The sequence below is a fragment of a genome, unplaced genomic scaffold (assembly GCF_019419815.1).
Source record: "Pyrus x bretschneideri cultivar Hongxiangsu unplaced genomic scaffold, Pyrus_bretschneideri_v1 Contig63, whole genome shotgun sequence".
Classification (NCBI taxonomy): Eukaryota; Viridiplantae; Streptophyta; class Magnoliopsida; order Rosales; family Rosaceae; genus Pyrus; species Pyrus x bretschneideri.
In genome coordinates this window covers 1536802-1663948 of record NW_025999802.1, presented here as the reverse complement: position 1 = coordinate 1663948, position 127147 = coordinate 1536802, and the positions used below count along the sequence as shown (strand labels likewise).

Genomic DNA, 127147 nt, shown 5'->3' with positions numbered 1-127147 from the left:
ATCATCAAAAAAAAAAAAAAAAAAAAAAAAAAAAAAGGAAATAACACATCTTGGTGATGTATATGTTTTATCTGTATTTAGCACAATACACTAAATAAGTAAAGCATGTTCATTGATCTCCGAGAAATTACAAGTACGTACAAAAAAAAAAAAAAAAAAAAAAAAAAAAAAAAGAGATGGAGCTTTCATAAAGGTTGTTCACGTGAAGCCCCACTACTTGGGAAAACTACAGAAGCGGGAGGCATCAAAGAAGAGGCCTCAATACTTGGTGGAACGCTAGATGAGCCAGGAAAAAGGTGCCTCTGGAAGAAAGCAGCAAGCCTTTGACGGTCACTTTGACGGTCACTTTGAATTCGACCACTGGATTCTTGCAGCTCATCAAGCTTCCTCTTCATGCCCGTCGAATAGTTATTTGCAAGCACATGCAAACTTCTATTCTCGTGCTTAAGCTGTTTGATCTCTTGCTTAAGAGTTTCCACCTCCGCCATCAATGATTCCACTTGGCGGGATCGAGCAAGTAGGCGTTGGCCCATGTTGGACACAGAGCCTGCGCACTGAACACTGAGAGTTAGGGACTCTTGAACGGCCAACTCATCGGACCGTTCTGAAAGCAGCCTACTATCTTTTGGAGTGAGGAAGTTCCTAGCTACTATCGTAGCTGTTGTTGCGTCCTTCATCACAGAATCTTCACATGTCAAAGGGCCATTAGAAGATAAGAAAGAAGGGCACCATACATTTACCTGACGCGGCGCACTCGGATCACTGCTGAGACTCAAATCTAAGCAAATGTTAGACGGGTTAGCCATTGTCAAAAGGTTAAAAGAGAAAGGTGGATGGAGTAAAATCAGAAAGGGCCGAAGACGATTTTCACAAACGGGCGATCTTCAAAGTGTGCATGTTGGAGGTAATCGATACCTCTATAAAAAGCCAAGGCGACACGACCACCGATTCAAAAAAATCGGATTTTCCTGCGTGAAGTTCGGCGACGCTTTCGCGGCTTTTCAGATAACGCGTTCAACTTTGTCAAAAGATCTCTGACAAAGTTGAAAACACGTGAAGGTTATCATCCCAACTACGCGCCTTTGCCAACAAGCGTGGTGGCAGAGCCGCACCCGTGACTACTTTTTCGAAGAGGCGCTCGCTCAGAAATCGAAGAGACGCTTGTTAAAAAATCGAAGAGACGTTTGTCGACAAGGGTAAAAGAACATAACCACCACTTGCTATTGGGAAATCCCTATATATGTCGACCTTCATCTTTTATGGCAAGGCAGACCTGAAAAAAAAAATGCCCAACTCTTCCTCACCTCTGAGGGCGCACTCCCAGCAAAGCCTTTCGAAATACTCAATTTTTTCTTCTTCCCCAAAGAAGATACCAGATGCCTGGAGTACAGATGACCCAGGAGGAAACGGTAGATTGAAGTATGTGGAGACAAGCACAACAAATACATGTGCTGATCCATTTGCCGCTTCTTCAAAAGCAAAGGTATCTCATATCATCAAGGTCGAAAGCAAAGGTATCTCATATCATGCTTTTTCCTTGTCTTTTCCTTTGTCCTTGTTCTTACTCGCATGGCAAAGTGAAAGAAGCAATCAGCCGGCACTTGGAGTCAGTCTTCCGATCTGGAACCGACTGCCTGGAATCTATTCCCTGGTTGCTTACCTAGCGTTGCTCTCGAGTAGTCATCTTCAACGGTTGATACACTTCCAGAGAAGGGACCACTTCTGCAAAGGGGAGCAAGTAAGGCAAGTAAAAATGATACATTAAAGCATGTGGAGACAAGCAACAACTGCATATGCTGAGCTATCCTCTAACCCTCTTCAATACGAATTGGAGAGATTGAACAAAGAAACAGAAAAAAAGAGTAAAGCTCAGACCTTCGGGGGAGACCAAAATTTCCTGCTGCCCAGTACAAGAGTAGCACAAAGGAAAATCAACGATTGGAGGAAACCAGAAAATCTTCCAGTCGAACTCAAGATCAAGCCTCGATGGCCCTTGAAGAAATTTCCTGCTGCCCAGTTCAAGAGTAGCACAAAGGAAAATCAACGATTGGAGGAAACCAGAAAATCTTCCAGTCAAACTCAAGATCAAGCCTCAATGGCCCTTGAAGAAATTTCCAGCCCAATTCAAGATCAAGCCTCGACGGCCCTTGGGTTGACATCTACATTAAGGGACTTCAAAACGCATCTTCTACACATGACAAGCACATGTCTACGACGCGCCTTGAAGTGGGGGCATTTGTAGACATCGAAATTTCAGTAAAACAAATGTTCACCCAACGCATTAAAGTTTTGACGTGTCAAGGCATACATGGCATACGCCACGTGTCGTACAAATTGTACACATGGCATGTGACTCAACAAAATAGGAAGAAATACCCTTGGATGATTAAACAAGGTTTTTCTTCTCAATTTGGGCAATGACAAGGTAAGCACACTTCAATCCATTACGGATCAAAGCAAGTTTTTCTCATTTGGACAATGACAAAGCATACACATTTCAAGTTTAAAATGGTATTAAGTGGGAAATTAGGCCATAAGTTACACCACTTCAATTTCAATATTGCATTAAGTGGGAAATTAGGCCATAAGTTAGACCACTTCAAGTTTAAAATGGTATTAAGTGGGAAATTAGGCCATAAGTTACACCACTTCAATTTCAATATTGCATTAAGTGGGAAAATTAGGCAATGGTGCTTGGAAAGGAAAAAAATATTTTGTGGTGGTGATTCATTCTCAAAGCCTATAAATAGGCTTCTCCATCAAGGTATCAAGCATCAAGGAATTCACAAATACATTTCTCTACTCCCAAATTGGAAGAGAATTCCCCAAATCCTTGAAGCTTTGAAACTCCAAAGCTCTCGAGCATCCAAATTCCCAAGAATTCCGAAGGATCAAGAAAGCACTCTTCGTTCTTCGTCAAATCCTCTTTCAAGATCAAGCCCCGACGGCCCTTGAAGAAAGTGTTCATCGTTCATCCTAAGATCAAGCCCCAACGGCCCTTTGGATCAACAACCTCAACAAATCCACACCTCCAATCGTTCTTCAAGATTAAGCCCAAAAGCCCTTGAAGATCCGCTCATCCATCAACCTTCAAGATCAAGCCCAAAAGCCCTTGAAGAAATCCACACAACCATTCTTCAAGATCAAGCCCCGACGGCCCTTGAAGAAAGTGTTCATCGTTCATCCTAAGATCAAGCCCCAACGGCCCCTTGGATCAACAACACAAACAAATCCACACATCCAATCGTTCTTCAAGACTAAGCCCAAAAGCCCTTGAAGATCTGCTCATCCATCAACCTTCAAGATCAAGCCCAAAAGCCCCTTGAAGAAATCCATACACTCATTCTTCAAGATCAAGCCCAACGCCCCTTGAAGATCTGTTCATCAACTGTTCATCCTTAGATCAAGCCCCGACGGCCCTTTGGATCAACAACTCATCCACAAACCTACACCTTACGAAGATAGAATCAGAGGACCAAATTAGAGAGAGATCGTAACCCCAAAATCATAAACACAAAAATATTATTTTGTACACGTTATTCTGGTTTCTTGTTTCAAGGAATCTTTCGTGTTCACAACAATACTTTTTAAAATTGCCCTACGAGCATAATTCTTTTTTTATACAGTTTTTAACATTAAACCAGTTATCTTTAAATTTAATTCCACCATTATACAGCGATAATCAAGTCCGCTCTTCTCCTCTTCCGCTTTCTTGATTGTTCCTCGATTAATTCCAAGTTCTACCCCCTCTGATTTTTCTAAGATTTTGCGATCTTTCAAAATAAAATCTACATAATATTACATTGAAAAAAGTATTGCCTGTATATGCGCCATACAATTAATATATATATGAAATGTAGATGGTGGTGGGGTCCAATAATTTGGACCATACACATGCAGTGCGATTCCCTTATGCAAAAAGCAACATCCTTCCGCGCATAAGAACACGTCTCACTCACTCCAGTTTGCCCATCTAATTAATCCTCTTTCTTCCTAATCCACCAAACCCCACAAGCCTACGTCCAAAGCAAACTTTATTTACTCTGTATACTTTCTTTCAAGTTTCAACCCCCATGCACCTAATAACGTAACAAACCATCCCTCCTTCCTCTCCCTCAAATTCATTGCAACCAACGTAAGACGTAGAATCGATCGAGATTTCAGACAGACGAGCCTGCAATATGGCGATCAAAATGCAGTATGGCACGAAACATCCCGTGGTTCTAATAATCATGCTCCTTTTGATTGCATACGTAGTAGGCCCAGTCTATGCCGACGAAGCCCCAGGCGCTCCCGCCGAGGAGAAGTGCGACTCGTGCACTCCAAGCCCACCACCGCCGGTTCCATCCCCACCACCACCATCACCGTGTCCTCCTCCACCAGCGCCTCCACCACCATCACCGTGTCCTCCTCCACCAGCACCACCGTCACCCCCGCCTTCTCCCAAGCTGCCACCGTGCGGCCCATGCGGTCAATACGCGCCTCCACCGCCGTCAACGCTGACATACATCACCGGTCCGCCGGGACAGTTGTACCCTATCGAACAGAATTTCAACGGTGCCAGTCGGAGTTCGGTCAACGCGTTACCGGTTTTGCTTGGGCTGCTGGGTCTCCTGGCTTTTTGGTGATCAATTATGACTTGTTAATTCATATGGTAAGTACGCATTACAAAATTAATTCAGATGATTACAAGGGATATAAAATTTAATTTCTGGATGTTATAGTTAAGGATAAGAGTTTCAGAGCAGGACTATCATTTTTGTAATCGAGGGAAATATTAAGGGCACAAAGGGGATGGTCAACACTTTCGTTTGATTCTTGCTCTAGTCTCATCTCTAGTCAATTGTGTAATAATCTTCCTTAACAATCTTTCGATTTCAATTTTATTATCAATAGCATTAGAGTTCGTTCGTAATCACTTTTATTTTCTCAATTTCATATTTCTTTATTTTTCTTTCATTCAATTCAATTCCGGTGTCTAGCTCTTGGATTATTTTTATTTTTTAGTTATATAAGTAATACATTACATTAAATTGATCTAAATTACGAAAGGAAAAAAATATTCAAAGTTGAGCGGAGATTAATATATTTCATCCCGTACATAATCGATGCGATCGATCCTGTGTATCTAGATTGTGCGAGTATGGATTTCCCAACCCAACCCACCAGCTTGCCCTTCCACTGACGTCTTAATTAAAAAACTTCGTTTTATTTGGGGACGCTATAATTATATAAATGTGTGATGTGCTTGTAGCTTAGGTAAGGGGTAACCATGTGTCCACGCGCCATGTTTTTTGTGGACTCAATTGTGAATGTGCTCTAGGGCATAATTCAAGGCAGAACTTGTGCATTTGTCCCACAAAGTTATTTAAGTTGCTTCTGTTAATAAACTTCCTCTCACAGTCTCATTTAGGGTAGAATATTCCGGACTGAGATATATTAAAAAACTACTTATTAGTTCAGTTATTGGAGACGAATTCTATGACTATATGCATGTATTGAATTTTATTTTTAGTATTGGTGAATTCACGATGGTAACTAGAAAAAGATTAATTTAATAATGCATTTGTATGTACATGAGTAGTGGTTGGGTGTATTCATTTGTTCTATACCCATATAGGAGAAAATGGTCATCTCATGCGAACAGTAGACAATACAATTTGCATTCCAAGACCAAAATACACAGTTTTTTTCTATCTGTTTGTCTCAGAGCCGTTGATAATTTAATTTGTGTAATGAACAACGTGCCATTATTGTATGATATGGCTGGATAAATACATAGAGTATATAACAACTTCAGAGTATGCGAACTTAACTCTTTCTGTAAAGGTTTAGAAAAGTCGACGCACAGTATTTCAACAAATCCGATATAGCCGTTTTATCAAACTTAATTAGTTCATGGCAGAAATAAAATATATAAATTGATCAAGTTTTCAGCGTACACCATGTGAAATTTAGTATGAAATTGATCTTGTACATGATTAACCCTAACAGAAATGAATGTCCAAGGGACTTCCCGGATGACCATACCGGGGAAATCTATTGTACTCTATGCAGCTATTGAAATTTGTATGTTTACGTATGAGTTGCTATTCCGCTGTAGATCGGGTTCTGGGCTCTTTACTTTACGGTTTCATTGATGGTTGGAAGTTCTCCAAAAGTATGAAAAGTTGGAGGACTTTGTACCATCCATTCCAGTGTTGTTGAATTGTTCAACAGCCTGAGGACTTGGAGCAAATCTTTTGTTATTTCCACTGCATGCTTAAATTGGTTGTTACGACCACGATGAAACCACGGCGCTAGACCTAACAAGAATTATTTATTTTCCTAATTTTTAAGAAAACTACCAGGCCATTTTTCTAGTCAAATTGCGAGCGATCATTTAGCACTGAAAATTATTTGAAACCCGCAGAGAATGAGTACCTATCCCTTACAGGAATCAAACCATTGTCATAAAAAAAAAAAAACTCGAAAGCAATTAATTGGCACTTTAAACTAGTATTAACTTTAATCAATGATTTAGTGTCATACAATTTAAAACACATGACGAGGCGATATAAACTTAGAAGTTAACTGTTAAGCACAAACGCTAAACCTCTTGACACTCCGATGCGTTCACATCACAGCCAACTAAGAAGGTTCACATGGACTGTCGAGTTTGACTACGTGGGGCAGTCGGTCTGTCACATGCAAAAAATGCCAACTATGTGATCTTTGATGTCAGACTTCATTCCCATTCTGTTAGCCTAGAAAAGTGCTGTGCTTGTAAAAGAAAGATCAACTTCGGTTACCAAACTATGGGTCCCTTGCTCCTAGGGCAGGTTTGGTAATTAAGTTTAATTAAGACTTGGTTAGTTGTCATTATCTATTAATTACCATTCAAGGATGACGCGTTACCATTAAGAATTGCATAAATAAGTTGCGGCCTAAAAAAGAGATAAAAGCCAGTGCTTAATTTAGTAAATAATGCGATTCCTTAATTACATGTGCCACGTCCAAGTCTCTGATTGGCTCGAGGAAATAATCCAAGTTGGTTAGCTCTAAGTGAATAAGGCTACACCAAGTCACCAACCATGCAACCAAACCTAGCTAACAGACTGATGGTACATCATCACATCAATATTCATGAAATGAAAGGGCAACCCCTTTTGATTTGGAGTAAAGAAGAAACGAGCAGCAATGCTACACATGTAGAGTGAGTTGGGGCCATGGTGATGCCTACCTCTGACGTTTTTATACGACAATTTACTCGGATTTGAAAAATGGAAGTGCCCGCCATCTTGACTAACTAACCTAATATGCGTATGCATGTCTATTTTTGACGTTGATCGGATGAAACCAAAACATTTAAGATAAAAATGTGATGCATGATTCTCCTATAGATTTCAATTTCAAAGTTATAATTGTAGTGGTGATTAATTTTCTTTTAGTGGCCCCAAAAGGAATTAACATCAACTTATTTTATTATTATTTTTGTTTTGGTTGGAAAAAATTTAAGAAGAGATTGACTACTCTCAACATCAGCGTTAGGGCATACTTATAACCTTGAGTCTGAAGGACTTACGTGTGACACCCAATTAACAACTGTCATCGAAATGAATTTACGTAATAATTTACAAATTATGCACCAACAGAGACTGACGGCAGCAAGACTCAAATCTTCGTAAGGTAACACACAAGTAGGGGCCTTGCCAACTGAGTCAACCTCATTTGCTTTTTCTGTTTTTCTTTGGCTGTATTGAAAATGAAACATAAAAAAAGTGGTATTTTTGAAAGGTTGTGATCATTTTGACTGACAATAATTGAGCACGACAGGCTGTACTGGTGGTTGGACCAAAGATAAAAGCAAATGCTAATGCTACCTTGAAATGGATTTACAGGTTTCAAAAAAGTTACAAGATATATGCTACTTTTAAGGGAAGGTTCTACTTGTACATGTTCTCCCAATGACTTTTCTAACATCACACCTCACCTCTTTCTATAGATGATGATACACCAAAGCATCATCCCTTCTAATCCCAAAAATTCAAACTTAAGATAGAACAATTTCACCATACTTGCTGAAAACACAATTTTGATATAAGTCAATTAATCGTTGAGCACATACCTTTAATTTTTTCAGATTAATAAAAAACTTCTCTCTTTTTTTCTTGATGAGTTATAATTTTTACTTTGTGATATGAGACACTAGCCTCTTACTATACGCGTACTCCTATGACAATATGGTTTTTTTTTTAATTTGAAAAAATAATTTTTATTTTTTAGGGCGTTGTAGGGAAATTGAAAGTTTCACCATTTTTGTCTTCTCACCTGACTTTATATAGATAACGAGGGAGAGAGAATTCCATTATGAAATTCATAGTTGTAGGAAAAAAAATCGATTAGACGTGAATCAACCTAATTAGTTAAGATAGTGTACATGTCCCCTTCAACTTAAATTCATAACCATATATGAGAGTAACTTAGAAAGGAACAAGTGCAGTGAAGGCGCAATGTTGAATGGGTCACCATGATCCTATTCAGTATTACTTTCGTAGTATCAATGGTAGCTATAACTACCATGTACAAAAGGGTTTGCTTCTTTTAAATTAAGAAATACAAGGTAAACCCTAGAATTCTTTTACAAAACCAAAGAAGTCATCATGTTAAATAGTACGCGGTCGAGTTTATACATGTTGGGTTGTGTTGTCCGTCAAAATTACTCAACTTCTGATCGTTTTTTTCTCCCGGTTGCATGTGCATGCCTTCAAGTTTGCTCATCGCGTACGTCGCAGCAAAGAAAAATTATACGCTTTCGAATTGCATCTTTCGACACCTGTCTCTCTCCATTATTAATTTGATTCTCAAATATTATGCTTGGTTAAAGAACACCGTTAGGTGTAGAAATTAGTGGCTGTTGACAATAATTTGGAGGATCCACATGCATATATGGTCACACACATACGCATAACCAAAGAGACTTTGAAATTTTTGCTTATTATTTTGTTTTTTTAAATTGAAATACATGCATCAATTTCGACGTATATTATTAATCATTACTTGTGATTTGAAGGACTAGTTTAATTATAATATAATCTCATATGCAGGAATATAGTTCGCATTTTATAATGATATAGAAGGCTTATGCCTGAATAATGTTTTCTTTTTTGCTTAACATTAGAGGGTTTCGAATTGTGAACACAGTCTATTTTTAATTTTGTTTTTACCCATCATCTTAACCGCTCTTACCATTAGGCTAACCAGTTGAGCTCTTCGATACTCGGTGTCTTTCGATAGTTTGGCAAGATCCAATTGTAGAGCAGATTAACACGAGTTTCAAGTTTGAAGAAGCTAGGTAGGGAACAGGATACAATTCCATCGAAGTTGGGAGAGAGAAGAATATTAAAGCATTACTAATTTATTTGCAGAGATGACCAACTAAGGTTTTTCACCAAACCTGCAGGTTGGTTTGCATGTTGGTTTAAGTGATCTGTTTTCATCCAAGGCATTGAAACTATTGGTTCAGCAAAAACATATTTCCTTCTAGTTATGAAACATTACTTGGGGCAGGTAGCAAAGAAATTTATTTAAGGGAGTGATATAATTTATTCCAAAGCTAAAACAATTGAGTTTCAGTCATCTAATGCTGCGATCGTATGACATTTCTTTATCTTTGACGAGCACTCTCACTACGCAAGGGCAATAATTGCACATTATTACAATAATAGTTAGCTAGCCAACACATTTTCCTCTACCTTCTTCCAATAGGTACGTCTAAGCTGTCCTCATGTGGGATTGGGGCTCACTATAGTAAACTAGTGTGGGACTTAAGTGAATTAGGTCTTACGAAATGTCCCACCTTTGACAGCGAGAGATGTATAATTATCAGTGATCTAAAATTCGACAAATTCGGATAATGTTTGAGCTCAAAAATGTTACTAAGTAATCTGATTTAGGGTCTTCTCAAATGAATAATTCGTGATTTTAGCCTAATTGAACTGTATACTCTTCTTTTTTTCTTAACTTAAGGATTAGGAAGTTCGAAACGAGTTGACATCCAAGAACTAGAAGCTATGTGAACAATCTTAGAGTTTTTTCGACTACATATTACTTAAGAAGTTTGTATACTTTATACATATTAAATAACTTCAAAATGTGTTCATCTAGTAGGCAACTATCGACTTTAGAATTTAAATAACACTAATAGCCAAATTCAAAACGTAAAAGTGATGGTAAGTAGAATGATAGGTAAGAATATACTAAATAAAGGATTCGAAACCTCCCATATATCAAAAAGAAATTCATAAAGCAAAAGTGTAATGTGACATCTTCTAACTATATACGGTCTAAAACTATTTAGGTGTAGCTGCTCGCTAGCTCGATACAATTTGCTTTCTTCAACAATCCCTTTTGGCCCCTCTATATTTTCTTTCCTTTTCTTAGACTCTTCGAGTCATGACAAGACCCTCAAAGTCTTCTTTCTAATAAGAAAAGTTTTACCTCCACCTTCAACTCCACCTCCACCCACTCCACTTGTTTTCTTTCCACACACACACACACACCCAACCCCTTTTCCTTCCACTCATTTTCCTTCCACTCTCTCACTCATTTTCCTTCCACTCTCTCATTCATTTTCCTGAACTCCCACAAAATATTCAACCAATCCCCCATGGCTGCTGCTGCAAAGATAAACCCACTCATTCTCTCAGCTCTCTTTTTGTTCTCAATAATTCTCAGCTTTCCTGCAACAACAATATCAGACAATCCCTGCGCGTATCCATGTTATCCTCCACCTACAGGCACCGGAGGCACTTTTACTCCAACAACTCCGACCACCACAACGCCATCTCCTCCGTCGTCTCAAACCGTGTCATACCCGCCTCCAGCCGTCGTCAACAACCCAACTGGAAATTACCCGTACAACCGTCCTCCGTCTACTTATAACGGTGGCTATGGTTATGGTGCTAATCCTCCTCCGGACCCCATCTTACCTTATTTTCCGTTCTACTACAAAAATGGTGCTCGTGGAAACCAAGACGCTTCGTCGGCAACCTCTGTAAGCAGAAGATCGTCAACGCTCTTCAACACTATTGCCACCACCAATCTTTACGTTGTATTTGTCTACTTCTTTTTTAACTTTCTGTAAAAGTTAGAAAGTCTTCTTTGTTTTATTGAATTAATGAGCTTAGTCGCAATTATCTCTCGTTGGAATGATCAAACGTCATTTGTTTTGTTTAATGAGATTAATCATGTTAAATGTTTTTATGCTACGCATAATGTATGGTATACACTATTATTACTAGATGACGCCTCTTTTAAAAAAAAATTTCTTTAAAATCTTGAGTGATCTAGAAGTTAAATTACAAACATATGTTAAATGACATAATTTTGTAAACTGTACCGACATAATTTTGTAAACTAAAGGACATGAAGCTGATGATTGAATTATTACTAAAATGTTGATTAACGTGTTTATTTTTATTGTTGATAAATCATTTAGTTTTCAAATTTAATGTCCCTAGCATTACCCATAACCATATAGTTAGTTGTAAAGAGGATGAGGTGAATTGAGCATTGGCGACCACCATGGGATAGCCCAATAGTTGAAGACGAATTTCAGGCCCCTATTCGAATTTAGGTGCTTTTTGAAAAAAACACTAAATATGTGATTCTTGCAGGAAACGCTTAAAGTGTTTTATTTTAGGATCCATTTGAATCTTTACTAAGGATTAGTTTTAAAAATATTTTTCTCAAAAGCAATTTCACTCGTTTTAGAAATACTTCCAAACAAGTCATATGTAGAAATATGTAAGATGATGAAGTGAATTGAGCATTGGCAATGTAAGTGAGAGAAAACAGAGCAAGCGTTAAAGAAAGAAAATGAAGATGATGATACCATATTCGTTTTCTTTTGTCCCAAGGTGCATGATTTGTAAATTGCAACCAACAATTTGTGTATTGCATCATTTGTTTTGGTGATATTTGCAGAAAAGGACAGCAAATATGTTTAATTTAACAGTCGGGCAGGAGCATGGAAACTTCACGATTCTTGGTCAATTATGCTCCTTAGGCTCCTTCCTTTCATTTTTTGTCTTCTTTCCAAATTTTTAGTATAGAGTTAAGGACCAACCCCTCATGACCATCAAGTCAATTGGGAGACTGTATGATGACCAATGAACCTAAGCATCCAAATATGTTTCTTTAGAAACAATATTTATTTAAAACTAATCTAAGCCGTGATAGAAGAGAGTTTTAAACAGTATAATAAAAGGTGGTGTTATTCACACACTTATTTTTATCTCTATACACTTTTTTTAATTTTCAAATGTCAAATCGAAATGAATTGATGAAGATCAATAGACAAAAATTAATAAGAATTTAAGAAAGATAAAAAGAAGTGTATGAATAGCACAACCTTATTAAAAATAGGAAATGAAATTGCTTTGTTAAAGCAAATAAAGAATTTCTTTGCATATGTGTTGTAATGAGGGGTGACTATGTAGGTATCTAGGTCAATCCTTTCACAAGCACTAATAATTTGGCGTGTAATCAACAGAAGGAAAATGTTAGGAAGACTATTTTTTTAGATTATATTTTGTAAATCACATGATGTAGCGATTGATCGTTGGATTTATTTTATAATGATTTAAGTAAGGAATCCATCCATTAACCATCATTGCGTCACGTCATGTGATCTACAAAATATGGTCTAAATAAATAGTATGTCTAACATCACCCTTAACAGAAAGGATATTGTTTTCAAACTCTCGAGGTTTGGCTGGTCTACACCCCAATAATAAGAAATACAACCACTAATCAAACCCAATTAGCATAAATCCAGTAGCAATTAGGCTATTAGGTAGGCTTAATTCATGGTAGGGCCGTTTGTTTGGTACTTAGAGTTAAAAGTAGAGACATAAGGAGTAATGGAGTTTATATCTATCTCCCCTACATGACTAAAGGTGTTCTTCGAGTAAAACGCAGTTTTGCTCTTAGATACGGTGCCACATGCCGTGCATGTGACTCTTAAAAAGAGACGGAACTATAAGTAGCAACCTAACTGAAACGACTAACAAGTACTTGATTGAAATTTGAAACAATTGAAACTATAAGGATGAAATTGAAATCCGAGTCAAAGTGGTTGGTGATTTTTGTGAATTGCTTCATACTCAAGATAAATGCCAAGGAGAAATCTTGATCCACCAATCAGCGAAAGATGGGTCAAGTTTCCAACTTTCCCTACCACAATTTTTTATACAAGTGATGACGAAGAAGATGGAATTGAATTTAGAATCTTGAGTGCAAGAGTGGAATGCTTTTTATCAACTCATTAATTCATTTTAAGGTACTTGATTACACAGTACTAATTTGACACATCCCGAATCAAATATCCACGTGAATACTGAGATCAAAGCATGCTGGCCGACGCTCGAAGGACGACAAAACCATAAAACGAAGGTGATGTGTGAAAAATATGAAGACATTAAAACAAGAATTCACAGTGCACGGAAAACACGCTTATTACATAGTTCGCAGTGTCAAAACATAGAAGATAACTTGGTTTGATTACAAGATAAATAAATTTAATAAAACGTTTAATTTGTAAAGGTGGCAAGAGGGCCTAGTATTCCAATTTTTCTACTCCCTCAAACAGCACAACCATATATTATTCTCTCTTCGCCCACATGTTTTGTTACAAGCTTTGCTTCCATTAAAACTCAGGCTTGCAGGGTTCACCCTGCACGGCTGAGTATATTCCGTCTCTCGGTGTTCATTCATGAGGCAACACCAACTGTTAGATGACCCATTCTTGAACTGCTTCCAAAGCCGACGCTGACTTTCACACCCTTCCTTGCCATCTCTCTGCTGTTTCTTTCGCCTCCCACTTTCTGCTTCCCTTCAGTTTTATGACTTTTTGCCATTTTTCCGCTCTCTAATGATCGATGTTTCTGTGTATTAGCATTCTTCTCTCTTTCTTTCATCCTCGTGGCTTCACCTTTTGTTGTATCTCGGGATAAGTTTTTGCCGCTCAATGTGGTTGAAGAAACTGAACTAGCTTCAGAGGGCTCAGCCATCATGAAGTTAGTTTCTCTTGAGGCCTCGGGCAAATCGGTTGTGTTTACAGAATCACTATCAGTAGGAGCATTAGACTTTCCTGTCTCTGAATGTGATGGCAATCTTGAGGTAGCTCCGCTCCCTGGATTTGTTGACATGCTTTGTACTTTAGAGGACTTGGTAGATACAGCCTGAAAAACATATTGAAAATCCATGATTAACTGGGCCATTAGTTTCCAATTTTCCATTTCGAAATCTTAATCACATTCAGAACTGAACTGTTTGGTGCGAGAAAGAACATCTGGTCTTGCTTTAGGCAAAGTGGTGAAACCATGCAACAAAATGGAACAGCAACAAGTCATCCTCTAATCTCAAATTTATGCTCAATTCACTTGGAAGTTCATGTCTTAAAATGCAATGGATGGCATTTATTTACCTTGCTCCCATCAGGCACTGAATTCACAGCTGAATGATAGAAAGAAGGCATTGGTGCTGCTTTGAAGTTGAGGCTTTTGCGGAATTGTTTAATCTCAGCTTCGTTTTTTTCCTGCAAAAACAGTAACGTAACCCCACTGAAATTCTTAAGCAAAGTTTCGGAAGCATGCAATATGGAAAATTTGAGTGGCTTCATCATTAACCATTTGGATCCTTGCTCCAAGCATCAAATATAGCATTCTACTAGTTTGAAAGACATTATTGTCTTTTTTGACACACCAATGTCCCACAATGAACTTGTCAAATAGATGAATCGTCTCATTTACCTGCTTTCTTGCTTGGATCTTATTCATCTCATCTTCCTTGGCATGCATTTTTTCTTCCATCTTCGTGAAGAACTGGATTGTATGCGCCACAAGGACAAAGGAACAAGTCATTTCAGCATTGTAAGCCATATAAATCTTAACCCAAAATCGAAAGGAACACCAAATTCAGAAAAAGTACATGGGGGCTTGCCTCTTTCCTCCTTTCTGCTCGTTCAGAACTTTTGAAATTGAAAGTTGCAACACTTGATCTTGTATCAGACTTGGTCAAATGGACTCTTTGGTTAAGCCTATACGAGAGAGGAATATGGAAGGGGTGACTTCACGAAAATTCTACAGTTTGAGAGGTAGAAACACTGATAGCATTCAGTAAGAAATTCTATAAACCTGTTTTCCATTTGGCGTCCTCTGGACTCAGGCTTGACGCCAGGAGGTTGAGGTTCACCAAGGTTCTTAACACAGAACTCTTTATCACTACAATAATGCAAGAAGTATGCATATAAGGTTCCATTCCGTAAAACATCTCGGATTTCTACTTGCAATCAACAATATATACCTTCGACTCTCATGAGCAGATTTTCCCTTCAGTTTTGTAGAATCCTGAGTGTAGAATCCAAGGGCACACCAGTTTTTGAGAAACCACTATGCTTACAATGTACTATTAGAGGGTGAAGAACATCATAAAGATGATAAGATGCTTACCTCTGATTTTGGAGTCCTGCGAACAGAATGCGTAGGTGGAATTGCAGTTTTTGATGACAGCTTTTCTTTATCCGCTCTTCGTGTACCCTCTCTTTCTCTTGTATTAGATTTATTTGTAGGAACTTTAGACGACTCAGCAGAAATGCTTTTCTTAACCGGAGAAATGCTGGCCTTAGATTTTACTCTGGACTTGGAAATTTTGGATTCTTTTCCAGCCTTCAACTAGATAGGAAACCGAGGAATTTATAGTTAGTATTGTTACTAACTAAACAAAAATGAGTTAGTACGATGAAAGTGTTCTATAAGAACATACCTTTGAAGAAGAATTATGCAAACTTTCCACAATGGTGATGTTAACTTCCTCATCTGCTGCAGTCTTGGGGTTCATATTAACAGAATTATGTGATTCATCAGCATTCACAGCATCACCATTATGATTCTCATTTACATCGGTCTCTGGTTCATCGATACTTGAAGAAAACATGTCACAACCTATTCCAGTTTGATGTGTTTCCTCGGGATTATCATCTTTAATATCCACCAGAATATGCTCATCGTTCAACTCGGATGCCCTCTGAGGATCAGACAATGAAACTTCAGGATCTTCCTTTTCACATTCTTTCACTTCAAAGTCTCCGTGGTACTCTGAACCCTCCGAGGTCTCATCAAAATGAGCGCAACCATTATCTTCATTTCCGTCTTCAAATTCTTCTCTGTACGCATCACTCTCCAAGACATCATTTTCACTGACTTGATGATTTGAACCGCTATAGCACTCGACTAAATTTGGTTTGGGAAAACCCTTCTTCTTGAAATGAGCTTCGAAGTAAGCTTTCCTCTCAATAACTGAACCCGGTTTCAAGCATTTTTCAACCTCTTCAACATATCTGTTATGCGAGAAAGATGACCTCTTTTCCCAAGATAAAACTTCGTTTTCAAACCGCCCGAATGATATGGAACCAGAGTGTAAAGAGTCTGCCTGTCCATTTCGAAGAAGTAGCTGTTATAAAAGCGGATGACTACAAAACAGAATGAATCACTAAACGTAATTTGTCAATTCATCCACTAGTTTGGACATTCATAGCAGAATGGCACATTGTGGGAGAATTTGGATGCACTAGTACATCAATTTCTAGGCACTTCTACTGAAAATTAATCAAGGGGGTGCAAATCAACGATCGGAAAAGCAGATCAGAGCTCATTGATTGCCTCGAAATGCAAGTTCATCGCGCTTTCCATATGACTTACAAAAAACCATATCGTGCACAAAACATTTCATGTAAGGGAAACATTTGTTCCAACTAATCAACCTCTAGGCCTATATTTATTTCCATTCTTTGAATCTCATATCTAGCGCAAAAATTGAAAATTAAACACTTGAAACAAAATGGTTATCAAACGGGCCCAAAGCTTCCTGATTAAGCAGTTAATCTCATACTGGTGCAGAATTTAAGAAACATTACTTACTAACAAACATAATTAATCAAGAAAATTATTCAATCAAGCATAAAGAAGTTACCTGAAAGCTCAAGCCAACAGGCTCTTCTATCTCCCCAGACATGACTATAATCTGCCCTCGAAATCTCAAAGGAATGCCAATCTTTCAGAGACAGAATCTGAAATTAGTAAGCAAACAAACATAGGCAAGCAAGTCCATTAATTTATCCGAAAACCTTGCAAGAAACGTTAAGAATTTACCTTAATCAAAACCCCATTTCACAGCTACAAGAAAAGCATATCAAACAGTGATCTGGGATTGGATAGAATTCCAGAGGACTAAAAAGTTGGGTTATGAAGAATGAAGGAGCTAAAATGTTAGTCGGGAATCTGAAGCAAGCGTGTTAGGAGCTAAAAAACACTCACATGAGTCTAAGACACAAAACCCACTTGTCTGTCCGTCTTTAGATCTTGGTTTTTTGTTTTTTGGGTTGCAAGATTAGATCTTGTTGTTTGGTTAACAAGCTTCTGAGGTTTCTAGAGAGAGAAAGAGTAGGAGAGAGACATAGACTTTTATGGTGAATAGAAGTGATTAGCGTACTTATAAGTTGTTTTCCACGTACGATATCAAAGTGTAAAGTCGGATTTGCTTGAAAAGGTTGGATTGTGAACTGTAGCAATCAACGACAAATCTCAATCGGTGAGGGTTTGGTTGCCTTTTCGCATCATATTATTATTATTATTATTGCCTTCACATCCCCCGTTCTTTCCATCGTCAATGTCTTCTGCCCGCCGACGACGGTCAGTACCCTCCATCCATGATTCCATTTACCTTCTTTTTCAATAAAATAGACACTGTTTAATTTGATTTTATTTAACTTTTATTTTTTTAATAGAGAACTTTAACGAAAAACTTTAGATATTGTTCACTTTAACAAAAAATCACATTTTTATACTAAAAAATCAATCATGATACTTACCTTACCTTTTATTTATTAATTTTCGTTAAAACTCAAAATTTTCAAGTGTCCCTCTAAATTTCTCTAATTTATGGATAAAAATTTTAACTTGGGTGCAAATGGAGTGGGACATTGCCTGGCTAGGGTTTTTTTTTCTTTTCCGCCAATACAATTAAATTTACATTTTCAGCTCTGAATTTGACGAATGGACATTAGAATAAGTTGAGTGAGCATCGAAAATATTTTGGTTTTTGGCTTCGCATGTGTATAATGGCGAAGCCAGGAATTGTCGAGGTGAAGGGTGAATTTAAAAGAGTGCAAGGTTCAAAAAAATAGCAACAACCTAATCCTTTTATATAGTAGTATCTTCCATAACTTATCAGTACAAACAAATTTCAATTGTTGCCGGCTAGATTTCAGGTCATGAAAACATCTCATAATAGACTTGTTATCAATAAAAGCAAATACATATTTCTCGATGTAAACAATCATGCTACCATTTAACCATTGACCTTCCATTTGTACGCAATGGTGTTTTCACAATATTCATAGCAGAAAAAGCTCTCACCACCGAAGTGGTTGTAGCCAGTAATACCAAAACCAATGTAAGAAACTTATACGCTATCATATAGCTTGCACACCTCCTAATCATCACCAACTCCTTTGCAAGATCACTACTTCCTCCCGGTCTTAGACTCTTAATCCTAGAGTAAAATATAGGGTAAATTACATTTTACCCCCTCAAGTTTGGGGTCGATTTCAATTCCTTACAACATCTTTAAAAGATTTCACTTTCATACCTCAAGTACTATTTTATTTCAATATAATACATCCATTACATTTTCTATCCATTGGTCTATTAAGAGCTGACATGGTTGCCACATTTATGCTACGTGGCTAAACATGTAATAAAATATTAAAGTATTAAAATAATTATTTAAAGAAAAGTTATAAAAAATAAATAAAAAATAAAACCAGATCTCCTTCCTCAGAATCCCCACCCGTGCCCACCCTCCCACCCCGCATCACCCACCCTTTCCCTCATCACCTACAACCATTTCCCTCCCCATTGCGCCTCCAAAAACATTCCCCGTCCAAACCACCATCACCCCCTCCCCTGCACGGCTGCCGTGTGGTTTTCTACCATCTTTCCCCACCCTAAATCCAAATTTCTAAAGCCCAACAAGCAAAACCCTTTTGCCTTGGCTTTGGCAACTGCTGTATCTTCCTTCACTTTTTCTTTTTGCAGGCACAGAGGCATATATGGACTCCTCAAAGCTTTATGTCCATCCTTCCCCGAAAGTAAATGGGAGGGTGGCGGCGGTGTATGATGCCGAGTCCCTACACTCTTCCTCCCGTCAGGCACAAACCCACCATCCTCTGCTGCAAAACCTAGAAGAAGAAGAGAGAATTGATTACACAAAAAAACCCTGAAGACGAAGAGAGAGAAGATTGAAATTTCAAGTGGGTTTTTGGTTTTTGAAATTGTGAGGTTATTTGGATTGAGATAAAATGGGTGGGTGGGTGAAATTTCAAGTGGGTTTTTGGTTTTTGAAATTGTGAGGTTCTTTGGATTGAGATAAAATGGGTGGGTGGGTGGCTACATCTGTTCGAGTGGTGAGGTGGGGGTGGCTCTTGTCTTTTGGGTTGATGAAATGAATAATGGCAGCGGCTTGGGTAAGAGAGAAAGGGAGAGAAAGAGGTGGTGTGGTGAAAAATGGCGGTTTGGGGAGCTTGGGAGTGGATAATTGGGATGAGATTCTCGTAATGGTTGAAGGTCGAGAACTGGGGATTTTGGATCTGGGGATTTTGGGGGGTTTGGGGTTCGAGAGAGAGAGTGGGGAAGACGAACTGGGTTTCGGTTTTTTTATTTTTTTATTTTTTTATTTTTTTAATTAATTATTTGAAATTTTTTATATAGTGTTTAGCCACATGGCATAAATGTGGCAGCCACATCAGCATAAATATGGACCTCTTATTTGCCACGTCATCACTTAACGGTTTATTTAACAGATTTTCTAACGGATGTATGAAATTGAAATAAAATAGTACTTGAGGTATGAAAGTGAAATGTTTTAAAGATGTTGTAAGGAATTGAAATCGACCCCAAACCTGAGGGAGTAAAATGTAATTTACCCTAAAATATACTATATGACTACTAACTAATTAAACCAACAATTCAATTAATCAGTACCAATAATCATATAAATTATTCAATAATCCAAAATTCAATTCCATTAATCAATATCAATAATTAAATAATCAAGAATCAAGAATTCAATTTTTACCCTAAAAAACAATTTCATTCATCAATAATCATACATAGGATTCATAACTATAATCAATAATCAGTAATCAATAACTATATTAGTGTATTACTCTATGATTCTTTATTAATTAAAATTTCATATTAATTAATCAATTAGGGTTAAGATTGGAAAAAAATCAATTAGAGTTAAAGATAATATAAATTTAAAAATTAAGAAAAAATAAAACATGAAAATCTTTGCTTTTTTTATTGGTTTTCAAAAGGGAATGGAAGACTTAATGGTGTGAAGGCAGAGGCAACGAGGGAACCCACTTCAATTAATTTTTTTAATCAACTAAATGAAACGCATCGTTTGGTTAAGGATTTTTCAAAAAAATAAAAAATAAAACACTGATGCACATTAGTAGTAGAAACCTAGAAACTAGAAAGCAAGCCGAGCAGCCATAACTTCCGGTGGGACCAGAGGCGGAACCACCGCTCCTAGGCTTAATTTTCGGCGAGGGGAGGGGTGGACGTCCCTCATTGTCTCTTCGTAGCGTCGCCACTGCGTGTGTATGCTACCACATACAAAATAAAAAGAATATAACTCAATCCAGTACAATACGTAAGCCACATTTAAAAAAATAAAGAATTAGGTTGATTAGTTGATCTCCAACTTGTTCTTTTTTTTTTTTTTAACAAATTTTAAACATGCAATTGATCTCAGCTTTTCATATTGACATAAAAAAAATATGTTTTACACAATTTTTAACACTAAACCATAGTGTTAGTGACAACATTTTTTCTATTTAAATGTCAAAAATATTGGTTGTTGTATTTAGAGGAAACATTAGAGCCGTTACATTATAAAATATTGGGGATATTGATGGGCGGTCCAGTTACAAATTCACAATCTGGACAAAGTCTAAACCTTTGGAGGAGCCGTGTCCATGGATTGTGCATGTCTCAATGTGCCCTACATATTCAAGATACAGGGCCAGCCACACCTTATCTAATAAACTCGGATCCTGTCCGTTTATTGAATTGTGTTCTTGCAATCCTGTCCGTTAATAAAAAAACTAATAATTATTTTTTTATTTTTTATCCTTTATCCTCTATCCTTTGGTTTCGCTTTTTAGAAAATAATATATAAACTAATCATATATTAACCAAACATGATAGATCCATGGAATCCTCATGAACATAAAGGGACTGATTCCAACCAGGCAAACAGATCTGTAATGTTGTTTCCTAATCAATGACACTTACGTATTTGTTTGGGTAAATTATATTTTACACTCTCACATTTAAATGTAATTGCAAACTCATGTTTTATTTTAAAAACATTGTAAGTTCAAGCTTTATTTTACATCTGTTAGTCAATTAGTCAATTAGTCAAATTAATTAGTTGCTAACTGATGTTGTGGCAAGTGCAAGTTCCACATATTTGCTGACGTGTATCTCACATTTGCACCCAAAATTAGACCTTACCCATGTGGCACCATAAGGTCAGAGAGTCAATGATTTCGCCTAGAGACATTTGGTGGGTGGGAGGGATACGTCAGATGGAAAGTCTATGGCTTCACCATATATATAACTTTGAAGAATAAAAACAAAGGATCGATCGAGATGGTTGTGAAAATAACTCGGCAACTTGGATTATATGGGTCCTTTGACGAATGCATATCACTACACAATTTGATTGATTTTACAAGTTTTTACCACAGATGTAACAATTGGTAAAAGTTCAAAGGTAACTAGTCAGGATGTGGTAGTTTCGAATCGAAGGACACGTGAGGTATTTGCTCTATGCAACGTATAACTCATGCATGTGAGGAACTCCATGTGTTTTGGATCTAACCTTCTTTGTTTAACTAAGTGCGATTAATGTTTGACAACTAATTAAATTAATTAGTTCAAAGTTTATGAATGGAGCATCTCAGGAAGGTCATATATATACATATTAAACAAAGGCAGCTATCATTATGTATACGTTTACACATCAATTGCAATCAAATATGATTTTGATAGAGTAACAAATTATGGAAAATTTAAGCCAAATTATGGTTACCAGTTGAAATTATTGAGAAACTGTCTATTGCTTTCGGAACTTAAGTTAGCAATTACATATGTTATTATTTAGGTAAAATAGTATTTTACCGTGTGATAGATAGCTAGAGTTAATATGTGGTTGTTTAGGGCTTGTCAATTAATTGATTAGATATATAGTTAGTTAGATAACTGTTAATCTTGGAGTACCGACCACTATAAAACTTCATTCCTTGAACTACTACCTCAATAAGAAATGTAATAAACGACTGTTCATTTCCTCTTCTTCCTTTTCTCTCTGAAGTTCTTTCTTTTCTTACAAAATTTACCGTGTATAAACTAGTTCATTTTGTATAAATTAACAATAATCATATTATGATAGTGATCATATTTTGAGTAAACGAATATATAATAACTCGTATGCATGGCACAAAAGCTACAAATCATTTAAAAAAAAATATGGAAAAACAATTTAATTTAAAGCTGACTAAGAAATCAACAAAAAGAAGTCGATTTTTATTTTATACTCCCTTCCAAACAGCAAATGGCCTATTTGACCTCCAAAAAAAAAGAACAAAATCAGCATATTCCCTAGGGCCTAGGATAATGTACACAAGCTTAAGCCATTGGTATGCATGTCATGCAGCAGCAGGCTGTAGAAGGGGAAGAGATCAACTACCGATCGATTTCATCAAAGCAGTACGTAATAATTTATTATGAATTAGCTAGGATTATTAAGTTCTATTAAAATTGTTTTTGGAGACGGATTTGATGAAGGAAGCACTCTTGCTTAACTCCCGCAGTACTGGTTTGTCAGTTAACTCTTTCAATGGTTTGTCAGTGAATCGAATGAGATTGTAGACAAATCCACCGAGTATGGTGCCAATGAATGGACCTACAAAATAGATCCATATTCCCTTGTATGTGTGCATCACTATTGCTGGCCCTAGGCTCCGTGCTGGGTTCATCGATGCCCCTGAGATCGGTCTGCATCATGTTATATGTATTCAAGTACGTTAATTTTATGTATCCAAACAACATTATTGTATGCTGTATATGTGCTATATGTATATGTATGTATGTACCCGGCAACAAAGACGTCGATGGTTATTGTCATTCCTACAGCAATTCCTGCCAATTCTCCAATCTGCATGCATGCAGTGCAGATATGCATATATGTATGAGATATTAGGTTTAGGTTTAATTAATTAATTAACGAAGATAGTGTTAATTACTAACAGCTCTGCTGTCTGTGGCGACGCCTGAAATAACAAACATCAAGAGAAAAGAGGCAATGATCTCCATGAGCAAAGATCGAAGGTTCGGTCCAACTGGTATTGTTCCAAAATATGCCGTTTGGGGCACGTCCAAAACAAGGCATAACGTCCCGCTTGCAAGGATGGATCCTAACACATGCGCTGCAATATACAGAGGCACCTGCGAATTATGTAATGCAATGCATGAATACATAGCAAAAAGTTAATCATGATTAATTAATTAATTGATTGGAGATAATTTGTGATTAATTAATGCCTGTTTGAGTGGAAAATGGCGGAAGATGGCGAAGGTGACGGTGACGGCCGGATTAAAGTGGGCACCGGAGATATGGCCAACGGAATAGACCATAACCATGACGATTAATCCCCATGTAAAGCAAATTCCTGGAAATGTTACTGAACCGTAAATTTTATTCACTGCTACCGAGCCACATCCAATAAATATCACAAAATATGTCCCTATCACCTCTGCAATTACCTGTACATTAATTTACATAAACATATATATTTGTACTCTTAATTAATAATTTATTTAATCTAATAAATTGGGTCCTTTTTTTTTTTCTTTCACGTATGTTGTTACCTTTTGGGTAAGTTGAACAATCTCTGGAGAATGCCAAAATCCAGAACGCTCCGAGTAACCACTGCGCCCTTCTTCCAACGTTACCGCTACTTGATCAGACATCTTGTTATCCTTTTAATCAAGAACTATACGCTAGCGACACGACTTTCCTATACGCTAGTTAACCTCTTAACGATTTCTTCGTGTCTATCTCTCTCCTCTCGTTGATCGGTTTAAGCAAATAAGCAGAAAAAGGATCTTGGTGTTACTGGAAGAAATTTAAATAGCAAAGAAAATTATCCTTGTTTTTGGATAAACAAAATGGATGGTTTAGCCGTTTTGGTGAGTATCTAGTGTAGGTAAATGTTCCTAACTATTTATCAAATTTCATCCCCAAAATACGCAACTAACAGCCAACATTCATCTTGAATCAGTAAAACTTGTGGTGTTGCATCTTGGTTATACTTGCCAACCTCATACGAAAATTTGGGTTGAATTGCATGCATTTTGTCAAATCGGTTTTCAACTTTTATTTAAGGGTTGGGGTTTACTTAAAAAGGGCTGCGCCAGTTTACTTCGAGGCTCCGAAGTCCAACTTTTGGTCTTTTGGGTTCTGCTTTAATTTGTTGCTATGAATATTTTGATATTATCTAACCCAGCCCATGATTTCAATTCAGAAACATTTAACAATTGGGCTAATATTTTCCAGCCCACCACGCAGCTCACATTTTGCTTACCTATTTGTTTTGTTTGGCAGGGTGCAGATGACATTTTACTCCATGATATTTTGTAGGTTCATGTAATCTGTTCTTTCTTAGGAATCCTATTCTTTGGAAACATGTGTAAACATATGTAAAGGTGTTTGCCCTGTAAATTAGCTCATTCTTCTACTTGCAAATAACGTATGACCACCGTAGAAATTTCAAAATTAGAACTGTTCATTCTCATAATCTTCATTTAAAAATCCTCCCTACAAATTTTTTTTCAAATCCGATATCGTTTAGTCATCCAAATGTATCAAATAAATCAACGGTGTAGATACTACATAATACATTTAGATGATGAAACAATATCAGATTTTAAAGATTTTTTGTAAAGATAATCTTTAAATGAAGATTAAGAGATCAAATGATTCCAATTATATAATTTATACGATAAATATGTTTTACTTTCAAATGAAGAAGCGTTTTTTACATGTATACTTCGACTTTAATTCGTAAATGTTTGACTAAAATTTTATCCCTGTTTGTGCAGGGGTCGAAATTTTTTATAATATCTTCTTAATTTAGTTACAAAATAAATATTATATGCTTTTGACGTTCTTTCTTTTGAAACAAAAATAAAGCAATGAATTAAGTAGGTTAAAGTGTCTGTACATTAATCACACAACTTAAAGTGAAGTTTGCTTTGACAGAGCTCGACATTTCCTCGTTATACGAGTATTGATTTATGGAATTCTTGGTCTAACTAAATTAATTGAAAGGAGATAGGGGATATATGAATTCATATATACAAAGGGAGAAAAGAAGAAAAAATGGCTAATCAAGAGAGGAACATGGGACCATTCACATGATGCAAGTATATCTCTAGTCACAAGTCAACAGTCTATCGAACAAATTATGCTATTAATGTGGTGCATTGGTTGCAAGAAAACTTCATTTTCCAAATCAGATATAGGAGAAATCAGATTTTCATTCCTTGTTCTTGTATTTCATTTTCCAAAACGTCATTTGGTTTTTATTTACGTCATTATTTCAATATATAATAAATTATTTAAATTAAAAATTATTTAACCATTTTCAAAAAGATCTATTTAGTGTTAGAAACGTTACACTTGACATATTTATATTTATAGTTAAATTTTGTATTGTATATTTCTACTTTTAATTTGTACCCTTTTTTTTAATTTGCAACCATTTTTTAAATATGTACCAATTTTCTTTTTAGTTTTAATTTGTACCTATATATATTCTTTTCTTTTTTTTGTGCCCATATTTTAAACTTTTATGTGTACCCATAATTTTTTTTTTCTTTTATTAGGACCCATAATTTATTTACAATGTAGTAGTATTTCATAAAGAAAATGTACCACTTTGTTATATATATATGTAAAATGTACCATTTTTTATTATTTAGAACGTACAAATATTTAAAACTAAAAATAAAAATTTATTTTGCAAAAATAAAAAAGCGCAGATCATATTTCACAATTCAAATTTGAGGGAAGAAAATTAAAAATTCTTATTTGGTATTAATTTTTGCATGATTTTAGAAAGGATTTAATCATTCTTGTTATTAAATTTTTTAATTAATATTGAAGTTAATTTTATGAATATTATTGTATCTTGTTGGATTGGACGAACAAAGTTTCTATTACATGCAATGTCTCTCTCGATCGCTCTCAACAGTCAAACAAATAATGGTCCCAAAGCCGCAGCTGGTCCATCTCTCTGGCTTTCGTGTTCGTTGTTCACCCTACACTGACCACGACGGCATGACCACCTCCTCTCTTGCTCTCTCCATCTTTTGATGATCCATTTTTGTTCCTATGCATTTATTTTCATCTGCACCACGCCTTTAATGTTTTGGTCCAAAACCTAGCCAATTCTCCAACTTGCGCACCATTTCTTCTGATATCTATCGATTCATGCATATACACACACACACACACACAAACATTATCTTATCATATAATTAATGAAAAAGCTAACGAATGATGGTTGGGTTTGGGTATATTATTTTTATGTTACTGAAAATTCTCCACCTGAATAAATTTTGGTTATGAAATTGGGGGTATATATTGCTAGGAACCGATTAAGTCACGCAGTATTTAATCATAATTCCATATTTCAGAGATTTGTTTTTGTATCATGAGGTGGTGTGCCTGCAGGACTTAGGACCAGAAGGGTAGCATGGCCCCCATGGATGCTCAAGAATGAAGCCACGCGCACGAGGACATACCATATTTCTTGATGGTGTACCCTACTCATCTTCAATCCAACTTAATCACCCATTAATCCTTACATAATCTATGTTCTACTACGTCCAAGTAAAAATATATTACAATTAGTTATGGAGCGTTCATCTATATTAAAGAGCGTGTTAGCAACATGTGATTATTTTTTGAGTCTAAGGAACATTATTTATGAAAATACTCGTTAAAAACCTTATCTAAGTAGAGTTTTCTGTATGGACTGAGATGATCGTGGTGAGCTATATCTTTTAGTTTGTCAACCATGCACCAATCGAATTTTTAGTGTGTGAAGTGCAAGCTGACGGCATTTGTGTACGACCAAAGTACCGAATATAATTAGCTGCAGCAGACTATCAATCATGCATTGCAAATGCAGAGGCTTCTTTTCGTTAGCTGCAAAAAGATATATGCACATATAGATTGAGATAAGTTCAAACTTCAAAAGGCCTGGACTTTTAGGACAAAAGACCTCATAATTCAACTGCTGCCATATCGTGGGGACTCTTAAATATTATATAATTCCCTTCCATGTATTTTTTTCATCCACACAAAGTTGGGTTGGATCCCTTTACAAAGCAAAGAGTCGTAAAATGGTAGGACCTTGACTCTTATAGCTACTTAACTATATGTATATATGAGTGTGGTTCGTGTCACATCGGGGTCCATTCCCTTTTGTATCCAGAGAAAAGTTGCAACAACAAAGTCCAAAAGCCTTAGAGGAACTTGGTTCCCAAACCGTCCCTACCTTGCTTGGATTATATATATCTTTTATCTACTTGGCCACATTGAGCAATTCGATCAATAATTGACAGTAATGGCATGTTTGGCTGCAATCGCTGTTTGAACAGTTTAAGCTAGCTTTCCAGGCTGCAGCTCCACATGAACAAGGTATGGGCATCCACATGAGCATCGACCCCCGCCACTTTGGCCACGTGTTTGCAAACGGGAACTGTACGATGGTCGTCACTTAATCGCCATGCCCATGAGAATTAGTCCACATCAATCAATCATACTAGCGCCATGCATGCATGCCATGTACAGTCTAATGCATTAGAGCGATTTATATATAATGAATTTATCGTTACCGTAACATTCTGTTTTAATAATACATTGTCACACATAACGTTGTATTACTAAACTGAAACTTCTTTATGTAAGTCTTTCTCCAATGCATAATCTCAAGATTAGTGTTTAAGACTTTCTTTATGGAAGTTAATGTTGTTTGCCGCATGTCAACATTTTCACCAACATGAAACCCTAGCATTTCAAGTCCAACAAGTAAAAGATAGGGTTTAGGGTTTACATTGAATATTTTTGGTATAATATTAATTGATTTAATAACATGAAACCCTAGCATTTCCAAATGCAACAAGTTAAAAGGTAGGGTAGGGCCTTATATTAAAAATAATGATCAATAATTAATTGAATTTGGGGATATCATTAACCATTTAGCCATTAACAAGCAATAGCTACTAAAACGGGATAGTGAGTTAGAAAGTGTCAAGATTTTAGGAAGGTTAGTAACAAATATACACCGATAAATTATTTTTCAACTTGCATTTTGCCAATTTATACAACACGACAATCGCAAGAGTTTTCTCACAAAACGTCTCCATGTAATTTGAAATTTGAATACAAATCATGAACTCTTGTATTATTGAAAAGATCGTGAGGTTGAAAACACAGTGCACACGTGGGGGTGAGAGCTACCTGCTTAATTGCATTTGTTGGATTGTGGCTACAATCGCATGTGAGAGCTAACCCATCTGCATGTTAAGGCTGAGTCCGCCGTTCCGTAACTCGCCAATTTGCAACCTCCAACATGCATGCACGACTGCCGTCGCTTTCGTTTCCTTGTTGGCCTACTGATCGAATCGATCGTCGAACATTTTGGTCTTTAATTTCTTCCCTCTTTCGTGTTTTACTGCCTAATTTTGTTCTTTGACTCCTTACATTTTACTTTCTTTACGGGGATACTAATTAAATTAAGGCTAAAAATGTTAACACCTGACACTGAGTAGTGTGTACGTGTGTTCCCTCTCAAAACTACACACCCCCTCCTTACTTCAAATCTTGGGATACGGGGGTTCCCCTTTGCCCTCATGTCTAATCATAAAACTTGCCAACTTGTCGACGGATTAACATTGATTAAGTTAATTGGTAACTTGAAAACTGCCTTAACTTACAAATGATGAATTCTGTTGATAATTAGAGTATTTCCCTTCAATCTACTGTGTTTTGAGTTTAAAATCTTTCATTTTTCTCCAAGTGTAAATTAGTGTAGAATATCGCTTTTACTAAAAAAAAACATAGATAATTACCGCCTTAAGTTAATTGGCTGATTTATATACGCACAAAAGCTAATGCAGGTTCTTTTTTCCATTAGTCCCTTGAATCACTAATCTTCTGTCTTGGTAAATAAAATACGATAATGCTTGCACTTCACTTTTTTAGGAATGAACTCAATCCACACTTGCAATTATTGTGTCTTCATTGTAGAATTTTCATAATTCATTGTTCAATTTCTTAATTTTCATTAAATAACATCCTTACAAACAATTATGTGAATAGGAAATTGTTTAATTATCTAACTATATCAAATAAATCAACAATTCATCAAGAATATGCTACTTGATACCTATACCATTAATTTATTTGATATATTTAAATAACTAAACGATCTTTGATTCAAACGAATTTTTTGTAGGGATAATCTTCAAATGAAAATTAAATAATTCCGATTATGAAAATCTTACAGTGAAGATACGTTATTCGCAACTGGAGAACAAGCTCATCCCTTTAAGAGAAAATACAAACATTATATCCAATAAAATGCCTAACAATCTCGCTAATTACCAACAAGAGGTAATTTAACACACGTTTTTAACGTCATTTTGTACCCTAGTTTAAATATTGACATTTATGTAACAAAATAGATTTGCGTTTTGCAAAGTTTCTTAATTATCCAACTGTGAAGTTTCAACACAAAATCCGTACGGGCAGCAATCGGGTGAAGGATCGATTCAACTACTAAGTAAAGATTCGAATTGACGTCTGATGATCGATCACCACCGACTACTCATGGAGGTGATGATCATGTCCCGTGATCATTCTGAATGAATGACATAAAAATTGATTGGCACCCATCACGTGCTATCATTGCTTAAAAAATAAAAATAAAATTATTGTGCTGACCAGCGCGCCACTGGCTAGTGGGCCTACGGGCCTATATGAAAACTAAAAAGTAGGGTAGGGTTGTGGGCTTGGTGACTTGGTGTGCCTGCATCAAAACCGAAAAGCAAAAAGCTAAAAAGTAACCTAAGCATAAAATTGCTTTTGACTCCTGCTTATCTACCTTTCCGCTTTTTCTTTATCTCGCTTGGTAGGAAGACATGTCCTCTAACCCCAAGTGGTTAAAGTCTTCGCAGAACCACAAGTTGCTTTCATTGCTTTAAATCTAGAAGAGGCGTGTAAGTGAGAAATTGCAATTAATTTAAAAGTGATTTTAAAATGATTAACAACGAAATTTTACGAGTAATTAAATAAATAAAATTTTAAGAAGATAATTGAGAGATCATTGAGTTTTTAGCACTCCTGATTTAATTTCCTGCAATTTATATATTGCAAATAAAAACTGCATTTTTTATTGCGAATCTTCATATTAACAACTAAATAACAAGACGATTAACTAATTAATGTTCTTCAAATGCAAAAGTGCATAGGCTTAACCAATTAATTTCTTTTTAAGTAACACCAAGGAACACGACAAATGCAAAAAAATTTCGATCCACATTCCACGGACAACACCTCAAAACCATATCTGAGAACAAAATTAAGAAAACTACACCAGAAAAAATATTAAAAAATAAATCATTGTTTAGTAATTTTGTCCCCTAACCCTTTGTCGTCCATGTATTCATGAACTAACTTCAACCGCCACTTCTTTTATATAGTAGAAGACGAATTTTGTCTGAAATAATCTTATCACTTTAAACAACAACAAATGCGTAACGCAACGAAGCGAAATTGATTAATTAAGTAATAAATCATCTGCTTTTCTTCCTTCTTTTCCTCTTCTGCGTTTTGCTCCCTCCCAACAAGCTCTCCCGCAAATTTAGACACACTTTGGCCTCTCATGGGAGCATAGTCCTTAAAAACAGGGCTTTTTCTTAATTACATAAAGTCAAAATCTATTAATTTGCTCCCAAAATTTGGATTAAAACACCTTCCAACCTCGGCGGATTTTTCGTTCTCCGTCGTACTTAATCTAGCTAGCTAAACTTTTTCTCTGCCAGAAAATCCTCGTCGGTTTCAAAGTGTGACACATTTTGATCATATATGCACGGCCACCAACATACGATTTGAAGCCTCTTCTTCGTTTTCCTAGCTTTGTGTATCTCCATATGTGCTTCTGTGACAACAACATTTACAATCCCAGAAGAATGTAGTAGACCAAAGTAATTGGCAAAGCTATCAACATTCCGAAAATAACCCTGCAGTAAATTATTTAATTAATTAATTAGTTAAAATATAAACCAATTAAGTTTGAGATAAGAAATCAAAATCACTTGAAGTGCTTTTGGAAATCAAAATTATTTATAAAAAAAAAAACGTTTTCAGTCATTTTAAAAGTATTTTCAAACAAGCGCATAATTTTTTGTCACTTACGCAGTGCTAAGAATGGCTGGATGAACATTGTACTCCTTAGCAAATACAAAGGGAACAATTCCTTGAGGAAGAGCAGCCTACATTTGCCACACATGGATTAACAATGTTAAGTAAGTATATATTAATTATAAATAAACAGCACGATGGGTAATTTAAAAGTACCTGGACAATAGCTAAGTGGAGGAGGGTGCCACGGAGGCCAACAGCAATGGAGGCGGCAGCCATTACGGCGGGGCCAGTGAGGAACCTTACTGCCATTGCAAATCCGGCAACTGAGTTCCCACATGCTATTATTTTGGGCTGAAGTGCCATGAAAAGACCTGCCATTGTTATCACACCAGTAACAATCAAATAATCAGTGATTTATTCTGCAAATTAAATATAAAATACAGAAAAAGTAAGAAAAACTAATCAAGTAGGGATTTTTCAATGTGTTTCAAACACAGTTTGCTACATTAAATATCATAATATTTAGATTACTAGATCGTATTTTCGACAAAAAAAATGTTAAAATCATCCATAAACCAAAATATATAATTTAAAAAGAAAACTAATGAAAATAGTCTGAAAACTTTGAATATTAACGATAATGATAAAATAAAGGGTAAAATGAATAGTACTATGAGTGACATTTTAATGTAAAAATGTGATTTTTCGTTAAAGTGAATATTATCAAGAATTTTCGTTAAAGTTCTATAATTTAAATACATAATTTATTTTAATTTGGATTTCAGCTGGTTATTTCAAACTTTAACTACTTTCACAAATTTGGACCGAATCAGGCATCTGTCACAACCAATGTCCACCGACCCTGGACCGCAAGATCTGACCCACATGTCGGGTGGTCAATATACCCGTTTAAAATCCACTAAAACTACACCCTTCCAAATTCTATTTTCTTCTGAGCAAACAAGCAGCTGTAAGAACCACTGATTGGTTGTGACTCGTCAGAGTACGGAGTATCCACACCCATAAAACTTATTTGTAATTGAAATGACATTGTAACAAATGCGTAATTGAGGTTAGATATTAATGAAAACTAATGAAAATGATTTAAAAACTTTGAGTTTTAACGAAAAAGATAAAATAAATGATAAAATAAATAGTACGAGGGTTGACTTTTTAGTATAAAAATGTGATTTTTTGTTAAAATGAACAGTACTGTGAGCTTTTCGTTAAAGTTTCCTCGATATTATTCTGACAATATCTACCTACTTGCATAATATATTGAACTTCAACTCTAAAGTTTGATTTTCATAATCTAACTAGAAATGTCAATCACGAGTTTTTGTATAAGAAGATGTTACTTGAACTAAATTCAATAGTGCAAATTTGCTGTCCGGGTGGACCATCGACAACGCCTCAGGCGTGCCTCCCAAGTGCCTAGGCTAGTCGATAGCTTACTCACATTGGACAAAGGCGTAATAAAGAGAGGAATGCATAAGAAATATTTTGTAGCGCTAATAACAATTTGTTAAAGATAATAGCTTGATTAATTTGAAGAGTACGGTAATTAAGAAACAAATTGACTTACCTAAGCTGAACATAGCCATTCCAAGCCCAGCATCAGAGAGTATGGAAATGGACTTTTCTACTATTTTTGGCATCGCCACATGCCACCTACAAATCAAATAATTCAAATCATAAATTTTAAAGTGAAACAAAAATGTTTGTAACAAACATATCGAAAACAAAATTAATAAAACTGGATAAAGTTGTCTCACCGGAAAGCGATGAGAGACCAGATGAGACCAATGAGGCTCGAATACGTGTTGGGATTGCGGATAAGCTTCCGCCACACCATGATCAAGATCAGACGGGTCATAACGCTCGCGGGCGGCATTTGCTTTCCAACACTTGACTCATGAAGATCACCAAGTCCACCGCCCTTCGGGTGCAGCTCCGTAGTGGAGTTTGACCCCAGCTTAGTAAGCCCTGTGGGTCCCGCTCTTTCCCTCTCAGCTTCCTCTCCCTCGCCACCCCTCCCGCCGAAGCTAAACGCTTCCCCGCCGTACCCCTCCGCCGTAGGCGCACTCTCAGGAACTGCCGCTGCACAATCATAGTCACGGTAAAAATTAAATTAGATTGAATTGGGAAAAAAACATTGCATTAAAGAAATGATAACGACAGTACTCCTAATCCGTCAATCGTTTTCGTTTAATTTATTTAATTCGACAAATAAAAATAAACAAGAGGTTGTAAGACGGGAAAATTACAAGTTAGTTACCTTTGTTTTCTCCGTTTTGGGGGTGATCAGCAACAATCATTCTTATCTCCTTGGCGCCCTGATCGGACCGTCCAGATTGCTCGGCCGCACTGAAATCGTTCCCGCCAAAAACATGAAGCCCACCGCCATCGGAAACCGGGGACGCGCTGGAGCTCCATACAAACATGTGGAGCTCTTTAGCATCGTGATGACTATTCGTTTTAGCAATAGCACTATTCGAAACCGGTGGCGCCTCCACTTGGGGCTGCGGCGGCTGCTGATTTTTGCTGTTACTTTTAGCTATGGGTGCTGAGAACTCCGGATTAGGGGCCGGGTACGACGCGGGTACCGTCTGCGCGGGATAAAACCCAAACCGCGGAGACGTAACGTTCTGAGCGGCGCAATTCTCCTCGAAATTGGAGGGTCGTGGAGTCGGGCCGCGGGAGGACTGAACCGAATACAAGTCGGCGGGTCCGAAATTGGAGTGCCGGGTGTTGAACCCTTGGACTCCCATCATGGAGTAAAAATCGGAGGGGTTGAAATTGGAGCCTCTCGGCGTCGGGTTTCGGGAGGAGCTCAGGCTGTAAATCTCGGCGCCGGTGAGGTTCGACGGCCGAGGCGTCATTGCGGAGAGCGACCGCCTTGATGCGTTGGACTTCCGGACTTTGACGTGTAGCTTTCCGTCGTCGCCGATTTCGGCGTCGGTCTCGAGAAAATCGCGACCGTCGAGCGAGACGACGTCGGAGTCGACTTTGAAGGAGACGATGGAGGCTGCGGTCTCCGGGAACTGCTCCATGATTAGAAGCTTGGCGCCACGGTACTCGAAGAGGAAGAGGAGGAGAGTGTACCAGATGATGCACTGCAGCACCACCACCTGCACCATGAGGCTGCCGGATTCCGGGATTTTATGGCCGTACATGGCGATTAACAGTGGAATCCCCATGACGAGAGTGTTGGGGAGAGTAGAGAGGGAGAAAATGGTAATCATCCACTCGAGGCTGCCGTTGCGGGTGAAGTTGGTCCAGAGGCCGAGGGCAAAGAGCATGATGATTTTCTGGAGGGTGTCGGCGGCGATGAACCGGAAGTTCATGGTGTAGGGGTCGTTGGTGGAGATGAAGTGGAAGGAGAGCAAGGGGACGGCGAATATCGCGACGAAGCGGTTGATGCCGGAGCACTGGTCGGGGGAGAAGATCTTCCACCACCGGACGGAGCCGTAGGCTAAGATCATGGCCACGTACAGCGGCACCACCGCCGTCAAGACTTTGTAAAGGTCGTGCCACGAAATCATTTTTGATTGGCTGTTGGGAGTGCGCGCGAGTGAAACGGGCGGTGCTTAATTACTACTGGCACTTTCGGTGTTCAGATCTGGTGGAGGTGGGATGGCATTTGGATGTGAATTGAAGAAGAGGGGAGGGCAAAATGGGAAGAGGAAATAAAACCGTTAGTTAACGAAATGGGAGTGGGAAGGATACTCTGCGCAGCTGGTGTTGGCTGCGCTCGATCAGTGTGTTATCTCAGGTTCTGATACTGCTGATGAACCCAGAGAGAGAAAGTAGAGAGAGAGAGGACGGAAGAGAGGCAGTGATTTTTCAAAGGGAGGATTGGGTTGTAGTAACTTTGGAGGGAGTATATATAGGCCGACAGAGAGAACAGAGTAGATAACGATACATACACGGGGGGCGTATATATGCAGATTTCTTTTTAAATTTCTTTTTAATTATAATAATAATTTGATTAAGAAAATTTAAATATTGTTATAATACAGGTGGATAGACGCAACTCGGTACATCAAGTTTTATAACACAAGTGGATTAACACTTGAAAAAAGAATTCTCCCATTTATCATAGGAAACATGATGTATTGGTCTGTATTTCAGGAAAAATCTCTTAGTGTGCCGGGAATACGGTCAAGTACGCAAAGTATCACAACACAATTGGTTGAATTATGTTTTTACTTCAAGTTTCCAACGAATTGTAATATTATACTTGGTGCACCAAGCCGTGTTCTTTGCACACTAAAAACTACCTCGTATTCTAGACACACAAGTATCTCTCCTCTTATTAGGGCCATGTTTAAAGCAGCGTGTCTTATCTCTATAATTTTGTTCGAACATTTTTTTTCTATTATACTTAAATAGATAGATTAAATGATCCCATTCAAATGTAGAGTACAAATTTAACAAACTAACATAAATGAAATACTTTTAATAAGTTATACTTGCATAGAGGATACCAGCCTCGTAACACATAACATTGATCGTGACAGGTAGGGTGCAATTCCTAATTAGCCTCTTATTCAAGTCCGAAAGAGATGGATAATAGTGATTTGCCACCAGTAGTCCTCCTTTTAAAAAAAAAAATATTTTTAATAAGTATATAAATGGATGGTTAAAGAGTAAAAATGGGATACTATACAAAACGATGTTGTATATAAAATGTGAAGAAAAAATGAATCAATATTATATCACTTCAAAATTGCAAGTCTTCTAGAACCAATACTATATTGCTTCTTAAAAAAAAGTGTGACCAACAAATGATTGTTAATCGTGGCAACTTTCTTTGTTAATATATGATTAAGTTTATCTATGGTGTTTAAATTACGAGTTTTGCTCGACCATCTCCCCAAAACTTTACATTTTATAATTGTCTGTTGATTTATTTTCAATGCATAAAAGCATCTTTTAACTTCCGACGTGCAGGTGATTTCAAGGCTTTCGCTATCTTAACCATATTATTTATGTTACGAGATTATTATTATTATTATTTAAATTCTTGCCAGTCGTCTAGTCTAATTTAAAAGAAGAAAAACCCTTTTAAAGTATTCTATATTTTTCAAAAAATACAGACAGGCAAGGGAGGCACACGCGTGTGGAAGCGTATACGGCGGAGGTGAGCGAGGTTGACCGTGAAATATGTGTTGTAGTTGGATCCGAGGGCATTGGGGCCGGCGGGAGACGGGAGGCGGGTGGCGAATGTGAAGGGTGGGTTAGGAATTGACCGCCTGACATGTTTAGGTTAACCCGACATGGGTTCGCACACGCGGCGGCATTCATGTGGTAGAGCTTCTTCAATGACGTGGACAACGTTATATCTTCTTTCCATATCTACTTTCTGGTTTCTTTGGTCCTGGTTCTGGTTGCTCTTTTCTTTCAAAGTAGAAGCGAAAGGTGTGTGAATAGAAAAAGTTCATCTAATTTACGAAAATGACTTGCACGAAATAGAGATGCAAAGTTACGATATTCCAAGTTAATCATGCGGCGATCGGTAAATAATTTAAAACGCAATGCCCTAGCAGCTTTACCCTTGGAACTGAACTTTAACCTAGCTAGGCAATAGTAAGATTCCGCACTTGTGGATTGCGGTTAAAGGCGACAAAATCTGGTCCGTTTCAAACAAAACTCAGAGAATCAATCAAAGCGATATCACAGTACCTTGGCAAGGACTTCGCAATTTTGATAAAAAATTGATTGTTTCCTATCAGATTAATTTTGACCATCACATCCTCAACATTTACCCAACGAAGTCCAATCGAGCTCATCCACTTAGCAAGAGCTTCTCGCACGTAATCATTCTACATCTCCTTCTCTTTCATCACGTGATCAAGTGTGTTTCTTTTGTCGAACACATGATTTGGTGTTGAAGCGTTTGTTATGATAACACTCCAACATCCGTTGGGCTAGCAGGTACTACCTTCCCTATTCAACATTTTTCTCTGTTCAAATTTGTGTTCTTGGGTCGAACCAGACCAAGCCATTCTATGATGAAAGAAAGAGGATCTTCAATATTTTATGTTAATTGTGATCGTGAGGAATTTTAGGGTGGGTAACCAGAGCCAAAAGGTGCCTACTTTTTCTTGACACGATACTGTATTTTCAGTCATGATATTTTAGGTACGTGAATGCGATTGATGCTTATCAATCATGAACTTCCCACCTTCTGTTATATTCCCTTCTCATCGACATATATACGATCATCCAAATCATTAGCTGATCAACCATTCACTTAATCTTACATTTTGGCCATTAATTATTCATCATCGTGTTAAATCGATTGATTAGCTAATGACAAAACTGGACTGACTAATCATTTTTGTAGCAGCATATATTAACAGGTCAATGCGAATATATAAGACCTTATAGATGTAGATGCTTCGCAGGGTCGTACCATACTAACTAAATAAAAAAAATATGGTATGCTTTAATTTAGCAGCCATACGAGGATTTCTTTTGTTGTGAAAAAGATGTGCATGCATGCATGCGTGAAATCTCTGGGTATAAGATCGTATTCCCATTGAACATTTTCCCTTCTTTATGATATTCTTTGGCGGTTGATGGTTGCATTTTTTATTTAAGAGCTCGTTTAAAAATGTTTTTAAAATGATTAAAAACATTTTCATGAAAGTGTTTTTGGAACTGATCCTTAGTAAAAATGCAAATGAATTATGAAAAGAAATAAAAATTAAAAAAAAAAAAAAAAAAAACACTTCCAAAAATAATTTCATCAAAAGTGCTTTCAATTATTCAAAAATACTTCCAAAATATGACATTAAAGAAAAAAATCCAACAATCATCCGCCACGTCATGTAGTATACAAAATATAGTCTAAAAACATGGTCTCCCTAACATTCTTCGTTTTTTTTTTTACTTTTCACTATCATATGGAAGAAAACTCAACTCAAGAATTAAGATAATATGAGCAGGTAGTTAGGTGATACTATTCACATACCTCTTTTTACTTCTCCTACATCCCTATTAATATTTCTCATTTGATTCTCTTCAATTCATTCAATATGTTGACTGAAAATTGAGAGGTGTGTGTGGAAAGTAAAAATGGGTGTGAATAGCACCACCCTTTAGTTAATAATAAAACTATTTTGACACAAAACTGACACTTTCTAATATATATAGCTGAGTCATGCCATTGAATGTGAGTCTCATTTTTATTGAACGACATGTTAATAATGTGTCCTAGCATTTTAATAAGTGCGACATTCACTGGCACACTATAATAAAGGTGAGCACTACCATTATATTTAGTCCTCATATGTATTAGATAATGTGTTAACAAGTGCATCAATTTTTTGTGTCCAAATTAATAGCTTCATTAGTTAGTAAGTAAATGATGAATCAAAGACCAACTATGAACTTTTCATAAAAGATCAAATGCAAAGTCATAAGGCCATCTTCAACCGAAGGGTCCAGAGGGCCGAAAATAGCCCGAAAACCGTTTTTAACCGAGGGCTTGTGGGCCCCATGGAATACGAAATGGCCAAAGGGCCAATCGGCTGGCCCAAGTCAGCCAACCCCGGGCTGGGCCAGAAATTCTAGCATTCCTAATTCTAGGCCAAATTTCAAATGCAACGGCTAGCTGACGTCAGCAAGCCATTGTTTTTTATTTTTACAATTTTTTTTCCTATAACTTCTATTTTACAAAATTTGTTTTATATTTTTTCTAAATTATATTTTTTTCCTATAATTTCTCTTTTACAAAATTTGTTTCATATATTTTTAAATTCTATTTTTTTCCTTTAACTTCCTAAGCCATTATACAACATTAAATTAAATTAAGTAACATGAAACAACATTAAATAACATTAACCAACATATGACTTCTATTTTACAAAATTTGTTTTATATTTAAGTTGTAGTTTTTAAATAATAAATTATGTTTGGCCCTTTGACCCTCGGTTAGAGACAGTTTTTTGTGACAGGGCTAAAACCATCCCTTTGGCCCTTGATTAGAGATGGAGGCAAATATGACTATGTATTGTTCATTAAAATATTAATATCTTGAAAGATCAGAAGATTAAAACGAGCCATCTGGCCAACCTACGGTTGGAGATGACCTAAAGCTATATATAATTTGAAAGCTCGAGAGTTCTATTATTAGGGCTAAAGAGAAGGGATGATTGAGATGTCAAGGGGGCCAAAGAGAAAGGCAATATCAATTTTTGCAGGGGTCTAAAAGACGAATGGATCGAAGTGGCTCTCTCTTTTGTGCAGTTAGGCGAACGTGTGAGTGAAAAAAAGTGAGCCTGTCGGGCCATTGGACCTCCCCCACAACCCATGTTAGCTCACGACTCATGACTCATCGCCATGCTGCTGGAGCCCCCAACCTCATCATCTTCCCTTTCCCGATGCCAACATGCATGCTCTTCTATTCAAGGACTTGTAATTGCTTACACAAATTACATCGTTAGTATAAACATTTTCGTTGCACCAAGGTTTGTTTTTAATAGAGCGACTTCAAGCCAACAAACTTTCCGTTTTGCGAGGGTAATGGGAAAGTCTATCGCATGCAGACTTATTCTTATTCTACAAAAAGACTGTTTCCACGACTTGAGTTTAAGCAAGTCTCTTTCTTAAGTACATATAAAATGGTCATTGTGATTATATATGGTCTTAAACTACCTTTAAGTTGTGGTCTTAAACTCATAATTTAGTGTAAAATGTGATCATATAGCTTGCATCATTTGACCCAAATGGATGGTGCATTGTCAATTTGACAATAATCACACTCCTTTCGCTGATACTTTTTCACTTTCTTGCCCTAAAGGGTGCAGATTTTAAACCCCACTAAAGTGATCTCGTACTTAAAAAGAAGCTTGCATCGCATGCCGCAACTTAATCAAGAATCTAGGACCATGCCTTGTATATATATCATTGTGGAGGTCGTTGTTTAGGCTTATCAAAACAATTAGTTTATATGGTAGGGTTTGTGACAACATATTTGCATTATTAACTTAAGATCGTGCTCAAAAGTACCTTAACGACGAAAATCTAATTGAGGTTTTCTTAGCCTCAATAAAATAAAGTTAAAATTAAAACTAATTAAAAAAAACATGCGTAACCCAATGAATTATGTACTATTAGAACTCGTTTGGAAGTGCTTTTAAAATAACTAAAAGCGCTTTTGGAGAAAATGTTTTTGAATTCCAAAAGCACTTGAAGTACTTCCCTGCAAGAAGCATCAGTTATGTGTATTTTGTAAGAAGTACTTCAAGTGTTTTTTATAAGAATTTACTTGCATTCTTACTAAGTATCATGGTTTCAAAATAATTTTACAAAAAACGTTTTGTCATTTTAAAAACACCGTCAAACGAACCTTCCATTTGTATTGTATTTTCCTTCTCTAACTATGCATGTGTGGCACGCAACCTGCCCGTGAAGGCATTCTTCTGCTTTTCGTTGGGCCTATTTCATATATATTCTTCTTCGTACTAAATTAGGTCAACCTTGATTGGCCCAATTTTTAGGTTTTTCAAGCAATTGCTGCCATTATTGAGCTCAGGCCACATTCCCAACCAATAATAAACATACAAAATGCGAATTAAGAAAAACCAACTTGCATTTCGTTTTTCACAATCCCACCTTTAATTGGATGATCATAACATAATTGTACTCTTAATGTACATATAATTAAACTTCAAATTAGCTCCAAATCCATATGTATCTTATTAGAGTATTACGTTAATATATAATATTGCAACGACGCCATTTACATGCATCGTAATGTGGACTGTTAAACTATAATTATCCGTTCCAACACGTGACTACAAGGTTGACTCAAATCTTGGGCCGTGATCAAGATAAAGATAGGGCTAATCAAGATTAATTATAATAATCATAACATAGATGTTAATGTAACAACAATAAAATTGTGAGCCAAGCCAAGTAGATTTCGTGATCGTGGAGTCGTTTTGTTAGGTTATAGTTTATTGAATGCATAGCCAACCATGTGAAAGGAACATTCTTTCGGATCAGTCGGTGTGTGTGACACAAACTCGCATTCGTCTCTGCCATTTGCTTCTGCAAATGTCCTTTCACATATATAATTTTTTTTTTACCCTAAATCCCTCCCAAAGAAGCATAACTTTCCAAAATACAGCTAAGAAAAAGAAACCATCTCTTGGAATTTTCCTGGTTTTATTAGGAAAAAGTTAAAATACGGGGAACATATTAAATGGGACTTGGAGACATGTTGAGTGTGCTGTTTGACAGATTATATATGTTTTTTTTATTTTAAACTAATCAGCGGGTGACAAATCCATGACAGTCCATTCTTTTAGGGGCTGGAAGACTTACTAAGGCATTTTAGTCTTTTTCTAATCATAATTGTGTGATTCACATGCACTAGGATTCAAACTCAAGACCAACTGTGTGACCATGTTGAATACGAGTCTAAAATTCGTTCCAATCTATTAGGCATCCGTGGTGGTTGGAAATGAACTTTGTGATTAAAATTTTCCGATAACTTGTCATGGCAGATAAATCCATGGCCGTCCATTTGGAATAAGGATCTACGTATCCATTGTGTGGCCCATGTGATATGTGCATGGTTTGGCAGCATATTCTAAATGTTGGGTTGGGAGGTGAAGGGAGGTTATATTACGTGCCTTAGATATAAAGTGATCATAAATTTATACGAGCTGAAACTTGAAAATACTTATCAGACAATCAAATGCTTTGAAGATGCTAAACTTTGCCCTACATAATCCCAATCTAAAGGACTGGATGGTACTCATCAGCCCCCATATTCTCGAATTTGTTTGGAATTATTTGTGTACAAGCCCCTAAATGTACCCTAAACCGATCTTTTTTCTTTTTCGAAATATAGTGATATATTTACACTAAAGGATGGAGGAATAAATTGGTTTAAATTCGTCATCAACAAGATTAGAACTAAACCGACCCTTTTTCTTTTCCTTTGAAACACAACGATATATTTAGACTAATTAATGGGTGAGAGAATAATTGGTCTCATCTCGCTGTCAACAAAAATTGAACCTCTACTGACCCTCATGTGTGGTTCTATATATTTCCAGTACTTTCTTTTGCTAGGTCATCTTTTGGTTCTGTAATTGTATAAGGTGTTAATGTTATGGAGGTGACTATTGCAAACTTAAATCAATATTCAGTTTAACTTACATTTTACAAGAACTTATCAAACTCTTAGTGGATCAATGGAGGTCACCAAACATATTTTTAGCAAGAAATGAGAAACCTTTATGGATCTGGGAGGATTATAACATGATTATCTTTGGGATGGGTGTGTGTCCTACACAAACAATTGACATGAAAACTGGTTGTCACGTATGGTCCTTGTCTCAGACAGGATCAAACACTGTTTCCTCATATTTTCTCAAGGAGGAAAGTGTTCCAGCATTTCCTATATATATATATATCTTACCTGTTCTTCCTCTGAGGTGATCCAATTCCATCAAGGTTTGTCTGATATTCTAATTTTCTTATTTTTAAAAAAAAAAATTAGTCTTTGTTTTCGAGCTCAGCAGCAGATTTCCCTAAAAAGTTTCATTTATTTTGTTCGGCATTACAGCCCATCGATTCCCTTAGCTGTTACAACTTAAGCCCAAATTTGTGGGCCTTGTTAAACTAAGCCCCAAAGTGTGGGCCTCTCATGTTATGGACATAAGGAAAGAATTAAATATTATCATGAAATGAATATCATAAAAGGATTTGTTATTTGCTCTGAAAAAAATCATCATCATGGGCTCTTCTTCTTTTAAAAATAAAAAGGAAAAAAGCGGTATTTTCTGTTATTTTTAGTGCTTCAATTCCTAAAAGAAAATTATACGAGGGTATACGATCTCTTCTTAAAAAGAAAGTAAGACTGTATACAATTGATGATTTCTCAACGTTCTCAAAACGCAGAAGCTTGTTGGCATGAAGTCACCATTTTTGCCTTGACTTGTCCACTTAAAGATTGTAGCATTTTTGAAAATCGGGTTCTTTGTCCATGGTTTCAAATCACTGCTGCGCAAAGTGGCAAACATGCCAGAACATCCGAAATATTTACGCAGATTCCCAAACGAAGTCAGTGTTCTGTGTCCCAACCCAAACACGTCCTATACTATATATAAACAAATCATTATATTAACATTAACATTATCTAATCTTAATTTCTTTTCACTATTCATTCCTTTGATATCGATGACGATCATGATCAAGTTCGTCAAATTACATACTGATTAAGATTAACTACACGCAGCCGCGATTAGAGGGCAGGCGTCGCCACTTTAGTGGACAAGGTTGGGGCAGCGGTGGCCGGGATATTATTAGTCTTGGTTGGCCCGCCGCCCCTGTCCCTGTCTGGAGTGGTGGTGGTGGTGACTCGCTCGCAACGAGGGCACATGGTGAGTGTGGATGCCGGAAGAGGGTCGCAACTGTGGGGGTAAAGCACGGTGGGCGGGCTGACTTTCATTGCCCTCAGCTCCTCCACCTCCCTTTGCAGCCGCCTGTTTTGTTCAGTCAGCGATCCGAACCATCTCTTCAGATACTCGCATTCCATCTCTGTTTGCTTCAGCTTGCTCCTACAACCTCACCGTCCATGTTAATTAATTTACTAATTAAAATATCAAAATTATATATTGTTTTAAAATAAAAAACCTGGAAAACTACGTGTACGCGTAAGTAAAAGATAACTCATATGTTATGACATACTTGAGTTACAAAACACTTGCAAACCTTTTAATAAGCACGTGTTTATGTATGTATGTGTGTGTATATGTAACTATATATACAATGAACTTCAGTTGAGCGATTCCTCAAATACTTCATATGTGTATGTGTACAAACGAACGTAAGTGGGGAGGAGGAATCATCACCTAAAGTGAGGATGAGAAATCGAACCCAACACCTAAAGTGTAAGGATAAATACTCTTAACTAACTAAGCTGTTAACCCCACTCCAAATTACTGAAGAATCCAAATGTTATCGAATTAAATATGTTTATATATTCAAATTGTTTACATCATTAAATTATGTAATACACGAACGTAGGTACGTTTTGAGCAAAATATGAGACGTGTGGTGGATGACATAGATGAAATCATAAATGCATGGCAACAAGTCCAAAGAGTAAAGACTACCAGGCAGCTAGAGTGAGTCATGAGTCAAAGAAATAAGCACTTATTAGAGTGATGGAACTGACGAGCACACGAGGCTATCAAACACCAGAAACATCCTCTTCTTCATCAATGCTCACTTCTTTATATCATCATTATGTTTGATTCTTAGGAACACGACTATTATTATCCTTCGAGTAATGTTACACTTATTTCATATTTGTATTATAGAAATATATATATATAATATATATATATATATATAAAGCATAGGTAGGGCCTACTAATACGCTTGAATCTCATCTCTAATAGAGAGATGGTAAAAATAATGATACAAATATTTAGTAAGAATAACATTTTTGTTATCTTCCTTCAAAATATCATAAATTTGAGTGTCTACTTTATCCACCTAATTGTAGTTGCCAATATTATTAGGGTTAATTATGTATATGTCACACTTAAGTTTTTGCCAAAAAAAAAGAAAAAAAATTCAATCATTTTCTTCCGAGGAATCTAAGAACAAGAATATTATGACATCTTTTAGCATAAAAAAGGAAAACTACACAAAAAAATCTTTAGCAAAATCCTACGAATACCCAGAGTTCGACATTTTATTACACACACATATACACATAGATATATATATATATATAGATAGATATGTATAGAATTAGATTCAAATGATAAAGGCATAAGTATAGTTTGTGAAAAGGACATAACGAGAGATATAAAAATCCCAACCACCAAGGAAACAAAAATTAATGGAAGGGCCAAAGAAAATAAAGTTCCAAGTCCATGAGGTGATGCTGGCAAGTTATTAGGGTACACACTTACCTGGCCCTACGATTTTGAAACCACACCTCGACCTGGCGTGGCCTCAGCTTCAACTGCATCGCCAACGCCTCTTTCTGTTTCTACAAAACATTCCAAAACTGTATTTATTATTTTGAACAAGATGAACATGTTTATTTTATTGATTAATATATGTTTAATTAGTTAAGATCACAGACTACTAATTATAATTAAGCTTACAGGGTTCAAGGTGTGGTTTTGTCTGAAGCTCTCTTCGAGAAGACGAGACTGTTCCTTGGTGAGACGAAGCTTCTTGCGGGGAGGACCCGATCCGTTGCTGCTTTCTTCTTCGTCTTCCATGCCCGCTGTCATCCATTCTTCTTGATCTCCTTGTAGTGATGGTATTTGGTTTATGTCCAAGTCTCTCACTGCAAAACCCAATTCACAATTTTTAAAGATTCTTTTATACCAACGATATCGAGGGAGGGGGATTAAACTTCAACTTGTAATGAATTTAATATATATGTACCAATAAAAACAGTTTTAAAACAAATATTAGCCACCAAACTTGTCTCCGTGAGACATGACAAAGAGAGAGTTTATTAGGGTTTGTTGGCGGTGGAAGTAAAAAGGAAAGGCATGCAAGATATCCGGGTAAAAGATCGTATCGTATATATGATCAGGATCAACCAAAAACAAAAAAATCGTATGTTTGATAAAAAATTTAAACAAAAAAAAGAAAATATTCATAGCTAATAATATGTTTCCAAATAATACACAAACATCAATCGATTAAGGCTAATTAATAGACTTTAAAAAAGAAAAATATGGTGCAGAAAAACGAAGGAAGAAAAGCTTCGGTGGGTTCATTACCAGATGAATTAGGAAAAGACGGGTACGAAGAGAAGCCAGGTACGGACATAGTCAACTCCAAGCTCGACGATCCCATCGCCGTCGGTAAAACCGCCATAGAAACCCTAGCTAGTGGCAGGTGTGAGATAGAAGATGAAGAATGAAGAGAAAGAAGAAAGGAGGACGAGAGAGAGAGAGAGAGAGAGAGAGAGAGAGGGGGGGGAAAGGGTAAAGTAAAAACAGGAAGAGACAGAGATGAAAACCACACAACTAGATGATGAAATAGAGAGAAAAAGTTAAAAGGTGTAAAGGTCAAATAAATAGTGGGGGGAGAGAGAGAGAGAGAGAGAGAGCAACAAATAAAAATGGTGGAAGGGCAAAGGAGTAAAAAGAACATAAAAGTACGGATGGGACGAGGATATATGTAGTTTGGGCTAGGGTTTTCTTGACTGTTGTCGTCGAGTCAAAGGGTCTGACCGTTCGGTTGCGAGGTGTCGGCCTGAAGAGAAACCAGTGTGGGAGAATAACCGGCAAGCTCTCCTGTTGAAGGCGATTACAAAAGAGAGGAGGTGTTGAATGGTGGTTGTCGGTTGAAAGGTCTGCTGGTGATGATTGGGAACGATGAGCTTGGTTCCTGAGCTTTCTTTCTTGATCTTGTCACACGAGAAGAACTTGCATAAAACAGATAAATCGATTAGATATCTAATTAATAATATTTTGTATTGTGCTGAAAATTCTATTGTTACGAATTTGATAATATACTCATTTCATATAAATTTTTTTCAAATACTTACAACATTTTCAATGACCCCCTGTACCCTTTAAGGGAAAAAGGATAACCTATTAAATTTAAAGCACCGACCCATCAACATGTATGAGGACAACGTACTTCATGATAAATGATTGAATCAGGGCCGTTGAGAGTTTGATCAACGATGCAGAGGAAAAAGGATGGCATGGGGTGGGGCACATTGGAATTTTTTGTTTTAAATTCTAATCTTTTTATTTAAAATATGCTTAAGGTGGGCATATATATTAATGGCACTGTGCTGTTACGTAGTGTTTGGATGATGGGAAAATTGAATGCTGCTCGAGTTATCTGATTTGCTGGCACAAAAGGAGTTGTAACGTTTATGCTCAAGAAGAAAATGGCATAATTCAGGGCAGGTATGGTATTTTGGAGCAGAGTCATTTATGAAGCAATTGAGCGTTGCTAATTTTCTGCAACCTTCTTAATTTTTAATGCCTCTGTAATTGCACCAATGACTTTAGAATAAATTTTCTGGTGTGGACTCTGGAGACCGTTTGGGGCTTTAATGCCTCTCTCTCTCTCTCTCTCTCTCTCTCTCTCTCTCTCTCTCTGCTGTGATGAGCTTATTGTTATACGACGTTTTGGTTCAGTAATACGTTATTTTAACAACCAAAAGAGATTTACATGATATTACATTATGAAATCGAGACGTCACTATTGCGGTGAACCTATTTCGTAGAAATCCTTTTTTTTTCCCCAATGGGACGTTATATGAATTCATGAGGTTCTACTACTAATTATTCATGGGTTGGAATTTGGAAACATGTTCTTGTTTTTCCAAATTGCATCAGAAGACTAGTCAGCAAAATTAAAATGAAGATCCTAATTATTGAGGAACAATTAATGGAAGATTTATCTAGGAATATGAAAAACTGAAATGTATAATCAGTAGATTTGACCAGGAATATCAATATACAATGTCCCAAATAATTGATCTCCTCCCTCCCTTTTTCGATAAAATTTTCTGTGTGCCAGAACACGGTTTAGTACATTAAATGTTATAATACAAGTGATTATAATTTTTTTTGCAAGTATCTAACCACTTGTATTATTACATTTGGTATATTGAGCCGTGTTTCTATCACACTGAAAAATCTCTCCCTCTTTTCACGTAGTGAAGAATTACAACCGGCCATTTGTGTTATAATGTATGTCAAAAACCAAACCAAACACTTGTGAGACACACCGACATTTCTATTGGTTAAAATCAGACAACTGGCGTGAAATTATCATGTTGTTAAACCCATCTAACATCATTAGTCATCTTACTTTACATGAATGCTAAAGTTTTGACAAATTATATATGATGTTTACAACGACTTTTACTGTGCACCCAAGTGCCACACTAATGCTCCTGAATTTTCTAATGTGCGACAACTCTTAATATTCTTTCACACGTTTGTTCACGTATTGTGAAATTCAAGTTAAATATGTGAATGATACATCATAAATTCTTAGTAAGTCAAGTTAAGAACATGTGATTATTGGGCTTCACGTGTGGTGCAAACTTAAGTTGATACATGAAGTTAAAGTTCCATCATGGAAAGGCAATTGGAGAAGTAGTCTTAGCCTTAGCCTATGTAAGATTTCTTAACTTTGTTCGTGAAACAACTCTCTACATCCTTATGAATACAACTAGATAGAAGAGTAGTTGATTACTTTTGCATTAAGTTGGAGAGTGACACATCAAATGAGGAGAAAGACAGGCACAAAAAATATATACTCGTTACACCTGAAATATTCTCATTGAAGTAATATTACGTGAAAAGACCGTCAAATCATCAGCCGCTGGCCTTAGTTCTGCTTCTCGTCGCATGCAGTCATTTGTGCACACAGCACGGCCTTCCCACGCCTTCATCGCTCTGTCATTGGGCATGTCCCGAATTCGATTTATTTTTCTTTCTTTTTATTTATTTGATTTTTCGGTCGTAAAGTCCTAACTTTTTAGTAGGAATTATTATATTTGTGAAGAGAAAAGAGAATTATTATTGCATATTTGGCAAAGGCGTGGGGGTGGGGGTGGGGGTGGAGGTCCACTTTGATCATTACGTGGAAGACAAGTCATGGAACATGGTGGCTGTGAACCCCACTTTAAAATGATTGGTAGGGAACCGTTTGGGACCCACTTGTCTGCTTGTCCCCCTCTCGTGAACTGCTGATTGGGCATTCCATCAAACATTACCGTGCCCTGTAATACCAGTGGATAACAGGTGGGTCCCTCCGTTAACCTTGTGGTTTCACACTCACTCGTGACGATGGTCGCACCATTACGTGATATCATCAACTAACTCAATAAAAATACTAAGAAGATTCTCGCAAAAGTAAGATTTTTCATACTCTTTGGCACACCATGTTTTGGATACAATAATTTATAATGTTGATACAAAAATTAACGTTAAACTATGAAGTAGTAGAGAATCCTCAACAATTTCGATGACTTCATTCTGATGTATACTCCTCGACAATTTCAAGAAACTATTTTTCTTTGCGAAAATCTCAAATGATAATGTAAAATTTCAAGTCGTCACAAAGCACTACGATATAATCATATTCTTTTTTTACTTTTACTTGCGTGTCATTGAAGAAAAAAGAAATATGGACCTTAAATATTTCTACACCGCATTTGTTCCAACAGAACGACAAAGATTTCATTTTCTACAAATGTTCGCATTGACTTTCTTCAATAATTTGTGTCAATATATTCGCAAGTCCTTTTCTGGGCAGGATGTTCAGCAGATAAAGAGAGCTTTACAAGGAAGCACGTGAGGAGCAGTCTTTCAATGAAAATTACTGAATTTCGTCGAAAAATCGTTACGTTCTAAAACAGAAATTCGTAGAGAAGATGAGTCGATTAAGGAAAAGAATCACCTAAACATGCGAAACCTAGGTAGAGATCAAAACGGTAACAGACGCAAAAACATAAAAATTACATAGCAGATTACACACTTTCTTTATACATCTTTGAGAATTCTTCGATTCAAGCAAGCGGATTGTTAGGATGCTGGCATATCAAATTATGTAAAAAAATGCCTACTAAACAGTGATTAACAATCTACTTCAATGGCAAAAAGCATGTTTGGATATGGCATTCCTTTTCGCTGGTGTGCAAAAATGGACATGTCTGCATATTCAGTGTTTGCTCTCCAAATTCGACCAGGGCAACGTTTTTCATGACTAGCCATTACCAGTTGCTCCCCTAACTCTACGTCACGACTTTGCTCCATTCAAAGGAGGCAACCTAAGAAATCGAGCAAACATCTTCAGCAAGACATCACTGTTCTTTGTGTACAAGTATTTCTAATCAAACTAATTCATATCACAAGTACAATCCTTAAGTTGGAGTTGGGATTACCGCTAAGGAAATCACGCAGAAGCATCAAGCTTGCAACAGATATGGTATACACGACATGGTTCCTGAAAGCAATCATACTATTACACAAAAAGGACAAGATGCCATCAATACAACCAATAGAATCTTGTATAGATTTGCAAGGTTTCAGATTTTACCACGACACTCAGTCACCCAGAATAGACAGCGGCTGTCTCATGCTAAGCTCTGCCTTAAGCAGCGGGAATTGCTCCAAATCATTAGAAGCACCTAACACTTTCTGCAAAAAGAATCACTGCACTGTGTTATACTACATGAACGAGAGCATCAACCAAACAGGAATTGCAGAGTCAACTATGCATTTGTACCATAGAAAATTAAACCTTAAACAGCAAGAAATTCTTGCACACGGATTAGTTGGATTAGTTTTATGTACTAATAGTCTAATAAATTGAAACGATGTAAAAGAATGGTAACCAAGAAATTATCACTGAATTTACATGATTAAAAGGGCACAACAGGAGTACTATTTACCAGAGCAGCAAGATGCGCTTCTTGTAAGATATTGCCATCTACTTCCAATCTTGCAATAGGAAACTCTGGAAGATGTCCTGACTGTTTCTTGCCAAGCAAGTTACCAGGTCCACGTAAAAGAAGGTCCATGTTTGCCAAATAAAAACCATCTGACGATTTCCCCAGGACCATCAGCCGAGTTAGACTACTGGAAGAAGATGCTAAAAGTATACATTTAGACTTTCTCACTCCTCGTCCAACTCGTCCTCTAAGTTGGTGTAACTGAGCCTATCCCAAATCTCTCAGCATTCATAACAACCATCATAGATGCATCCGGAACATCAACACCAATCTCAATTACTTGTGTGGAAAGCAGTATATCTGTTTCTCCAGATCTGAACTTTCTCAACGCTTCATCTTTCTCATCACTCTTCATCCTTCCATGCAATAATCCACAAGTGTAGCCCTGAAACCTATCAGATATAGCTTCAAAATCTGCCGCAGCAGCACGAAGTTGTGGCAGCTGTTCAGATTGTTCAATAACTGGATACACAAGATAGACTCTTCCTCCTTCTTTTAACTCGTCCAGCATCATCTGTTACAATGCTATATCATTTGCATCAGAAATAATAAAATCAAAAGGATAGAATTAGTAAAATCTTTCTATTCTAGTCTAACAAGAAAATAATATATCTGTCAAGCATCTTGTGAAGACGACCATGATCTCTTAACAGAATGATGAGCTCAGTGATGTTCTTCATTTTTTTTTTCAAATCCAAAACCTTTTCTGCACCAAATGGCTTTATTGTGTTTCAAATAAAAAAAAAAAAAATATATATATATATAAATACATATATATATATATTAGAGTCCTGTAACAAGGACAATCACCTCATAAACATCCTCAAATCCATTGTCATTTCCTTCAATGATGAATGTCTCAACTGGTATTCTTCCTGGAGGTAAGTCCGTTATCTGTTATTCAAAGAAAATAGAAACGAAAGAATCAACAAATACTCAACACAGGGTGTCAACCTATACAAATGCAGCGGCCACCAAGTAATTGTATATTTGTATACCTATTAACTTTTAAACTGAATATAGTTCCCTTTTAAACTAAATGTGGCACGAACACCTTGATTGCAATAAGAAATAATCTTAGATTGGCTTATTTCTTAAGAAAGTTCAAATTTTCACTGCAAACAAGACTTTAAGATTGGGCATCTCAATGTAATTTTTAAAGTTTAAATCACAGTCTTGAAGCCTGATATCCAAATGAGAAAAGAAAAATGCTTACCTGTGTCAATGACATATCCCCATATAAAGCAAGAGCAAGTGTTCTCGGGATAGGAGTAGCTGACATGGCAAGAACATGAGGAGCCATATGGTTGTCACCTTTTGAGGTCACATCTGAACTGGCGGCTACCATTCTAGAATTTATGGAGGTATAGTATAGCTGCAAGGATTAGTGCCTCAGTTAGCTCATCTTACAAAAAGAATTACAGTATAAAACGGAACCATTTCAAATTTCATGGAAACATCAAGAACAGCAAGCAGCATCCAAGGACATTCTAAAATGTTCACACAAAATGAACTCCTAGAACAATACCATCAAAATCTAATCATCCATATTGCATAAGGTCTAAATGAAACATTTTGCATACAGGACAAAAGTGGAGTACTACACCACCAGAGGACACAACTAGAACTACTTGGTTCAATTAGAAGCAAACAACCTTACTGTTAAACCGTCCTCTCTGGATCACACCAAAACGGTGTTGTTCATCCACCACTGCAATGCGTAATGCAAAGAATTCGATTTTGTCAGATATTAAACTGGTGGTTCCAACGACCATCGATATTTCTCCAGTCCTGAGACCCTGATACACACAATATCAATGTTAGTATCACTGCCAATAACTAGGATGCGTGAAACATTATACTTAACAAAACAAAAGAACTGGACATTAATCCATGCCTCAAGAATTATCCGTGATTGTTTTGATGGGGTTGAGCCTGTTAGTAAAGCAATTGAAGGTTTTCGTTCAACATCCTCCATATTTTCAAGCAATTTATTTAAGTGCTCGTAATGCTGGACTGCAAGCAACTCAGTTGGAACCATGAAAGCTGCCTTTACATGAAATGAATAAAAACAACCAGTTACCTTCGGTTAGTAACAAAGATCATAACTAATATTACATTACGAAAATGTAAATGAAATAAGCTCTGAAATGAAAACCTTTAAACAAGACCAACCTGATATCCAGAGCCAATAACCTCCATGCATGCTAGAAAAGCTACCACGGTTTTCCCACAACCAACATCACCCTGAAAATAAGTGTAACAATATTTATAAATCAAGAATGTCTCTTAGTTTTCAGGTACCTACTGCGCATGCCATGGTAATTAGGATGAAGAACAAGGGCGGCCAATTTGAAAAGAGCGAGGAAGAGAATTAGGGCAAATGTTTAGGCTTAAAACTGTATTCAACCAGATGCCAACAAAAATTTATCATGTTTTGTCCTCACTTTTTTTTATATACTGCAGGTGCTCTAGTTACATGACATGAATGTCAAAATCAGCATTAAAATACTGTTTCATATTGTAACAAATATGAACAATTGGATACATCCTGAACACAAGATTATAACCTGCAAAAGCCGATTCATAGGAACTGGTTGCCTTAGATCCCAGATGATTTCTGAAACGGCAGTGAGTTGACTAGGAGTAAGGGTATATGGAAGAGCTTTTGAAAACTTCTTGGTAAGAATGGACCATTCCTTCATATAAGCAGCACTTGATTCAGGTTTCCTGTACTTATCCAGCAATCCATCTTTCTCTATTTGTGTACCAAGACCTTCAAGCATTTGGTAAAGGCGCGCTAACTGACAGGCAATAACAACTAGGTCAGTTCAAACTTCAAATCCAAGAGAACAACTAATTAAGAAATTTTAGTCAACATCACCTGCAGGTAAAAGAACTCATCAAATATTAGCCTTTTCCGAGCCAAATCAGCTTCTTCCATACTCTTTGGTTCATGAATCCCCTTATACGCCTGTATTATTTGAGCAAAAAAGACAACAGCTCAAGTATTTCTGTATGCCAAAACAAGTTATTAAAAGAACAGCAAGGAGTAAATATAGCTAGGTCTTTAATAAATACAGGTAGACACTAAGACAAAGTGAGGCCAATCAAGATGCTAAGGTTCACAGGGGTATAAATGACCATAGTCAAAACTACGAATTTCAATTGCATATATGCTTGATAATAAGGACACAAGTGAAGTGTCTTACATCATGAAGGCCTAACAGCCCAAAGTCCTGAGTGATATTTTTAGGAATAGGATCAACATCGACAGCCAAAACTTGTGCAACTCTGGGACAAGTAAAAATAGCAAAGATTTAGTTTACTGGTCTTGGAGCAAGTTACAAAGAGATTACCTAATTAATACCATAGTTCAAATAATTCAAAACAGCTGCAAAGAACTAAGAAGTAACCCCCATGGGATGAATGGAGTAACGTTATTGCATAAATGATAAACACAAAATTAGATTTCTAATATTGAGAAACCAGCCACGCACCCAGAAACTGGGGTATGTTGTATAAAGAACTTAGAATAGGGGGGAAACTAAATTAGAATTGGAAACTATAACCCCGCTAAAGAGAGTGGTTATGTTATGATGTTAGAAATGAAGTTACATAAAAGGTCAGAGGCACAGACCTTGCAATGATGTCTCTCAAAACATTTGGATCTAAACCTCCTTTTGAAGGGTATATAGGATAAGGCCTCCCTTTTGCATGAAAAGACACTTCGTTTTCATCTTTAAGCACATCAATATTGTATTCTCTCATTTCATAGTGACCTTTGGCAGGCATTGTCCTTACCTATGTTAAAAGGCAACATGGTAAGTACAAGGCTCTAAATTAAGATAAAGATTCGAAAATGAATGATAAAATCTTAAGATAGCACTTGTACAGAATTTCATAAATCTATTCTGTTTACGCCCTAATGGTTTCAGCACATGAAAGGGTGAGCCAATTGAGGCAATTGCACATCCATTGTAACTAAAAGTGCTGCAAAGTGCACTAACCAGCGAGTGACCATAAACTTGTCAAAAGGTCTTTAAGGTAGTTCGCATGCAGGACTCTAATTTCTGATAACATTACAGGAATCTAAAGAGTAATCAGCAAACGCAGCAATGTGCTGGCTGATGGCTCCTTTATCTTTTCCTATACTAATAACGAAGACCAACAACAACAGGAGAGTTACACATAGATTCTGTCATCTTCCATCCAGTAGAAACTGGCTCTAAGTAATAGTTTATAGGTGCGCAAAAGGAATATGAATATTACTCTCTGGACTACATTCTTCTTGTGATTAACTATATATTTGAGCACCAAGTAACAGTCCAAATAATAATAATAATAACACAAAATATCAATGCATTCTAAACCAATAAAAACAAATTGAAGAGCAAGCAATTAGTCCAACAACAGAGAAAAAACCCATAAGCTTACCTTGCCACTAACACATACAAAGTCCCCCTCTTTATGCTTTCCCTCAACAAGTCTAAGAAAGGGTAGAGAAGTAAAACGAGCACCACGAAAAAATTTCTTCAGATGCAAAGAAATTGTCTTCTTTCTTCTACTATCAGCAGAATCATTCAAATGCTCAGTTGATTCATCGTCCATAATTTCGCAACCAACAACTACCTCAATAAATGAGAAAGAACTACTAGCTTTGATTCCCCTGTAAGAGAAGAGGTAAGATATCGATTTTAAACACAAAAACTTTACTGCAGATTGGCAACAAAAAGTGAGTGAATAAGTGGCTACATACACAAATAAATATAAATGCATGTAACATCTCTGGCGATGCTTTACCAGATATGAGATACAAAAGCACAATACTAGCAAATAATATGTCATGAAATGTTCTTCATTATGTCATTGAACTAGATATCCATTTATCTCGTACAGAAACAGATTAACATCACTTCATATGTCAAAACATCAAGGTGTCTGTCACCAAGTAAATTACATTCCCACTTGTGCCTCATTGTTTTTCGAAACATATTTGTTTCTCATTATTTCATGAACCATAACTATGAAACATACTAAAAACCTTAACAAGTAAGCTAACTTGGAATCTATCAGATTACACAAGTAGTGTCTTACCTCATCCAATTGATAAGGTTAGCACCAAAAATTCACTAGATATTTTGGAAAAAATTTAATACCTCGAACTTAATACCTTCCCAATGAAAATCAAGTATTGTCCATCATCAATTTTCATCTGAGCATTCTGTAAATCCGCATAGGTCCGAGGAAAGTGGTGAAGCAATTGCCGCAACTATATGGAAACAAAAGCAAAGCAATACAAACACAAGGCTTCTTTCAAATTCTCGATAAGAAGAGTAATGTGTCCCTTAACATAATTTCCTAAAACTCACTGTATGAAAGCCACAGTCTTCTAGCTGCCGACAGCGCTTCTTAGTTATTCCAGGTATGCAACTGATAGAACTGTCCAGGGAAAACTGAACAGACCCAGTATCATTTTGTGATTTAAGCAAAACCTTGTTAGAAGATTCCTCCACAGGAACTGTTTGATGTGAGTTTTCCTCAATAACCACAGTTGCGGACTGGAGAGATAAGGGCAACATTTAAGAATCTTCTCTTAATAAGGAATTTTTTACACTTGTATAAGCAGGATACATAAAATCCCATATTTCAAAAGATAATCTTCGTACCTGCTCTTCACACATAGTATCAGACAGAAATCCTTCACCACTTTGAGTTGACAAAAGCATCCTTTCACTGAAACTGGTGGTTCCATCATACAATTCCACCCGAGGGGAACTACCTAAAATGATTGATGGAAATCGTGCACACACCAAGGAGACATCAAATTCATCTATGACATCTCTAACATGCATACCGGACTGCTTTTCAGCTCTTTCATTCTCAATCAAATCATCAAGACTATCATAACCAACCAAAGCAGATACCTACAAGAAAAAGAAACAGAAGAATATGAAGAGCAAACTTACGCATTCCCTTAGTCAGGATCCATGCACATCAGAAAAAGTTACATCAATAACAGTACAACTTTTTGAGAATCAAACAATATCAAACTTGTATAGACACAAAACCTACCTTATTGAGCAACTTTGACCGATCTGAGATGCTTGCTATGCCAAAAATATCTACTTCCTCCAAATTATTTTTGACAAGACTATGCTTTGGACGAAAACATAATCTTGATACCGTTGAAAAGAGAAAATTACTGAACCTGCAAATCGAAATAGGCATGCCCACGTTATTACTTACATGCTGTCATAAGCAAAATCAAAATTGTATATAACTTCCAGACCTCATTTTTCTACCCAAAGCATTCCTATATCCCTTCTCAGCTTTGAAAGCTATGGCACTTCTCAATCCATTCCCGCTGAAGCACTGAAATGGAAACTCTTTGTCAATCATCATCTAAAAGATGTCGACTTTATCCCTGTGTTTTCAAATAGTTTTATAACATGTCAAAATAATTTACAACAACATAGCAATTACGCATTAGCCACTCCCAATCACTCTCATCCCGCATATGCTTGCGCTCTATTTTCCTCCTCAAACTCCACAACGCCGGACATGGACACTAGCATATTATCACATTCTATACGCTCAAAACTGCAGGCATTTTGTTTCTCGAGGGCCATTTTCCTGACTCTATGCAATATGCATTGTTATTCTGCAACTCTCACTCAAATCTAACGTGCTACCGAAAATTGTAAGTATATTGCAACTATTTCCTTCCGATAGTATTGAAGTTTGATGTGAATTCTCAACTCTCACACGGCACGATACAGAAACACGATTCGGGAAGTTCAAAACTTTAAAGCATCTTAGTAAGCAACTCTACCATATCTTACTTCGAAATCGAAAATTCTGCATAAAATTAAGGCTGTTGATGGGAGGAAATGAAAAAGTTAGACACTTACAGGTTGCACAGCTGAGACTGTGGGTGCCATGTGCAACAAGCAAGCTTACCCCAAGAACCGGACATCCCTAAACAGCAAAAACATCAAAACCTGCGCAGGATTGAGAAAACAGGTACACAAGAAGAATGCAAAGTGTCAAAACATGGAAAAATTAACCTCGGAAACAACATTCTTAACATTGACAAGGAACCAGACAACGTCAAATTTGTGATTTAACATTAAAATACCAGATTATAGCTCGGAACTGAAAGGAAAGTCTCTTTCTTTTTCTCTCTCTTCGTCTAGATATCTCTCACTCCCACGTCTGAGGATACTTTTCTCTGTTTTTCGATTTACTCCTTCAGAAAAGGCCGGGCCTTTACCGGCCCAGACAGATCCCCACGAAACCTGTTGGGCCTTTCTGAAAAGTTACAAGGACGAAAGTGAAAACCGAGTAAATACGGAAGCTATTAGTGCAATTTAGCCATTTTAGCGATTATAAATACAGTGAGCTGCTAGTTCTTTTAGCTAGGGTTTCGGCGGAGAGAGGGTGCAGCGTGGTTGCAGACGTTTGGGTTTAAGTTCATATCTTGCTTCTGCAATTTTTTATCAAGTTTGAATGAATCAAAGGGCTGAGGCAAAAGGGCAGAGCAATGAATCAATGGCTCTGATTTACTTGTAGGTTTTCTACAGGACCCCCTGCCATGGAAGCCCTGGAGATCAAGTCCTTCCACAGATTTTACTCTTCTGTGGGAGACGATGGCATCATAGTACGGGTTTTGTGCTTGAATGATGTGTTGGTTGTGGATCTGGAAATTTGGGACTCTCAAATCTTCCCTTCCCCGCCTCCTTCCCATTTTTCTCCTCTCACAAACCCGCCTCCAATCGCCATTACATTCCCCCAATCATCCCAAATTACATTTTTGTCCAAGTAACAAATTTTTTTAACAAATGATATTATTATACGTGGACATATAGGTAAATGACTGGTTGGTATTGCCGTGCTTTGAAAAAATATTATTTCTGCTGTGCCGTAAGAAGTAGTGAAATAAAGTAACATAATGGTAAATTTTTTTGTAAAAGTACTATTGAAAAAATAAAAAAATTTGTAGTATTATAATGTTTAATAAACTTTATGTAATGAAAAAAAATTGGTTTTTTTAAATTAGGTTTTGCAGCTTTGAGTTTTTTATTTTTTTTTATTCAAAATTATGAAAAAAAATTGAAGCTGAAACTTTACTAAACATTTATAACTACTTTTTTTATAATCATTTCAATACCAAATTAGAGCTAAATCTATAATAAACTAACAATAATATAGTTTAAATTATTCTTTGACAAAAATCAAACATAAGTGCTTTCATTTGATAAAGATAATAACTTCAAATTTTATGTGGTTTTTCAATTTTTCGTGGTTTATTTAATTGAAATTTTGAGAAATTTATTATTTTTTATAAAATTTAATTCATTAGTAAATATTTTATACAAAATTTTGATTCAATTATTTAATATTTGAAAAACTCAATAATTAATAATCAAATTTATTGGTCTTTTTAATTGAAATTCGAGAAATTTTAAGAATGCTTTTCGTTTAAATTTAGTAAAGCTCTCTATTTAACCTCAATAATCAAATGTATGGGAGATTATTCTTTGTAAGTTTGTTTTATTTTTATGCCTTTTCACGCTTTGTTTTTTTTTTTTTTTTTTTTTGAGTAAAAAGAAGTTTGAAAAGTAAAAAAGAAATATAGGAGAATAGTAATAAATATAAATATTGAACTGTAGGGAATGGAGAAGATGCGTATTTATAAAATAATAAAATTCTTACTTCTTTAAATTTAAATTTTCACTGTTGAATTATTTTTTGCCGTTGTTTTTTCGATACATCTAAAATTAGACGCACTAGAACATGCCATGTTGCACCAAAGTAATTTTATCAAAAAGTTCTACCGTTCAATGAGTATAAAATTACGCATTAATAATCAAGCGTTTTTATTTCATGTAAATCAATTATCGGGCAAGCATGCTTGCTTAAAGACTTTACAAGTGGACAGAATTGTAGAGCGAATCATTTGGGTTGTTGGTAACGATGAGAATCTTCAAAATGCAAGATGCCAAATAAATTGCACATTGTGGTTCACTTATTTGGGTTTCATTCTAATTGATTAATGAACATTTATAAATAAAACTAAGATGACAGTAAAGTTAAATAACTTTGATATGCTATGCATCTGACTCAATATCTTAGGTCATTTCCAATCGAATGAGGACCAAATAACTTCTTTTAGCCCTATAGTCATACAAGAAATTATGTTTTAATGAACAATACTATGCCATATTTTATATCATCTCCAACCGAGGGAGCCAAAGAGTCAAGGCCAAACATAGCCCTTTAACAAAAAACCATCTCCAACCGAAGGGGCCAAAGGGCCATAAGCCAAACATAATTTATTATTTTTCAAACATATTTTGAATCCCACTGGTCGTCAAATGAATAAGCCTCCAGATTTCTTATCTTTATACAATCTCAATAATTTTTTGGATAGGATTTCGAGTAACACATGTTGCTAACATGAGTAACTCTCCAGATTTCTTATCTTTATGTAATCTCAATAATTTTTCGGATAGGATTTTTCTAGATTTCTTATCTTTATGTAATCTTAATAATTTTTCAGATAAGATTTCAAGTGTCACGTGTTGAGATGTAATTGGTTGTGCAAATTTAGATAGGATTCTTATCTATGTGACATTTCTTATCTTCAGCTTTCAATATTATAGGTATGGTGTAGGTATTTATAGAAAAAAAAATTAATTTTTTTTTTAAAATTCGTCCAAAAAAAAATTTTTCAAATTCCAACGGTAACCTGACGGTAGCATGGTGTTAGCTAGCCGTTGCCGTTGGCATTCAAATGGGCTAAGCTAGAGGGCTGGCAAAATGTCAAACTTGACATTCTAGAGCTGGAAGGTTGGCAAAATGTCGAGCTTGACATTTTAGTGCTAGAGAGCTAGCCCGCTGGCCTGATTTGGGGGTTTGGGCTGGGGTGGTGCCCACAAGCCCTTTGGCTTAGCCCTCGGTTGAAGATAGTTTTCGTGTCATTCTAAGCTATTTTTAGCCATATAACCATTTGACCGGGTCGATTGGAGATGGTCTTAGTGGATAAGGTGTGAAATTTATATCAATGCGTCATATGTTCAAAACTCTCTTTCCTAAATTATTGTAATAATTTTGAATTCTCCTCATTCCTCTAATAATAATAGAATTAAAAAAGAAAAATAATTTTGATGTGTTCGGTCTAATAATACATTGTTATATGAAGAAAAACTTGTGCATGACAATGAATTATTAAATAAGAAATGTTATGTGACGGTGAACAAATCCAAAGACACATTATTAATCAAGCTTAATATACAAAATTATCACCCAAAATACAATAACCACGAAAATTAAACTTCACAATAATATCACCCATTAAGAAACCAAGAATGTCACACATTGCCTGAGAACTCAAAGGTTCAGCAGGTACAAGATGCCCTGCCCCTTAAACCACAGCATGGCTTAAACACCCCCTTGTCCAAAACCCAGTCTTCTATCATCACCTGCGCCCTCAACGGCTGGTCCGCCGGCAAAAGATGCCCTGCCCCGGAAACCACAACATGGCTCAAGCTCCCCCACTTCTGCACATACCCAGCAACCTCTCCCCTCACCTTCCAAACCTTCCGGTCCGCCGCCATAAACTTCCCAATCCCCTCCCACTTCATCGTCTTCATCCACGCCTCCGTTGAAACGATGCCGTCCCTCAAATCGTACTGCCCCTGGTACAGCAACACCTTACTCTCCTTCAGCAGATACTCCACCATGTACTTCACGCTCTTCATCACGTCCTCGCGCAATATGCCCCCTACAAAATCACTGCACGATTCGAAAGGCGCCTCCCCTTTGGCCCCCAGCGCCACCTTCACCGCCTCGAAGCTCAGCAATTCATCCACCAAACTCATCTTATAAGGCTCATTCTTCGTGTAGTCGTATAATGTGGCTAGCCCCGTCATGTCCTGCAGCGTATCCAACACTCTGTTTCTCGCATCCGCAGCCGCGCTCCAGTTCATCGCCGCCGTGAACCCTACCGCCTCCAATTGCAGCTTCTCCAGCTGCCTCCTCTGTTTCTCATTGATCAAACCACTGTAGAAAGCGTTGACAGCGTGAGTGTTCACCTGAATTATGGGGTCTGTGAGACCGTCTCCGATCGCAACGCCCTGCAAGTTCACCCCTTTAGACCCAGCTGGCAACTCAGCGTTTCTTTTCAAAATATAGTGTCCGATCGCCGGAACATACTTCCCGGCATAGCTCTCGCCGGTTATGTACATGGGTCGGGTTTTGAAGGCCGGGTCGAGCTCAATGAACTTGGTGATCGCGGCAAAGAGGTGTATCGCGACGGAGTGCTGGTCCCTCGGGATCTCTGCGGAGTTCGCAGCGATGCTAAATCCGGTACCAATCGGGTTGTCAAGGAATATCAGGCCGAAGATTCTGTTCCAGGTGGCAGAATTGGGTTCCAGAGCGAGGGGATCGGAAGGGTGTTTGTTGAAATTCACGCGCCATGGACCGAGCTCGTAAAAGTTGGCGAGCATGGAGGAGCAGCCGGGGCCGCCCTGGAGCCATATGAGGAGGGGGACTTTGGAAACGTCGGTTGTGAGGTTCTGAGCTTCGTAGAAAGTGTAGAAAATGGCAGAGCCGCTAGTGGAGTTGACCGGGAGGTAGCCTGATTTGGTGGGATGGGCTTGTTTGGGGAAGAGAGGGGGGGACGATGCGGCGGCGACGCGCCGCAGAAAGAAGAGGAGGAGGAGGAAGAGGAGGTTGAGATGGTTTCGGGCACTTGACTCCATCGATGATGTGGGGAGGGAGGGAGTGCAGACACTTTCTTTGACGATAAGTACCTACAGACCTCTTATACTAAAAGAATATGGACGGTTAGATGAAAATTCAACTGTTATATATTATAACTTTAAAGAGACTTCCTGTTTGCAGTCATTGGATTTTCATTCAACGGTTCACACTCCTTGATCAGAAGGATCCTCATCCTTAAATCAGGAGAGGTTCCTGATCCCCTACAGACCCCTTAAAAAAAAGGTACCTACGTACGACTCTTCATTTGCATGACACGTAGCTAAATGCACTTTGAATGCCGCAGAGAGATTTTTCAATGTGACCGGTACATGCGGTCGTACATCACGTGTCACTATACAAATGGTAGGATATGTGTGCTAAAATGTTAATAACTTAAAAAATAAAATTTCCCACCATTTTTATTAAAACACGTAATGTATCACTTGTGTTCTTACTACAACTAAAAATTTATCGAATGATACATGCGATTTTAAACCATACAAGAAAAATAAAAGTATTTCAAATTAATCATACAAAAAATAGCGGAATTTTAAATACTTATTTGATTCATATTAATGATGGGAATCTTTCAAATGCAAGATGCCAAATAAATTGCACGTGTTTATTATAACATTCATTTGCTTTGGCTTCTCACCCTCCTCCCCTCAAGCTTTGTTGATTGGACTCTGTTGCCCTTGCCGGCTATGCAACTTATATTCTTTTCTTGCTTTCTCTAGATACAACCGTACAACAACAACTATACAAATTACCTAATGAGATCATCATGCTCACGTAATATTACATTTTTTTTTTCGGATTAGTACTTACACTGTCATGATGGTATTCCGTGTTAATAAAATAAAAATATAAGTAATTTTTTCAAATGTCCGTGTTTCATTAGTTTGGGACGACATGTAAATATACTATTTTTGTTATTAAAAAAAAGAATAACATGTCTGTCTTAAAAAAAAAAAAAAAAGAGTAATTTGGGCCCAGCCGGGTTCCAAACATATAGTGCCCGGCCCAAGTTGCTTAATATATCGCCATTTTGCAACCCCTCGCAGTCCCAAGACGCCTGAAAAGTGAAGGGCACACCACCTGTTTGATCAAATGTCGAGCTGAAAATTCCCAAACGTTTTGGCCTTCAGGTACTCAAATTATAGTCTCAAATCACGATGAATGTGTTCAATGGATGCAAAGAAATTCTAAAGATTCAGAAGTTTCGGAGAATCGTGTCGTACGCTGGATTCTACTGCTTCACAGCAGTCCTGACCTACGCTTACACAAGCAATACGTGAGTCGCTTTTCAACCTACCTCGAACGCGTATGAAATAAGAAAAATATTTCTGGGTTTTGAAGCTCGTGTTGTTTTTAACTGCTTTCATCCATGGTATTTGTGTTTGGTGTTGCAGAACTCGAGCTGGGTTTTCGAGAGCCGACCAGTTCTATGCTTCTTACCCAGCTGGAACCGAGCTCTTGACGGATACGGCAAAGGTTTGTGAGAGAACTCTACTTATTTGAATGCAAAAGGTTTTAGCTGTCTATGTGTTTGATTTGATTTGTGTTAGTTTCGTCTTCTATGTGTCCGTGCCCTTGCACCCGAGTTCGTATTAGATTAAAGTGTTCAGAATATCGTGTTCTCAAATAAAAAATTGAATGTTTGATATACTACTTGAATAATTCTTGGTTTGTTGCTCAGTTGTATAAAGCTGCGCTTGGTAATTGTTTCGAAAACGAAGAATGGGGTCCGATTGAGTACTGCATCATGGCCAAGCACTTCGAGCGACAGGGGAAGGGCCCTATGCGTACCATGCTGTAAGTTACTCGATTCTACTTGAATTTGCATTCTAGTTACGTTTTGATATTCTGTTTTTCTTGTGAGAATTGCTATGTTAGTGCACAAATTTTTCTGTTGCTGGTGTTTTGACGCTTCCAGATTCAGCATCTCTTGTTTTTAGAAGCTAGAAAAATTGCATAAGCATTCTCATTCGTCATTCCATCTTGTTCGTATCCCGTAGGCGTAGAGCGGTTCTCAGTTTTGGTTTGCACAAGACAATTACAAACTGCGCCATAGTGGCGAAAATTTGACAATGCTATTTGCCTGAAGGAGACGAACATGAAAAATGTGCTGCGTCAAACATTGTCATGAAAATAAAGTTTCGATCCCTACCAGAGCGGTGACTATCTACATTTACGTTGTTATACTTGTTTTCTTTCCCAAACGAATGGCTATAGGAATCGTTTGTAGGGTTTTCAGCTAGCTCAAAAGTGATCTTTGGTCTTATGCAAGCGTTAACAAGCACCATTATACGCTCACTAAACTGCTTCCTCCACCTCCTCGTCTTTGTTAACTTAAGGGTAGAGTTCACTTTTATGTCGATTGACCTGTTTTGTGAACTCTCCTCAGCGTTCGTAAGAAGCGGTTATGATTCTTGTTAGCTCAGTTATGTATTGATGCCCCAAATTTTACTTCAACAATTCCATGGGTAAACTGTTACATAGAATGAAAGCTCATTCAGTGCTTTTTTTACTTATGCATTTTGTCTGCATGGTTGCAGCATTACATGGCACACCTTCTGTCACACGGGCAGCTCGACGGAAGTGGATAGAACTAGAGCTGTTCGCCGGATGACAAGTAGCACGAGCGCATACCACATCGGCACATCTCTACGAAACTTGACGCTCGTGCTGATACTTTACGTATACACGATGCCAATCGTAAGATGTGAGGATTATAGAGCAGATGAATCCCGTGATGCTGGAACTTCCTTTGAATCATTTTGTTGTTCTATCACCCAATACAACATATATTTAATCTAAATCATGGTTGTAACAAGCGTTTCCTGAATAATCCGTTTTTGTTGTATGAAGCGTTTTCCCGTATAATCCGTTTATGTGCTTTCCTAATCACAATTAATCAAAGTAATTAACAGCTCTCCGATACCGCAATTGTGAACTTTACTAGCATTCTTCCGGCACATAGGTTTAAGAACAAATCATCATATAGGTTTTACAAATAGTGTAACTGCCAAGTGAGTGGCATTTGCCTTCTGGCCTTAAGAAAACAGAAGAAAATGAAAATAAAATGCAAGTCCGCGGTAAAAGACCGTAAATTATCAGGAAAATACGGCGAACAAAATAAATCCATCCCACTTGGTAATGCAGGCTCAATCTTATCAGATATATCAATACCAGTTGTAATGTGGTATGGTGCTGCTGCAATCCTCTACGACAGCACGTTGACCATCTCTTCGTTTCTCCCTGCCATTCGATCTTCCTGCAGAGGTGGACAATGTGCATGTACAAATTTGGATTTCAAAGAAAATCGGGAGGCAGCTACCTAAATATACTGAAAAATCCGGGAACTCTTACCTCGCAGTACTGGCTTTTCATAACCACGCACTTAGAAGCGCTAATGCTATCGCTCCTCCACAGGCTGTGGGGACTATGGTTTCGATTATTAACGCCATTCGGTATAGTTGATCCATTTTGATATATTGGTTCTGGTACTTTTACCTCCTGAGACCCTTGAGGGCTATGAACAGCTGCACGACCCACTGAAGCCGTAGTACTCTTTTTAACGTTACCATTTTGCTCCGCAGCCTCATCCTGCGACATACACACTCGTTCCCTATGGACAATAAAATGGAAAGAAATCAATATTGTGAAGATGATAATGGAACTCGAGTAGAAGTGAAAAAAAAGGAATTCAACGCAATTTGTTCAAAATTTTACCTAGGTAACGAGGCATGCTTCCTTTGAAGCGCAGTGCTTCTTTCACCTTTGCTATAGTGTGCCTCAAGATGCTCGAACTGTCGTCTAAATCGATCAACTCCACTGGTGGACACAAGATGAATTTTCACTATACGTATTCTCATGTAATATGAAATCACAATATAAACATATGCAAGGATGCGCATCATGAACAAGTAGTAGTTTTACGAACAAATGCTGACCTTGGATACATGAAGCCAATATTATCTGAACCTTGAAGGTAATCCTGCAGCATCTTCGGATGATACTCCAAAATCTGAACGATAAGAACATTCGCTATGAGTAGGTGGCGAGGAAAGAAATTACCAACAAGAAGAAGTGAAGGATAATACCACCGAAGAAAACCATCACTGACGACAGTCATACCTCTCTATAAATTAGCTCTCTCACATCATCCTTTGTCAGTCTACTCCTCTCGAACTCAAACTCGAGCTTTGAAATGGGCTGTCTGGACGGTTCCTGGTCCAAATTTGCCAATCCAACAAAATATGGGTCTGCTAAGGCCTGTAAAGAAAGCAATGAATTTTATCAGGACACAGATACATAAGAAATGAAATTGTGGTAAACAACTGTTCTCATTACAACGTTACCTCTTCAGCAGAAGGGCGATCTCTAGCATCAAAAGCAAGCAAACGCTCAAGCAAACGAAGAGCCAATGGGTCCGCATTTGGGATTTTTTGCGAGAGAGGAACTGGTTTCTTTCTCCTCATGCTACTTAAATATCTTCTGGCCTTTTCATTCCTAATCTGCAGTCATTAAGATGATCCCACAGGAACAAGTTCTTTTAACACTGTCCTAATAAAAAATGACATCGACAAAAAGAGATAACAAACCCTTGCAATAGATTCAGTGGGAGGAGTGCCAAGTAAGTCGGTAATGAGATCCAATTGATGCACAACATTTTTCCCGGGAAACAACGGTTTTCCTGTTAGCATTTCTGCAAATATGCACCCTATGCTCCATATATCAATAGCAGGGGTGTACTGCATATACAAATTACAAAATGCTTAGCCGAAATCTAAAAGGGTTTAGTTTTAGAACAAACTTTGCGAAAATTATCGGAGTTAAAACATTCAGAAAGCCTTGCAGCAAAGAGCATTATATCACTGTCAGCAAATTATTCATTTTATATCACTGCAAGCTGAAAATCTCACAACACCATATTTACACACTCACCTTGGAGAAAAAGGAACCACAGAGTTCAGGAGCACGGTACCATCGAGTTGCCACATAATCCTTGGAACAAGCAAAAGGAAAAATACAGCATTAAGAACGAAAAGGAAGCTAAAAAGGCTAATAACTACTACATCAATGGCAACCCACAACTTTTTTTTTTTCTCCATAAGATTTACACATACAGTCCAAAAAATGGTTGATGGAGCGTCATTACACGCAGCACGAGCGAGCCCAAAGTCACAAATTTTCAGTTTGCAGTCTGCATTAGCAAGTATATTTTTCGGCTTCAAATCTCGATGGAAGACATTTGCTGCAAAAAGAAGAAAACAAAGTCATCAGATCCATAGATTATGCGAAAACGAAGGAAATCCCACAGTAGTGCAACAAAATGATCGTCAAACCTGTATGTATATACTTGAGGGCGCGAAGAAGCTGGTACAAGAAAAACTGATAATGCTCGGGAGTGAGATCATCATTCGCCTTAATAACTTGGTGAAGGTCAGATTCCATCAACTCAAACACAACGTATATATCTTTAAATTCTCGCCGGCAAGGGGGTAGCATTATATGCCTGATTTCGACAATATCGGGGTGATGCAGCAGCCGAAGGAGCTTAATTTCGCGCAAAATCCTCGTAGCATCGGAGACATGCTCGAAGACATCGTTGATCTTCTTAATGGCCACTTTCTCACCTGTGTGAGTGTCAACTGCTGACGCAACAACTCCATAGCTACCTTTCCCAATCACTTCCTGGATTTCGTACTGGCTCGCCTCACCATATTCTGTGAAAAATTCCTTGTCCAGCATCTTCTGAATTCAGAAAAATAAGGCCAGATAGCAAATTACGAGCCAAATTATAAAAAAAATTAAAAAAAATAAAAGGATTTTACATTAAAAGGAAAAAAAAAAAGAAAAAAAAGGGAAACTTTGAAGAACCTCGTCGTATTTTAGACAACAATTAAACCACCCAGAAGATTAGATTGCCTGATCCTCTCCGGGAACAAAAAAAAAAAAAACCCAGAAAAGGATATGACAGGTATGAAATGATCAAGGATATGAACCCATCAGATGTATGTATGTATATATATGTGTGTGTGTGTGTGTGTGTGTGTGTGTGTATCTGTGTGCAGGATACAGCAGTGCAGATTTGAACTTGTCAACAGAAATGTTCTTATGAGCGATCACCCATTAATAATTAATGGAAAAAAAAAGTCAAAAAAATTAAAGGTAAAGAAAAAAAATAGAGAGAGAGTCATGAGGGAAAGAAAGAATGGAAGCCGAAAAATATTAAAATTGAGCAAAAGACAAGTTATTGTGACCGACTCAGCTCTGTAATCCCCTAGAAAAGCGAACCTTATCTTATCAGAAAACCACGGAGAGAGAGAGAGAGAGAGAGGAGAGAGAATATATTATGATTTGAGCAACAACTGGGTTACAGTCTGTAATCCTAGTGCGGCTGACCTTATGATAGTCCATAGTGGCGACTCTGTGATTGGTCCTCATCGGCACCTTGATGGGCTTCAATCCACTCATGTCCAGGTCCACCGTGATCACCAACTCCCTCTGCTCCTCATCGGTGCTGGCCGATGACGGCGGTGGCCGTTCGACGGCGTCGTTTGAAGAAACATCACCGTGGTCGACGGAGGAAGAAGAAGAGAGGCCCTGAAACCAGCGGCGAATGCCCTCCATGTCGAGAGTCGAGAATCGAGAGTTGATGAATCTACTGCCCGCGTTTTGCGGAGCTTTTTCTTCCTATGTACTCTGTTTTTTTTCCCTGTTTTGATGGCTCGGGAAACGTCCGAGATTTCAAAGACTCTATCCGTGTCTGTGTCTTTGTCTACACTTAACCAGCTGTTTGTTTTTTAGGTTTTCCGTTCTATCAATCGAGCGTTTGTAATATTGAAACATTAAATATTATGAGTAACATCGCTGGCTTCCTAGGTTACTAATTAATTACTTTTTCTGTTGGATAAGATGCCGACCACCTATTTGTCTGTTTGGGTAACACTTGCTGCCGCGCCACGATTGCACCTTCTGTCGTGGTTTATCTTTTTTTCGATTGTAATCAAAACAGTTCATTTTCATTTTCTTTTGAACGAATGATGTTTCGTTGTACAAATACATTAATTATAATTGAAATAAGCAAAGAGGTGTGCCTGTGACAAGATTTTTTTTGTGTGCAGAAAACACGACCCGATTTATTATGTGTCATAATACAAATAATTAAATACTTGAAAATAAAAATTCATCCATTTATTTTATAACATTTGGTATACCGGATCATGTTTCCGGCATACTGAAAAAAAATTTATGCCCGTGAGGGTGGTTATTCTAAAATGATATTTTCACGAAGTTCTATTTTTTTTAAATTTTATTGTTATTAATGGGAGAGGTAGGGTTCGAATTTAGAAGGGGATTTTCGAACCTAAACGCATCAATGATAACCCAACAACCTATTAACTTCACAACGACATTAGTCGATATGCAAAGTCTTTTCTACTGTTATAAATTAACATCAAAAGCTAAATTAGTGGTGATTGTTTCATATCTATTACTGTTTACTAGTGAGATCATCGTGATTCGTGGCAAAGAAAACAAGAGTAATACGTAACTACCACTTCCAGGACGCATTTGGAGCAAATTTTCTGTTTTTGGTCCTCACTGCAACTGCTCGATCTCAAGTTTCTCTGGGATCTCAACATTTTCTGCGACTAATTTTGGTTTACGAGGCCTTCCTCTGCCTCTGCGCTGCGGTTGCTGCTGTGGATGATGGGGTTGAGAGGCAGAGAAGGCACCCCTCCGCCTTGCTTGGCTTACGAGGCCTCCCTCTTCCTCGGCCCCTTGGTGGCTGCTCATTTTGATCATGTTCAGGTACCGATGCCCTAGTGCTTACATCCACATTGTTTTTAGCTTAGGAGGCCTGCCTCGACGCTTTGGTGGCTGCTCCTCATGACGACTTTCAAGAACAAGGGGTACCCATTGCCAAGAACTTTCCGAATCTTTTCTTGGTTTACGAGGCTTTCCTCTACGTCCCTTTACCTGTCCTTGCAGTGGTGGTTTCTGTTGCTGACCATCAGGAGCCAAGGGTCCCTTTGATTGAGTCTTCGGGTTTTCATCACCATGGCATTCCAATATCTTACTTCCAACCTCAAAATTTTGCCCTTGGACTACATCTCCAATCTCTCTGATTTTTACTGGTTGCGGATGACAGTGATTTTCAATGTCTTCAACTTCTTGAGCTTCTGGTTCGTTTTGCTCATAGGTCTCCCCACTTTGCACTTCTTCTCCATCCAACTCTATGCCTGCCTTCTGCATTGTCAAACAGAAACCATACACAAACAGAAAGTCACGAAAGGTTTTCGTTTTTCTTGGCAGTTTCAATATTTCTCTTTTAGTTGAGTGATCCTACTACCTTCCAATTCCATACAGTATCACCAATAAAATACATTTACCAGATAAGCAAAGTAAATATGAATATAGTAGAAACCAAATGCGGAGAACGAAAAGTCACAGGCTGTACCTCAAAATCAAATTGTTCCTCAATCATTTGCATTAGCTTCATTTCCGATTCACATTGGTTTTCAGTCACTCCAAAATGCTCTTGCTTTTCTTCATTACGTCTTCCCACCACAATGCTTTTTCCAAAACCTTCATTTTGCTCCCCTTCCTCCCTACCTCCATCCTCATTTCTGCCCTGTCTACCCTGTACCCTTCCCGGCCCCCTTTCGCTCCTGCACTCTCTGTCCTCCACGCCCCCATCACCACCATCCTTAACCACTACATCGTACCTCTCACCTTCCAAACTTATGCCCAATATCTTAGTTCCGACTTTAACATTTTGAGCTTGTGGTTCGCTTTGCGTATATATCTTCCCACTTTGCTCTTCTTTTCTATGATGATTTTCTTTGATCACTTCAGCTTCAATATGTTCTTTTACCGTTTCATTTTTAACCACTTCTCCATGGTTATATTTCGGTTCGACAAATGCCACTATTCCTTCTTCACTCAAACCCCCTTCATCCAACTCCTTGCTGACCATCTGCACTGTCAAACAGAAATTACACACACACACACACACAGAGAATGTTGCCAGCAGCAAAAAAAAGAACGATAGTGCTAATGATGAAAAGAACCTGAAAATCAACGGAAAGTAAAAAACAAGATCCAACAAGAAAATATCAAGTGAAGATGCAATAATGGTGATACGTGAACAGCATTGCTCAACAAAATTCAAGCCAAACAAAAGATTACCAGATAAGCAGTTAAAAATGTAATCAAATTGTCCTCCACTCACTTGCATTTGCTTTGTTTCTGGTTCACATTGGTCTTCAGTCACTCCAAAATAGTCTTGCTTTTCCCCCGCGTCACCTTTATCTTTTAGCTGCATCTCTGCAATGCTTTCTCCAAACACTTTTTTCTGCGCCTCTTCCTCCCTACCTCCATCCTCAATTCGTTGCCGTCTACCCTGTACTCTTCCTTTCCCCTCCCGCCTTTTGCTATGGCACGCTCTGTCCTCCACATTCCCATCATCATCTTCATCATCCTGATTCGCAACATTGTACCTCCCACATTTCAAACTCACAACCACTCCACTCTCACAAAGCTTCCTCAAATGATGCCTCAAAAAACCTTCATGTGCCACTGGTAAATCCTCGTATTCCCTTTTGATAAACTCCGATATGCCCCCTTCACTCGCCCCACCATCCTCATTCAACGCCTTTATTGCCCTCTGAATCATCTACATTAAAAAAGAAACACAAAGAAAACAAACGAGGTCATAAAAATCACACCACACACAAAAAGAGGGGAAAAAAAGGCTCTACTCACTTCTACGTCGTAAAAGGACTTTTGGGATAAGCAGTTAGGATTTTTGATAAATATTGTCAGCATGTTTACAGTAAAAGAACTTCTAGCAAAAGCCCCTTTGAGCGAAAATGCTTCCTTTCCTTCAGGACAAACAAAAAAGCTTCTAACTACCTTCGGTCGTATAAGCACTTTCTAAGCCAGGTGATTTTCCAGAAAGCACTTAAATTCTTTACAATCACTTCGACACTTCTAGTAGAGTTCTTATGAGCAGATGAGCTACTTACAAAAACAGTCCCAACAGTAAAAGCACTTTTAAAATGTACTGAATGAAGTGAAACAAGAAATTAAACAACCTTGATGTGTTATTAAAGTGAATTTTACCGAGGCATAAGGAGGGTGATTCGGAATGTGGAATGCCGGGATGAGCAGCCGGAGGCCGCGCTCGATGTTGGACTTGAGGCGGTAGGAGTCGATGGGTTTGGAAGGTTCGGAAGCGGCAATGCGGGCCAAAACGGCGTCGCTGAGCCTGCGCCTGAAGCGTTTCAGCCTATGGTCATCGGCGCTTCGAAGACGATGAAGGAGCGGGTCGGGTTTTAGGGTTGCCATTTTTTGGGGTTTGAGAATTGAGAGCGGGTGGAGAGTGGAGACACACTTTGTATACACTGTGAGATCGTTCGTACTCTGATTAAATGTTGAAAAATATATCAGTTAACTTTTTGTTTAAGCTTTAATTAGAATTGCTTTTCTTCTTCTGTTTTTTTTTTTTTTTTCTTCTTCTCAAAATTAGAATTTTCAGAGGCTTTGAGCATGATTATGGATGTTCGGCAAGTACAGTCATGAGAATGCTAATCCATATTCATGCGTTTGAAATTTTAATGTTTGCGCACCCTTCTTATTTACTCGTTTTTTGAGTTGTCAGTAGATAAATATAAATTTGAAAAACTTAAATTTATTCAATGATGATAAATAAAGTGGTGAATATCACCATCACTTCAGGCTTTGGTCTGGCTCATAAGGCTACTTGCCCCAAATCTAAGGTCATTTTCAACCGACTCGCCCAAATGGTCATAGGGCTAAAAATGGCTCAAAATGACACGAAAATCATCTCCAACCAAGGGTTAGGCCAAATGACTTGTGGGCCCAACCAAGCCCAAACCCCAAAATCAGGCCAGCGAGCTGGCCATTTCCAACCAGCCCTCTAACGCCATAATGTCAAGCTTGACATTGTGCTAGCCTTCAGCTCCAGAATGTCAAGCTTGACATTTTGTCAACCTTCTAGCTCAGCCTATTTGAATGTCAACGGCTATCTGGTGTCAGCTAGCTAACGTCATGTTGGTGTCAGGTTACCGTTGGAATTTGAATTTTATTTTGGACGAATTTAGAAAAAAAAATCTAATTTTTTTTCCTATAAATACCTACACCATTCTTACAACATTGAAAGCTGAAGATAAGAAGTGCCGCATAGATAAGAATCCTATCTAAAATTTGCACAACCAATTACATCTCGACATGTGACACTCGAAATCCTATCCGAAAAATTATTAAGATTACATAAACATAAAAAATCTGGAGAGTTACTCGCTTTAGCGACACGTGTTATTCGAAATCCTATAAAAAAAATTATTAAGATTATATAAAGATAAGAAATCTGAAAGCTTATTCATTTTGCAACAAGTGGAACTCAAAATATGTCCGCAAACCTTATTTTAATAAGATAGTTTAATTTAATTAACCATATGAATTTAATTAAAATAATAAATTATATTTAATCTATGATCCTTTGGCCCACTCGGTTGGAGATGGTATAAAATATGACCAACCAAGGTTCATTAAAATATAATTCTTGCAGGATTATAAGACTAAATGGAGCCTTCTGCTCCCTTCTTCTGTTGGAGATGGCCTAATGGCTCGATTCTTTCGAATGGAACTGAAATCTCTCATATTTTTGCATTCTGATGCTCTATGCAATCACCATGCCAGGCAAAAGCATTTGAAGCAACGAGTAATTCCACATAGAATTTTATTGTTCTAAGTTACAACAACCCAAACATAAATCTAATTACCAAGTTCTCTCCTTATCATTTACAAAAAGCAGGAGCCCTACTCGATCCAAATCCAATGAGGACATAACTGCACGAGCACACCCACGGCGTTCACCACTTTGTCGATTTACATTTCGCAGATAAACTGCTTCCGTCAAAGTAGGACTGGAAGGTCTTCATCACTTCCTCGTACGTTGGCCTCTTGTAGTCCACTGCCTGTAATCATCAAACAACCCGTATTTGATCATGTCCGTGAAACATTATTGGAAAAGGAATTGAGTAGAATTATGGTTTTTCATCGTACCTGTTCGATAACTTCTTCAGGGGTAGCCCATTTCCACTCTGCAAATTCTGGATCAGCTGCCCCATTCGCTAAGTTGATCTCGCTCTCATTTTTTGTGAACCTCATAAGAAACCTGTCAATTGCACTAACTCGTTGTTAGGAAGCGGAAACTTGTGCGTCCTTATTTCCATCCATTCAGACACTCATCCATACAGATTTGTAGCAACACATGAAGCACATTCTAACAACTGAAAGACTACATCAAGCAAGTTCATATTTTAACCGAGAGAGGAGCATGATGACTTAACATTTACGTGGTTAGCAAGCTCAATATCGAAATTTATCAGTCATCGCAACAAATACAAGGTATTTCATATGCCAGAGTCACTACTACACATGCCGAGTATTCAGAGGAACACATCCGCAGTAAATTACTAGCAAAATGTTTCTCGAGAAATACTTTGAGAATGCAACAGTACATATCTGGTGACTAATGAGGAAATAATCCTAGTATATCGATCAGACACGTTCAGACAGACAGGAAATAGAAGTTTTGGCAAACAAGTTGCAAAGCTTAGGAAGGCAGGACTTAAAATTCATGTTGTTTTCAGTTCGTCAAGTGTGTGCATGTGAAGGAGTAAGGACATGCCATTTTTGTGCTTGCCCGTGCCATTCACCTCCCCATAGACGATTAACTTTGGTCTTCACGGCAGGTGGAAAGTCATAAGTTAACCAATTCGGAACCTGTCAATATGCAGCCTTGTTAATCACGAGCGTGCAAAATTGACTGCAACATCAAGCTGCTCACCCAGCATAGTTATAAAACTCAGCCTAGTTCTTCAGTTATGAACTCTAACCAAGCTATACAAACCTCAGCAATAATTTCAGCAGACTCTATCCCTGTCTCTTCTCGTAATTCCCTAATAGCTGCGTTTTTGGGTTCTTCGCCATCTTCGATACCCCCCTGAGAAATGAGGATCCAAAAACAATTCACTTATCAATGTAAAGTATAAATTAACCATAAACCCTATGTGCTTAAAGAATAATCATCTTCAAGTTTCGACATTGGTTAAGAAGCGCCGGAGTCCATGGTTTGATTCCCCCCTCCTCCTCCTCCTCCTCCTCCTCCCAATATCATTTGTACATCAACAAAAGAATATTGGTTATATATGAAGCTCTATCATGGTTGAAAAAGAAAGAGATCCGTTGAGTGCGGTTAGTGCGGTTAGTGGTTACTACCTGAGGCATCTGCCATGCACCCGGAACATTCAATCTTGATCCAACGAAAATCTGCAGTAAAATCTTCACCCGTTAAAATTTCCTCCCTCAAATATGTCTACTTCAAAATTTACAACCGCTCTTCTTCATCAAAAGATGGTTTAAACAAAGCGATATTTTAAACTACTCTAATCTACAGCAGTGATTCAAACTCATATGCAACAACAAGAACAACGGATTTGATTTACTGGGTGTTAACATGGTAACAATACTTGATCAAATCTAACCCATAAGCATACAAGACCCCACCAAAGAGTCGAAGAATAATTAAGTGGGTAATTAATTAAGTTAATTAAAGAGATTAAGAAGGGAAAAGAAGATTCGGGTACCAGATTATCGGAGTTAATGAGGCAAACGCCAACGTTGGGACGATAACCAGGCGGCAGATCGTCCATTTTCCTCTGCTTCTTCTTCTTCCTTCTCTCTGCTCTGCGAATGATTGACCCTCAGAAAATCAGAAGCCCAATCCCAAGAAATAAAAAATAGTGGGGGTTTGGGTTTGTGGGAATTAGTGACGCTGGCCGTGACAAAATGATGAATCAGACTCTTTATCTTGCGCAACTCTCAAAAGCAACTTATATGAAATAAATTCACAATCATGTGATAATATTTTGTCTTAATTTAATAATACATTAAGAAAAATTTAACAATATATTAGATAAAAGACCCACGTGGGTTGCTCTCTACTTTTTTTCTCGAAAGATTTTTTTTAATATGATCAAAACACAAAATAATATATCATGTATCGTTATATAAATAATAAATATATGCGTTAAAAAATTAATAACTTAAAAGTTTTCTCCCAATCAAGCGTACTCTTCTACGTAACTCCCCTCACTTTCTTGCCATGATGGGCGTCTCACATGCATACAGTGTCTTTTTCTTTTGTGTCTTAATATTTCTCATGAAATAAATAAGTTTGAAAAAAATTATGAAGTTTGACAACCGAAGAATTCACATACGTCGACATGCAATCTAATATTTTATAGGAAGCTTTGCATATAAATACAAGTAGTTTAAATTATTTCAAAGATATACAAAAGTTTAAAATTTCAACAAAACCTAGTTAAAAAACAAACAAACTAAAATTTGAAAATTTCACACATGCCTATAATAGACTTATTACTTAACCAAGCCAAAACTACAAATTGATGCATTTATAAACTTCAAATTGATTTTAGATTCGTAAAGATTAATTTATGCATTTCTCTAATATTAGTTTCACAATTCATGTTCTTTTGCAAGATCAATTTCACCAATCATGCCTCTTTGTAAGATCATTTTTATAGTAAGATCAATTTCAAAATTCTAGCACTTTTGCAATATCAATTTCAAAATTCCATCACTTCTACAAGATGAGTTTCAAAATTTTAGCACTTTTGCCAGATCAGTTTAAAAATGTATGCATCCAACTAAAAAAAAAAAATCAAACACTTAAAAAAAATATTATATATAATTAAAAAATCTCAACTTGTTCTCATAAAAGAAAAAGAAACATTCATAAATCTAAGAAACAATACAAAGAAGAGGAGGAAAGAGAGAAGTACGAATAAGAAGTAGGAGAGAGGTAGGAAGAAGAACGAGGATGAGGGAGAGGTAGGAAGAAGAAGGAGAGAGAGAGAGAGAGAGAGAAGTAATGAAGACAAAAAGAAGTTAGAGAAGAATGAGGAGAAAGAGACCCATGTTTCAAACATAGAGACGTAAAATTATAAATGCAAAGATAATTAAAAAAAACAACCGTGACATCATGCCACATTCCTCTTTAATATAACTAAAATACTTTGTCTTTCCCTAAAATATAGTCTTATAGTTTGATTCTATGTGTAATTTCTTCTATTTTATATACGCTAAATTACTATAACCATTTTAGAATATTTTGTATCACTTCTGTCCTTGTAGATCAATTTTGTTTATTACTCACCCAATTCATTAAGTTGGATGACTAATGTAAAACAAAATATTTTACAAGGACTGAAATGAAATCTTGGCGAACTTCAAAGATGATTACTGCAATTTGACGTTTTAGTTGTTTGAATTTACAATAAATTTTGGAAAAAATGGGTAGAGCTCATGGTAGGGAGTTGAGGGCGCGCACATAGGAACATGCCTTTGGTAGTCGAATGTGGCGCGTGATGGTGACATGGGACTGAAAGTCAATGACCGAACATGCGCATAGAAAAAGATGAGCGTAAAAAGAGGCAGCGCTAAAAGACAAAGAGCCAACATAAAAGTGGCGAGAAAGGCCGTTGACTTTGGGTAACTGAGAGTCAGAAAGTGCATCTCTACTTTTTTTTTTTTTGTTGGAAACTTTGCATCTTTACTTTACATATCATCATTGTTACATTTCTGTCGTTATCCTCTTGTCGACCATAAAAAAAAAAAAATTTATATGGAACGAGTATATTATATTTTACATTCTCAATCATTAAGTTTCTTGACACTTAGCACTGTATATTGTTATATTGGATTCAGAATGTCACGAAAAAATAAATTCATTTTATGCAAGTTGATCGTATTTTGTACATATGGATAATAATTAGAGTAAGACGAGTTTATTATCACTAGCAGAGAATATATATTTTGTGTGTGTGAACAATTTATCTTAATAAATGCATATTTTTTTTAATATTACATAATTACTGTTTTGTCATTCTTATGTAAATAATGTGTATCAAAAGTGAGGGTAAAATTGGAAAAATAAGTATAAAAAAAAGAAGGTAAAATAGGAAAAATAGGGATATGATTGTCATTTTGTCAAAATGTACAAAATTACTATTTTGCCCTTCTCATGTCAATATTGTGTATTCAAAAGTGAGAGCAAAATTGGAAAAAAATGGGGAAAAAAAGTTGACAGGACTCTTCTCTTAATAATAGTATAGATTATAATGTCATGAGCTACCAACACAAATGATGTATAAGGCTATTTTCACATGGATTTTATTAATGACGGTTTAAAAACTCTCAACACATGACCTTGATAAGTGACCTGATATTTTACTGTGGCGATAAACTCTTGTAACTAAAGTCCCTCATGTGCGTATAGGGGGTAATGCTAGAAAAATCAAATTTAGAGACTAAATTTGCAAACTAAATGACATGTCACTAATAAGAATATACACGTTTATCAACGTGTAAGAAATAAACCAATCATGAACTTTCATGTCGTTTAATTTTCAAAATTTATCTGTAAATTTAGTCTCTATAACATTATTTGCGTATAGGACATATTACCCAAATTGTCTAGAATAACATGTTTTGGACTATAAATACATCGCTTGAATAGAAAAGAGATCCATAGTTGTGAATCCATGTCATGTCACCATGACAAAAAGCTTTTAATTTAATCTACGACTTATAACATGGATATGACTGGACTTTCCTTATTGGATGCTGAAATAGTATTCGGGCCGGCTCATTTGGGACTGGACTTTCCTCATCTGTTTTTGGGTTCTCATCTATGTGGCCTTTGGGCTCTTATAGTTTTAAACCTCTAGTTTTTCTTTTCATGTAGACTTAGAATTTTTTGAAAATGAATTGGTTTACGTGCCAACATTCTTTATCCTGAAAAGGGATCATTTCCAGATCCTTTACACTAAATTCATCAAATTAATTAGTTCGGATATTTGAAATTTGATTAAATGGTTAAAAATAGGAGGTTCTTTTAAAAGTTATAATACTTTAGTCGTTAGATCAAATTTTAAGGATTCAGATTGATTGATTGAGTGAATTTGGTGGAAAGGATCCGGATCCCTTTCCCCTATCCTTGTCAATCATATAAATTTAACTTCCATTATATTCGAACGAGGAAAATAAATTTAGAAATTTTAATGAAATTTCTAAATTTACATGTTTTCTTGTTTAGATTCATAACATAGGAATTTCGAATTTTCGCGTGGAAAAAAAATTTGGAATTTGAGACTTTTAATTCTTAAGTTTAAATTTCATGTAAATAGGTCTAATTTCCAAATTTTCATGAGTGAGAGTTGAAAAAAAAAAAAAAATTCCGTATTCAAATTCTATTATTCTATTAAGTTAATTAAACAAGAAAATTTACAAATTCTAAAAAATAAAATTTCATCATTTATATTTCTCTCATTTTGAAATTCTTTAGTAATCTTAGGGGAGTAGTCAAACTAAGATTTTAAAGGATTTCAAAGTATTTTAAAAGTGATAAATTTGATAGGATTTAAGAGGATTAGAGACTTGTACAAAATTCATATGGATTTTTAAAGAATTTGAATGGATTGTGGTGGAAAGATTTGAAATTCTAGGAGGTGAGGTTGAATTCTTTTTAGTTTTGGTTATATATACTTTTGGCTCTCAAATCCCACAAAATCCACAACTTATTGAAATCCTCCAAAATCTTAATTTTTTTAATACACTTAGATTTGAATGAATTTTAATATCCTTTTAAAATCTTTTAATCGACTACATCTAGATTTTAAAGAATTATAAAATCCTTTAATTGATTACACCTGGATTTAAATGAATTATAAAATCCTTTAAAATATTTTAATTGATTACATTAAAATTTTAAAGCCTTCTCAAATCCGTATTTGGCTTAAATTTCCTCGTCCAAATATGCTGTTAAATAATATCTAACAAGGGGAATGGCTTCATTTGCTAAATCAAGGATGATTGATTGAGTTGGATAAAGATCGTTACGATAGCTTAAACCAAGACTTCAAAAAAAGAGTTTGAATCTCGCTGCTGACAACCACGATCCGGTTGGTAAATTTTGTTAAATTAAACGTTAAACTAACGAAAATTCCAACACAAAGAGATGAAACAGAAACAAGGCGGGACGAGGAAAAGAATAATATAAGATTCTGTCCTTAATTGGAGCAAAAGTTTCCTCTCTAGCAAACAATCTGGGAACAAAAAAATAAAAGAAAAGATTAGGTGCAGAGCTCGAATTGGTTGGGGATTTGCGATTTCTCCAGCGAATCCTCCACTTCCAGGACTTCATCTTCTTCGTCGAGACCCCAGAAATGGACGAGGACGTCGTACAGCGAGTCTTACAAGAAGGAGGCCGCGACTACTTTCAGCAGCAACCCTCCACTTCCTCTTCCTCAATTCTCCAATCGCTTCCTCTCCATGTGGTATGGCAGTTCAGACTTTCACCTAGCACTTGGCTTCTTTGTACTTTGCTTTGCAGTTCGGCATTTTTCCATTTTTTTTGCTTGTAATTTTGAATTGTTGGAGTGATTTTTTGTGTTGAAATTTTGGGTTTTCATGGAATTGGGATTTGTGTTTTGGAGCTGTAATTTTTGTTTCTACTGCTTAGATGAGATTTTGGGCTTGTTTGGGTTCTTATTTGCTGCTTGCGGTTTCAATTCTTTAGGTTGTAGGAAACGAGAATTCTAGGAACTGACCTGAATCTTGAAATCGGGTTAAGATGCCATTACATATATACATTACTTGAACCTATTCATTTCTGACATTATATGAGGTGCCCTAATTACTGCTGTTGTTGATATGGTGCAGTCTTTTGATCACGGATATTATTTGCTAGTAAAGTCTATCCAAGAACTTAGAGAGAAAAAAGAGGGCATTGTAACAGTTGGCATTGGTGGTCCAAGTGGTTCTGGTAAAACAAGGTTTGTATAGAGTTTTATGTAGGGAAAAAAGCATTCCTTCTCGTGTTTGTCATGGTGTTAATTTTTATTTCCATTTTAATGTTTCCTGAAGCTTAGCAGAAAAGGTGGCATCTGTTATTGGTTGCACTGTTGTGTCAATGGAGAACTATCGTGATGGATTTGATGAAGGGAATGATCTGGGTTCAATAGATTTTGATATGCTGGTCAGAAATCTTGAGGTTTGCATCCACTTCTTTATGGCAATGTTCACATTACTTGATTATGTCTGTGAACTTAATAAGACAAGCGTACGCTGAAAACAGGATTTGACAAAGGGTGGGGATACATTGATTCCAGTATTTGACTATCAACAAAGGAAACGTGTTAGTTCAAAAACAATAAAGAGTGCTTCATCTGGCGTGGTAAGTTTGTTTGGCCCTCAACCTGTATGATTTTCCTTTATTGCTAGGTTCTTATCCTCCCCTTGTCTGCAGGTAATAGTTGATGGTACCTATGCTTTGCATGCAAAGCTTCGCTCTTTGCTAGATATTCGAGTTGCAGTGGTAAAATCTTCTTAATCCTATTTGGTTGGGTTGGGGCTTCTAGAATATCAGTTAACAGAAAATTGACATGACATTTAATATGTGTTTTTGGTATATCAGGTTGGTGGTGTTCATTTTAGCCTTCTATCCAAAGTTCGATATGATATCGGAGATTCTTGTTCACTGGATTATCTTATTGACAGCATTTTCCCATTGTTCAGGAAGCACATTGAACCAGACCTTCATCATGCACAGGTTGGTCTTTGACTGATCTTACCTTTGAAATTTCACTGTTAATTCTCAATATATTGCATTTATTTTGCAGATTAGGATTAACAACAGCTTTGTCTCATCATTTAGGGAGGCAATCTACAAGCTGAAATGCCGGAGTGAGGTCTTTATGTGCCTTATATAATTTATTTCAATGGATATGGGCCATTTAAATTTCTCTTTTGGCTATATGATTGGGTGATCTGATTAAATCCTGAAAAGACCCTCCTTTCAGTGTTTAACATTTTTTGTATTATCTTAACTCCTTGATGACATTAACTTGCTTAGAGAAAATGGCTTTTTTACTGGCCCACTTTTTTATCTTTTTGTTTGAGAAATAAACTGGCCCAATATTTTTAAGATGAATGCATATAGTGGAATCAAGTGAGTTTTTACTATGATACAGCCTTTCAAATCATTTTAACTGTAATGTGTATGCGTGTGGGCAGTAGTGTTGTCAATTACAGTGTTGTTTTTCCTTTAGCTTTTAGTGGTGCTCCATCTTATTTCTTGAAACTTTAGTTTGAGATAGGGTGTTATTCCTCACCCTCATGCTTTCATCAGTATGACTTACATTTCACATTTTCGTTACAGGGACCAGAGGGGCATTTTGCTTATCCCTTTCAAGGAGGTGAACCTCAAATAGATAAGTGAGTCTGGGACTCTGGTGGATGATTGTTATATATATATATATCTTGTCTATTTCTTTTGATGTTATAGAACTAAAGAAAAGTAAATTGTTTTTATTCCTAAATTTTGAATTCTACTGCAACTGAAGCTTTTGTACAATTTATTTTCCTTCAGTTTTATTGAGATGTATCTTAGGCCTCCTTCGGCGAGTGAAGAAGCACGGATAAATGATTGGATCAAGGTGCGTCAATCGGGTATAAGATATTATCTGTCACTGGGGGATCAGAGGATTGTTGACAAAAATTTCATTATCAGGCCAAAAGCTGAGTTTGAGGTAAGAAGTGTTTTCATAGGTTTCGACTATAGTATAGACACTAGATAATACACAAAGCCACTGATCATCGGGATATACTTTAGGTTGGTTCCTCATCTATCTACATTCTGTTTTAGGGTTTATGGTTCTTATGCAAGCTTTCTGGTCAGTGACGAGCAAATAATAGGGTTGTTCTTTGGGGATTTTAGATGAGATGTCTGTTTATATGTGAAATTTTGTAAAGGCTGACTCCTTGCGTAATAGTACTGTAAAGTTTCTAGATGTTTAATAACTCTTATCTGTTTGCTCCTTTTAACATTGAAAGCAGGTTGGAAGGATGACCCTGGGCGGGTTACTGGCTTTGGGATATGTTGTGGTTGTGAGTTACAAACGAGCATCAAAATCAGTGGATAATGGCAATGTTTCCTTGTCACTTGAAACCATTGATACCCTTGGTGAGACCTACATGGTGCTGAGGGGCACAAATAGAAAAGTATGAACTTTGTATTTTTACTATAGTCGTTATAGCATTTTTTTGGTTTTGAAATGTAGGAAATATAGATTCTGGAACCTGAGATATTGGCTTGTCATTTGTTAACAACTAAACGTTCATTTGTTTCTTACTCTTGTGCAGACAGTTGGAACTGAAGCATTGAAGATGGGTATCACTGAGCCTTGGATCACTAAATCATATCTAGAAATGATTCTTGAGAGCAAAGGTCGGAAGCTAGAAATAGCTCATCTTTTCATCTTTTTAATTCCAAGTTATTTTTGTATTTTTGGTCTTGAACCACACCTTTGGTGTTTAAACTAATTATTTCACTAAGACACGAGGGTTTGTATTGTTATTTATCTCTCTCTCTCTGCTGTGTATGTAACGTAGATCATGTTTGTTCATGATGCAGGTGTACCTCGCCTTAATACACCACCCCTTTTGCCAAATACATCTATGGCCAGTAATCAGGACAAAACAATTGTTGCACCAAGACCAATTCGCGTTCCTCCAAACCTTGTTACTCGGCTTGAGGATCTATCTCAGCCATGGACTAGATCTCCAACAAAATCTAAGATGGAACCTATATTAGCAACATGGCATTTCATCTCATCTGATCCTTCCCAAGCCGAAAGCTCAACCATAGGTAAGTTACTTTGACTTAGAGATATATATCTTTCTTGGATGTGTTACATCTCTTTGTGTTTCGACTTCTCTCATGAAGCAACCACAGATCCATCCTCTTTCAGGGATACCATGCAACTTGCTCCAATGCCTGACTCGTATGACTTGGATCGAGGATTGCTTCTTGCTGTGCAAGCAATACAGGTAAGGAGTGAAGTGAATAAGGAATTGTCTGAGAGATTTCCATGATGAAAACTCAAAAGTGTATAAAAAAGACAAAACTTAGTAGTATGTTTTTGTTGGATTGTACCTTCATACATTATTCATCTTTTTCAGGCATTGTTGGAGAATAAAGGGTTTCCAGTTATAGTTGGAATTGGTAATACAGGCTTTATCTACTCTCACCGTCTCTCCTTTTTGTGTTTTTGCTTGTCACCGGTGTACCATTGTTCATGTTATGCTATTCCATTCTGTAAACAGAATAATACAGTCCTAATTCATTTCAAGAACTGTTATTTCTCAGAACCTTTTACCATTCCAACGTGATTGAGCTTGAAGTACATCCTTATGTTGTCGCTGGTGTTGTCCTTCTAGGAGGTCCAAGTGGTTCTGGAAAAACTAGTTTGGCTCATAAATTGGCAAACATAGTAGGATGTGAAGTTGTTTCGCTTGAAAGCTATTATAAATCTGAACAAGTTAAGGATTTCAAGTATGATGACTTCAGCTCACTCGATATGTCTTTGCTTTCAAAAGTAAGGTTTGATGACTGGATATTTTTTTACTAGTTTTGTATTCTATTTTTAGTACAACTCTGGGCCATATGGGATGGCCAGTCAGATGATTGGTATAATTGTGCTAGACAATAAAATGTTACCCCATGAAGAAACAGAAAGCATGCCTTGTTTTATATTAGTTTCTTCCATATGCCCATTATGTTTATGTTTTTTGAGTTACCATGCAAAGTTCATCCCTTAGTAAGCCCTTAAGGTTGTTGAAGCCGTGACGGTCATATTTCCCTAATTTGTTTTTCCAGTTGCCAAATAACTGCCAGTTTGATGGCTTATCCTTTTGAACTTTGCTGAATCACATCTTAACTTACAACTTATGATGACAACAATGAAAATATGATTTCATTGACTTCAAAATTCACAGCGCCAAATTTATATATACTGTGTGCGCCTGGCTTTCTTGTTGCAGTACTTAGTAGTCTTACATTACCATTTGCAGAACATTGATGATATAAGGAATGGTCAAAGGACAAAAGTACCTGTATTTGATTTGGAAACTGGTGCTCGGAGTGGCTCTAAGGAACTTGAAGTTTCTGAAGACTGTGGAGTGGTCAGTTATCATACAGGCTTGACAGTACTCCCAGAATTTTGGCTTGTTCCATTGGGATAATATTTTATTGTTCTGTGTTTTCTTTTAAACAAATCTATTAGTTTATACTTTGTATTTTCTGTAACAGATTATTTTTGAAGGAGTTTATGCTTTGCATCCAGATATCCGAAAATCACTTGACTTTTGGATTGCTGTTGTAAGTATAACCCCCACTGTACCGTTAGAGCTTTGATATCTATGTATTCATTGGGTTTCTAAGTCAGTTTGAGCTGTTTATGAGAAAGACTGACCAGGAACTATCCATTGTTGTTTTTTGGTTATCAGGTTGGAGGTGTTCATTCACACCTCATTTCTAGAGTTCAAAGGGATAAAAGTAGAGTGGGGTGTTTTATGTCCCAGAATGAGATCATGATGACGGTGTTTCCAATGTTCCAGCAGTTCATTGAACCCCATCTTGTTCATGCACACGTTAGGACTTTAACCTTATTAGAAAAGTAGTTCAATTGTCACCATGTGAAAGAACTTCTTTTACTGCTGATATTTGGTTGCAACTTTTGAGGCTAAATCTGGTGTTTGTTTCTCCTTATCTTAATGCAGCTCAAAATTCGTAATGACTTTGATCCGGTGCTTTCCCCTGAGAGCTCATTGTTTGTATTGAAGAGTAACAAGCAAGTACGGGAATCATCTTGCTTCTGTCTTGATCCATAAAATTTGTTTTGCACCTAACATACTCTTAACTTTTTCCATTTACTTACAGGTGGCATACCAAGATATTTTAAAAATACTGGATCCTTCAAAGTTCTGCAGCTCCGTGCAGAATTTCATTGATATGTACTTGAAGCTTCCTGGACTTCCCACTAATGGGCAGTTAACAGAGGGTGACTGCATTAGGGTCAGAATATGTGAGGGCAGATTTGCATTGCTGATACGGGAGGTTTGTAATGTGTCCTATATATAGTTTGCTCTTTTTGTTAATAAATAAAGTGTTTTTCTTTCCACCTACGGTATACACTTAATTCTTCTATTTTTCTTTTTCCCAAATTTGGTTTGGTTAGCCTATAAGAGAAGGAAACTTCATCATCCAACCTAAAGTGGATTTTGATATTAGCATTAGCACAGTTGCGGGGCTTCTTAACCTTGGGTATCAAGCCGTAGCTTATATTGAAGCATCTGCATCTATCTACCAAGATGGAAAGGTCAGATCAAATTCTATGAGATTTATCTGGCTTTTTTTTTTACATGTATACTTTCTGGATAGTACTTTGTTTGTGGTTGTAACATGTATATTTTTAGTTGGTGTTTAATTTAGAATTGGTTCTGATTGCCTCTTTAGATTTTGGTTGAGGTCGATCATCTACAAGATGCCCCAAACCCTTACTTGCAAATCAAGGGGGTTGATAAAGATGCTGTAGCAGCTGCAGCGTCAATGCTTAAACTGGACGATTCATATACTACGAAGGTTTTTGCCTTTACTTACACTGCAAAGTTTCTGTTCTTGCATGGTTTCGAATTCAGAATTCTGGATGAAACTTTTCTTCTTTTTCATATTTGGTTAAATTTCATCTGACTTGGTAGTTGGCTTGTTTGTTGTAGAGCTATCTTCAAATAGTTCTGGAAAGATTGCCAGCATTGGGAAGAGGCTCAGGTGGAATTCACACTCAGCAAGCCGCAAGGTTGCAGGAACTTGTGGAATTTATTCAATCTCAGGTATTTTGCTATCTAGTTAATGGATGGCATCCCATTTAATTTTGGAATTTAGTTGAGAAAACTGTCACAACAAATACGGTTGATGTAACAACTGATGTCAAATGGTAGAAAAAAACCCGCATGAATTGTGCTGACTTTTATGGACTTGGCAGGCATTGCGAATGAGAAATTATGGCATAAGCCAACGAGAGAAACTCAATTCTTATAATTTTGCATTTCTAATGTTGGTGTAATGAACAGGGTAGCAGTTCAGCTTCTGAATCCTCACCAATCAGGGAAGTTTCTCCGGTTGAAGGAGTTATCGAAGACATGCAGTCAAGGATTAGAAGACTTGAGCGGTGTCATACAATCAATACGGTGCTTCCAATACCTTATTCCACACAAAGTTCAGCTGGAACTACTATTTGTCCATCTGTTGGATAAATAGGTGTTACTTGTGCTCATCCTTTCGTGTGCTTCTGTGACAGGTACTGTGGACATTTTTAATGTCTGCGCTCGTTGGTTACTCACTCTACGAAAGGAAGCGTCAATGATGTCGTTTTGTTTTCTGTTTTGCGTTGCAAGAAAGGGATTTTCGTCTCGCACTGATCATATCATCTTTACTGCGGCTGCCACAGAGAGCCCCTCCATCTCCTTTTGTGGGTTAAAATCAATTGCCGAATACCCGAGTCTGAACAGTAACTTCCTAACTACGGTTTCAGTTTACCTGGTTTTCGGAACTAGGATCGGTTTAAGTCGCAATGAATCAATGTATTGAGTGATCCTTTCTCCGGGAATACTCTGATGAAGATGAAAATTACAGGCGGAGAATACACATCCATACTTTTTGTGGCTAAATTTGTGTCCAGATTATTGATGGGCGGCCCCATTTACTCTGGCAGACGGACTTGTTCTGATTGCAAAGAAAGAGCCTTCGCGCTTTGTCTTGAACCCACAGCCAAATTTGACTACCGAATGGGAAATTAATTAGTGAAAATTGGAGGAGGACGTTCTGAGTTGAAATCCCATAAATGATGGTCAAGTTGATATCAACTCGTTGATGTATATATTGGTTATAACGGATGTGCATTTCCGAGTAGTCCTTTCAAAATGAAAGTTGTAACGATAGTTCTTCATTTATATACGTAACAATTTTACACATGTGCAGAAGTAAATTATCAAAAATATTTGTTCATATCTCAAAATGTAGGACGTAAGAATGCTATTTTTGAAAAAGGATATCCTAATTTAAGTTCTGGATTAATTTATTTTTTCATCAAATCTAAATAATTTTTTGTTGGGAAAATATAAATTTAAAAAAGGGAGCTTATTTATATATTATTCAGTTTGACCGTCTTTTCTCAGACAAAGATCTGATCCGAAGATCCCAAGTGCCAATGGACACTCCCAATAACTACCAGAAGTACGGCGTCCCTTTCTACGCCGCCGCTTGGCTTCCGGGCCTCGGCAAATCTAAACGACTGGACCAGGAAGACGACGCCGGCGACGACAAAAGGGAAACCGAGACTCAGACGCAGAAGACAGAGACCCAGACTGAACTAGCCCAATTCGATTCCAGCCAAAACCACGTCGTTTTCTCCGGCGGTGGCGGGGAGGGCCGCAGCGGCGTCCCAAACGCCATCCTTATTGCCCAATTCGATCCCGCCTCCATTTCTCTCTCTAATCAGCCGGTAATACTTCAATCCCCAATCCCACCCTACCAGTTTTTGCATGTATGTGGTGTGGTGTGGTGTTGCATAGATTTGCCTGGCTGCGTGTAATTGGGTGTTTGGTGTTTGATTTTTCAGGTGGCTAAGCTCAACACTGGCTCTGCTTTGCCGTATAGAATGGCGGTTCACCCCGCCGGTAGCGGCCTTGTTTGCTCTTTCCCCGATAGTTGCAGGTCTTTTTTGTTCAACTTTCCCATCTATCTGTCATACTGAAAGCACAAGATTCAATCTTTTACTGATTTGATTTATCTTTATTTACCAATTCATTTGGCTTGAAACAAGTGAAACCCAACTCAGATTTACTATTTTTTCTATGATTATATCTTCAGGTTCTTGAGTTGTAGGATGCTATAAGAGCATATATATTTTCTTGTGCAGATGGTTTGAATTGGAGGAAGAAAGGGATGAAGTGCCTAAACTGGCATTGAGGCAGTCTGGGAGAATGCTGGAGCAATTGCAAGATGTTGGACAACAGTTAGCTTTGGCGTTTGACAGAGACGGTTCCATGCTTGCTGCTGGAGGCGAGGTATGGACCATCCTTCACCTTTTATTTTTTGGATTCAATTGCATTTGTCGAAATTTATTAGTATCTTACAGTTTTATTTTCTGGATTGTTTTTAGACGTGACATTGGATAGCATACCGTATAATAATGCTCTCCTTTGGTGCAGCACAGGATGGCAAGTTAAGGGTTTTCAAGTGGCCTAGCATGGAAATTATTCTCGATGAAGCTAAGGCTCATACTACAATGAAGCAATTAGATTTCAGGTCGGCAATATTGGCGACATTGAAAAACTTACTTTGTATGTCTTTTATTTGTAAAGTCGTTGCTGATGATCTGGCTTGGTTATCTTGCAGCCCTGACGGGAAATTTCTCGTCTCCTTAGGAGATAGAGGCCCTGGTAGGGTGTGGGATGTAACTTCATCTACCGTTGTAGCTTCTCTACCAGCGCAAAAGGTTAACAATATCTGAAATTCTTTCCTAAATAAAAATATTTGATTTCCAACTTTATGTGGATGGAAATTATCTTCGACTTTGTAGATTGACATGGGTGCATGTATTGTATTTAGTTGTATGCTTATTGAACACCGACTTAAAAATACATCGAGCCTCCGACACCTATATCTCTGCATTGTTGCGAATCATTAACCTACATGTCTGTTGTTACCACTTGGTCATTAAATATGAATTAGAGGTTCCTCATGCTTTTCTTTTAATATAACCAATGAGTATAATAAATGCAGGATGAGTTTTTTTGCGGATGCAGATTTTCTGTAATTGAAGATGGGAGTCGTATTTTATATGTTGCAGGTAGATAAAAACTAATTCATCTGTTTTCTCGATAACTGCCATCGCTCTACCTTTGCATGAGTTAATTATTTTTATCTGTACCTATTGTATAATATAGATAAATCGGGAAGCATTGTAACATGGAACACGACCACATGGAAGAGGATTGGATCAAAGATCATTAGTAGAGACATTATTTCCGCCTTTGATGTTTCAGCTGATGGAAAACTCCTTGGATGGTAAAATTTATATTAGAAGCTTACCGTTAACATTTTTGGAGATGCTTTTCATATAGTGCAATGTGTCAAATGAGACTGCATGTCATGTTGTTTGAGATCATCAGTTTAACAGTACTTGCATTGATTTTCTGGTTAAAGGAGAAAATTAACACATTTGATCGATGAAAATGCAGTGGGACAGCTGGTGGAGATCTTGTGATGGTAAATCCAACCAGAATGCGGATTCATAAAGTGGTTAAGAAAGCACACATGGGCTTGGTAACTGCATTGAGTTTCTCTCATGATTCAAGGTAAAGAACGTCTCAACTTTATGTTTCTTCTACCCCTTGAACTGTTAGTAAAGTGTGTGGTTTTAAATACAGAGCTTTGGCTTCGGCATCCATGGATTCAAGTGCAAGGGTGTCCACACTTGAGGAGGAGAAGAAAAATGGTAAGTGCCTACCATGATTTTTAGTTGGATGATTCAATCACATGTCGTCACTTTTCTTCGAAATTGTGGAATTGCTATTTACAACCTGGTAGAATCATCATGGTAGAAGAAAACCTAACCAATATTTGGAGCCCGTTCCGGTTGTTCATGGCTCTGGTGGTATAAGCAACTAAATTCCAACTCACTTTATCCTTTTTGCTATCTAGGAACTTAGAAATTAAAACACCAACTCGGTATGAATAAATGCAAAGTTAAAACAATAACTAATTCTGATTTCAACCATACAACATTAGGACGGTAACAGGATGATTAGGATCACCAGTGCTGAACTTTCTGAATTGTGAAATTTTGAGTCCATTATTTCTACCCGAAAATGCCTAAACTTCTTTTGTTTGTATGGCGGGACGAGTATCAAGTCCCTTAACGTCGTTACATGTTGAGTTCATTAAGAATGAGACATATTTCTCTTTGGTTTGGTTGCAGGAGTGTTGAGCTTATGGGTCATCATACTCATCATCCTGGTCGCCATTGCTGTATATTTCCAGAAGAATCCTGACAAGTTGCCTTCGGCATTGAAAGGATTTTAAGTTTGCAGAAAACAGCTTCATGGTTGTGATACATATGAGGAAAACTAATGAAAATAGTTTGAAAACTTTAAGTTTTAACGATAAAGACAAAATAAAGGATAAAGTGAATAGTACTAGGATTGACTTTTTAGTGTAAAAATATGGTTTTTCGTTAAGTTGAACATTACGGGAGCTTTTCGTTCAAGTTTTCATAAATATGATAGAGAATTTTGTCTTTGCGGGCTTCTTGTTATGGGATAAAAAATTGGATAAATGGGACATTGATGAGTTGGGCTTGGCCCATTCAAGCCCAACTTATTTGTGGCTGAAATTATCCATTTGTGGGCACTACCTCTATGATATAGTTAATGCATATCTCACACTAATCTTGTACGAGAGAGGTCTTAGGTTTGAATTTCAAAAATTTCAAATCCGCAATCAATTTATCCCTCTGCCATCTTAGTGTAATATATTATTCATGTAAAATAAAATAAAATAAAGGTGCATGCATGAGTCATGGAGGAAACTAGAACGAAAATTTTAAGGAAGTGATAGTAACACACGTTTTGTTAGCAACGACCAAGATTAAACAAGGGTATATACGAGGCTGAAAAAGACCAAATTAGAAAACTATTTATAATGAACGAAAACGACCCACTAAAACTACATGGTGGTACAGAATTACAACCTAACTTGACAATATTATTGGTCACCAACTAGGAACTTGATACCAAAGACAGCCAACAGCCAAAACTTGGAACGTGCGATGCTGCTTAACTCGGGAGTAATTAGGTTTAGTTAATGATTAATTAGGGAACACCATTGGCAACCGTCTGCATTTCTTCATCGTACGTGTTTGAATTTGACGATGCATGATTGTTCTTCATTCCCATCGACAGCGACGCCACTGCCTCTCCGACCGACAGGTAAAGCATGAACTCTTCGCCTCCATTGTTCACCTTCTGCAATTTGTCCATCACCTCCGCCAGTGGATTTACCAGCACCAGCTGCAATTATTTCATTATTTACCGTCCATTTCACCTAACATCCAAATCAAGAACAACATATGTAGACATCAAATCTACCAACTTACCTTAATTCCCTTCTTTCGGACTGATTTCCTTATATCTGCGAAAAGTGTGATCCCAGTTGTGTCTATTGTGCTCACAGCTGAAAATAAAGGACACAAAGGAGCCTGAGAAACCCAATTGGCGGGAAGAACTTTCATGCAAAATGAATGTTACTGTGTCCAGATTTCAAGTTAGTCACGCATTGTTATGCAAAAAAGTTAAAATGCATGAGAGTACATGATTGGTTTGAAATGCAATGACATCCCCAACCATGCACTACCATGTTGGAAAGTTAAAACGCACTAGAGTGTGTGATTAGTTTAGAATGTCGTGACATCCCCGCCATATAAGTTTCTGTTTGAAAGAGGAGAGAATTGATGCTCAAGATTAACAAGCTTTACCTGACATGTCTATAACAACAAATCTAATGTTTGAAACCTTGTTCCCGTCATCTTCTTCTTCTATCCATCTCAAAATCCTTTCATTGAGATAAGTAGTGTTGGCAAAGTTGATTGAAGCTTCGATGAGTATGATTAGGAAACCAGGCACACTCACTGCTGATTCCTTGTACTGGTGCAGGTCTCTAAATACGTCCGTCCCGGGTATGTTTCCCAACACCACCGTCCTCGGCCTTGTCACTTGCAGCAAAACCTTGAAAACTGATATCCCAACCTGTTCATATCGTCAAATTTATCTATAATTAGGGTTTCATCGGAAAATATACACAAACAGAATTGGCTACAAACTTATTCGGAAGAACACTAAACAAACAATAACTGCGCACGAAACTATGGTCTACATGCGGCTTATAGTCTCCTTAGTGTCTTCTCTAATAACCGGTTCTTAATAAAATAATATACGGTTCACTGTTTGTTTAAATACCGCGATGGCGAGGCCATGTTGGACAGAGATAAAGATGACTCCCAAGAAAGCACAGATCAAGACAAGGAAGTCATATTTGTCGATCTTCCAAATGTGGTAAGCAGCTGGGACATCAATGAGGCCGACCACGGCAGTGACTATAATTGCACCCAGAATTACATTGGGTGTGTAGTGGAAAAGAGGCATCAGAAACAGCAGTGTCACCATGACTGTCACTGACATTACTATGTTGGACAACGCTGTCTTTGCTCCAGCATTGTGATTCACAGCTGATCTTGAGAATGATCCTGAAATGAAACCCATCACCAAAATCAAAACTTTGTTGTCAGATTCTAGGCAATTCCACTATGGATCGGAGCGTGGCATGCGTCGGGATTCTTGGTCGTTGGATCTGTAGCCATTGAATCCTTGGCCACACATCCAGCATTTCATTCACCTGATCCATGTTATGAGCCGCTCTATTTTACAATTTTTGCAAATGGCAAGATGATTGCTATTCACACTCTCTCGAAAGCCTCATTGCCTTACAACTCACGTTGCAGTTTGGACACGGTATATGTTGACACGATGAAGATAAAATTTTACGAGTATCAGCAAGTCCATGTAAACTTGTTCTCGAGAGAGTCTGAATAGTGTTCTTTGTTCGATATTATTAATTTATGTGATCTGTAATCAATGAGTGTGAACCTGTTGTAATATAGCACGAAGTGGTGGAGCCAACAACGTTCATGATCCCAATTGCTATCATCTCCTTGTTTCCATCCACTCTGTATTCTCTTATATTAGCAAAAGTCCTTCCTACTGCAATACCTTCCTATAAATTTGATGCAAAATCAACCAATCAGTCAAACCAATCACGTATCGATACTGTAAAAAATATATCGATAACATGTCGATATTTTTCATCATCACTAATAATATTGACACAGTATCGATAACTGCAGAACTCAACTTACAGTGAGGGCAATAATGCCGGTGACAATCCCGGTCTTGATTGCAAGTGCAAGGTGGGATCCATGAAAAACCAGCATGTTCCATGATGGTGGGTTCAGTCCCTTCTGTAATTCTCCAATCTGCCAATAAAGAAAACCCCAAGAAAATCATCATCTCAGAATATGGTGTGGGTCCGGATACGGATGGTGGAGTGTTGGTCCCAGCAAACAAACAACTTACCACACTGATGCCGTGGCGATCGACTTTGAATGCAAAGACAATCACAGTGGAGAGGATCACAGACACCAGGGGGGCTCCAGCTGAGACCCAGAACAACTTTGGCTTCTTTAAGCTCTGCGTTCCATGGCACACAGCGCGATGAAAGTTAGTTAACAATAACAGAGTCTTATTTAGGTCGAATGTATGAATCCTAAAAGTCATTACGCTTAGTAATCCTACTAAATTAATCGAATTTGGCAATTCTTCTTCCTCCTCAAGTTGGACTTACATGTAAAGAAAACATTGACACCGTAATATCCTAATGAATTATTTGTTTGCAAATTACAGAGGTATGTGGCCATTTTGCCAACTGAAATTATAGTGGAGTGGTAAAATAACGCACCCCAATCCAATATGATCATGAAACACATTTGAAAATTGCATCATTGACTTTGAAGTTTGATCTGTTGGCTTCAACGTCGATGTTTTAGTCGTTAGATTTGATTTCCACAATCGTTAGATTTTTTATTTTTAATTTCAACCATTCGTTTTTCGTGTCATCAATACTACGTATCATCGAAGAAAAATTGTTGTTATAATAGTCATGAATGAAGTTATTAAACAGAGTTAGCATGCATGTTGAGAACATGTCACCGTGGCGATGCGCAAGTAAATAATTTATTGTATGCCGGATTTAAAGTTTCAAACATGACAATGTTCGATTAAATTATGATACTGCCAGCGAAAAATCTAAGGCGAAGATAAGTTTTAAGACAACAGTGGAAAGGAAAACATACAACGTGTCTTGCGATTAGGAGCAACACAAGGAAGCAAACGCCCATTAATATGGTTTGCCATGACCACTGCACAGAAAAAGCACCCAAATTAGGGCAACAAGATATGATTAATATACCGAAAGGAACATTATCTTCGATTTTGAATAATATCTTAGTTGATAGTTATCTACTAAATGATAGCTGAGAAAAGCTAAACACTGTATTAACAGAGTAATCACTGTTCAAACTGTTTTATTAATTTGCTATGTGTTTAATTAATTACCTCTTTTCGTTCATGAAAAACGGAGCTCAAAACAGGGACGATTGCCATTTTCTTGGTGAAATGTTCGATTCCAAGGAGGCTCTTAAGCTGTTGCAGAGAGACTATCACAGCAGCTCCGGCCATGAAACCAAGAAGAGTTGCCTTCGAAATAAAATCGATTATAAATCCAAGCCTGCACACATCAATCTTAAATCATTTCGGGTTCTTAAAAACAAAAAAGCAAAATTATAGCAGCTCAGTTGGTTAAGATCATTCAACTTCTGACGCTAAATTTCCGGGTTTTTTATTCCCCCTTCTCAATATCGCTTGTATCGAAATTAGGTGGGGGACCAATTACCTTAATAAACCTAGGGAAGCTTGGAGGATGCCACTTAAGAAGGTTGAGGTGAAGGCAAGTTGGAGGTACAAGCTTGGATCTTTGGATGGAGATACTTCTTGCATGAGCATTGATCCCATGATTAGAGAAGCAATGGAAACAGGTCCTACTGCAAGATCCTTTGAGCTTCCAAGCACAGCGTACAGCAAAGGAGGAACGAAGCTTGAATCTACAAATTCCATTACAATAATTACAAATGCAACGCACAACAACAAAAACAAAGCCTTATTCCACTAAGCGAGGTTGGCTGTATGAATTATAGAATGTCACAACGCTCGAATTTGCGCCCAAGTCATTTAGTTAACAAATGCAACAGAAATAAAAAATTGAGAAAAGGGATTAAAAAATTTCAATTTATACATATCAGTACGTAAAGAAATACCACCAAAAAAAAAAAAAAAAAATTACTCACAGAGACCCACAATTGGAGGTAGATTCGCAAGCTTAGCATAACTGATTCCCTGAAAAAATAAATAAATAAACAGAGCTTTATTAAGAGCAGAGCACATGTAGACAAGGCAATTTTCTGTCTCTCTCAATTACTAATGTACGGGAAGGGTGATTCAAACTTGGACATAGCGATGATCTATGCACTGTCTTTGCTCATTGTTTTGGACAATCACCCTAAGACACTGACCTGATCGACTAAGCTAACACTCTGACGTGACCAACTGATTTAAGACATTGATCTTGTCAACTGACTTAGGACACTCTATAGGCTAATGAGCCTAAGACATTATGCCTGAACTAGCCTAACACTGTGTCCTCGTCAACTGGCGTAACACACGTTTGCTGAAATCAAAAGTAAAAGTAAAGATAAAATTTTAATAAATATTGAACTACCTGAGGAATGGCTAAACTGGCAATGGTGACACCAGAAATGATGTCTGATTTGAGGAGCTTGAAGCTGTAATTAGGGCCCCACTCAAGGATTGGAAAGACATACTGCGCTCCAAGAATCCATTTTTTCTTCGGTGGCTGACCTTTGAATTGGTAGAGAGGGTCATCTGGAAAGAAGGTTTCTTTGAGCCTGGCCAGCAGCTTCCGAAAAGTGCTTCTGTAAGGCGGTGGAACCACCTTGTGCACCTCCATCCCCATTGGGATTTCCATGCGGTGCTGCTGCTGCTGCATGTCCATGGTGGGCTGCTGCTGCTGCTGCTTCTCGATATTTACCCTTGTGGGAGAGCAGCAGTCCTTTATTTTATCATGTGAAACTTCTCCCATCAATCAACTTTCTCCAAAGAACCACTATCAAACAAATTACTACTACTAGCCCCCACAACTTTTGCTAACTACTGCTGATGATAAGACTAATTATGTTTAATTCTCTAATTAATCAGCTCACCTATCTCTATCTGATATCTCTCGATACCTGCACATATATGTACATTTAAGCTAAGCTAGGCTATTGGGTGGTCAAACAATACAATGAAAAATATATAGGGAGGAATCTGCAAGAAAAAGTAGAGGTATAAGGAGACGATAAAAGGACAGCTTATAAGTGGAAAATATTGCTGAAAAGTACTGGACCTGATGATGGGAAAACAAATACCTCTCACCGCCCATTACCCATATATATGTGTGTGTGTGTGTGTGTGTGTGTGTGTGTGTGTGTGTGTGTGTGTATGTATATATGCAGTAGTGATTTAATTTTGAGGGGAAAAAGATTGATGGACATTGGAGAAGGTTACATAGAGGAGTGTGCCATGCAATTTTACGGTTGGGTGGAGAAGACGATCAGCAGGTAATATTCGAGGGATATTCTCTGTGTTCTTGAATATCATCAGTTTGTAGAAATAATTACACGGTGGAAGAAGACGTGTAAAAAATGGTGCACACTTGGCCAAACTGTATGAATTTTATGTGGACGGTTGCAGCTGCTGGGCATGTTCAATACAAACGCACAAGTTACAAACTTTCAATCTCTCAGAAGGTGTAGAGGAGAAGAAGAGAGTCGGTGCTGCTGTGTGTATATAATATAAATATATAGATATACACACATTATATTATATCACTTTATCTGTAATTCGGTTTGGGTCGGTAGCTTGTTCTGGTCAGGATTTAGCAGCCTAGCACCATTCTCTAATTATTTGTCTTCGCATAAATTTTTTGACTCGTTTGATTTTCTAACCTAATCCACGGAGAGTGATTCTAAACCCAACTGATTTTCTAACCTAACCTAAAAGGAGTGGGATTTCAAATCGAGTGCAAAGAAGAAAATGATCTTATCAATTTGATTAAACCCCAGTACATTATTTATCTTTAACTTAATTTATGGTAAATAAGTGCGATCAAGAACATGTTTAATTATGACGTGCCACAATGTGTGATGCCATAAACTCTATATTCGTATCTTCTGCAACAAAAAAGTTCAAACTTTCTGTCAGATTTATTCCATCAGTCACCTTTAATTTGATTTCTACTAACTTAAGACAAATATTTGTTTGAACTTTGGAATGTAAGAATATTTAGATAAACGAACAGTTTAACTATTTGTTTTGATAAGTAAACAGTTTAAATACAGCTACGAGATTTCCACTAAAAACATAGACCTGCAAGAGCCAACTTTGTGCTCGAAAGAAACCAAAGGAGATGAGGACAATACAATGTGACTTCTGGTCGGGGCTAGGGAAATGCATACTGTTTTATTTCAGATCTTCGTACGTAAAGTTACTTGTTTACGATATAACTCTTTCTTGCCAACCACCGTCTGCGTATGAACAGACAAAAGCTCAAAGGTTTGAGAATTTTATTCACCCCTTCCAAAAGAAAAAATAAAAACAAAAATTTACTTGCCATTTTATAAAAATGTGCATGGATTTGCCAGTCGGAATATTTATGGAGATGAGCCAAAATATAATTATATAATAATATATGCGGTTGAATCTACCTCATTATAAATTCTAAATTAATTAAAACACGGGACAATTATCAAAAGAAAAAAAGTAGGGCTCTAGAAACACATACCAAAATTCATCCTCCTCCGGTTGGATGCAATTCACTTACGAATTCAAGTAATATACAATCAACTTTAGAAGTTGTTGAATTTTCCATTAAAATTCGAGGTACTAATTCCAATTCAGGAATCATCCTCTATATCTTATTGATACAGAGGCAGAATAATTAGTATTCCTACTTTGGAACTAGATGCAGGGAAAACGTGTAGATAATCAAACCCTAGAGAAATTAAGGATCAAAACCTTGTTGCTTTTTTTACCAAAAAAAATACCTTGTTGCTTTCAAAGAATACCAGGAAATCCAGCAAACCCCAGAACCATAGTCTAAAGTAATTGGAATATATGATGAGCAAAAAGTTAAGGTTTTCGAAGTATCTCCAATCAAATAAATTTCTGAACCAAAAATAGGAAAATTCCAAAATTTAGGGTTGAAGCAATCTTCGGCTCAGACCCCCCAGTTATAACTTATGTGTGGCTTGAAAAATGAACTAAACATTTACTGCATAATTTCTAATTAATCAACTTCAATTATTACAAGTTATGGGGTCATGATATTTTTATGTAATTTTTCTTTTTGTTTAGAGTTTATATCCCGTTGTCAACAAAAGAAAAAAGGCAGCTTGACCTCCGAATACTAATTACATCTTTGCAAACTAGGGTTTAGTTGAAAGAGATAAGTGGGACTTTTCGAATATGTATGGGAGATTCAAGCGGCACTAAACCCAGAGAATGATGCTGGATTTTCTCTCAATTATTGAAACCCTACTACATTTCATCATGGCCAAAATTGGCAAGTCAATGTACGACATAAAGTGGGAGATGAATTATGAGCTTGCAAGTAGCTACTTAGCTTTTCATGGGCCTTCCCTCCATTGTTCTTGATCAGCACCAACCGCAAAGTTAGATTGTTCATTTTCTATTACTTTGCATGTACTTGCAGTTAAGCTACTCTTAAACGACAGAGTTATATTCGACTTATATGAATAACGATGACATATAATAATATTTATATAGAAATTCGCTGTATAAAAAAAAAAGCAGAATATATCAACGATTCAATATAAATGGTCAAAACATGAGCGGAAGTATACATCCAAATCACCTCTTTCGGAACAAATAAGAATTAAAAGGGATGGAATAAAATCCTAAACATCTCGTTTTGAAGAACATTTAATTAAAAACAACAAGAAAGAAAATAAAAACGTGGACGGCAGGATTCGAACCTGCGCGGGCAGAGCCCACATGATTTCTAGTCATGCCCGATAACCACTCCGGCACGTCCACTTGCTGTTCGGATTCTTGGAATTTTTCTAATTTATTTGACTCACTTTCAAAGTGGGTTTCACCCTTTGCCAAAGGTAAAGCAGATTCCGGTATTTAAGGATTTCCACGTCATCACTCAAACCATTGACGCCTAAAATAAATGAAAAGGACCCGTTTGTGAACTCCACGTTTTTAGTGAGTCCCCGTCCTCCAATGATCATGCTTCAGTTTATCAAAACACACCATCTATGGTTCGCATATCATATTATTCAGTGCCTTTCGGTGGTCTTGTTCTAAGCAGCCCTCGATTAAGATTCTCAGCCAACCCTAGCAATATTAGCCATAAGAAACTCCACCAACTGATGGAAACAGGGAATTTCAGATTAGATTTTGCTCTGTCTGTGTGTGTGTATTATATATATATATAATTTTAGTCCATTGATACATTAATAACCTTAATTTATTAATTGCATTTTGATTTTTTTAATTATTTCTCTTTTTCTTCCTAAGTTTAATGTATTAACTTTATTTCATTATAATTTTCATTTTCATTTCATTTGTCGTAATATATTTTGTTGTAAACATTTAGATAAACTAATTTTTGTTATACAATATATTTCAATGTACTTTGTTTTCTTCATTTAGGTACATTAAATTCATTATAATACATTTCGGTACACATATTTAGGTGCACACGTTTTGGTACATACATTTCGATACAAACATTTAGGTACATTAATTCAATATAATACATTTCGGTACTAACATTTTGGTGCATACATTTCAATACACACATTTAGGTACATTAATTTAATATAATACATTTCGGTGCATATATTTTAATACATACATTTCGGTTCTAATATTTAAATACATTAGTTCAATATAATACATTTTGGTACTAACATTTAAGTACATTAATTGAGTCTTTCAAGTTTGAAGAATGTTAAATAAAATTAATAAATTAAAAAAAAAAAAAAAACTATTTTTGGTCAAAAAATAAATTTAAATTTGTACATTAATAAATTTAAATATTTAATAGGAGACATTAAATAAAATGCACATTAATTTTTTTGAATTAATGACACATCAAGAAGCTATAATCAATATGTAATCTAACATTAGATTTATTTTGAATTTCAATCTTCTTTAAGAATTAAAGTTAAAAAAACCTCTTAGTTGGATCACCATTCACCAAAGTCAAACTCAGAAACCATGAGCGATCACCAAAGATATTGGAAGACGTACAGTTGAAAGTTGATGATCTCACAAATCATTACATGTCGATGATGATTAGTTTGATTACGTATTTGTCGAAAAGACACAGTTAATTACTTTACATATTGCACGATGCATGTTAATCCGGATCCACGGCTCAACCCTAATAGGAAATTTTCACAAATCACAGATAAGAAAACCATGTAAACCCAAAATTCTTTAAACCTTTGATCGTACTAGCTAATTTAACCTACTCCAGCTGGGAAACCTGAATCTTAAATCTGATATCAGCACCGTGTTCATAGAAGATTGGCATTCGGACTCCTTTAATTAAGTTCATGTGAAAATCATCGATACCTATAACGTTTCTTCTTTTGTCGTGTTATAATGGAGCAGAAGTGCAACCTAAGTTTAGGACGAAAATTACAATATCTAACAAGTTCCACTTACATTTGCTTCTGAAAGATTATGAATGACATTGCTTGCTTGTGTTGAAGTTGTGTTTATATAGTTGGGTCCTATCTTTGCTAGAGTGCTTTGACTGTTTGAAACCCTAAATTTTAAGCAGCAACTATGTGAGAATGTGAGGACAAAGTCTCACATCGGTGAGAAACCAAACCATATATATAAGGGTTTATAAGAAGTTAGACTACTCCCATAGAATCTCAACTTCTTCAAACTAGCATATATTTCATGTCCAGATCTATGTGGCAATGATGGGTTCGGCTTTCTATTTACTTAAGGGCAATGCTGATTGGTTCATCCATATCTCTACGAACAATATTAACACAAACCGTACACGCAACTTATCCCAAATAATCTGACCGGCTGGAAAACAATCAATAAAGCTAAGAATCTGCATGAAAATCATAAGCACCACAGCCCACACGCGAAAAAAGAAAGGAAAAAAGATACATGTCTTCGGAATGATGACAAGTATCGATCCAATTTTCTGAAAAAAATCAGAAAATGGGATGGTCCTATAAAAGCAAATATATGTGCTCCGTTCCTTTTAGTGGGAACCGCAGAAACCTATCACGTGCATGGGATGGCATGGCCAATGACCAATGACCAATGTGGGATTGCAGAATGCTTATGGACCTAAAGTATGTCAACCATATATATTTGCATATATATTTCATAAAGTTTATGGTCCATACATACACACACACACACATATATATATATATATATATTGGCACGAAACGAATAACTGGTGGGAAAAATTTACATGCATGAAGTACTTTTTGCTGCAAATAGATCGAAGTGGCATGAGCATTGGGTGTGGACTGGAATTCCTGTCTCGGACAAGTCATGAGGTTGTCATGACTTTAGCTGCTTGTCAAGCCTAAAGAGGTATCTTTTCCAAGGAATAGCTCAAAAGTTCCTCACATTGTTTTCCGATAAAGCCACCATGATCGGTGCTTCCACTTACTGACAGTTATCTGTTATTCGATTCCCAACGGGCCGGTTTTCTATGGTGAATTTTCAGTGGAGAATGGAGCGGAGAATGGAGATGAGATTTTGTCAGGATAAGGATGGGAAGGGCAAACGCGACCCATCCCTACGTATGAACACTTCGTTTAGGGGTGAGACTTGGTTAATTTGATACAACCAAGTACAAGAGATTTGTAACAAATTTGATGGTTTCTGTTTTTGTAACATCTAGGGACTTGTTTGGTGGGTCGGGCTGGACTATAGTTCTCCAATTAAAAGGAACATGGGTTTCAAGTGTTGTTTGGTGGGATTAAGTAGGACTCAGATTAAACACTAGTGTTGAACCAATTCCAAAATAACTTGGACCCTAAAACCTGAACTTGGAATCGAGTTTGAAGACGAGCGCAAGCTTTCGTCTCCGTCACCCTCTCCTCTTCTCTCTTCTCCTTTCTAACCAGGTTAAATTTGTAGGGAAAATTTTGTAAACTAAATAACACAGAAGTAGTAACAAGGCATAAAAGGATTGGGCTATTTTCAATGAAGGTAAGCCCAAACAACAGAACGAGGCCAATGTACGGGGCTATTTTATTACCAAACAAGACCTAAGCATTGGACTGTTTACATCAATAAACAAAGGCCCAAACTCCACTATCAGACCCACGCCCACAGCCCACACCCTCCCAACGCCTAAAACCCCAAAAACCCTAAGACCTAGAACCTTCCATCATCTCCTAGAACTTGATCAACAAGCAGTCCCCCTCCTCCCCAAACCCTCACATTGTAAACCATCAGCAGTCGTCCTCTTCCCCCAAACCCTAAACGCAATAGCTCCAGTGTTCTCAGAGACCCAAATGGCGAGGCGTTTGATCCCTACTCTCAACCGCGTCCTGATCGAGAAAATCATCCCGCCCTCCAAAACCACCGCCGGCATTCTTCTCCCCGAGTCCTCCACCAAGGTAAATTCTATGACATCATCTTCTTCTTCGCCTAAATGTATTTAGGGTTTAGGGTTTTATCTTGATCTGAATTTTAACGCTTGGGATTGGTCCAATCGGTGCAGCTAAACTCAGGGAAGGTGGTAGCTGTGGGACCAGGAGCCAAGGACAAGGCCGGGAATCTGATTCCGGTGGCCGTGAAAGAAGGCGATACCGTTCTCTTGCCCGAGTATGGAGGCACTGAGGTGAAGCTTGGTGACAAAGCGTATGTCTTTTGTGCCAATTCTGCCCTGTTTCTGCAAATTTTTGCGTTAGGGTTCTGGGATTTATATTTGGGTTTTTGGTTGGTTGGTTTGTTTTGCAGGTTCCATTTATACAGGGACGAGGACATCTTGGGCACTCTCCACGATTGAGTCATCGGAACACGAGGGTCAGACGTAGCTGATGAAACAGTGGACCGGGAAGTTCTTAATCTAATGGGATGTTAGTTTTCTTTTTGATGAACTAATTTGAAGCATCTTTATCTGTTTATTTTACCATCTTCCGTTTGGATTGGATTTTTGGCACTGGAAATTATGAGCTAAATTTCGTTTCGAAAATGGTAGAGACAATTGTATCATCTTTGTTGGATATTAGTGAACTTTCCATTGCTTCCAAACTCATCTTTGTTGGATATTAATGAACTTTCCATTGCTTCCAAACTCGGAACATTTCGCATTGTCTTTGTTGCAATACATAGCTAACCAATCATAACCAAAAGTAGTGATTGGATACGGAATTCGTAATTGTGAGCCTTTTCCTTGGTTTCGTGTCCGTTCCCTCTTTTATCTGTATCCGTTTCCAATGTCTTCGGTTTCTCAGTGAAATGTGTCATCTTTTGTTCATAGTGTAATTAAGGAAGCCGTTCCAGTTTATAATGCATTTCATATGGTGTACATTATGGTTTGATTGGTGCCTAGGATTGCATTGGATTGGACAATTCGTATATTATTGAGGGTACAAGTGAATAATTTTCGTTTGAGGGGATTAGACATGAAGGAAACTTATCCTTAAACATTATTGTGGTGTTTCCGTTCGCAATCAAAATTATCAAATCAAACTATGTAATGGTTGTGTGTACTTATTTTTCGGTTTAGGCAACAGCCTAAGACGAGAGTGCAAAAATCACTTCTCCTGGAATATATTCGTACAGAAAGGAAATTAGGGGGCCTAGCTAGCATTCTGTGGTTTTATTTTGGCACTTTAGATGTGGCCAAATCTTTAGACATTCTCTTATCTATGATGCTTCTGTGGAGCCGAATCTGCGGTGCCTGTTGGCTGTTTGTTGAATGTTGCAAGAGAGCAGTTGCTTTCAAATTTTCAGTGGCAGACTTTATTCCGATGGATATGATTTGTCTTCTGGAATTTCTGTAATATTAATCAGATTTGCCTTCTGTTATTAGAGTTTGATTGAAACGTTGGACCTACTTTCTTAGTGTAAGCGGGAAGTTAATGCTTTTTCGAAGGTTATAGTCTTTGTGTTAGATATTATATTAGTATATTTCGTTTTCGAACCTCAACTACAAATAGTCTTGGTAATTTTATATACAATCTATTAATCCGACACGAAATGACACGAAACTATTAGGTTTTGGGTCAATGCTTAATAGGTAGGGTTATCCGGTCAACTTGTTAAGGATCCGTCAAGTAACTGATTCGGATCTATACCAATCGGTCATAGAAGAAAAATTTTGATTCACATCATTCCGATTAAGCTTCCTTCATATTAATTTGGAAATTCTTCAAAGATCGTAGTTCTCGAACGAGCAATCGAAAAGATTATGGAGCATCTTCGGGTTTAGGTATTGTCTCGCTTATTCTATATTTATTGTATAATACAATCTTATAATAATATAATTAATAATGTTATTATTTATTATGTATAATTCATATTTAATTAATAAATAATTTTATTTACAATTAGAAGATAATTCTAAATTAACGAAATGGTAGTAAATTTGCGTATAATACAAAGATTATACATATATTTTACGTGTTATGCGTACGATGTTTCATGTATTATATCCGTATTATATTTTTATGATGTGTTTTGAAAGTAATATTTATGAGGTATGTAGACCTATAGCATGTAGTGCTTAATGGAAAGAGAAATGTTAAGGGGACTTTTTTAAAAGTGGTATTCTTCATGGATTTTTAAATCCGTTAAGATCATTCGGATGCTCCAATACGACCCGTTGGATTATAAGATTTTTACACAATGACACAAACACAACAAACATGTCTTGTGTGTCAAGTTGAACTAAATCATTTTTGCTCTTTATATTAAAATATAACTGAAAATTGTTACATCTGCTCTTAACATTCATGTGCAAGCGTGCGTAGAGGTCACATTCCAGATCGGAACTTCAGTTTTCCAAATCGAAAGCTGGCGATGAAGACGATTTAGTGGGTCCATGTTGAGATTACCTTATTCGAATTAATATTCCCCAAATTTATGACTTGGGTTCCGGCAAAATTTTATTATGTTTTGGAGCATGGTATTCATCGGTGAGTTGGGAGACTAGATCATTTTTGCTCTTTATGTTTGGTCAAAAATCTAAAGGATTCAATGGTCTAAAGCTATAGTGCATGCTATGTTCCGATGCAAATAGTTAAAACACAACAACTAACTCGTTTATCTTGCGTATCTCGCTAATGAGTTAGCTTTTGCGCTGCATATGATCAATTGGTCTTAGTGTTCGTCTTTTGCATGATATGTAAGTTGTTACAGGAAGTGATTAGTTGGTCTAGCGGTATTGGTTCTCAAACTAGTTGGAATATGTTTAAGTTCAGTTTATATAGATAAGGAAAATATATATATGTCCGTAGAGAATTTGATACTAAGTTGTAAGTTATTACGAAAAAGATGCATGAATTCACAAATAGTTATAAAACAATCATTGTACGTATCTTATCGTTTGTAAAAAGCATCCAAACTAATTCGAAATATTTGATCTATATTCACACTTAAAAAAAAAAGTTTACTGCAATTATTGAATCAAAACAAACAAATTAGGGTTAGTTTATTTTAGCTTAGTTCGGCATATTTAAAAACTGCATAAATTGATATAACTAGTCAATATATAATGATTACGTATTGAAGTCGTTATCAAGTATTAATCAAATTTGAAATCTTTATATTGACTAGTTATATCAAATTTGATTAATACATTGAAATAATGATTTCAAATTTATGCAATTCAATATATTGACTAGTTATATCAATTGACACACCTCGATCGAAATCAAGGCGTGCGGCATCGTCACCCTCACGTGACGGCCAACACGCCTTGATTTTTTGTCGGAGTGTGTCATCAATTGTGGTATTGAACTAAGTTAAAATAACGATACTTGACTCGTTATCAAGTATTAGTCAAATTTGAACTCGACATATTTAAAAACTGCATAAATTGATATAACTAGTCAATATTGACTAGTTATATCAAGGGAGATTATATTTACACACCTCAAATTACTTCTCCCACATTTTTTAAATTTTTAAATATTTATTTATCAAGTGCTAGTTGTAACATCCCGTCCCGAAACTAACGAGACGTACATTTAAAATGACAATTTTACCCTAATTTGTTTGTGTACGTTAAGTGTTGTGTAGTGTGGTGTTGTAGGACCACACACACACTCACACCTCACCCTCACTTTCCCGGGATTCCCTCCCTCATTCCCTCACTCTTTGTCTCACTCTGTCTCTCTCTCTCTCTCTCTCCCCCGAGTCCATTTCTTCTTCTCCCTTCTGCAAACACACAAACCAACTCAAATCTCCACCAATCGAGAAATCAAGACCACCATCGTGCTCGTGAGGCTGAGAGGAGTCCAGTGGTGCCATTTTCAGGTAAGGATATCGTTGTTTTCACGTCGTTTCGACGAGGTCCGATTTGAACACTGTTCATGCAAGATTAATCTAGCTTGTTTTAGGAGATTCTAAGCTTGTAGTGGTGTTTGTGAGGTTCCCAGGAGCTTGGGAGTAGTTCGTTGGACGAGTTTGGACGTCGGGAAGGCTAGGTTCGAAAGTTGGCCGAGTTTTGACCTTGAAAACAGGTATGATCTAGCAATTTTTAGGCCTTGAAACTAGTCTATCGTGATTCTACTAGTCCTAAGCTTCATTTTGGCTTTTGAATCGTGAAAAATGGTTGAGAAACGAAGGAGAAAACAAGGTTTGAAATTTTCCCAGTTTTCCGGCGACGGCGCCGGCGACGGCGCCGGCGACGGCGACTGGCCGGAGAAGGAAGGGGAATATTCCGTTAAGTTTAACGGAATATTCCTAACGGCAGTGACGGCGTCAGTTAGGGAATATTCCGTCAGGTTAACGGAATATTCCTGACGGCGTCAGTTGACGCCGTCAGTGTGCAGTGCACGTGACTGCGCGTGGGGGCGCGTGGGTCAGTGACTGTTCAGGCGCGTGGGGGCGCGTGCGTGGTCCAAAAATTATTTTAAAAATATGGGTGTGATCCTGAGGTTGTGTAGATCACATTGGTATATTCAATTGTCCAATTTGAGCAATGTATGAGAAGTTATTACGAGAAGTTGCTTAGGTGCTTTTAAATTAATGTTTTCGTAACTTTGTTGCGTATAGGTGATTCGTTTCCCGAGGACGAACGTTCATACTCAAGGCAGGGGGGCTACGACCCTTCTAATTACCAGTGAGTGGGCTTTTGTTTTCCGTACATACCTATATACATATTAATTCCCAGAAATTAAATAGAAAATGTTATTTGATTTATGCCATGCACTATATTATTATCACTTATGCATTATTACATGCATTGGTAGTGACATACATTCATATTTGTGTATTTGGTGCTGTGGACGCACAGGTGAGTGCCAGGTAAGCGGTGTTCACGTTATTATGCATTCCTGTTTATTATGCAATAGTAGTTTGAAATGCTTAGAGAGCTCATAATCTGCACCCCGGTGTTAGTGCTCCCGCCCAGGGCCAGGGCATAGTCCTTCACGTGATGTTCACCCGCACCACACGCTCGTCTTGGATCCAAGTTAGGTGCAAGCCTTGTCGTACAGACCACATTAGGTGGTTCCGACTCGTAGGTGACCGCGATTCTTCGCATAGTCTTCACGTGATCGTAGCACTAGAGCGTATATATATTACACCCAGTCTTGTCGTACAGACCACGTTAGGTGGTTCCGACTCGTGTGCAGATTCAGTGATTGAGTTGAGCGTGGAGCTCTATCTACAGCCGTACAGGTCACGTTAGGTGACTCCCGGCTGCTAGATTATATGATATTGATGTGATTTACGTTTGAGCATTTATATTTGATTATGAGTTTCAGAATGGCATAGTATGGAGCATGAATGGCATGTCATGGAGCATGATTGACATATCTATACATACGTATATATGTTCATTTTCTGGGAAGTATACAGGTTTTACGGCGAGGGGTTAGAATGTATTTTACTAAAGAGTTTTCAAAGAGCTTTGTTTTTGCCCACTCACGCTTTTGTTTTTCGCCCCTCCAGGTTCTAGTGGTCTAGCAAGTTCGGTGGTTTATCCCAGAGGGCGTCCCGGCATTTCTGACAGACACTCACCATTGTAGGGTCACCTTCGGGTGTACATATGTCGTATCTTTTCCTTTTGGACTGTCGTAGACTTGCTCTGAATTGTGTCTCACATACACTAGTACTTTGTATGCTTTTAGGTTTTTAATTATTCGTACTTTTATATTACCTTCTTATTAGCTTCCGCACGCGCACATGGTTACGTCACCTTCGGGTGACGGCCAGCACGCCCTGATCTCGGTCGGGGTGTGTCAGCTTGGTATCAGAGCCTAGGTTTGGCAGTCCTGTGTCTTTGTGAGTATTCTAATAGTTGGTGTCTTCTGTCAGAATCATGCCGCCTCGTCGGGAACCACGTCGCTTAGATGAGCCTAGTTTCCCTGATCTTACTCAGTTGGGGGAAGTGATTGCTATAGCCCTTCAAACAGTGATGCGCCCTCCCCAGAGGACTCCTCTGGAGACTATGTATAACCTGAAGTTGGATAAGTTTAAAGGTAATGAGGGTCATGAAGGCGCAGAACGTTGGTTAGAACACATAGAGAAGACTTTCCGTGTGTTACATAACCAGGGGAACCTTCCTATGGAAAGGTGGGTCGAGACAACGTCATGGTTTCTGGAGATGGAGTCTGCAGCTTGGTGGGAGCAAGAACTTCGTATGTTGACTCCAGCTCAGAGAACCGATTGGAATGTTTTCAAGGATGTGTTTCAAAGGAGATTTGTACCCCCTGAGTATATCGACCGTAAGAAACAGGAATTCACTGAGTTGAAACAGCGAAAGATGACGGCTAACGAGTATTATCGTAAGTTCACTGATTTGTCTCGTTACTATCCTGATGTCGCTGGTAATCCGGCGGAGATGCTTCGTCGTTTTCGCTTGGGCACTAAGAAGAAATGGCGTTCTATGGTAACTACTACTCACTGTGAATCCTACCAGGAGTTCTATGAGATATTGTTGAGGGTAGAGGACTCTGAGAATATGTCAAGTGATAGTGACGAAGAGAAAAACGGCAATCAGAAGAAAGACGACAAAGGAAAAGGTCAAACATCGTTGGGGCCTCGCCAAACTCAGAACTTTAAAAGGGGTGGTGCAAGTTCAAGTTCGTCTAGTGGTGGTTTCAGTGCCTCTGGACAAGGACGTGGAGGTAGGTTTTATGGAGGTGCTCGAGGCCAGAGACAAGGTGATGGTGGTCGAAACCGAATTCCATTTTGCCGTAGATGTAATAACCGACACTTCGGCGAGTGCAGGCAGTTTAGCGGTGGTTGTTTCACGTGTGGACAGGTGGGACATAGAGCGGTGAATTGTCCCCAGAGTCAACAGCAGAAGCCGCAGCAGACCTTTATGCCGCCACCTGCACCGATTCGGCAAATCCAGGGTCCGAGTAATTATGGTCAAGCAGGTAGAGGTGGTGCCTATCACTATCAGGGTGATGCTGTTCCCTATGCCCCGGGACCGTATCAGTACCCCCAGGACCCGTATTCACAAGGTGGTTATCCCCCATATCCCAGCAACTACATGCCGTATCCTCTAGCTCCAGTTGGTGGTTCTCAGTGGTATCAAGGAGGACAGTATCAGCAGAGTGAGAATGCCACTAGTAGTGCAGGATCTTCGAGACAGATGGGTCAGCCCAGTCAGGGGCGTGGAGCTCAAGATCGCGGTGTTCATGCGAGCAGAGGTCGTGGAGGACGACAGCAGGGCCAGGGGCGTATTCACAATATTTCCCTGCAGGATGCTCAGAACAACCCGGACTTGATAATGGGTACGTTAAATATTCTTGGTTATTTTGCTAGAGTCTTAATTGATTGTGGAGCTACACATTCCGTTATTTCTCATACATTTGCTCAATTGACGCAACCTCGCCCCACACCTCTAGGGTACGATTTAGAATTCGCTATGCCTAGAGGAGAGAGATGTGTTGTAGATTGTATGTACCCAGGATGTCCAGTGATAGTAGAGGGTGTTGTTATGCCAGCTGATCTTATCCCGTTAGATATTGTCGATTTTGATGTGATTTTGGGCACGAATTGGTTGCACTTCTATCGTGCTAACATTGATTGTTACGGGAAAGTAGTTACGTTTCATCGTCCTGGATTACCTGAGGTTACTTTTGTGGGTGAGCAGAGTGGAGTAAGACATGGTGTTATTTCGGCTTTGCGAGCGAAGAAGTTGTTGTCTAAAGGTTGTCAGGGGTATCTAGCTCATGTGGTGCTGGAAGAGACCGTTCCTAGCAGAATTGAGGATGTGAGAGTGGTTAGACATTTCCCTGATGTTTTTCCTGAGGATTTACCTGGTTTACCCCCAGATCGAGATGTGGAGTTCAATGTTGAGTTGCTTCCAGGTACCAATCCTATTTCTTTAACTCCTTATCGTATGGCTCCTGCTGAGTTAAGGGAATTAAAAGTGCAGTTACAGGAATTAGTGGATAAGGGATTCATTCAGCCTAGTATTTCACCTTGGGGAGCTCCAGTGTTGTTTGTGAGAAAGAAAGATGGAACTTTGAGGCTGTGTATCGACTACAGGCAATTGAATCGGGTGACGATTAAAAACCGTTATCCATTGCCTCGTATCGACGATTTGTTTGATCAACTGAGAGGTGCTTGTGTATTTTCTAAGATAGACTTGAGGTCTGGGTACTATCAGCTGAAGATTAGTAGGAATGATGTTCCTAAGACGGCGTTCAGGACTCGTTACGGTCATTACGAGTTTCTGGTTATGCCATTTGGGTTGACGAATGCACCAGCAGCTTTTATGGATTTAATGAACCGGGTATTCCAGCCTTACCTGGATAGATTTGTTATTGTCTTCATTGACGATATTCTGGTGTATTCTAAGTCCAAAGCGGAGCATGTTCGACATCTTACTTTGGTGTTGAAGAGGTTGAGGGAACACCAATTGTATGCTAAGTTTAGCAAGTGCCAGTTCTGGTTAGATCAAGTCGCGTTTTTGGGGCACATCATTTCTGCTCAAGGTATTCTTGTTGATCCTCAGAAGGTTGCAGCTGTGGAGAGTTGGGAGCAACCACGAACCGTCACTGAGGTGAGAAGTTTCATCGGTTTGGCGGGATATTATCGGAGATTCGTTAAGGATTTTTCGGTAATTGCCTTGCCACTGACGAGGTTAACGAGGAAAGATGTTAAGTTTGAGTGGAATGATAAGTGTGAGCAAAGTTTCCAGCAGTTGAAGCATTGTCTTACTAATGCACCTGTTTTGGCACTCCCGGACGATAGTGGTGATTTCGAGGTTTATAGTGATGCTTCCTTGAATGGTCTGGGATGTGTATTGATGCAGCATGGTAGGGTGATTGCTTATGCTTCGCGGCAGTTGAAAACCCATGAGACGAATTACCCTACACATGATTTGGAGTTGGCTGCTATCATCTTTGCGTTGAAGTTGTGGAGACATTATCTTTACGGAGAGAAGTGTAGGATCTTCACAGATCACAAGAGTCTTCAGTATCTCTTCACCCAGAAGGAACTTAATCTTCGTCAACGGAGGTGGTTGGAGTTGCTCAGCGATTACGATTGCACGATTGACTATCACCCAGGTCGTGCGAACGTAGTGGCCGATGCACTTAGCAGGAAGTCACATGGCCGTATTAATGCGTTGTACGCTAGTCGTATTCCTCTTTTGGTGGACTTGCGTGCTACGGGAGTAAGGTTAGAAGCAGAAGATCGAGAAGTGGCATTACTTGCTAATTTTCAAGTTAGGCCAATCTGGGTTGATCGGGTGCTTGAAGCTCAGGTAGCTGATGAGCAAACTCAAGAACTCATTCGAGCTCGAGATCAAGGAAGGAGGCGAGATCTCAGAGTTCGTGATTCTGATGGCATGTTGATGTTAGAAGGTAGAATGTTCGTACCTAGTAATGCGGATTTGAAGAAGGAAATTCTCGATGAAGCACATATCTCGGCTTATGCCATGCACCCAGGGGCAACTAAAATGTATCATACCATTCGACCATTTTACTATTGGCCGGGTATAAAAAGGGAGATAGCTGAGTATGTGAGCAGTTGTGCTGTTTGTCAGCAGGTTAAAGCAGAAAGAAAGAAGCCGTTTGGATTATTGCAGCCGCTTCCCGTTCCAGAGTGGAAATGGGAAAATATCACTATGGATTTTGTGTACAAGTTGCCGCGTACACATAATGGCTTTGATGGCATTTGGGTGATCGTTGATCGGCTCACTAAGTCGGCACATTTCATTCCAGTGAGAGAGAAATATTCTTTGAGCCGGTTAGCAGAATTGTTTATCTCAAGGGTTGTAAAGTACCATGGTGTCCCTGTAAGTATTGTCTTGGATCGTGATCCACGATTCACATCGAAGTTTTGGGTAGCTTTTCAGGAAGCTTTGGGTACGAGACTACTTTACAGTACGGCGTATCATCCACAGACGGATGGACAGTCCGAGAGAACTATTCAGACTTTGGAAGATATGCTGCGAGCATCGGTGTTACAGTTCAGTGATGCTTGGCACCAGCGGTTAGATTTGATGGAATTTGCTTACAACAACAGTTTCCATTCGAGTATTAGCATGGCGCCATTTGAAGCCTTGTATGGTAGATCTTGTCGCACTCCGTTGTGTTGGTCAGAGGTTGGCGAAAGAGTCTTAGTGGGTCCGGAGATTGTCGAGGAGACTACTCAAAATGTTCAGGTAATTAAGTCTAACCTGAAAGCAGCTCAAGACAGGCAGAAAAGTTTAGCAGATCGACATGCTACGGACAGAATGTATAAGGTCGGAGATTGGGTATTTCTGAAGCTTTCACCGTGGAGAGGTGTTGTGCGGTTTGGAAAGAAAGGGAAGTTGAGTCCCAGGTACATTGGACCGTACACGGTCACAGAACGAGTTGGTGAGGTAGCTTACAGGTTGGAGTTGCCTCCGGAGTTGGCTAAAGTGCATAACGTTTTTCATGTGTCTATGCTTCGACACTATGTTGCCGATCCATTGCATGTGATACCTCCTCAACCGTTAGAGATAAATCCAGATTTGACGTATGACGAGGAACCGTTAACGATCTTGGATTGGAAAGAGAAGGTTCTGAGGAACAAAACGGTGAATTTGGTGAAAGTTTTGTGGAGGAATCACTCGGTTGAAGAAGCAACATGGGAGACGGAAAATAGGATGAGGGATTTATATCCTAGATTATTCTTTGACCGTTAGGGGTGTAATTAGTTGTTTTGAATTTCGGGACGAAATTCTATTAAGGAGGGTAGGTTGTAACATCCCGTCCCGAAACTAACGAGACGTACATTTAAAATGACAATTTTACCCTAATTTGTTTGTGTACGTTAAGTGTTGTGTAGTGTGGTGTTGTAGGACCACACACACACTCACACCTCACCCTCACTTTCCCGGGATTCCCTCCCTCATTCCCTCACTCTTTGTCTCACTCTGTCTCTCTCTCTCTCTCTCTCCCCCGAGTCCATTTCTTCTTCTCCCTTCTGCAAACACACAAACCAACTCAAATCTCCACCAATCGAGAAATCAAGACCACCATCGTGCTCGTGAGGCTGAGAGGAGTCCAGTGGTGCCATTTTCAGGTAAGGATATCGTTGTTTTCACGTCGTTTCGACGAGGTCCGATTTGAACACTGTTCATGCAAGATTAATCTAGCTTGTTTTAGGAGATTCTAAGCTTGTAGTGGTGTTTGTGAGGTTCCCAGGAGCTTGGGAGTAGTTCGTTGGACGAGTTTGGACGTCGGGAAGGCTAGGTTCGAAAGTTGGCCGAGTTTTGACCTTGAAAACAGGTATGATCTAGCAATTTTTAGGCCTTGAAACTAGTCTATCGTGATTCTACTAGTCCTAAGCTTCATTTTGGCTTTTGAATCGTGAAAAATGGTTGAGAAACGAAGGAGAAAACAAGGTTTGAAATTTTCCCAGTTTTCCGGCGACGGCGCCGGCGACGGCGACTGGCCGGAGAAGGAAGGGGAATATTCCGTTAAGTTTAACGGAATATTCCTAACGGCAGTGACGGCGTCAGTTAGGGAATATTCCGTCAGGTTAACGGAATATTCCTGACGGCGTCAGTTGACGCCGTCAGTGTGCAGTGCACGTGACTGCGCGTGGGGGCGCGTGGGTCAGTGACTGTTCAGGCGCGTGGGGGCGCGTGCGTGGTCCAAAAATTATTTTAAAAATATGGGTGTGATCCTGAGGTTGTGTAGATCACATTGGTATATTCAATTGTCCAATTTGAGCAATGTATGAGAAGTTATTACGAGAAGTTGCTTAGGTGCTTTTAAATTAATGTTTTCGTAACTTTGTTGCGTATAGGTGATTCGTTTCCCGAGGACGAACGTTCATACTCAAGGCAGGGGGGCTACGACCCTTCTAATTACCAGTGAGTGGGCTTTTGTTTTCCGTACATACCTATATACATATTAATTCCCAGAAATTAAATAGAAAATGTTATTTGATTTATGCCATGCACTATATTATTATCACTTATGCATTATTACATGCATTGGTAGTGACATACATTCATATTTGTGTATTTGGTGCTGTGGACGCACAGGTGAGTGCCAGGTAAGCGGTGTTCACGTTATTATGCATTCCTGTTTATTATGCAATAGTAGTTTGAAATGCTTAGAGAGCTCATAATCTGCACCCCGGTGTTAGTGCTCCCGCCCAGGGCCAGGGCATAGTCCTTCACGTGATGTTCACCCGCACCACACGCTCGTCTTGGATCCAAGTTAGGTGCAAGCCTTGTCGTACAGACCACATTAGGTGGTTCCGACTCGTAGGTGACCGCGATTCTTCGCATAGTCTTCACGTGATCGTAGCACTAGAGCGTATATATATTACACCCAGTCTTGTCGTACAGACCACGTTAGGTGGTTCCGACTCGTGTGCAGATTCAGTGATTGAGTTGAGCGTGGAGCTCTATCTACAGCCGTACAGGTCACGTTAGGTGACTCCCGGCTGCTAGATTATATGATATTGATGTGATTTACGTTTGAGCATTTATATTTGATTATGAGTTTCAGAATGGCATAGTATGGAGCATGAATGGCATGTCATGGAGCATGATTGACATATCTATACATACGTATATATGTTCATTTTCTGGGAAGTATACAGGTTTTACGGCGAGGGGTTAGAATGTATTTTACTAAAGAGTTTTCAAAGAGCTTTGTTTTTGCCCACTCACGCTTTTGTTTTTCGCCCCTCCAGGTTCTAGTGGTCTAGCAAGTTCGGTGGTTTATCCCAGAGGGCGTCCCGGCATTTCTGACAGACACTCACCATTGTAGGGTCACCTTCGGGTGTACATATGTCGTATCTTTTCCTTTTGGACTGTCGTAGACTTGCTCTGAATTGTGTCTCACATACACTAGTACTTTGTATGCTTTTAGGTTTTTAATTATTCGTACTTTTATATTACCTTCTTATTAGCTTCCGCACGCGCACATGGTTACGTCACCTTCGGGTGACGGCCAGCACGCCCTGATCTCGGTCGGGGTGTGTCACTAGTGGTGTGTAGAAAATATTAAAAAATTAAAAGGATGTGGAAGAAATAATTTGGGGTGTGTGAATATAATCTCTCTTATATCAATTGTGGTATTGAACTCGTTATCAAGTATAAAGAGTTCAATATGTAATCGTTATAAATTGAAATTATGGTATTGAACTCGTTATCAAGTATTAATCAAATTTGAACTCGTTATCAAGTATCAATCAAATTTGAAATTTAAAATTACCAATGAAAATGACCCAAGTTCTTGTCGAGCTAAAATATCACAATTTAAAAAAAATACTAAAATAAAATAACGAACTGGGACAGTAATGCAGCCACGTAGTCACTCTGATCGATTGAATTAAATTAAATAAAAAACCATCACGGATAGAAAAACAAAAAAAAGAATAATTGTAATTAAAATGTCCACATGGTTGCCAAACACGAAAGAATCATGATGGATGCAGTGATACAAATACAGCCAATTTGTTTAAAAACAAAAGGAAACATGCTCGACGTGGTTAGTGGTCACTGATAATGCTAATATCCCATTAAAATAAAAAAATATTCCAAATTTCAAGGCTCTTGTAACTTAGAGATTGTTTGAAATTACTTTTAAAATGAATAAAAATATTTTTAGAGAAAATATTTTGGATCAAAAAGCACTTGAAATATTTCGTACAATGTGTTTCTTGCATGAAGCACTTAAGTATTTTTTAAAGATTTACTTGCATTTTAACTTGATAGTTTCAAAAACATTTTTACCGAAGCGTTATTGTAAAAGCACTTTTAAACAGCCTTTAATTGATGCCAACAACCAAATAACAAATTTAGGTAGATTGTGTATACTGCTATAGTGCAGTTCTGATTTAGTAACACAATATTATTTGTTAATTTTATTCTACATAATATTATGTCATTGAACCACAACGTTACTGTGATGGTATACTGCAACCATCTACATTCTTATCCAACAACCAAGGAATATCATATTTTAACCCAATTAAATAAGAAAAATACGATTGAGAATTTGAGATGGTAGTCCAATTACTTGTACCGAGGGCCAAGATATCAATATTATGCAATTAATTATTATTATTTAGCAGTCTCCCTCTCACAAAGGATCGAATAAACTTTTATATATACAAAAATAAAATCCTCTTATATAAAGTTACCCGTCCAATAAAACATGAAAGAATTTAAAATTATAGGATTAGAGATAAGGTATAGAATAAGTAGCATAATCCTCCTTCCAATTTTCCTAACCCAAATAAGTAGCATTATCGATGTATTAAAGAACATTAAATGACAGAGATCAACAAAGGACGTGTGAAAAGTTAAAAAAAATATGAATATTACACCCCTAAAAAATATACTGGTAAATTTCTCTAATTCATATGGTTTCATTCCTTTTTAAATTTTTTAAAGTCAATTTTTAATTAAATACATCTGAACTTTTAAAACTTTTAAAACTCTAATTAAATACATCTAGAATTACAAAGAATTAATCAAAATCTAATTGAATTCACTACGAGTTCGATACGAATTAATATAATGCTCGTTGAATTTATTTATAATAAAATGTATATAGATATATATTTGACAACACTTTGACGTAATTATTTGGAAAAAGAAAAAGAAAATTTAAATCAGAAAAAAAAAAATTGAAGAAATGAAAAACCCTGAGAGGAGAAGCGCCGAGCACGTGCACTCCAAACTCATTATTTTGTTCGAATCAATACAATACAAACACTTCTCTCTCTCTCTTCTTTCTCTCTCTAAATTCTTCTGTGTCCACTTTTTCTCAAAATTTTCTCAGAAAACCCAATTCACAAGAAACACACAGCCAGAGAGAGAGAAGGCCACATGACGTAGCAGAGAGAGAGAGAGAGAGAGAGAGAGAGAGAGAGAGAGCAGTACAGAAATCCCAATGCACCCATACAACCGGCTACCGAGTAGCGGACACAACAGCCCATCGCCGCCGCCTTCGCCGCTCCGCTCGCCCCGGTTCCGACACGGCCGCTCCAAACCAGGTGGCCGGTTCAACCAGCCGGGTCGGACCCTAATCCAGCGCATCGTCTGGCACCTCCTTTCCGTTCTTATCCGCCGCCAGGGCTTCTTCCTATTCGCCCCTCTCCTCTACATCGCCGGCATGCTCCTCTACATGGGCTCCGTCTCTTTCGAGGTCGTTCCCGTTATCTCGCATCGTCTCGCCCCCGGCTCCGTCTACCGCAGCCCCCAACTCTACGCCAAGCTCCGCCCCGAAATGGATGCTGATAACTCCTCCGCCGATGCGGTGCGTCTCATCTCCTCCTTCCTTGCTTCCTTCCTTCCTGATTTACAGTTTGAGATCTTATTCAAAATACATGAATTCGAATTTCAACGAATCTTCTTTTTTTGTTTGCTTTGTTTATTGTTCAACATAATTTAATGAGGAAATTCAAATCATTGATCACATTGGATAGGATTGCTGGGCGTTCCAAATTGCTTAGTGATTAGTACTTAATCGGCAACACTGCTTATTATTTATTCTAGGGATTTGAAATCTTGTGTAAATGGACTATGGATTTGAACAGTCAATCTCTAAGTTGCCAACTTGCCATAGATAATCAAGCTAGTAACTGTAACCCGCTGGCGAACTATTTGTATTGTTATAAGTTGGACATTCTCATTTTGTTTCATTGTGCTGAAATCGAACTTATTACGATTGCATTTCGTGCTATTTAGTCATCTTAACCTTGGGTTATACAACAAATAAGTAGATCACCATCAAGAGAAAATGCCGGGGAGTTGAATTTGAACTTATTATGATGGCATTTTGTGTTATTTAGTCATCTTAACCTTGGGTTGTACAACAATAAGCAAATCACCATCAAGAGAAAATGCCGGGAATAGAAAAAACTTAGAGATAATGCCCCTATTACATGGGAAGCAGTGTAGAAGTGGGCTTTGAAGAAGATTTCTTGTTGATCTTTTTGAATGTTCCCTTTGTTAACCTACTAGGTTTGGTAGGCTATTCTTAGAGATATTGGATTCTCTCGATGTGCTTATGACTTAGAATTCTAGGTTCCTCATATGCAGTGCTACTTACTGACCCCATCAGGTTCTGTGTAGATTTCAACTGTTTGGAAACATTCCTATAAAAGTGGCGAGTGGAGACCGTGTGTAAACAAATCCTCTGGAGGTATGAGTTATCTCAACTAGTTCTTGCAATTTTATACACTGATTGCTGCTGGTACACTTTTTGAATTTCTATGCGTTCACAGCCCTCCTTTTTGACATTTTCCCCTACTGTAGCAATGCCTTTGTTTTCTTTTCTATTTAGTTTGGCACATTTATGTATTTCTGTACATTTTTAATGTGGTTTTACTGTTTATACTTGTAGGTTTAGCCGACTCAAATGGTTATATATATGTTGAGGCAAATGGTGGTCTAAATCAGCAGAGGACTTCAGTAAGTTTGACTCCTGTCTTGTTGAGCGTTTCTTTTCATGTTTAAGTTTGTGCTTTGCCTTTTGCATAAGGAAGATCATTCTTGTAACAACTTTCTTGACTCCTTGATGGATGGTTGTTGTTGATGCTTTCTAGATATGCAATGCAGTTGCTGTTGCAGGCTATCTTAATGCGACACTTGTAATTCCCAAATTTCATTTTCATAGCATCTGGAGAGATCCAAGGTTTGTCATAACTTTCTCTTTGTTGTTGCGCTTGTACGATCAGGGTGCCTTACAACAAATATCCATGCTTTTGTATGGACGACATGCCAAAATTCTGAGGTATATAAGAAACCGAGTGTGAATCTGAGAAGAAACAGTGTGTGAAGTTTGGCATGTTTTCCATACAACTTGGCTCAGCTTAACACTTCAGCTTAAAAACAGAACTGAAGGAGGGTTAAAAGTGTAAAGTTACATTATGAGATAAAAGGAATAAAATGATAAAAGGTGAAATACAGCATTTTTTTATTTATCGGGTTGGCCTGACCTTGCTTATTACCCCATAGATTTATCAGGAGTTTTCTGTTGAACAAAAATATGAATCTAGTATCGACAGTTTCATTCTCATATAGACTGGAATCTGATTGTCTTCTCTTTTTTTTTATTACTTTTGTCCAGTAATTTCAGTGAAATTTACGACTGAAGATTACTTCATCAGTATGTTGGAAAATGATGTACGTGTGGTTGACAAGATTCCTGAATATTTAATGGAACGATTTGACCACAATATGACCAATGTTTACAACTTCAGAATTAAAGCATGGTCTCCCATTCTGTACTATGAGGATGTTGTTCTCCCAAGGCTACTTGAAGAAAAGTCAGTCAGAAATTCTTAATCTTCATATTGCCTTTATTTATTTAAAGATACTTTCTCATTATGTTGTCCTGCTAAATGTTGTGCTAAAAATGAAAACTTTGCATCAAATGAGACATGCTAAGGCCTTAGGTGCGAGTCCTATATTTATGTGCAGGTAGAGGTGGTAAATTTCAACCTTGACTTATCACCCCACGTGAATATGATGTTTTTGGGTTGGACACTTTTTCTGCTATGTGTTTTTTATTTAACAAATTTCTGCATGGTAGATGAGGTTTCTTGGGTTGAGGCGCAATAAACTTGTGTACTTGATTTCAACTTTATTAGTGGCCATCAATCATAAATTCATTTTTTATATGTTGTTTTATCACTATTTTAAATGAGATCCAGTAACTATATGTTCTGTTTAATTTTTTGGTATTAAATACTTAAAAAGGTTTTTGTTCTGGGGCATTGAGCTAATATGGACTGTTATGCACTTTGCGCAGGAATTGAAAATTTTCATTTTTTTTATCCATTGCATATTCTAGGGATGCTTTTATTTCCATCTCTTTTTTGATGATCTGACATTCATCCTTCATCAATTTTGTGAATGGGTGTGGCAAGATTCAAGCGATGCTTATATAAAATGATCCTTATGGTTATATTGGTGGATGAAACAGGGTTATACGGATTTCTCCTTTTGCAAATCGTTTATCATTTGATTCTCCTCCTGCTGTCCAACGGCTAAGATGCTTGGCAAATTATGAAGCTTTAAAGTTTTCAAGTCCTATATTAACTTTGGGAGAAGTTTTGGTTGTAAGAATGAAAGAACGCAGCACAAATTATGGTGGAAAATATATTTCTGTTCATCTTCGGTTTGAGGAGGTTTGTCCTGATAAACTAGAAGTGTGGCATTGTAATTGACTTTTTCATAACCTCATGAAGAAGGTATTATCTTTCTTTCACAAGTGGAATTGCTGATATCCTATTTGCAGGACATGGTTGCGTTCTCTTGTTGTGTTTTTGATGGTGGAGGGCAAGAAAATGAAGATATGAAAGCAGCAAGGGAAAGAGGTTGGAAAGGGAAATTTACCAAACCTGGTAGGGTTATACGTCCTGGAGCAATCAGGGTCAATGGCAAATGTCCCCTCACTCCCTTAGAGGTATAACTTTTGCTTTTGGGTAGTTCTTTCTGGCTGTGTTTAATTACAAACTGAACTTCTTCTTGAGTCTTGACTAACGGAAAAAAAGTTTAGCATGAATTCCAATTGAGCAATGTAAATTTCACATTCGAGTTGAGCAACATAACAGGGGGTTAGCCGCCCCGCCCTTATCCGTTGTGTCATTCCTGTATTGGACCCAGAATAGGAGGCACTTGCATTGCAAGGCAGACTATACCACTGTGCTATGATGCCATCTGCCAGCTGGGGTCCCTAAATTGATGTTTTCGAAGACAATTGCAACTGTCTTTTTTCGTTGTTGAATTTGTTATTACTTCGGAAAGATTTTGTGACTTTTTCAAGTTTCTTTTGTATTTCTTGATTTGGCTAGTTGATTATTTCTTTTTCTGTGTCATCTAATCAGGTTGGCTTGATGCTGAGGGGAATGGGTTTTGATAAGAACACATTTATATATTTGGCATCCGGAAAGATATATAATGCTGAGAAGTCAATGGCCCCATTACTGGAAATGTTTCCTAATTTGCAGACAAAAGAGATGCTAGCGTCAGAAGAGGAGCTTGCTCCATTCAAGGTCCAAATCGTTTAATTCTGTTTGGTTCTACTGTCTCTGTGGTATGGTATAATACGATTGTTCTGACTTTGAGTTACTGCTACTAGAATTATTCTTCCAGGATGGCTGCGATAGATTACACTGTTTGTCTACATAGTGAAGTATTTGTGACAACTCAAGGAGGGAACTTTCCCCATTTTTTGATCGGACACAGAAGATACATGTATGGTGGACACTCAAAGACTATCAGGCCTGACAAGCGGAAGCTAGCATTACTCTTTGATAATCCACAAATTGGGTATGTATACATGACCTACTGCTGCTAGTTTAGTTTCATTGAGGGTGAATCTTAGTTTAGTTTCATTAAAAATGCGTCTTTGTATGTATTGAATGGCTAGAAGTTTGGTTACATTTGCTGATATTTGTGTCAAAGCCTTATATGGATGTTGCGGCAGTAGGCAGGAGGTTCTAGTCGACGCAGTGGGTTAAGTATAGATGAAAATACATTATTAACTGTCATGCATTTGAGTTATATGAACAAAAATGTCTTGGACACCATAGTAAACATTTCTTGGCTTTATTGTTTATTCCTCAGATGGAAGACTTTCAAGCGTCACTTGCTGGGCATGAGGTCCCATAGTGATTCAAAGGGCTATGAGATCAAGAGGCCTAATGACTCTATATATACCTTCCCATGCCCGGATTGTATGTGCCGCTCAAACAAGACAGAAGATTCAAGAGCAGCATCAGCTACATGATTTTGCTTGAAGATGCCTTTGATTATGTGAGCACACCTTACTGCTGACCCCCCCTACATTTGTGTTGCCATTCTTTCATTTTTTTTTTTCCCCTGTCCGGACGCGAGAGGGCATACACTAACTTTTGGGAGATACAAGGAATTTGTTGGAGGTCACAATTGCCTGATTCTTTACCCGGGATCGTACGGTGAGGAAGTTGCATAATTTGTATACGATGTCAGAAGACAAGATAGCGAGACATAAATCCTTCCATCACAAGAGTTTCCCGGTTGTTTGACGGAGCATTGTTTCATATCTGCAGCTGCTGTATTTAACAAGCTGTGCACTGACAAATCACATTCCTTTCACACCCTGGTTTGGCCGTGTTTGTAGGTTAGTTAAGAGTTTGATCTGCAATTGCAAACAGGATCAGGTAGGATAATTTTTGTACATTTATCCAAGATCAGGGCATTCGTTTTATTTTGATTCTTTTTTTTCTTTTCTTACGGTTCTTTTGGTGTTTCATATGTGTATCATTTCCTGACCTCTATCCCCTTCCATCGAAGTTTTACCTTTGTTACGGACGCTCCCAGGATACGTTTTAAACTCCATCAGTATGTACATTTTGTGATACAGGGAGCTTCAAAGTAATTACAGTTGGCCTCAAATTTTTTAAAATTGTAGTGTGTTTCGTTTTCTTTTCTTCTGTGGTTCTGGCCAGAGCTAGTGCTTCGTTGTCTTTCCTTAATTGTGTATTCTTTGGACTTGCGTTTTCGGTCGTGGCCAATCTGCAACAGGGCCGTGTAGAGGAAAGTTATAAAACATGTAACAATATGTGATTGACTTACTTGTCATAGTGTTGTTTCATGAAGCGTCTTATGGGAATGGTATACGGATCGTGGGCATGTGCAGATTTTGTCCATTACACCACTTTCAAAAGGCAGAGCGTGATTTGATCCAGTTTTTCCGTTGGTGGGGATTTATTTCGCTGGCCTGACCCAAAATTGGTGAGGGTTCAACGGTATAAACCCAATCGGAGATGCAATTCGTTAATTTTAACTTGCATTGCGTGACTAATTTGAAGATTTTTACTTTTTTTTTTCTCTTGTCGAATTTTTGTTGATTATTTTTTTTTTTACAAACGATGAGATATTTACAAACAAAATTTAAACAAACTCTTAATATCAAAATGAGACTAGCCACAATTAAATTTGACTTTTGATTTTATCAGAAGATACGAGTAAATTTGACAAATCCTACGAGAATGGGTATACCTGTCATTTGACTCCTTGGATTATTACCTTGGTTGAATTGACTCTTGAATTAATTTTTTGGTAAATTAACTCTCTAAACTATTTGATATTAGCCAATTAAACCCTCATTGTCAGTTTTGGTGAAATTTCATCCACTTTGCTGTAAAATATTGGCACGACTTTACCCTCAAGAATGAATTACGTGCTGGTCATGTGTCAGTATTTGACGGGAAAATGAATGAAATTTCATTGAATCCGACGGCAAGAGATTAATGGCTAATTTCATATTATTCATGAGGTTAATTTATCAAAAACAAATTAGTGGAGTGGCTCAGTTTCAACTGGGGTGATACTAAACGGCAGTTTACTCCCGCGTGAATATATGGAATCCAAGATTGCACGTTTTCATATATATATATACGTATATAAAAGAGCACAGAGGACCGGAGGAGATTACGGTCACCTCCGAAACGCCTCCAAAAACTTCCAACGTTTGACGACCTGTTTTCTTGCCCCTCTCTGTCTCAGACGCCATGGGAATCGTCGGAAGTCTCAGTCCTGACCAGCTCCAGACCTTCCACTCCCAAGGTAACCAAACCAAACCAAACCTTAATTAAGCTCCTATTTACCTCGTATTATCCTAAGAAAACACTAGTCTTATGTTTTTGACTTGAATCATGTCTGTTGTTAAATTGTTTTTATGGTTACGCAGGTTATCTTGTGATGGAATCGTTTGCGAGCGCGGAGGACATCGAGGCCATGAGGAACCGAATGGACCAATTGCTCCAGGACTTTGACTGCTCTTCCACCGCCTCTATTTACTCCACCACCAACCAAGTTTCTGTTTCTTTTTTCTTTTTGATTAATTTATCATGTTTTTATCATAATTTTTAGCTAGTTGTGTATGTTTCTCTGTAATTAAATCTTCCCTTTTAATTATATCTTGCAGCAGAAGTCTACTGACAATTACTTCTATGATAGCGTTGACAAAATTTCGTTTTTCTTCGAAGGTATGATTTATGTTTCAGTAATCAGTATTCTAAATCATTTAGAGTTTGTTTGGAAGTGTTTTTAAAATGACTGAAAGTGTTTTCAAAACCAATCCTTAGTAAAAATTTAATTGGATTTTCGAAAAACACTTGAATTGCTTCCTGCAGGAAGTACATATCTGGTACTTTTTCCAAAATTACACTTAAATGCTTTTGGAACCCATGATCAATTTCATTAAAACCGCTTTATGTCATTTTAAATACACTTCCAAACGAGCCCCTACTTGGATTCCTGTTTGTATGTTTTTATTCCATTTCTTTGTTAAAAAACTTTGAATTTTAAGTAGCTTGAATTTGTTCCAATAGTGAAATTGAACACTTAATTAGCACAGCTTAACATGTTGGGACTTGTTAATTTTGGCAGAGAAAGCTTTTGGGAGTGATGGGGAACTGCGACAGCCGAAGGAACTCTCGATTAACAAAGTTGGCCATGGTAAGCTCTGAACCACTTCCACAAACCCTTTAGTTTTATCTTTATCATAAAAGTTGTAGAAATGGATTGTAGTTTTTTTTATCTGCGTTTTTAACTCGAACTGAGAGTGTAAAGCGTGTGGTCTGTTGGTGCAGCATTACATGAGCTCGATCCAGTATTTAAAGGGTTCACCTTTTCTGAGAAAGTTTCAGGCTTGTTCATCTCCTTGGGTTACAGAAGGCCCATTTTCATTCAGTCTATGTACATTTTCAAGGTATTACATTACATCTTCTCTCGTGTATAACGCTTAGTTCTGCAGCTTTTATAAGGTTTATATTGATGAAGACTTA

At 37.6% G+C, this 127147-nt stretch overlaps 19 protein-coding genes and 1 non-coding gene across 31 annotated transcripts in view; 9 read left to right on the top strand and 11 right to left on the bottom strand.

Annotated features, from left to right (window-relative positions):
• Positions 1–4153: 4153 nt before the first annotated feature.
• Positions 4154–4918, top strand: LOC108865912 (chitin-binding lectin 1-like). Its single transcript, XM_018643649.2, has one exon. It carries the CDS (start codon positions 4182–4184, stop codon positions 4626–4628), a length of 447 nt encoding a protein of 148 aa, XP_018499165.2. The 5' UTR covers positions 4154–4181; the 3' UTR covers positions 4629–4918.
• Positions 4919–10648: 5730 nt separating this feature from the next.
• On the top strand, positions 10649–11125 carry LOC103947161 (mucin-2-like). Its single transcript, XM_009358019.2, has one exon. It carries the CDS (start codon positions 10649–10651, stop codon positions 11123–11125), a length of 477 nt encoding a protein of 158 aa, XP_009356294.2.
• A 2318-nt stretch (positions 11126–13443) lies between these two features.
• LOC103931856 (protein WVD2-like 7) lies at positions 13444–17549 on the bottom strand. 3 transcript variants are annotated; one of them, XM_048573104.1, is made up of 10 exons: positions 17193–17549; positions 17014–17110; positions 15808–16473; positions 15495–15716; positions 15349–15392; positions 15180–15266; positions 14974–15082; positions 14796–14867; positions 14471–14581; positions 13444–14225 (listed from the first exon to the last, which is right to left on the bottom strand). In XM_048573104.1, the coding sequence occupies exons 2-10, from the start codon at positions 17053–17055 to the stop codon at positions 13755–13757; spliced, it is 1824 nt and encodes a 607-aa protein (XP_048429061.1). In that variant the 5' UTR covers positions 17056–17110; positions 17193–17549; the 3' UTR covers positions 13444–13754. The 3 variants fall into 3 exon arrangements, with proteins under 3 accessions (XP_048429061.1, XP_009339662.2, XP_009339664.2); XM_009341387.3 differs by having other exon boundaries at positions 17014–17094; XM_009341389.3 differs by having other exon boundaries at positions 14986–15082; positions 17014–17094; positions 17193–17548.
• A 4875-nt stretch (positions 17550–22424) lies between these two features.
• Positions 22425–24149, bottom strand: LOC103947029 (probable aquaporin NIP-type). Its single transcript, XM_009357870.3, has 5 exons — positions 24048–24149; positions 23721–23942; positions 23427–23624; positions 23273–23334; positions 22425–23174 (listed from the first exon to the last, which is right to left on the bottom strand). Exons 1-5 carry the CDS (start codon positions 24147–24149, stop codon positions 22922–22924), a joined length of 837 nt encoding a protein of 278 aa, XP_009356145.2. The 3' UTR covers positions 22425–22921.
• A 6857-nt stretch (positions 24150–31006) lies between these two features.
• On the bottom strand, positions 31007–35483 carry LOC103947028 (auxin efflux carrier component 3). Its single transcript, XM_009357869.3, has 6 exons — positions 33896–35483; positions 33393–33717; positions 33203–33288; positions 31831–31988; positions 31669–31745; positions 31007–31493 (listed from the first exon to the last, which is right to left on the bottom strand). The coding sequence occupies exons 1-6, from the start codon at positions 35160–35162 to the stop codon at positions 31427–31429; spliced, it is 1980 nt and encodes a 659-aa protein (XP_009356144.2). The 5' UTR covers positions 35163–35483; the 3' UTR covers positions 31007–31426.
• An 8268-nt stretch (positions 35484–43751) lies between these two features.
• Positions 43752–47043, bottom strand: LOC103947027 (homeobox-leucine zipper protein HOX3-like). The gene is made up of 4 exons (XM_009357868.3): positions 46404–47043; positions 45771–45958; positions 45573–45652; positions 43752–44204 (listed from the first exon to the last, which is right to left on the bottom strand). Exons 1-4 carry the CDS (start codon positions 46777–46779, stop codon positions 43889–43891), a joined length of 960 nt encoding a protein of 319 aa, XP_009356143.3. The 5' UTR covers positions 46780–47043; the 3' UTR covers positions 43752–43888.
• A 3053-nt stretch (positions 47044–50096) lies between these two features.
• LOC103931861 (ATP-dependent DNA helicase homolog RECG, chloroplastic) lies at positions 50097–59047 on the bottom strand. The gene is given in 22 exon segments (XM_048573045.1): positions 50097–50431; positions 50546–50607; positions 50701–50801; positions 51056–51322; positions 51324–51629; positions 51926–52009; positions 52332–52490; positions 52771–52914; positions 53013–53165; positions 53291–53362; positions 53686–53919; positions 54000–54089; positions 54328–54409; positions 54756–54919; positions 55553–55784; positions 56275–56387; positions 56488–56676; positions 56785–57042; positions 57191–57326; positions 57408–57490; positions 58030–58119; positions 58257–59047. Coding segments are annotated over 19 exon segments (2889 nt in total). The 5' UTR covers positions 58060–58119; positions 58257–59047; the 3' UTR covers positions 50097–50431; positions 50546–50607; positions 50701–50708.
• A 2320-nt stretch (positions 59048–61367) lies between these two features.
• On the bottom strand, positions 61368–62931 carry LOC125468250 (serine carboxypeptidase-like 50). The gene has a single exon (XM_048573049.1). The coding sequence runs from the start codon at positions 62881–62883 to the stop codon at positions 61519–61521; it is 1365 nt and encodes a 454-aa protein (XP_048429006.1). The 5' UTR covers positions 62884–62931; the 3' UTR covers positions 61368–61518.
• An 809-nt stretch (positions 62932–63740) lies between these two features.
• Positions 63741–65770, top strand: LOC103931863. Its single transcript, XM_009341395.3, is given in 5 exon segments — positions 63741–64178; positions 64297–64378; positions 64584–64677; positions 64680–64699; positions 65443–65770. Coding segments are annotated over 5 exon segments (366 nt in total). The 5' UTR covers positions 63741–64059; the 3' UTR covers positions 65494–65770.
• A 55-nt stretch (positions 65771–65825) lies between these two features.
• On the bottom strand, positions 65826–69727 carry LOC103931864 (mitogen-activated protein kinase 12). Of its 5 annotated transcripts, none has more exons than XM_009341402.3 (11): positions 69296–69727; positions 68236–68644; positions 68017–68144; positions 67835–67894; positions 67492–67641; positions 67249–67404; positions 67025–67162; positions 66841–66914; positions 66620–66721; positions 66401–66515; positions 65826–66161 (listed from the first exon to the last, which is right to left on the bottom strand). In XM_009341402.3, the coding sequence occupies exons 1-11, from the start codon at positions 69521–69523 to the stop codon at positions 66111–66113; spliced, it is 1611 nt and encodes a 536-aa protein (XP_009339677.2). In that variant the 5' UTR covers positions 69524–69727; the 3' UTR covers positions 65826–66110. The 5 variants fall into 5 exon arrangements, with proteins under 5 accessions (XP_009339677.2, XP_009339673.2, XP_009339672.2 ...); XM_009341398.3 differs by having other exon boundaries at positions 66257–66515; positions 68236–68641; XM_009341397.3 differs by having other exon boundaries at positions 66257–66515; positions 69296–69726.
• A 590-nt stretch (positions 69728–70317) lies between these two features.
• On the bottom strand, positions 70318–73555 carry LOC103931865. The gene is made up of 4 exons (XM_009341403.3): positions 73022–73555; positions 72129–72572; positions 71355–71873; positions 70318–71143 (listed from the first exon to the last, which is right to left on the bottom strand). Exons 1-4 carry the CDS (start codon positions 73244–73246, stop codon positions 70724–70726), a joined length of 1608 nt encoding a protein of 535 aa, XP_009339678.2. The 5' UTR covers positions 73247–73555; the 3' UTR covers positions 70318–70723.
• Positions 73556–74562: 1007 nt separating this feature from the next.
• On the bottom strand, positions 74563–76789 carry LOC103931866 (nudix hydrolase 25). The gene is made up of 6 exons (XM_009341405.3): positions 76573–76789; positions 76205–76255; positions 75837–75929; positions 75615–75709; positions 74987–75098; positions 74563–74898 (listed from the first exon to the last, which is right to left on the bottom strand). The coding sequence occupies exons 1-6, from the start codon at positions 76636–76638 to the stop codon at positions 74794–74796; spliced, it is 522 nt and encodes a 173-aa protein (XP_009339680.2). The 5' UTR covers positions 76639–76789; the 3' UTR covers positions 74563–74793.
• A 4161-nt stretch (positions 76790–80950) lies between these two features.
• On the top strand, positions 80951–88923 carry LOC103931868. 4 transcript variants are annotated; one of them, XM_048572892.1, is made up of 25 exons: positions 80951–81345; positions 81731–81843; positions 81935–82061; positions 82146–82244; positions 82317–82385; positions 82485–82619; positions 82690–82758; positions 83229–83284; positions 83439–83598; positions 83906–84070; positions 84212–84296; positions 84483–84716; positions 84804–84898; positions 85031–85073; positions 85289–85446; positions 85922–86032; positions 86160–86228; positions 86357–86500; positions 86630–86704; positions 86790–86966; positions 87088–87228; positions 87366–87491; positions 87626–87739; positions 87980–88096; positions 88207–88923. In XM_048572892.1, the coding sequence occupies exons 1-25, from the start codon at positions 81235–81237 to the stop codon at positions 88270–88272; spliced, it is 2859 nt and encodes a 952-aa protein (XP_048428849.1). In that variant the 5' UTR covers positions 80951–81234; the 3' UTR covers positions 88273–88923. The 4 variants fall into 4 exon arrangements, with proteins under 4 accessions (XP_048428849.1, XP_048428848.1, XP_048428851.1 ...); XM_048572891.1 differs by having other exon boundaries at positions 83903–84070; XM_048572894.1 differs by lacking the exon at positions 80951–81345 and having other exon boundaries at positions 81943–82061; positions 83903–84070.
• Positions 88924–89061: 138 nt separating this feature from the next.
• On the top strand, positions 89062–92208 carry LOC103931869 (SEC12-like protein 2). Of its 2 annotated transcripts, none has more exons than XM_048572896.1 (10): positions 89062–89409; positions 89527–89621; positions 89827–89974; positions 90124–90215; positions 90306–90405; positions 90693–90759; positions 90857–90977; positions 91151–91267; positions 91340–91407; positions 91891–92208. In XM_048572896.1, exons 1-10 carry the CDS (start codon positions 89116–89118, stop codon positions 91992–91994), a joined length of 1206 nt encoding a protein of 401 aa, XP_048428853.1. In that variant the 5' UTR covers positions 89062–89115; the 3' UTR covers positions 91995–92208. The 2 variants fall into 2 exon arrangements, with proteins under 2 accessions (XP_048428853.1, XP_048428852.1); XM_048572895.1 differs by having other exon boundaries at positions 91888–92208.
• Positions 92209–92513: 305 nt separating this feature from the next.
• Positions 92514–97883, bottom strand: LOC103931870 (probable sulfate transporter 3.3). The gene is made up of 12 exons (XM_009341412.3): positions 97356–97883; positions 96925–96973; positions 96474–96681; positions 96137–96308; positions 95875–95940; positions 95099–95212; positions 94882–94998; positions 94613–94739; positions 93926–94212; positions 93445–93715; positions 93067–93143; positions 92514–92980 (listed from the first exon to the last, which is right to left on the bottom strand). Exons 1-12 carry the CDS (start codon positions 97734–97736, stop codon positions 92783–92785), a joined length of 2067 nt encoding a protein of 688 aa, XP_009339687.3. The 5' UTR covers positions 97737–97883; the 3' UTR covers positions 92514–92782.
• A 2788-nt stretch (positions 97884–100671) lies between these two features.
• On the bottom strand, positions 100672–100753 carry TRNAS-AGA. Its single transcript has one exon. It is a non-coding gene; the product is annotated as a tRNA-Ser (tRNA).
• A 3345-nt stretch (positions 100754–104098) lies between these two features.
• LOC103931871 (10 kDa chaperonin, mitochondrial) lies at positions 104099–104980 on the top strand. Its single transcript, XM_009341413.3, has 3 exons — positions 104099–104343; positions 104448–104587; positions 104687–104980. Exons 1-3 carry the CDS (start codon positions 104239–104241, stop codon positions 104733–104735), a joined length of 294 nt encoding a protein of 97 aa, XP_009339688.2. The 5' UTR covers positions 104099–104238; the 3' UTR covers positions 104736–104980.
• A 5809-nt stretch (positions 104981–110789) lies between these two features.
• On the top strand, positions 110790–112312 carry LOC125471942 (heterogeneous nuclear ribonucleoprotein U-like protein 1). The gene is made up of 2 exons (XM_048572917.1): positions 110790–111591; positions 112293–112312. Exons 1-2 carry the CDS (start codon positions 110790–110792, stop codon positions 112310–112312), a joined length of 822 nt encoding a protein of 273 aa, XP_048428874.1.
• A 6735-nt stretch (positions 112313–119047) lies between these two features.
• LOC103931872 (protein ESMERALDA 1) lies at positions 119048–124761 on the top strand. The gene is given in 12 exon segments (XM_048573131.1): positions 119048–119622; positions 120441–120510; positions 120712–120779; positions 120914–121002; positions 121438–121459; positions 121461–121636; positions 122296–122500; positions 122611–122778; positions 123200–123367; positions 123454–123644; positions 123942–124130; positions 124243–124761. Coding segments are annotated over 11 exon segments (1686 nt in total). The 5' UTR covers positions 119048–119256; the 3' UTR covers positions 124105–124130; positions 124243–124761.
• A 996-nt stretch (positions 124762–125757) lies between these two features.
• LOC103931873 (phytanoyl-CoA dioxygenase) overlaps positions 125758–127147 on the top strand; it is a 3259-nt gene continuing 1869 nt past the window's right edge. The window contains exons 1-5 of one of the 2 annotated variants that reach the window (XM_009341416.3): positions 125758–125924; positions 126049–126173; positions 126289–126346; positions 126750–126818; positions 126953–127071. In XM_009341416.3, the coding sequence (XP_009339691.1) occupies positions 125870–125924; positions 126049–126173; positions 126289–126346; positions 126750–126818; positions 126953–127071 (426 nt within the window). In that variant the 5' untranslated portion in view covers positions 125758–125869. Of the gene's footprint in view, positions 125925–126048; positions 126174–126285; positions 126347–126749; positions 126819–126952; positions 127072–127147 lie in introns of both variants that reach the window. The other variant, XM_009341415.3, reaches the window with a different exon arrangement.

Excerpts from the sequence above, each read along its gene's own strand:
- LOC108865912 (XM_018643649.2), top strand. The coding sequence starts at position 4,182 with ATGGCGATCAAAATGCAGTATGGCACGAAACATCCCGTGGTTCTAATA.
- LOC103947161 (XM_009358019.2), top strand. The coding sequence starts at position 10,649 with ATGGCTGCTGCTGCAAAGATAAACCCACTCATTCTCTCAGCTCTCTTT.
- LOC103931856 (XM_048573104.1), bottom strand. The coding sequence starts at position 17,055 with ATGTCTGGGGAGATAGAAGAGCCTGTTGGCTTGAGCTTTCAG. Across the intron at positions 15,267-15,348 it reads TCTGCTCATGAGAGTCGAAG|TGATAAAGAGTTCTGTGTTA; the intron begins GTATATATTGTT and ends GCATTATTGTAG. Across the intron at positions 14,868-14,973 it reads GGAAAGAGGCAAGCCCCCAT|TTCTTCACGAAGATGGAAGA; the intron begins GTACTTTTTCTG and ends CATACAATCCAG.
- LOC103947029 (XM_009357870.3), bottom strand. The coding sequence starts at position 24,149 with ATGTCTGATCAAGTAGCGGTAACGTTGGAAGAAGGGCGCAGTGGTTAC. Across the intron at positions 23,335-23,426 it reads TCGCCACAGACAGCAGAGCT|ATTGGAGAATTGGCAGGAAT; the intron begins GTTAGTAATTAA and ends GCATGCATGCAG. Across the intron at positions 23,175-23,272 it reads ATCGACGTCTTTGTTGCCGG|ACCGATCTCAGGGGCATCGA; the intron begins GTACATACATAC and ends AACATGATGCAG.
- LOC103947028 (XM_009357869.3), bottom strand. The coding sequence starts at position 35,162 with ATGATTTCGTGGCACGACCTTTACAAAGTCTTGACGGCGGTGGTGCCG. Across the intron at positions 33,718-33,895 it reads CCAAAACGGAGAAAACAAAG|CGGCAGTTCCTGAGAGTGCG; the intron begins GTAACTAACTTG and ends ATGATTGTGCAG. Across the intron at positions 31,494-31,668 it reads CCAGCCATTCTTAGCACTGC|GGTTATTTTCGGAATGTTGA; the intron begins GTAAGTGACAAA and ends AATTTACTGCAG.
- LOC103947027 (XM_009357868.3), bottom strand. The coding sequence starts at position 46,779 with ATGTTCTTTTTACTCCTTTGCCCTTCCACCATTTTTATTTGTTGCTCT. Across the intron at positions 45,959-46,403 it reads GTCTTTTCCTAATTCATCTG|TGAGAGACTTGGACATAAAC; the intron begins GTAATGAACCCA and ends TGGGTTTTGCAG. Across the intron at positions 44,205-45,572 it reads TTTCAAAATCGTAGGGCCAG|GAGCAAGCTGAAGCAAACAG; the intron begins GTAAGTGTGTAC and ends GTGAGGTTGTAG.
- LOC125468250 (XM_048573049.1), bottom strand. The coding sequence starts at position 62,883 with ATGGAGTCAAGTGCCCGAAACCATCTCAACCTCCTCTTCCTCCTCCTC.
- LOC103931864 (XM_009341397.3), bottom strand. The coding sequence starts at position 69,523 with ATGGAGGGCATTCGCCGCTGGTTTCAGGGCCTCTCTTCTTCTTCCTCC. Across the intron at positions 67,895-68,016 it reads CATCAACCATTTTTTGGACT|GATTATGTGGCAACTCGATG; the intron begins GTATGTGTAAAT and ends GCTTGTTCCAAG. Across the intron at positions 66,162-66,256 it reads TGAAAAGCCAGTACTGCGAG|GAAGATCGAATGGCAGGGAG; the intron begins GTAAGAGTTCCC and ends CCACCTCTGCAG.
- LOC103931865 (XM_009341403.3), bottom strand. The coding sequence starts at position 73,246 with ATGGCAACCCTAAAACCCGACCCGCTCCTTCATCGTCTTCGAAGCGCC. Across the intron at positions 71,874-72,128 it reads CAGAAACAAAGCAAATGCAA|ATGGTCAGCAAGGAGTTGGA; the intron begins GTGAGTGGAGGA and ends TTGACAGTGCAG. Across the intron at positions 71,144-71,354 it reads AGGAACAATTTGATTTTGAG|AAGGCAGGCATAGAGTTGGA; the intron begins GTACAGCCTGTG and ends TTGACAATGCAG.
- LOC103931866 (XM_009341405.3), bottom strand. The coding sequence starts at position 76,638 with ATGGACGATCTGCCGCCTGGTTATCGTCCCAACGTTGGCGTTTGCCTC. Across the intron at positions 75,710-75,836 it reads CTGCTGAAATTATTGCTGAG|GTTCCGAATTGGTTAACTTA; the intron begins GTTTGTATAGCT and ends GCATATTGACAG. Across the intron at positions 74,899-74,986 it reads CTGAAGAAGTTATCGAACAG|GCAGTGGACTACAAGAGGCC; the intron begins GTACGATGAAAA and ends TGATGATTACAG.
- LOC103931868 (XM_048572891.1), top strand. The coding sequence starts at position 81,235 with ATGGACGAGGACGTCGTACAGCGAGTCTTACAAGAAGGAGGCCGCGAC. Across the intron at positions 84,071-84,211 it reads TGAGGGGCACAAATAGAAAA|ACAGTTGGAACTGAAGCATT; the intron begins GTATGAACTTTG and ends ACTCTTGTGCAG. Across the intron at positions 84,899-85,030 it reads TTGCTGTGCAAGCAATACAG|GCATTGTTGGAGAATAAAGG; the intron begins GTAAGGAGTGAA and ends CATCTTTTTCAG.
- LOC103931869 (XM_048572895.1), top strand. The coding sequence starts at position 89,116 with ATGGACACTCCCAATAACTACCAGAAGTACGGCGTCCCTTTCTACGCC. Across the intron at positions 89,410-89,526 it reads TTTCTCTCTCTAATCAGCCG|GTGGCTAAGCTCAACACTGG; the intron begins GTAATACTTCAA and ends TTGATTTTTCAG. Across the intron at positions 89,975-90,123 it reads TGCTTGCTGCTGGAGGCGAG|GATGGCAAGTTAAGGGTTTT; the intron begins GTATGGACCATC and ends GGTGCAGCACAG.
- LOC103931870 (XM_009341412.3), bottom strand. The coding sequence starts at position 97,736 with ATGGGAGAAGTTTCACATGATAAAATAAAGGACTGCTGCTCTCCCACA. Across the intron at positions 95,941-96,136 it reads TTTTTCATGAACGAAAAGAG|TGGTCATGGCAAACCATATT; the intron begins GTAATTAATTAA and ends TTTTCTGTGCAG. Across the intron at positions 94,999-95,098 it reads ATCGCCACGGCATCAGTGTG|ATTGGAGAATTACAGAAGGG; the intron begins GTAAGTTGTTTG and ends CTTTATTGGCAG.
- LOC103931871 (XM_009341413.3), top strand. The coding sequence starts at position 104,239 with ATGGCGAGGCGTTTGATCCCTACTCTCAACCGCGTCCTGATCGAGAAA. Across the intron at positions 104,344-104,447 it reads TCCCCGAGTCCTCCACCAAG|CTAAACTCAGGGAAGGTGGT; the intron begins GTAAATTCTATG and ends CAATCGGTGCAG. Across the intron at positions 104,588-104,686 it reads GTGAAGCTTGGTGACAAAGC|GTTCCATTTATACAGGGACG; the intron begins GTATGTCTTTTG and ends TTTGTTTTGCAG.
- LOC125471942 (XM_048572917.1), top strand. The coding sequence starts at position 110,790 with ATGGTAACTACTACTCACTGTGAATCCTACCAGGAGTTCTATGAGATA. Across the intron at positions 111,592-112,292 it reads ACGACAGCAGGGCCAGGGGC|TTACAGGAATTAGTGGATAA; the intron begins GTATTCACAATA and ends TTAAAAGTGCAG.